This window comes from Xenopus tropicalis, chromosome 1, assembly GCF_000004195.4.
Source record: "Xenopus tropicalis strain Nigerian chromosome 1, UCB_Xtro_10.0, whole genome shotgun sequence".
In the NCBI taxonomy this organism is placed as follows: domain Eukaryota; kingdom Metazoa; phylum Chordata; class Amphibia; order Anura; family Pipidae; genus Xenopus; species Xenopus tropicalis.
The window spans coordinates 133,379,278-133,523,456 of NC_030677.2; the positions used below are offsets into that span (position 1 = coordinate 133,379,278).

General features: G+C 37.8%; 1 protein-coding gene across 3 annotated transcripts; it reads right to left on the minus strand.

Annotated features, from left to right (window-relative positions):
* Positions 1–50,176: 50,176 nt before the first annotated feature.
* On the minus strand, positions 50,177–102,532 carry tle1 (transducin like enhancer of split 1). Of its 3 annotated transcripts, none has more exons than XM_012961206.3 (20): positions 102,390–102,532; positions 99,683–99,783; positions 97,842–97,905; positions 97,661–97,705; positions 85,791–85,853; positions 84,110–84,214; positions 78,720–78,924; positions 77,500–77,516; positions 74,322–74,438; positions 72,717–72,770; positions 71,533–71,685; positions 70,294–70,438; positions 64,482–64,672; positions 63,842–63,918; positions 61,071–61,320; positions 58,882–59,129; positions 56,412–56,559; positions 55,595–55,745; positions 53,070–53,146; positions 50,177–51,643 (listed from the first exon to the last, which is right to left on the minus strand). In XM_012961206.3, exons 1-20 carry the CDS (start codon positions 102,411–102,413, stop codon positions 51,536–51,538), a joined length of 2,343 nt encoding a protein of 780 aa, XP_012816660.1. In that variant the 5' UTR covers positions 102,414–102,532; the 3' UTR covers positions 50,177–51,535.
* Between the last annotated feature and the right edge of the window lie 41,647 nt (positions 102,533–144,179).

The following is a 144,179-nucleotide window of genomic DNA, read 5'->3' on the forward strand; positions in this document are numbered from 1 at the left end:
TTATATTCTATATAAACTATATATAGTTTTAAAGGATTTTAACTCTTTGGGGCTGATTTACTTACCCACGAACGGGTCGAATGGAGTCCGATTGCGTTTTTTCCGTAATGATCGGTACTTTGCGATTTTTTCGTATGTTTTGCGATTTTTTCGGATTCTTTACGAATTTTTCGGATCCAATACGATTTTTGCGTAAAAACGCGAGTTTTTCGTATCCATTACGAAAGTTGCGTAAAAAGTTGCGCATTTTGCGTACAGAAAAATTCGTACAGAATCCGAAAAAATCGCAAAACATACGAAAAAGTCGCAAAATATTCGTTTTCAAGTCGGAACTTTTCCAATTCGGGTCGGATTCGTGGGTTAGTAAATCAGCCCCTTTGTGTTTTAGCTTGGTTGCTGATTGAGCTAAGGTGGTAGTACTCTTAAGGTATCCTCGTTGATACCATATTGTTTTTGTTAACCATCTTCTTCACTTACAGAGCTAGTTTATGGTTTTTCTTTGAAATAAATATTTAAAAACCTATACCCCACTGATGCCTAATTTAATGTAATTGTAATGGTATTTATTTTGATTATAGAAACTTAGCAGTAGCTGCTGCATTTCCCACCCTAGGCTTATACTTGAGTCAATACGTTTTTCCAGTTTTCTTAGGTAAAATTAGGTACCTCGGCTTATATTCGGATCGGCTTATACTTGAGTATTTACGGTAATTACTTTTATACAATTTAATTTCTTGACATAACTGTTCCTTTAAGTCCAAAGCAAACAGGTCGGTGAAAACAGCAATATTAAACCCCAATTACTAATGGTATTAACAAGTCTTTAACTGAAGCTCAACAAATATATCAATAAAAAGAAAACTGAAGAAACACTTGGAATGAATTCCCTGTAATTCTATTTAGCAATTATCAAATATATTCTGCAAATTGTTTCACAGCTACAGTACTTGGTTATATCATTCTAACTAGAGGTCACCAGCTCAGGGCAGGAGAAAATTGATAAGAGAAACATAAAATTTGCTGATATGGTGAACTGTATCTAAACATTGCCATACAGCAATTAAAAAAAATTAATAGGTGTATATTTAGAAAGTTCATAATATTAGAATTGAACAGTGATTAGTGCAGTCAGGGCATTCGTAATGAGGCAGTGTCTTTGAGAACTGATAGTGTAGAAGGATGTTATAGAGTAAGATGATATGTGTGATGTAAAATCATTCAATAAAACTGGCTGGAGATTTAACAAGCATTTGTAGCAATTTTAGATTTCCATTGCAATTCATATACACTCATATACTATAACTTTAACAAACTCTGTTGACTACAAAATTATAGTAGTACTCACCTACTGGCTTCTGGGCAACTATCCGGGTACCTACAATGTTGCTGGGAGAAATTTGGGTCAAATCCATCTTAGTACTTGTATGGGGTTATGTATGAGGTCATGGTTAATGACCATTCTCTTGGTGTATGTTTCATTTCATGTGTGGTTATTTGCTAATTACACTTATTATGTTATCATTTACTCACTAATACACACAGGCACACAGACTTGGAAGAGGTAGTTTGGGAACATAAAAATCAATATGGCTGACAGTAATAGGCAAAGAGCAAGTAGAAGTAACATATATTGTATTAAAACAAGCTCCTAAAAAGTAGGAAAATTACTTTATCTGCCTGAGCCTTGTGGAGACTATAAGATAAATGGAAAGCTCTACTAAAGCAGCTACTAATTGTTCCTGAATAATTCTGTTTATGGCACAGCATCAGATGATCAGAATTTATATAATATCTCCGTTGCTGAATAAATTATGTGGAAAACAAGCAAATGGACTACTCATAGGAAATTACTGTTTGGCACAAAGGGTTGTTCAGTTTGGCTGCAAAAATGAAAATGAGCTATTGAATGTTTAATGCAGAATGCATAGCAAATAAAGCTAGTCACAGAAAAACGCATATATTACGTTATTGGTATTCAGACTGCCTTTCCAAGAAAGCTATACACTACCACAACCCATAACAGTCTGTTGTTTAATACACATAAAGAAGAGAAGAATTCTGCTATTAAAATGAGTTATTCCGGCTATTTACCAATGGCAATGATTTAGCAATGGCAAAGTCTGTGTAGTGCTGTTGAATGTAGATGATAATACTTCTTGTCCTTGTCGGCCTTTTTCATTGCTCCTATCAGTTACTGCTGCTGCAAGGTCCCCTGGGTACATTAGCAGTCATCCCAGGAAGTGTGTTTAAGTAATGGACATAATGTTCACATTTGCTAGACTAGCCTTCCCCCTAATCATGAATTATTCTTCCCCAAGGCTCAATTGGAACATTACTTTAGAAGCAGAAGATTTAATCCTTTTCAGATGATTGGAGGGAATGATTACGGTATTATTTTCTTGTACAGGCTGTCGCCAGTGAAGGTGCCTTTTTCTGTCCCCTTATTTAATAGGCAGCAATCTTTATTTCCCTAGAGGAATATGGCAATGAATTTGAAATTGGATAAATCTCCTGGAATGCAAGGTGCTGTACTGTAGATTGCTGCTGGTTAGTTAATTAGTTCACTCCTTACATGTTTCTTTATCTCCGTGATGAAACAAACTGTGCTATGGTGATGGAATTCAAATAAAGGCCTTCCCCGCTTATACAACCTTTACATATATTTACATTTTGCCAGGGTTTTCATTTGTACTCGACAGAATCAATAAAATAGGCAGCATATAGTTTATTCAGTCTATCTTGGATTTTACGGATTATACTAGTTACTGAAGGGGATTACATTTTTATCCTCTGAAAACTCCTAGAAATGAAACAGTCTGCTGGTGACAGAAAAGATATTTATAAACTATAGAGCTGAAGTGCTTTGCGAGCAGCGTGTGGGGAGATACTTGCACAGATGAAAACCTCAGCATTATGGGAAATGGAAAGCAAAAATTATGAATAAAACATTGATAAAAAATTATAAATAAATCAGATATATTATCATTATGATTTTTTTTAAATTAAACTATTTACTACAAACCAACTAATTATTTGGTTACAAGAAGACACAGTTCTAATGGTTACCACTTAAGCAAATGCTCGGCGCTGAAATGTGATCTTCAACAAACAAATGTCCAATATCCAATTAGTGAGTTGCTGCTTCCTGAATCATCCTCTCTGTGCAGGAATCCAAAATCTGATACCAAAGTAATAAAACTACAAGGAAGCGCACAGTAAATAAAAACTATATAGTGTATTAAGTTAATACAAATTGTGTGTTTGTATAAATATAAGTGAAAAGTGACCCATAAAATCCACTTATTGTGACTTGTGCACTTGTATGATCTCTCCTTTACCACACACCCAGTGAGTCGGCCTATTCACCGGATATAGATCAGTATTAAGCCAAATGTAAATAAATAGGATTCATTGAATCCTGTCCCTGAGGAAGTGTGGCGTATAACCATGTGAAACACGTTGGACTATCTATTTATCTATGGGCTATGTGCTATACCTATATTGGAAGCTTTATAATTACCCATTTTTAGTGTTTTACTTACTTAATAAAATCTGCTACACTATATACTGGCTTGTATATTCTATGTCCAACCTGTGGAGCATTGGAGTATTTTGCTTGGGCTTTTGAAAATCTGCTGCAGGACCATAAGCACCGCCATTTCTTTCCATTTGGCTTAATACTGATCTATATCTGGTGAGTAGGCTGACTCACAGGGTGTGTGGTAAAGGAGAGATCATACAAGTGCACAAGTCACTATAAGTGACTTGTGCGCTTCCTTGTAGTTTTACTACTTTTGTATCACAGCTCTAACGGTTGCTAGTTTAAAGAATAAGCAAGCCTTTTTTTTTTAATCTCTAAATTAGATCCCCCAGAATGATGTACCTGCATCCAGATTTATTGTGTTTTTTTTATTACAAGTAGCTGAACTGCATCTGTTTTACTGACTTCCATGTCTAGTGTGAGGCTCCCCCTCCCCTCTTGCTTTCTGAGCACTCCTCTCTCTGACTATGATGACCTCAAAGAGGTGCCTACTGCATATATCTAATTGATTTTAATTGGTGCAGAGGCAGTGAGCATGCCCAGTAGGCACCACTTTGAGGCCCTTAGACTCATGTATTGTGTGTGGAAAAAGTAATGCAAAAAAAGTCACTGCAGAAAAGGTTGCTGAGTAAAACTGCCCACAGGTGGCAATCTATTTTGCATGGGAAAAGTCACCATGAGAAAACACCTATTGATTTCAATGTGTTTTGCAAATTTTTTTGACAGCGCAAATTATTCCTGTTGTCATTTTGGCAAAATAAAAAGAGACAGATTCGCTGATCACTCAGGGCTGTATTTATTTATAGGCACCCGAGGGCCTGTTCATAGGACAGCAGCCTTAGGGGGGTGGCCCTTGAGTGCCTATATAATCAATGAAGTTTAAAAAAGGTAAAAAATAGAAACCCAGAGGGGTCTGGTGCAATTTCCCCTGTGATGTCACTGGAAGTGACATCATTTGTACCCGTGTGCGTGACATCACTTCCGCAGTCTGGGGAGTGTACAATACTTCACTGTCATCATTAATCCTTAGTGCTCCTTCTTCCCCCTACCCATCGGACCAAATTTGCAAAATTGCTAAAAAATTTGGGAAACAGTGAAAAGTTTGGGAAATGCGGCCACTGCACGACTTTTTTGATGCGCAAGGCTTTTTTTATTCGACGTGACCGCAACTTATTTGATGGGACCACAATTTTTATTTACGTGAGAACGGCTTATTTAACCCAACCGTTTACGAGACCGTGACTATTTTGACAAATTTTTGTAGCGCCAAATTGCACCAATGGCAAAATGTGGAATTTATCAGCAAATCCATGCCTGCCGAAAAAATTTGCTCATCACTACTCCTCTCTATGATAGTGCCTAATATTTTGCTGCACTTTCATTGTAACTGGAAATTGTCTTTGATTATTAGTCACTTTGATTTCTGATAAACTCCCTGTATTAATATTAAAATAATTTAATATATGATCTAGCCATTCTTTTTTTTTCATTTCCTTCATATAATTACATTTAAATATTAATTTCTTGCTATTTTTACCCTATGTTCCTCATTTTCCTCTGTGTCAATCATTTGAAAGCACTTGCTCAAGCAATTGTCAGACAAGTCTCACCTGAAAATATATAATGCCCTTATAGAGGGCAAAAAGGGGATATTTTAGGAGTTTTGCCATGTGTTTATGTTTTTGCCCTTTCAAGCAAAGTCTAATGTATAAGACTAAGGGGCAGATTCAAATCCTGAAATGGGTAAAATTCGGATTAGATACAATAATTTCTGATGATCGAAAATGTCACGAAAATGCTTACGGAAAAATCGTAATAGTCACGATAATATCGTATTGGCGATCCGAAAGTCACGAAATTTTCGTATCCAAACGATCGTAAACGGCGGGAAAACCTTTCTGAATTTGATCCTTCTGTGCATTTTATTTGGAAGCCTCCCATAGGACTCAAACTTTCGTACTCGCCGCAACAAATACATTTTTATCGCACAAATTGTCGCAAAGTACAACAAAGTTGTGAAGATTAACGAACATTAGACCATAGCAATAAGTTAATTCGTTAAGGGGCAGATAAAGCTGAAAATCACAAGCTTTTTGAATTGTCGCACAAAAATCAGAGTAAAAAAATCTGAAAAACACAAAAAGTTTGAAGCAAAGAAAAAATTTCCAGGGAAGGGACCTCTGCAATTGACTTCTACATGACCTCAACAGATTTTAGGATTTGGAATTGCATTAATATGCTTATTTGGGCCTTTGTGTTTTCATATGGACCCCTGCATTTTCCCTTTACTATATGCACCAATAAAAAAAATTGGACGTATACAAAAAAGGTACAAAAAAACATATTCAGCAATACTGGTAGCATTAATAATAACATAAATAACATTATCCATGTGAAATGGCATACGTCTCTTGTAGATTCCTTGTTATAGGGATAGTCATTAAAGGTACCATGGACAATAGGTTTAATGCATATTAGGGTGAAGACAGATGGCAGCAACTAACCTCGGTTAATAAATATACAAGTCGCCTTGACCATGCAGTACAAGTCCCACTGACTGTGTGTTACAAGTCGCCACTTCACTAAATCTGTCACTACATCTATTATAGGGGCTTTTATTATACACAAAGTATAATAATAAACAATACAAAAAAAAATCAAAATTCCCTTGAAGAGTTGTGACTATTTGCGACTGATCAAGACCATGACTTTTTCCTCAATCCACAATTTCTTATAGCAATTTTACACATATTTATAAAAAGAAATCAAGGATGGGTAAATTACTACCGCATAAAGTCACAGTAGAAAATAACAAAAAAAGCAGCAAACCACTTTTTTTACCTTTATTTTCAAACAAGTTAAGAAATCATGAATGGTGGGAAGTACTTAAAGAAACAGTAACACTAAAAATGTATATAAATAAAAAAATGTATAAATAAAAAATCTATTCTACCCTCCCCAAACAATATTCTACCCAGAGCAAAGTTCATAATGTTTAATGTTTTATACATAAATAATGCCATCAAATCCCTTTTCAGGTTGTGTACTGTGTGTTAAAAAAAGGCAATGTGGTGACATGCACATAAGTGCACGCGCTCCAATCTCCTGCTAGCTGACTTTCTCTTTAAAACTGGAAGTTAGTACAGTGCTCTGGCTTCACACAGGATTTATAAGTCTGTTCTGTTCTCCCCTTTCATTAGTGTGATTTATTTTGCTAAAACCTATGAGCAGTGAAGGAGCAAGCATGAGTGGGCTTTGTTGGGGGTCTTCTCTGGTCCTTGAAAGATTGATGGCTGACCTGGCTGCTACCTTCACTGCTCGCAGCTTTTAGCAAAATAAACCACACTGACTAAAGGGGAGAACAGAGCAAGTTTATAATCCTCTAAAAAGCCTGAGTGGTGTACTAAATTCTGGTTCTATAGGTTTTATATAGAAAGTTGACTAGCAGGAGATTGGAGTGCACATTTAAGTTCATGTCACCATATCCCCTTTTTTTCCACACAGTACACAAGGGATTTTATGGCATTATTTATGTATAAAACATTAAACATTATGAACTTTGTCCAGGATAGAAGTGTTATTGGGGGAGCGGATTTTTCGCTTATAAATTTTTAGTGTTACTGTTCCTTTAAATGCTGAAGATACACTTCCCATTGACTTTTGTTGCATCACAAGTTGTTGGTGGCGCAATTTTAATTATTAATTTTGTGCAAAAAATATTCATAGTGTTAGTAGCTTACTGTGATGTTAATAAATCAGCCTCTATATGTAGGCTTACCTGTTTTGGCCAAAATGTCCTTCTCCTTTTTGCAGATAAAGCTTCCCATTTTGTATTTTTAAACCGTGTTTAATATAAAGATATTTAAAATACTTTAAAAACATGTTTCTATCATAATAAATAAACAAGACAGCTTAAAAAATTGCCATCATAGGCCCTTCAGGCTTGTGTGCCATTTAGCAATTATTCTGGTGCACGTTCTTCCTTTCATGTGTAATGGTTCTGTGGAAAATCCATTTAAACTGATGAAATAATAGAGCTGAATTGTTTTACTGAGTCTGTTCTGTTAAGAACATGTTTGTGATTTATTATGCATCAAGAGCCAACATGACTCTGACCATGAGGTCACAATTAGCTATCTTAATCTCTAATAAGCCTTCTTGCTGGATGATTGGATGTAATTATTTAGAGAAATCTGGCCTATCTCTATATAAAAGACAGCTTTCTTTGGATATATTTTACAGCACCACTACTATGTTGTAAAACCATCATAATAGCAGTCAGTATTATTACTTTTAAAGATATTTCAACCCATTCCCAAACATTGAAGTCACACCTGAACCTGTTAGTTTGTTGGCCAGAAGCCACAGGGTCCAACCAGCACTTGTGCACAATTTAAAGATTGTACATGTATACAAATTTGTACCTGCACTTGTACATTGTGCACAAGATCCTGCACGTGCTGTTCTCTGAGCTTCTGTTATTAATTTGAAATTCACATTATAGGCTAAACAATTGCATTTTGCATGTCTTATGCATCATATGCTTTGTACTTGCTTTTATTAATGAGTCCATATAACATTTTTTTATTATAAATGTCAAAAGAATAACAGACAAATAATGGGTCAATATACTGCAATATATAACCTACAGCTTGATGCCTGGTGAGAATAGGTTTACCTAAGTATGTGGCATGTAGGGCCCCAAAATGAAAATACCCCCATATGATCTATCATTTCTGTCATTCCAGCTCCTGCAAAAGCAACACATTGAAATCATTTTATGCGGGATAAAGCTACAATAAAAGTAAGTTCACCATATATTTTTGGAAAGTGCACATTCCCCTGAATCCAGAATGTGTACACAGGATTCCAAACAACCTTTTATTCCCAATTCAAGTTTTTTAGCTCTAAAACGTTCTTAATCCAAATTATGGTTCAAAAACTCAAACATCTGATATTTATTAAGTGCAAAACCCCTGTACTTAAATGTAAAGCTTGAAAGTTTATGAAGTTGATGGAAGTTGTCCTAGGCAAAGTCAAGCCATATTTTCAATTGGAGATTTTGAGTTTTTCGAGTTTTATTTGGGTTTGTAAACTTACAAATTCAAGATATTCAAGTTTTTTTTTATTTAAACGAGTTATCCATTTTAATAAATAAGCAAGCATTCAACTTTTTTAAAAATGTGAATTTATTCGAATTCGAAAACCACTGTTGACTTCTCAAAGTCGAAAATTGATAAATAAGCCAATAATTGCACTGACTTAAAAAAGAATATATATGAAACCTTGGAAAGGGTTTTTGCCATCCTACAGCCTATACAAGATATCATACAAAATGGAGGGTACCCCTAGTGGAAATATATATCATTATTCAATTATTAGATGTCAGAAAGGAAATATACAGGTGTGTTCTGTTAACAGCAATGAATATGTCATTAAGTAATATTGAGTAATATGTAATAAGTAATATTATTTCAAAGAATACAAAGGTCAAACAAGTACTCTCAAAATATACCTGACATTAAACGTTCTTCAGATATTAATAGCATAATATTAATGAATTAAATGTCAATAGTCTTAGGATTTTCAATAAAGCATTACTATTTTGCTAGGTATTAAGTGAATCCAACTTAAATCCAGCTAAATATTTCCTTTTTTTATATTGCCTGCGTTTTCATCTAAATGTGCACAGTTAAAAAAAATGCATACCCTCAAAATGAAAACCCAACTTTAATCTGTATGTTCAGTTTGCTTAGGACTTCTTTGCACTTAGTTATAGCAACTCAGTTATAGTTACCTGGCATCAGATTTCCCAACATCTGTTTGTTGTTCCTAATGCCATTCAGGAGTGGGATCTGTTATCCGAAAACCCATTATTCGGAAAGCTTCAAATTATGGGAGGGCCATCTCCTATTAACTCCACTTTAATTAAAAAAAATTAAAATTGACTTCCTTTTTCTCTGTAGTAATAAAACAGTACCTTGTACTAGATCACAGATAGGGTGGCAAAACAATCCTATTGGGTTTATTTAATGTTATAATGTAATTTTTTTAGTAGACCTATTATATGAGATCCAAATTAAGGAAAGACTCCTTATCCAGAAATCTCCAGGTCCTGAGCATATACCTATATTTGCAATTTTTGCAAATTACTATTTACATCTCCCTCACAATATGATATGCACTTACAGACTTTTAATCCAAGTCTCTCTCTCTCTCTCTCTCTCTCTCTATATATATATATACTGTATATATATATATATATATATATATTTCTCCCCCTCTCCCTCTCTCTATATATATTCCCATTAATTCCCAGTAGATCTTTACCAAGGGATTATTATAAGGAATAACTCGCCTGTGTCAGCAGGACTCAGTGCACCTCATAAATAAGAATTGTAATGTATCATATATTATTTAAAAAACCTCAGTAACCAAGAACAACATATCTTCCAATTATATTGTTTTGTAACAACCATTTATTTGTAATCAATCATAATGTGTCAGAAACTGACAGTGCTGGCAGTTCTGGCTTAGTTCTCAGTCTGAAAAAAAATCCAGTACTGTAATCACTGATGAAAAACAGAACTGTTAATATTTTTTTCTGATAATTACATTTTTTTAATAACTATGTAGAATGAAACATGAATTAACATTAAAGTGTTCTTCATTCCTCTTTGCTACTTAATAATTCCCCTTTTGGTGACCAACTGACATGGATTCATGGGCAGACTGGTAAAAACAACAGTTAGTTTATAAAACATGGGTACAATACAAGGGACATGATACTGTCTGTATTCCCTTCAATATATACTTACAAGCTATACACTTAACTTTCAGGAAGGCAGTATATATAAATGTATATCTAGAAATGTAATAAATGTTATCACAAAACAAAATGTATAAATATAAGCAAAATGAATATAAAGTAAATATTAGTGTGCTTTTTGTAATTTTTTTATAGTTTTGGTAAATGGTTTATAACCTCTATTTCAGCTCAATAGCTGCCTTCCCGGACTAGTACCAGTAGAACATGGGTTGCACTGTACTGTTTCACCCAGAATGGGCCTTTGCTAAATGGAAGATGAAGGCAAGGGTGTTGTGAAACTACACCTCTCTTGCTGCTATGCAGAAAAATAAAAACAGAGGTCGCCAGAGATTCTTGCAAACAACAAAATAACAAGTTTTTATTTGACATCAACGGGGTTTACTCACAATACAGCTCTCAGAGGCCAGTGGTACAGAAAACACATACAGAGTGTAATACAGACTGACACTTCCCTGCAGACAGACTTGGCAGGAATATCACTTCACCTCTGCGACACACCCCGTAGTGGATCCCCTCAGGGAATTCCCTATCCTGATTCCCTATTCACTGTGATCCTTATACTACAGGCAATGTGGCCTGGGAGAGATATATCCAAAACTGTCTTTCCTATGTAGGAGCTCAGAACTGCTCATTCTAGCACAACCCTAACTGCCTTACACTCCTAGAGTGCACTATAAAGGGAGCTACACCTGCCACTATCTAATGCCTCATTCACTGGGCCCTCTTCCCCGACTTCACTGGGCCTGGGCCCATGCCCTGGGCTCACAGTACACATCCACCCTGTTCCTCAGGTGGAAGCAAACAGGAACATGCCACGCCTTTCCCAGCACTCACCAAAGTGAGGCAGGATGTGGTCACCATACCTTCTAACCAATAGCACACATATGTTTATGAACTCACTTCAAATAAGGGAACTGAATCTGTAGGGATTTAAAGCCATAGGGGCCATTTAACCCTATGGGTCCCTACAGAGTCTAAGATAGCAAAATCTATAACAGCTCATGTAGCACTCCATTACAGGCTGACCCATCCTGAATTGTGCAGGGCATTGGTGCATCACTTGAATCTCTTTTTAGTTTTATAGTCTAAATACAAGTTATGTTTTAGAATTGTTCTACATTCACATATTATTTGACCTGATGTTGTGGCCACTTACCCCTACTACCTACATTGGGCAGGTGATAGACAGGCCTTTTACCTTTTTAGGAGTGCAGGACATGGCTAATACTGTCTTGCAGTAATTGATGTTAGTGTGACTGATGGCCTGGGTCTTTTGGGCAATTTGGGTTGTGGTACAGGATCCCACTCTTTATCTTTGTCTTACTTTGCATACCCTTTCTTAAAGTCAGTAAAATATAGTACCCAGTTAAGTTCAAAGTAAATTCCACAACCTTACTGCCTTACAGGTGCATAAGCTTTTGATACATCAGTAACATACTGCATCCAGATTTCCTAGTCTACAGTCTATGGTTTTCAATGTTTGTGTTTGTCACTCATAAATTCCTACAAGTGCTCTTTTTCAGCATGATCTATGACTGTAAATCATGACCTTTTTAACAAAACATTTTTGAATACTAAAATTATTTTTCTAAACACTCCACTAAATTTCAATTTGGCAATAGGTATCACATACAAGATATTTTTTAAAAATCCTTGATAGAAGTCTAGAAGAGCATGCCAAGAAGCAGATGGGAGATATGTGGATTTTGGAGAAACTGAACTGCAATGGACCATATCTTCTATTTACAATTGATACTTGGGAAATGTTATGAAATTAATATCGCCTTGAAACAACTATGTGTGGAGTCCAAACCAACATACAGGATGACTCAGCAGTGAGGAAGATACAATGAATACCAATGAAAATGTAAAAAATGAATCTAAATGAGCTTGCTTGCAAGAACTGGGACCCAATGTGAAAAGGGGAAAACAGAAAGTAAAATACTCTATACCTGGCCTTTATAGACCATTTTTCATTCACTGCCTTTCAAAAGCTCCTGAGATCCCCAAATGTTTCAAAACCAATGAAACAGATAAATCGATAAATAATGGTTTCATACATTATCATCATGGTGCCAGGATTATTAATCTGCTAAGTAGAATGAAAGCCACAGTGTTTTTTTTTTTTTTTTAAATAGGTCATTCCAAACCATACTGACCATGTCCTACTATGTTCTAATCTATCCAAACCCCATCTACTGCTGTTAAGATCTGCCAATTTCAAGAACCCTAAAACTGGACCCTCATAACTATTAGGGCCCCCACTAGAGCAAACAAGCGCTTTGAAATCAGATTAATTTTTGTGAAAACTATACAAATTGAAATATGGGCAGTATAGGCAAATTTACCTATGAATTGTGCTGCTATAATAGCCTCTTATCTCTCAAAATATATTTTTTTATTTTATATATATATTTATATCAACAGTGACACTTCCTTATTTAATGAAGAGAACATTTTGTTGGGCACGCGTGCACACTAGGGGGCATATTTATTATGCTGTGTAAAAAAGGCGAGAAAATTCGCCACACATCGCCAGGCTTCGCCATGCAAAAACGGCATAAAATCGGCATAATTTTTACGCGTTTTTTCTTCCACCGGAACTTATGGACAATAACGGTGTAATATCCGGCGTTCAGACAGCGATCTTTTCCATTTATTTTACACAACTTTTTACTCCGTTTTTTCGGCGAATTAGTTTTACACAGCATAATAAATACGCCCCCTAGGTGTTACAATCCAGGTATCTGCCTTGATAATGCTTTCAGAACTTTGACCCCCATCATTGTTGCGTATTATCAACTTCCTACTTGTTAAGGAATGTCAGTTTTGTGAGCATTGTACACCACACATCATTTTATTACCATATATTAAATGCATACATGCATTGTGACTGCATGCATATCACTAAAATTGCATTAAAGGAAAGCTATACCCCCAGAATAAATATTTAACCAAAAGATAGTTGATATGATATTAAGTGGCCTATTAAAGAATCTTACCGGAATATATATTTCAGTAAATATTGCCCTTTTACATCTTTTCTCTTGAGCCACCATTTAGTGATAGGCTGTGTGCTCCCTCAGAGATCACCTGACAGGAAAAAATGCAACTCTAAGGGGCTGATTTACTTACCCACAAATGGGTCGAATGGAGTCCGATTGCGTTTTTTTCGTAATGATTGGTACTTTGCGATTTTTTTCGTATGTTTTGCGATTTTTTCGGATTCTTTACGAATTTTTCGTTACCAATACGATTTTTGCGTAAAAACGCGAGTTTTCCTATCCATTACGAAAGTTGCGTAAAAAGTTGCGCATTTTTCGTAGCGTTAAAACTTACGCGAAAAATGCGCAACTTTTCGCGTAAGTTTTAACGCTACGCAAAATGCGCAACTTTTTACGCAACTTTCGTAATGGATACGAAAAACTCGCGTTTTTACGCAAAAATCGTATTGGTAACGAAAAATTCGTACAGAATCCGAAAAAATCGCAAAACATACGAAAAAGTCTCAAAATGTTCGTTTTCAAGTCGGAACTTTTCCAATTCGGGTCGGATTCGTGGGTTAGTAAATCAGCCCCTAACTGTAACAGGAAGAAGTGTGGAAGTAAAAGACAAAACTTTGTCCATTAAATGGCTGAGTTGACCTTACATGTATGTATGCCTTGGTTTGTTTGCGTGCACCGTAAATCATATGATCATATGAGGCCCTTAGTACTAAAAATGGAAATTTTCTATTTAGGATTAGCCAATGGTACATACTATTAAAAAAGTATATACTTATGAAAATGGTTTACTTAAATAAAGCAGGGCTTTACATATGTACTGTTTTATGCAATATATACATTGTTTGCAGTATAGGCTGACCTACAATATCTAGGGGTATAGATTCCCAATAATTATAATAATAATAACTGTTACAATATTAGTAATTCTTTCTTTACAAACATCTTGGAAACATTGCCCTTAATTTTAAAATCTATTTATTATCTGATTTAAAGAGAATTCATTGTAAGGTTGGTAGACATTTTCAACAGCATTGAAAAGCCTCAGACTGATTCACTGCTGTAGAACGTGAGAAACGATTGGGCAAATATGTCAAACTAAGCAACACCAAGAATGTTTAATCCATTTGCCAGGATTTTAAGGTCTGCAAAGTAACCAGCCTAGCCAGATGACAGTCTTATTAAATCCGATTCCATTTGAAAAACTTCTTTATACATAACTATATTGAGTAATAATGTAATAGCTTCTCTGAAGAACTCATGCATAAATCATATTAACTGGATTATCATATTTTGCACACAAGCTATAATTTATTAGGAGGACTTCAAAGGTCATCCTATTTCTGAGTTTCACACTGGCATGGCTATTATTTCACATATAATTGTTAGGCTTTAAAAAAAAAAAATAGAAAAATCTCTGTCAAAAGAAAGTATATTTGTTTTGCTGTGATATTTTTTATATTTTAATTTTCACCCTGACATTATCATCTAGTAAACTGAAGCATAATTTGATGTTAAAAATAAATCAGAATCCCAGAGTCCTCCTTGCTCTCCAAACATGTTGGAACAGAGTCAGTCTTTTCAAAATATCTAAAGAAGATATACTCAGTGCTGAGCGACATGATTCCCATCTGTTTGCAACCGTGGTTTGAATTTCCTCTTTATATCAAAAGAATGAAACTTCTGTCCAAATATTTGAATGTTGTTCATGCAACGTCCAAAAATATCTCTGGAGGAACTGAATCAATACACAGTCTGAGGAGAAAAAAAAATAAATAGAAAGCTTAAAAGAAACTCAAACAAAGGAGAGTTTACAATAAAAAAATAATGAAATAAAAATGAAACATCTGAACTCCTTTTATCATTACTCCAACAAGAAACACCTCTGTCTTTTAGATTTTAAATATTTATTATAAGGTTGTTGGATTTGTATGAAATGAAATCTGCCAGTAGCTTGTTATCTTTATAGTTTGCATGACAGAACCATCCATATGATAGCATCTGACTGCCTAGAACAACAGGAATTCCTCCAGGTGTTGACAGAAGATAGCTTGTGTGATATTTTATTAACCTAAAATCTCTTGGGTACATTGGTTTCATTAATAGGAATAAAGTAAATATTTTGCATGAAAGTAAAGTCTAACTAGGTACTTGGCACTATCTAGTTAGTTGTGATGTTTTAGAACCACTGTTTTTATATACATCAATGCTTTTTGATCCTCAAGTGACCTTCGTCGGGATGTATATATAATTATCCTACAGTAAGGGCTTTACATTATGGATTATGTAAGTAAACCTAAAAATTGATTAGAAAAAGTAAGCATGCACCATACCTATTTGTTATAAAGTTGTATAATTTAATATACAGAGTTCTTGCTGTCTTTGTCAAACAGCTCTACATCTTCACTTGTGTCCCCAGATGTTTCTAGACATTCCTTCAACTTATCAAAAGACAACAAGGCTCATTTATGAACCTAGGACAGGTCTGTACCTGGATAGTAACCTTATGCAATCAATAAAATGTTTATATCTGTAGTAATAAGTCAAATCAACTGCACTTGCTGTGTTTTTTTTTTTTTTGTTTTGTTCCTCTTGAAGTGAGGAGCCAGTTGGCCAGCGAAACATCTTCAAGTAAAATACAGCAAGTCCAGTTGATTTGGTTGCTTTGATTTATTACTACAAATATACTATGACCTGGATGAATGAGAACCTTCACAGACAATAAAATGTTTGTTTTCATTGTTTGAAAAAAAGATCATCACTGATTGTTTGCTATGGTTACTGCCCAGGTGTTTTGTACCTCTAGGATTCTGTGTAACATTAACCTTCATCTTCCAAAAAAAATATATATATATATACATATATATATTCCCAGAGCATTAGGACATTATGATGTAGTGTATGCACTCTTAACCCTACTATTTGTTTCTCTTAGTACCCACTTAATCTAAACCCCTTGATGCAGAAATAACTTTTCTCTTTGGGTTAATGGCACTTTATAGTGATGAGTGAACCTGCCAGAAAAATTTGTGAAACCATGGGAAAATGTGTGAAACACATCTAAGTTAATGGGACTTTTTTCACGGTTACTTTTTTTTGCAGCAACTTTTTCTGCCAAATTACATTAGAGTCTACGGGTATTTTCATAAAAGCATTGGAGTCTATGGGTGTTTTTTTTAAAAATATTCACCAATGGTGAAATGTGAAATTTTGCTGCAAGTCCATATCTAGCACTTAAGCTAGAATAGAAGGGTATGTACCAAAACAAGGCAAACACCATCATTATTGTATTTACATTACCATCAGTTTATCCATTTGCTTTCACTAAATGCTTATTTCATACATTTGTCTAGATATCTGCCAACTAATAAGTTGTCTACAAAAGGTCCAGATTTCGAGGAAGAATACAAGAAGACAATAAGATAGGGTGATAACTCTTTACTGTAGTGGGGTCACAAGCACCAGTTAATGGACCCCTGACTGCAGTGAATAAGATTCATTTTATTGTTAAGGCATATATTTATAAGAATCATTCATAAATTCATGTACTTAACCTTGCCCTATCAATTTCCTGGAAAGCTTTTCAGTGTATCAGTAATGTATCAGTACTGCAATGTAATTGTATATTTTCATATATCATCCCTGGATCTCCTTTATTTCATCTTAAATAGTATTTTTTCTTTCCTTCATTTTATTAGTAGCACTAACCCAAACATTCATTGATCACTTCTAATTTTAATCTTCTGGGTAATATATGATAGTTTATTATATACAGTACAGTCTTTTCTTCATGCATACACTATGGGGGATATATACTAAAATGTGAATTTTCTCCTTATTTAATAAACAAAGTTTTCCTTAATTCACCAGACTTATTTTAACAACACATCTCATATTTACTAAAAATCGTATGCATGCTTTTGCGAGAGAAATGCGTTAAAACTCTGAAAGCTTGTCAGTGATTTTTTTCCATATCATTGTATCAGGAACAATTCTCAGCATGAAAAAATTAGCTATATGGGAAATTAACATGGAGGAGGTTGCATAGATAATGATGTGCAAAAGTGACTGCTCTATCTTTATAATGGTAGTTTGTCAACCTGAACCTGAGAAAATCCTCTTGGCAAAAAGTCATTGTTGTGCTTTTACGAAGTTAGCGAAGAAGATTCAATGGAGAAATTTCACCTGGCAAAAATATATGAGTTTTCTTCACTAGGGGGCAGATTTACCAAAGCATGAATTTGAATCCCGAATGGCAAAAATTCGGATTGGAAAGGAAAATTTCGTCGTCTTTTTGTCGCCGTCGTGACTTTTTCGTATTTGCCGCAACTTTTTTGTTGCCGCCGCGACTTTATCGTATTTTGCGCAACTATTTTGTCGTATTGAGGTATTGTAAGCGGTGGGAAAACCAATCCGATTTTTTCGGATAAAAGTCGCGTAAAATATACGAAAAAGTCGCGGAACATACAGAAAAGTTGCAACAGCAAAAATACCGATCATTACGAAAAAAAAACGCATTCGGGGCGCCTTCGGACCGTTCGTGGAGTAGTAAATCTGCCCCTAGGAGTGTAAAGGAACTTGTCTTTTGTAAATTGTTGTAAATTGATGATTTTGTAATTGATGTTGTAAAGAATTTTGGCAAAAATACACTAAAATTCAACATTCGTCCATTTGATAACTAAGCCCTATTAAGTGGATTACCATACTTAATTATATAAGATATAACAGCTCATTTGCTGCTTTATTGTGCAGCCCACTCTCTGTATCCCATCAGAGAAATATAGTTTGAAAAAAAAGCACAATTTATGAATATACTTGCACCAAGAAAACAAGTTAGAGTTGCATTTGTAGGCACTGGAATCTTTTTAGGCCAGACTGGCACATCCACAATCCCTTCTGTGTGGCATGAAGGCTTGCCTTTTATAAAAAGAAAAGGCTTAAAATGACTGCATGGAATTTGAGGAAACAAATAAAAGCACATATGTGCTTTGAAGTGTGGATGGTACCCCACCAAATGTTCTAAGATAAAGGAATCCAGGCAAACAGATAGAAAATTACTATTGAAAGTTGCCTTTTGATTGATTTGAGCCCATCCAAATAAGTTACCAAGATGTTCTGTCTTGTGACAGTAACACATGCTGTTAAGAGCCAAGATATTCGTAAGTGTTTTTGTAGTTGGTCTAGTCAGTACACATATTTGCAGTGCTCCAAAAGCCTCCAGCCCATGAGGAAGAAACAAGTGAAACACATATGCTATTCTAGAAAATTACAGGAGACAATTTACTTCTTTCATCCAGCTGGCATAGTGGATTGAGTTAAAACTCCTAAGCCAAAGATGGCTGTCTGAGACCTTAAATAAAGTAATTTACAGATTAAAAATCAATGAGGCTTCATAAATCTGAATTAATTCAAACCAAAAATTTCTGCTTTTGCCTTAATGGAAAGTCTGTTGTCCAGGATATGTATGAAGGTATACAAGTTCTCATTAAATCACTCAATGACAATCAGATCTGTTTTAGCTAGGTTCAGTTTGTGGTGGCCTTGAAGGTAGAAGGTAGCTAGGAAACAGAGAGCTGGGTCTGAATATCGGTGGTTAGTAAAGTGGTGTCTAAATATATTTGGATGTCATCTGCATATTAGTAATCTTTTTTTAATGGTTTTATTCATTTGCTTTTTTTCATTCTGATTTTTTTAATAAATAAATAATAATAAATAAATGTTTTTAAATTTCGAGGTTATTCAAAATAGAAAAAAATACAAGAATAACAAATTTTGATAAAGTAAATTAGTCTATAAATGTGGGTCAAAGAAATGTAATACCAAATACATTTTCATTGTTTATACCAGTGAATGTGCATCCTGTGGTTCCAAACATCAGAAGGACATTACCAGCTCTTAGATTGTATAAAAATGGGAGCAAACTGTATATTCATATTAAACAGTGCATTGCTACATGATTTTCATTTATTACATGAAACAAAAGCCCCAAATAAATTTTTCTGGCCATTTTACTGTGCACCTTCTCAAGAACTGTTCACCACCACTTGCGATGCATCTGTCATAGTCATACCAGGTTGATATCTCTGCTGTTTACACTATGCCACTGTGAGGGTCCAAGGGGAATTTGGGTTGGTGAGTCAACCTGCCCCTGTTAACAAATCTAAAAAAACATTTTTATTACAAAAAGTACAGAATTGTGTCCCTCCTGCATATTTAGATACCTAAATATATTATTCTCAGTAGGAATATGAACTTGTTTCTAAAAGATATGTCCTATTTTCCACAGACATTTTCATGCAGAAAATGCAATGCTAATACCTGGTAGGTTATCTGTATGTTTTGTATTAAAGGGGACCTGTCACCCACAGATAAAAAGCTGTATAATAAAAGTCTTTTAAAAATTAAGAATAAAAACATGAAATCCGAATTCTTTTTTCAATTAACTCAACCATACCTGTGTTTAAAAAAACGTAGCTGTAAATCATATATTGCCTGCCCTGTCCCTCTATAGAGGCAGGGCAGGCAATATATGATTGACAGCTCAGATTTTCAATTATAAGTACTTTAACTTTTCATTCAGCTCTTCCTAGATATCACCTAAATGGCAAATTTGGGGTGAAACAAAGCTTGCCTAAATAACAGTGCCCACAAAATGACGCCTGTCCTGCTGTGACTGTAAACTCCAAGACAGAAGGAAAAGAAAATTCAGCAATTTATATAGTGTAACTAAAGTTTGTTTTGCTCTACTAACATGATACAAAAGGATTTAGAATTATTTCTTAGGGTGATAGGTGCCCTTTAAAACTTAGTTTCTGCTATTTTAATACCAGGCTGGGATCCTATGCCTGCACTGACCAAACCTTGGGCAATATCGTGGTTTAAGAACCTCTGCCTTACAATACATGGTAAAGACCATTTTAGGCAGTTTTTTTTATATTTTTAAGGAGAATCATGACAGCTCTGCTGGGAGTTGTAGTTTGAAAAAGGCGCATAAGCTGGACATTTCAGATTCATCACATGCACACCAAGGTTAAGCATTTATCACTTTTTATTTGTACTTAATATATAACGAATGTAAGCAGAAATATAAATAAAAGGCAATAATCCGGCCATGCATCAATCAAAACATTTCTGACTATAGACATAATACAAGTCAAGGACTCAACTCGCTGGAAAATTATAACATGAAGTAGAAAATAAATTACACTGTAACAAAGGTTTCTTAGGGGACTCATTTTAAGCACTTAATATCTATGAAAATGCTATTATTATGGTAAAATGGGTTTTAACCTTGAATAAAATGTCAAGATGGCCTCAAGTTTTATTATGTGTAGTACACATTCTATTTGTATTTTAGTTTATCACTCAGCTTGGCAATATCTAGTCACTTAATAAGCCTGACAATGTATTTTGTCTGAGGCTATGTTGTCATTTATTGAAAGCCAGGAAGGATGTTTTGGTAGGGGGCCATAGACCACATTCCAAACATTGGATTAAAATGATCTTAGGATAGAAATACTTAATATATTTGGCATTCCACAGATGAAGTTAATATGTCAATGGTCAATCTTAGCTGCTTTTATGAAAGCTGCTTTTCCGCCAGTCTGTTCATGACTGAATAATTAAGTTTTCAGTCATTCAATCAACTACAACACATTTTTTCCAATAGAGAAAACATGTACTATATTTTTTAAACATCAAAAGCCAATTCAATGATAATGACTCTGTGCCCTTTGAGGTTGCATGAACATTAACTTGAATAATGCGTTTATATTGCAGAAAAAATGCCTCCAGGAAATAAACGAAAATTACTTTTTACAATATAACCTTCATGTACACAAATGTGGGCAATGGTGGGTAGAGCCTGCAAAACCTTGGCAGTCTGTAATTCAGGATTTCAAAAATGGTCACAACAAAGCATCTAAGACTGGCCAAAGCATGACAAAACCTTCACACAGACATACTTTTAAGAGTAGTGATTGACTACCTGTATGAAAATTGTCAATATAAATGACCCATCTGGAACATTTCATACCCAAATGATTATAGGGCTTGTAAAATAAAGGAGTGCAAAGATTTGCAGTTAGTAAGTTGCCCACACATGGGCCCAAATTGCAGCTACCCTGGGGAGGGTGAGACATGGGCAAGGCATGGGCAAACACCTAAATACCCTGTCTGGAGGGGCTCCCTTCTGGTTAAGCTACCTGACCACTGCATGTTGAACCTCATGTGGAAACCTAGAAATTGGCTTGTAAAAATTAGCAAAACAGGCCCAGTGCTATGTGTATGGCATTTAAATGACCACAAAGGTTTAAGCAGTTTTTATGAAACCATCTGGTGCAAGTGGGCACACTGTTTTTTCCCTTAGGTTAGTGCAGACATACTAACTTCCACCCCATGTCTGCAAATGCACTGACAGGGCATGGCAGCAGTCTGTCAGAGCAAACTAAAGACAGATTTCAGAGAAAAAATGTAAATACATGCATTTTGGTTCCAAGGACGGAAATCTGCAGATCGTGGAAAAAATGCACCACGTGTCGCACATCAGGAATGGATTTGAGGACAACTGAACACTTTAAGAGATTAAATGATATAGAGAACAGAGCACATCAAGCAAGATGTTGTACAGGCTCTGCATAAATATAGATACCTACATACCTAGATTTATTACCCATCACTCCATCAACCCAAACCCATGTACACAGCGCAGGACTGCCCAGAAGTGCAAATGCTTATATTCTGGTGAGAATAAAACCTCAGTATGGTAAATCTACTACACCCTAATACAAGTTATCATTACACTACCCACACACTTTATATATCACTGCACTGGTGGTGCAGTCCTCCTTTCACAACCAGCACAGTCAGTTTAGCAATGTAGATACTACAAGGATCTGCACACACACACACACACTATTACGTGCAGTAGGGGAGCACCATTTATTGTGACCACCTGTGCATCACTCTAAAACTCTACTACACCTTCTTCTAGTTGCTTAGTAGCATGAAGTACAAATTCAGTTGTCACTGACAATTTAAAGACCTGCAGCATGCATTAATAGCACACATGAAACACACAATCCTCAATAATAACAATGTTTCTTTTGCCAAACACATTAAAATAGCAAGGATCCTCTCCTGTGCTCAGCAGAGGTAATAAAAAATATATTTCTACTGACCAAGAACAAGCCAAACATGTAAGATAACAAGGCACAAATGAAGAAATAAAACTCAGACAAATGTTAATGTATACACTCTCTAAACAGCTGCTGTTTTTCTGCAATCATGTTGCCTGGATAATAAGACGTCAAATCCTCTGCCCACAGCAAAGTTAATAGTGATATATTTGTCAGAAACCAAATTGTCAGGAGCTATTACCATAGCAAATGTACACGGTTTTACTGATACTTAAGCCATTTAAGCCAAGCTCTAAGCTTTTGCAATACTAGTGTATAACAAATACTTCCCGGCCTCCAAAACCATAACAATGCATAATGAATAAGAATTTAGTATAGTCCAGTGCCACCACAGTAAATAGTGAAATATATTCATTGTGACATTTTCTTTTAAGGAAGCAGCATGATGCCAGGCCACAACATACGAGAAAGCAAGCATATTTTGCTAAATGTTATATTTAGTTTGGTTGCTAATTCTAGGTAAGAAAATACCCAGGGCCCAAAATCACTGCAGTGCATCAAACATATATTGAGGTTGACTGCTAATTCCCATTATTATTATTATTAGCAAGTATTTATAAAGTGCAAACGAAGTCAGAGGGCTTTACATTTAGATACACATTTTCACTGAACACACTACAGATTTCATACAAAAAATACAACTGATAACCAATACAATAGAGGACCTTGCCCCAAAGAGCTTATAATCTAAAAGGAGATGGGGATGAACAAGATCAATGTGAGAAATATGGCACTGAGCACTGTATTTCGCATTTAATGTACTCTAAAGCTATGCTAGGTGGGTAAGCTTTGCTAAAAAGATGTGTTTTACAACATTTTTTAAAGAAATTGGGAGTTCTAAACAATGGGTGGGAGGGAATCCCAGAGAAAGGGTGCAGCCCTAGTAAAGTTTTGAATATTAAGGGCCCAAAGCCACTGCAGAGCATAATTAACTTCATTCCGTTTGGCTGCTGTTTTCTAAGCAAGTATATTGCCAGTTCCCAGCAATACAGAAATGCATCTTGAAGCAGAATTAGCTTGTCTACTGCTTATTAAGCAAAGCACATTTTTTGCACCAAATTTTTCCATGCAAAATACATTGAAGGATTGATTATTCCATAGTTGGGATCAAGTAAGATACTGTTTTATTATTACAGAGAAAAGGGACATTTGAGTTATTTGATTAAATGGAGTCTAAGGGAGATGGCCTTCCAATAATTCAGAGCTTTCTGGATAACAGGTTTCCGAATAATGTCTAAAAAAAAATAGAAATAATTTTATTCACTATCCTGATTCTTTAAATAGTGACCTGAGTTTAACAAAGCCACGTGAGCACATATCAAGTTCGTAATCAACATAATTTTACTCTGTTGAAAGGCTTTAGGCTCTGTGGGATAAACTCTTCAATGTCAGAGTATGTTCCTGGTTCCTGGTTCTAATAAAACTCAACAGAGGACAATTAAGCTTAAATAATTTCCTTACATTATTCAAACTCATGAATATGATAACAAAGCAAGATATGCATTGTTAACTGGAAAGTTTCCCATATTAAAGATTCCATAAAACTAGGCCATTTCCCTGCTTAAGAACCAAAGAATACAGTCTCCGCAAAGATGCATATTTTAGTGGAATCATTATATTTAATACGTCTCAAACCATAAAAATGTACATTGATAGCACTGCTAAACGACATACTTTAGATTTTATGCTTACTAAACATGGCAACATTCTAATTAAAAAGTAAAAAAAAGGCTTTGTTTGGTAATCAGCACAATAATAATCTTTTTGTATAAAGGCAAAACTAGAGGCTTATGATCCAAAAATTAGATCAATGAACACCTTCTCACAGGTCTGGAGTGGGCTTGCCCACTTTTTTTACACAATTGACCAACGAACTGGGCAACATGTACAGATTAAGAGGAGTCAGAGAAAATATTAACAATTTTTCCAGCAGAAATTTCACAAGCTTTAGTGAAACCAGTAAGCTCAGCAGCCTGGACTGAGTGACAGTGGGGTATAACTTCAGATTTAATTAAGTAACACTGAGAGGAGGTATGTGGAGTGTTATTTGATTGGATGATGGCATAGGAGACAAAAAGGCTCCCATCTGAGGTACAGGAACAACTACCATCAACAAATAAGTCAAAATCAGGGCTGGTCTGCTAAATCAGGACAGGGTAGAAGAATGGTATCAAGGACTGCGTTACAATCATGATGAAAATCTGGGAGATCATCTGAAGATTGGCATGATTTAGTATGGGGAAACAAGAATTATTATGCTGTGTAAAATACGGCCACCAAATTCGCCATACATACACCTCCAAAGGCCTCTCTTAACCCAGCTACCTTATTTCCCCATACTAAATCATGCCAATCTCCAGATGATCTCCCAGATTTTCATCATGATTGTAACGCATTCCTTGATACCATTCTTCTACCCTGTCCTGATTTAGCAGACCAGCCTCCCCCATGCCCTGATTTTGACCTAAGACTAAAGGTGGCCATACACGCACCGATATTATCGTACGAAACCTCGTTTCGTACGATAATCGGTGCGTGTATGGTATGTCAGCGAGCCGACCGATGTCGCAGGAAGCTGCTGAAATCGGTCGGCTCATCGATCGGCCAGGTTACAAAATTTTGATCGGGCGCCATAGAAGGCGCCTGACCAAAATTCTCCCTTCAGAGCTGAATCGGCAGAAGGAGGTAGAAATCCTATTGTTTCTACCTCCTTACCTGCCGATTCAGCCCTGAATGGTGTGTGGCGGATCTGACGATGTTTCGTGCGACCGATGGTTGTACGAAACATCGTCGGATCGCCACGTGTATGGCCAGCTTAAGGTCTTAGGAAATTTTGAGGCTAAAGGGTTAGGGGCAACCGGCAATTCCGGTGGTTCCAAAGCATTATCATCTTTACTATTGCTATCTGAATCTTAAACTACATTTGGATACAACCCTAATGTTCTACAATTTTGTACCTTTTCTGGGTCAGGATAGGGTGGTGGAGAAAGTCTTAAAGGCTTTGCACCAAAGGGTGAATACTGCCCACTATCTATCAGAAGGACTATTTCATGTGAGCAGCAATTTTTCTAAATCATTTAGCAAGCTTGGCAATGGGGCAAATATTCTGAGACAGATTTCCATATTCCATATTTCACAACCATATAGGCAGCACAGGACATTGGACTGCATGCTTCATCAAAAATGGGTTCACTACAGACTCTATATTACTTCTTGGTTTTGACTTGAGATTCCCCAATGCAGGCCAACTCTTGGGCTCCTATATGTGTGGTCCAATCACAGAATCTCTCTCAATCCTTTGTACTGTACTCTGTATTACTTATTACTTCTCAAGCAAACACTAGTGGAGCCACAACAGCAAGCTTTAATACAATGATTAAAATACCAGGCCAATGCTTGCTGCAATTAGAAACATACCAGAGCGTGTCTCCGCTATAATGCGTATCTCAGATGTCTGTGACCTTGTCACACCACTCTGGAAGCAAGCCTAGCAAATACTTGTTTCCTTTAGCTGCTGTCAATTGTTAAGCAAGATTGTAATTACCTAAAACATTGCTTCACACCCCACTCACTAACCCACATAGGGCACAACCAGGACAGCATGGGGTGGAGGGAGATCAATTCCTCTGTAAGCAGCACCTTAATCCTAATCTTGCCTAACCTGGAATCTCAAGTATTTAAATACTTACCTTGTGGGCCCAATTTGCACATAATAGAGGTCACACTGCAGGTCCAGTCTCCTGCCAGGTGGATCTGAGTCACGGTACCAGCTGTTGGGTCCTGTACTCCATGGTAGGGTCCCCAGATAATTCCTGCAGAGCCTCTGCAAATTATTTAATCAGAGATGGAAGCTTTATTGGTTCAAGCACAGAATGCAAAATCATTCAGTAGCTTGGAGAGATCTGTCTCAGCTGACCATTACAATGTCTTTTTATTTTCCATCTACCATAGCAAATTAATGTACAATTATAACACTTTCATCAAATCTTATTATAATATGTATACAATTATCATTATTCCTAGGTAAGGTACCTGCTTGTTAACTTCCTCTTGCATTTGATTATCTCGTACACAAAGCTGCTACATCATTGTCATGTACTTATCATAAGATTAATCTGCTGTTAAATGACTATGTGCATTCAAATATAGCTTTAGATCATATACCAATAATGCTTAATCAATATGTCAGTATGTCATTAAGGCTTAGTCATTCCTAGCCCAAACAATGTTAATTTAGTTTCCATAAAATCTGAATGTACATCTTGTGGATCCTGTGATTATCAGGCAAAATATCTGAAGTGTTTAGGTAAATGTATGAAGTCAGTAGAGAAGCCCCTGCCTCTATCACTGCTTATGTTCCAGTAAGTCTGTCTGTGATTGAGCATTCTACATAGGGCAGCACTGGCTTTTGGTAGCTCGGTATTTCACCATGTGTCATGAGTAGTGATGAGCGAAAATGTCGCGCGTCAAAAACAAATTGTCGCCCGCAGCTATTCTTTTGTCGTGCGGCTATTATTTAGTCACCCGGCTATTATTTTGTTGCCCGTGGCTATTATTTTGTCGCCCGCAACTATTCTTTTGACACGTGCGGTGTTTCGCGAAACAATCCGCCAATGGCGAAACGTGGAAATTTGCCGCGAATCCATGCCTGGCAAAACATTTTGCCCATCACTAGTCATGAGCCATTCATTTTCAGTTATATCATATTAACTCACCTGACACTAAAGGTGGCCATACACGCTAAGATCCGCTCGCTTGGCGAGGTCGCCAAGCGATCGGATCTTCTCCCAATATCCCCACCTACAGGTGGGTGATAAAAAATCAAATTAGAACGACGGGTATAGGTGTCTGTCAGTTCGGGAACCACATCAACGAGCCGATGCGGTCCCCGATCCGACTAATTTTCAAACCTGCCCGATCGAGATCTGCCCGATTTCAGGCCAGATATCAGTCGGGCAGGCCTGTCATTAGTGCCAATAAGCTGCCAATTAGGTCTAAGGGATCAATAGAATCGACCCATGTATGGCCACCTTAACTTGCATGGCTGCAGAATACCTATAGATACAAGAGACATCAACACTGTCTGCAGCATTATCACACAGATCTTAGAAAATAATGAGAATCATTCTTTAGAAGAATTTTATCGGTCATAAGAGGCCCATTCAAAAGGCCACCAAGTGGAACAACAATGGCAGGAAATAAACACACTTTCCTTTTGTCTGTACCATTAATAATACAAGTAGCTAGAATAGCTTTGAAAGTGTATATTAACAATAATATACCAGCCAAATGTCCAAATTTACCTTTGCCAATTCAGCCTAAGGGTCATGTTAATCACATAGAAGGGCAGGCACTCCAGGATTTTGGTGAAAAAGGTAGTTGCTCACAAAGAAATAAAGTAAAATCACAAAAAAGCAAAAAGCAGGCTATTTGCACCATGTGTTAGCTTAATAAACTAACAGTACCTGCTTTTTTTCTATGTGATTTACCCAAGATGGCTCCCTTAAGCTGAAGGTCTGGGGCATGAGCACCTGGGCCCACCTATACTACGGGTGAGATCCTGATTTAACATTTTACTTATGAGCATATGTCCCTTTTTGATATTATTGTAAGGGTCATGTTACACCAGATACAGTAAGTGCAGTTCTAAAGGGTAAAACCAGTGCATAAAAATATTATAATTGTAAATGCTGTTTAAGTTGTAAATGTTAGTATGGCATAATCTTTATATTTCAGATGGGTGGTGCACTTGGAGACAAGTGTCAATGAGTCATGTAACACAAGTACCATAAGGAAGCACTTATGAAGATATATTTTATTGTTTATTCATGGTTTTTGTGTATTATAAGAAAGTATATTTAATGTGAGGAAACTGCCTTGGCTAGGAACAGTTCCAAGACTAATATAATGTTTATAGAGCAGTAGAAGGGAAGGTGCAGAAAATAAATCAATGTATTTGCTGAGCACATAGCAAAGAGATCAAAGCTCATGCAGATGATTGGAAAGCCTGGAAGGTGTGAAGTGGGTGATTCACTACTTTATGGAAAGCTAGGCTTAATTGGAAACAGGTGTAGACAAATGTAGTTACAGATGAAAGGTATATTACTCAGTTAGGATTAAAAACACAGAACAGAAGAAAAGTGAAAATGGAATGGAAGGAACAAAACTTAAGTATTACCTGTTATTAAGACCAAGTTCATTATATTGTAAACCAACATAGTGATCATTAAATATTTAAAAATAGCAACATAAATGTTTTTCTAACTAAATATATAGATGACAGTTCTGCCTCATAGGGCTGCTTTGTCTATGTTATAAACACAGACCCAAGGCTGATACTGGAAGCCAATTCAGTCTTTTTTGGCAGAAAATTAGCCCTTACATAGCTAGTGATCATTTCTACTTTGTTATCATTGGACTTCCAGGAGGCACCATCAAGATGGAATTCAGAAAGGTTTGCTTTTAACTGATAAGATCTTAAGTGAACCATAAGGTAAAGGCACCTGAAACATCCCCCAAACCATGTAGAGAGGGCATATAAACACTTAATACTAGCCCTTGCCTACTGTTGTTGACATAAATGGAAACTGCCTGCTGTGAATGGTGATTTATGTCAGTGACATAAGGCACAGTAGAAAAATGCTACAGGTGCCATTAGTCTAAGAGAAATGATCACGCAACAATTGGAAACAATTAGAAGTGGTTTCCCAATATTTCTAATTTTCTGAGATGAACATTTAGATGATCTAGGCAAGGTCTGTGGGACTGGAGGCACATGGCCCATCCCATGGCCTACATAGTCTTCTTTGCATGAATAAATCATTGCATTTAAGTCTGGTCCACAAACAGGAATTTTATTGAATATTGGCCTAGCACATGGAAAAGGTAACGCAGAACTGATTCTAGATGATTTCATTTCATTTAGATGTATATAATGTGCAACACCTCAACTGATTGTCTGCCATTTTGAATGCTTATATCACCAACCACAGTGATCCCATCATGGATGCAAAAGCCTGATTCCCCCTTGTAGTTATATTAATACTATAGTTCTAAAGAAAATATAGCTAATGAGCTGAACCTAAAAAGTCCCTTCCCATACCACCATCTTCTCCTCCCAGAATTACTTTAAAGAACCAAGATAGATAGAGAGCAGAAGTGCTTTCAGTTTCACTTTTATGTACTGATCAGTGAAAGAAAGAACAAAAACTATAATTGTTTTTTAATTAAAGTTTTATTTCTTAATCAAAGTCTTAGAGATACATTTTACAAAATTCAAATTTGTGAAGTTTTAGAGGTTTTTTTCGGCTTCCAATAAACTCAATAAACAATAAACTCAATAAACAATAAAAAATCAGAGTATATAAAACTTGATTGAATAAAATTGTGGAAAAAAACTTGGATACTTTGAATTTGTGGGTTTCCAATCTTAAGTCTTTTCTTAATTAAAACAATAGGTAGAGACTGTATTTAACACAGGTCTTTTCCACATGAACTCATGTTGAATATAGGGGTATATTGCCCTACAGAATTACATTTGTGTAGGTAAAAGGTTTTCAATCTTTTAAGCATGCATTGAGATCCATCATTGTGCATAGTGATGACCTAACTTTCCATGTTTTGCTTCCCATAAAGGCTTGTGAAACCACAACATTTTGCTGAGATGCATTGGAGTCAATGAGAAGGTAAAATGAAAGAGCTACAACTTTTTTTCATAGAAAAATAGGCTCCCATAAAAAATGGCATTTCTTTCAAACAAGGTGTCCAAACAGCTACTTAGCTAGACAGGAAAAGGGTTGAGGAGGGCGTTAATTACATTGGTTGACGTGGAAGGTAAGGAGAGAATAATAATGACATCTGCATTTTTTCCAGCGCAGACAGATTTTTTTTCATACAAAATGCTCCATGAAGGTTATAGCTTGGATTTGCAAAAAAATTGCCATGGCAAAACCTTGAATATTGAAGTGAAATTGTACCAGGTGAAAAAAAGTTCACTCATCCCTACTCCTAACATAACATAACATTTCATAAAAACACTAGTCGGTCAAAGTTATAATAATTTCTACTATAGCAAATAAGTAACCTCAAAGTTCACCTTAATTTACGTTCAAGCTGGGCCTCCATGATTTTCTAAGACAGCAAATAGACATTCTTTTAATTTCACCTTAACTGGCCTTCAGGCTGGGCCCAAAACTACTGCCTGTAGAAGAGGCAAATACTGCTGTTAGGACGTATAAATGGAACATTGTACTTACAAATAGACACCTTAAGGTAGGAAGCTAGTTACTAAATATTTTTTCTTATGTTGTAGCATTAGTCCAACCATAATTAATGATAATTCTGATATTCATAATACTTGCTGAACTATGAATACATTTCTGCTTAATGGTCACAGACTGAGTTTTTGTTGCTGTGGCCTACAGTCTTTATCAGTTTGATCTTCCAGTTTATTGTGTCTATCAGTGATTTATTATTCTTACAAAAAGTAAAGGAATCTAGAACTATATGATGTAACCAAATGATGTTTCTTGTTTTCAAAGTAATAAAGCCTAGCAGTGAGCTACAGTAATGTAATTCCATGGGATTTTGTGGAGACAGCTTGTATTTAAGAAATACCTCTAAAAAGAACTACAGCATATTTGCCCATATGGCTTCATTTAGGAAAGATTGTTTTTTTTACACCACATAACTTTCATATATTATTGTAAAATATATTTACGTAAGAGAGATTGTATCTTAAAAAGCAACATTTGATCAATTTAACGGATGTCTCTCCCCATTAATGCAAGATGGCAACGTCAGTATTTTTCTGGTGTAGCTGGTTGTGCTGTGAAAAAGAATACACTGCTTACACATGATATTACATTAAGGTTTCTTATTAAGTATGTGGAAATCCCTGTAATTAAACACCCTATTGAGGGAGCCAGATAAAACATTCTTCACCTAAGACACATTATGACATTTTTGTATTTGTGATTCCAAAGCAATTTGCAGGGCTAGTAGAGAGTATTTGATGAAGGTAAATGAAAATCACATTTAAATAATACATTTACCAATCTCATAAAAGACATATCTACTAACATAAGATGAATTAAGACTTTCAACATGTAATATTGTGCCTGAGTCTGACCTTTCAGAATTAGCCAGCACTACACATTAGGACTGCTTTCAGATAACCTATTGTTTCTTCTACTCTGTAGGAGTGCTGTTATCATATCAGCCATTAGGCATGGGAGTATTTTTAGCAGTACAGGTGTCAGGTAGCTGCTGTCTTGTTACCTTCCCAATGTTATGCTGATTGACTGCTGGGAGGGAAAGGGAGGGGGTGATATCACATGGCTGAGGGCACCTGAAAAACTAACAACTTGTCTAGCCCCATGTCAAAGTTTTAAAAACTCTTGATGCTTATTTGTAGTCTTTTGTATTCTGAGAACAACCATAACAGGGCACATTTTTTACTATATAACCAGACCCTGTTTGTAAACCACTTATGTTTTTTTGTACACATGCAACACAAGTGTATATAGGACCACGTAGTATCACAACCTTCTTCACTTCCTACTTAATTTTTCTGTCATTCTCTTTAGCATTATCCTGAATTGATCTGAATTTGATTTACAATCTTACCTTTTGCAATTCCCACTTCTCTTCTCCATTACGTAAAGGTAAGAGAGATCAACGGCAGGTAGAAATCTTCGGTAAGAACAGCTTTTTTCCCAGTTTGGTTTTTATGGCAACCTTAAGTTGCAGGCAGAGTAGGCTTTCCACCTCACCCCCTTAAACCTGGACATATATTGAATCCTTACACTGCAAGGATAATTTGACATTCATTTAGACTCATGCTGCATGGCTAAATAGAAATAAATGTAATCTGCAGAATGCATCTGAATTCAGTGATAATTTGCTTGAATGCTATATTAAATTCAGGATTTGGCAGATTCCCAGCAATCTTTGTAGGGTTTAGATTCAGGAGAAGCCATAATACTGGAATCCTTTAAGTTACAGAATAAAAATGACACTTTTTGCTCACAGACGATGCAGATAAAATGTTCACATTTATTATGCAAATTAGATTTTTGATTCAGTTTAGCATTTGGCTGAATCATTTGTGGAGGATTTAGTCAAATCACACAATTATGTACTTGGGGCATCTCTAATGTCTGGTTTTAAAGGGGGTGAGGTTTAACATGACATCTTTAGGATATTCACTACTGCTACAGTGCATACCAGCAAGAATACAACAAATAACAGTTTATAGAAAGGCCCGGATACCGGGCACAGGATAGGAGGAGGGCCCACATGACGGGGCAGATAACGTCAGCGCTGATTGGGCAGCTCTGGGCATGGGTTAGCAGGGGTTAAAAGGGGAGAGCACAAGGAAGCGCCAAGCAGTGCGCAGGAAGACAACGGGGAGAAGGACAGGGCAGCAGCTGCGTGAATCCCCATCCACCGTCCCCATTGGTTAATTTCTTCGACCAGGGAAAATTTGGCACGCTCTGAGTTAGGGCCAAGGCAGGTAAGTACCTAGATCAGACCCAACATAGGGAGGTTAGATGGGCTACCCATGTTAGCGTATTAGTCACAGCTTTGGCGGGTCCCTTGCCAGTCTGCCGGGCATGTTAGTGTGGTTTGGACAATACTGGACCGTTGGGGCAACCCCTAAGGTGGGTACCCATGGTGATGTTGAATACGTTCAGTTAATTTTCCCAGGGCTTGGTCCCTTGTGGATTGTTTCTGTTTAACAGCTATAGTGTGGATATTACAACGCTATGCATACTCACTGAGATAGGGGCAAGCAGCTAGTGAGCATTGCTGGCATTTGGAAGGGCATACTGGCAGAGGGCTTTACCAAGGGCTACCGATTGTTACCAATTGTTGTCAATTGTTGTCAATTATTATTACAAATCGTTACAAGTTTGTACTATTAATAACGTTTTTTACTTGGCTATTGTAAACAATAAAGTATTTCTACATGACTGTTGTACAAATAAAGCTGTGGCCATATCATCCAACAAAAAGGTGACGTCACGCATGGTTATTGAGAATGGTTGGAGGGAGGAGTGAACAATGGGTCATGCCCCTAGTCAAGGCTTTTAATAGGTGCAATAATACCTGCAGCACTATCTAACAATGGTTAATGTTAAACATGTATTCTAGCACTGCTCATATGGGTAAAGAGATGAAACACCTGCTCCAGTTTCTAGCCATTTGGTTGTATTAGAAATATGACATAAGCACCACAGCATGCTAACATCAGGAAATCAAAAGCAAGCAGGAAGCTACCAGAATAGTTTATTTATTATGTCTTATTCCACACTTTAAAAGATACGCTTCCTCAGTGTTTACATTGCAGCGACCCATGAAGCTCCAGATGCAGTTTGTTCAGCTGTGATCTGCAGCCATAGCTGTAATGTTTGTATGGTCATATTCACATCACTGCTTTCAGGTTTTTTTTTTATTTTGGAAACTAGGCAGTATACACTACTGTACAAATACTTTCTGTGCATCTGCATTTGATTAATATTAGCATGGAATGTTTTTCTGTTATTAAACTCCCAAAAATGTGCAGAGGCCAAGATCACAGCAAGATCAAATAAGTCTGTCTCGGTACTAAACGGCATATGGAACATTTTATTAAAGAACATTAAATCAATCAGTCACGTGACTTTATGGAACATTTTATTTTGTTTCTGGGCAAATTTGTGAGCAATACTTATGGTACGAAAGTTCAGTTCCGCTTTCGAAAGATTTGTGTTTTTCATTTTTTTTTTTATGTTTTACTGCTGTTTTGCTATTTCAGCTTCATGGTGTGTACCACTGATACTCACCACAGCTAAGCCTACAATGCTGGGAATACTTGGTTATAGTTTGAAATTTTACATTTGGAAAATATTGGACATCACTTATGACTGAAAAACTCTTACTGACTGACTGACTGAAAAAATCTTACTCTTTGGATTAAATTTTAAGAGGATAGATCTTCAGTCGTCTTTCTGCATCCAAGCACCCCCTTGTGGGATTAAAAAACTTGTAGTAAAGTGTTGCCTGTTCTGACTCCCTACTCAACAAAGTAGATAGTTGCTGCCCCTACACAACCCTTCAGTCAGTAAAATACAGATACATAAGATCTATTACCTCTGCCCTGGATCCAACCACTTTGCCACAAGCTTTGATGTAAAATTAGGTTAACAGTAATGGAAAATATATATATTTTTAAATACATAGATATGACTATGGGGATCACCCTCACCCAGTGAGGGGGGGATCAGCACACCAACATATGTAAATAGTGCTAATTTATTTCGCTGTGTATTCCCAACATTTCACTCCATATTGGGACTTCTCTTAATGATTAGAATATCAAGTGTGGACTAGGTTTTCTATACGCAGCACCTGTGGTCACCAGGAAATTCATCTAGAATCGATGAGTGTAGTTTTGTGACGTCACAAACTATAATTAAAGTAATGTTGCTTATGGCACCATTAAGGAGAATGCAAGTCAAAATTTAAAAAGCATACTGCCCAATAGTCCTCCTATTGTTTAGTCAAAACACCACACTTTTGGCTCACCTAATCAAATATTTACTCAGTCACACTTAAGGCCCCCATACATGGGCCGACTATAGCTGCCAATATCGGTCCCTTGGACCGATTCGGCAGCTAATCGGCCCGTGTATGGGCAGAACAGAGCGGCCTGGCCGACCGATATCTGGCCTGAAATTGGCCAGATCTCGATCGGGCAGGTTAGAAAATCCAGTCGTATCAGGGACTGCATCGGCTCGTTGATGCGGTCCCCGAACTGACTGCCCCATAACCACAAATGTAATCCGATCGTTTGGCCCCAGGGCCCACCCGTAGGTGGGGATATCGGGTGAAGATCCGCTCGCTTGGCGACATCGCCAAGCGAGCGGATCTTATAGTGTATGGGCACCATTACTTCACATTTTCTAGAACAGGCAGCCATCTCTAAAAGGTATTCTCCCTTCCTTTCCCTCCTTGCTTCATACTGCACATGTGTTTCATTCCCTCCCCCCCCTCCCCTCTGCCAGATCCGCTTCTGATTGGCTGGTGGGCATGTGTAGCTCAGAACAGCAGACAGGATCAAGTTACACACATTCTCAGAGAATAGGAAGGCTGCCGCTGGCACCTACAGGAGGGGAAGAGATTTCAGTGATGTTACTGTATTCTTCCCACTGCTGTAGGCTGCCAGCACCATATCTCAGAGAAGCAAGCAGGGATCTGGGAATTTAGATAAGTACGTAAAAAGAATGCCTTTAGACTTACTTTTAATTTATATTAACCTTTCATTGTCCTTTAAAGACAGGCCCAGACTGGGAATCTGAGGGTTCTGGCAAATGCCAGAGGGGCTGCTGTAAGATGCCTTACACAGTCTATTGGGCTGGTGGGGGTCCCTTTGAGACTTTGTATACTTAAAATGCCAGGGTCTATTTTGAATCCCTGTCCAGGCCTGATGTGAGATTTCTGGTAGGCATTGACAGAATCCCAAAAGTAAAATAGCTGTAGATCTTTATCCAGCATCCGTAGGAAACGTAATAGCATTACACGTTTTGTGACAAAAAAATACTGTAAGATACTTTTCGTGTTGACTTAGACACTCTTTTGCATGAGTTGGCAGCCCAATGAACTTGATGTCCTCAATACCGTATAAGGCCTCATTTGGATGTAAATACAGCCCTTGGGCGTTCCCATAATGATTCAATTTCTGCCCTTTTTTGGATGCCACCTTAGAGGCAAATATGGTTAAAAATAACTGGTGATTTGCCTGTCTACTGGAACTTACCATTTATGGTTGACTTAAATAACTGTAAAAGCACATACTGCAATCCAGAAAAAATGGGTGGTGTTCTGTTTGGTTACTTAGGTTGGGATGACGGTTTTTCATTAAAATCTTATTTTAATACATTGAATATAATACCTTAATTAATTTTAAAATTATTAATGGATAAAATCAATAAGATCTCATTTTACTGTTTAAAAACAAAATTTTGATATTTAGTGCAAGTCCTCAGACAATACAAGAAGAGCAACAGTTCTTGTAATTATTTTTTTATGTTGTCCTGCTCACAAAAAAAAATCAAATGATCTTCTTAGAGTTCAATTATAGAAAGACTCCAGTTGGTTAAGTCCCAAGACTGTAAGATGCCTATTTATGATGCTGTATAAAATTAAATTTCCCGTAAAAACGGTGTAAAAAGCTATGTAAAATAAATGGCGAAGCTCGCTGTCCAAACGCCAGATTTTACACCATTATTTTACGTTATTTAAGTTCCGGAGGAAGAAATGTGAATAAAAAAGGCTAAGACTGATGATGTATGGTGAATTTAGCTGTTGTTTACAATGCATATTAAATCTGCCACTTAGAGTCTAGAGCACTATATGCATACTCGATATTGTTTAAAGTGATACTGACACGAAAAAACTACTTTTCAAAATATTAATATACATTAAAAGTTCCCTTTAGGTCATATTGATCATTTTTCACTGTTAGGGCTGCTTTTGTAAGGAATTGTTACTTGAAGTTCCTAAACCTGTTTTGCCAACCTGACTGTCCCTTCTCAACCTGTCAGTTATAGCTTCTATTGCTAACAGACTCCTGCTGCACCAATATGGCAGCCCCCTCATAGAGGAACATGAGGGTAATGTAAAAGCATCTGGCACATATTTTTATGGCAAAATTATAAATAGCATGCAAAGACAATGTTATAATAGATGTAAAAAAGGGTCTAATTTCAGGTGTCAGTATCTCTTTAAGTTGTTTTTTTCATTTGTGCTTGCTGCGGAATGCTTGGCGAATCGTGGCACTTCTGTTGTAATGACACCCTGAAGTGTGGGAGTGCTGAAGACAAATCTGGATATTACTACAGCACTCAAAATAGATTTTACAAGTAAAAATCCTAGGGTGACCTTTAGAGAAGTTATAGATTTACAAATGGTGGAAATTACAAACAGAAGGCCAGAAGCCCTAACCACAATAACAGACACAGCGAGTAACATAATTAAGAATGTGGTTAGAATGTGAATAAGAGATTATCTTGAAAAAATACATAAAGGAAAAATGCTTGAATCCTATTTTGAACTATTGTTGAAAGATTATTGACACCCAGCCAGAGGTTAGCTTTCCTATGACTGCTTTAGGAGGGTTAGTGTAAAGCTATTGTGCATATTTTCGAGGCCTGGAGATGCAATTTCCTTCAATCTGTAGACAATTTCCCACCTATTTTCTTAAAGAGGGAATGACAGGAGACGGAGCCATAAAAACACAGGAATCCTGGGACACAGCTCAGTTACTTAAAAGGGCAATAGGGTGCAGTCAAATGTAACAGCTTTTCCTGGTATTAAAATACATAGAACACAGTTTACTCATCTAAAAAACAAACCAAAAACTTGCACTGTCAGTAGATAAAATGTTTGTGTCACCTGTTTAACGACATTACTTGGCAAAGAGAAACCCCCATGGAACTGAAACAAAATGCAAATACATCATGCAATAAATGCATATCTTAACCATGACAACAGGGCTTTATTTAGTATTTAATATCACCAAGAATGAATAGAGATTTTTACTTTTGTTATCATCTAAATGTTGGTGGATGGACAAAACAGTTTCTCGCAATGTATTTTGATTGCAGTTTTCACACCAGGAAGGATCCCACAGTGAATAATACCTTAAGCAGGTCAAAAAGGAATTTCATGTATTATTTCTGTATTGGAACGACTTCAAACCCATAAAACCTCATTCAATGCTATGTGCAGAACTCATCAAGCAATTTTCCACTACAGAGCACTGACAGATTTCTTAGCCAGACTAACAGGGCTGAGAGAGACTTGCAGGAAAATGTTAGCACTTCAGAGGCACAGTGTTGCTTCCTGCGCTATAAAGGTGAGGCACCATGTTCAAAGAGCAAGTCCTGTAATTGTTTTATGAATTATGACATTAACAGAGGCATGCATACAATGTGCCAAACAATATGCCTTAAACATTCAAATATTTTAGTAAAACAATGCCTAATGTTAACAAAAGCACCACCCGACAATAAAAAGCATTGTAATGTTTAAATACCAGAAACCAATAACATTTCTGCTTAGTATTATAAACATTTATTTTTTTAGAATAATTTCCATTGCTGTACTGTAATTCCCCCACTGTTGCGCAATTTCCAGAACGTGTACACTGACCATTTTCAACCCCATTTAACCGTCTCCTGTCCTCACTGTTGTTCTTAATATTTGGGTTGCTACTGACTTTCATGAATTTTCAGGTGTCTGTTACTAAATGGATAAGATGATGACCCTCAAAACATGTTTCATTTGTTTTAATTCAGGGAAATAAAATATTAATTATTAAATTGTATAGCCTGATCCTTTATAAAGCTGTAGGTCAACAAGGGTTCCTCAGTTCAAAAAAAGAGATTCAAGGACCTGATGCACCACTCTAAATTATGCTGGCAAGCAATAACCGATAAAATATATTATATACTCAAAAAGCACGGGGCTGTATATTTACAGCACTTCTGAGCAGTTCCAACTATCCTTCTGCCTAAGAACCCCTGTATTATGTTAACTAGTTCAGTATAACAGTACAGACCACACAGTCTTGTCTCCAATGTTTCATAAATATATGTTTATTTATTGAACTAGTACCCAGGTTAAACTAGAGATAGATAAAATAGATTTGCCACATTAGTGCCACCTAGAACACTATATTCTATATTCTGCAGAAACCATTACTATACCTGAGTAAAGAGCCCTAGAAGCTTTCTCTGTTTGCTTAAGATTGCAGCTGCCATTTTAGCTTGGTCTTCAATAGCTTCCTGCTTTATAGCTCTAGTCCTTATAGCTCAGATTACACATTCCTAAGGGAGGGGGGAGCAGGAGAGGGGAGAGAGGAAAGAACTGTGCAAACTCTGGACCCAGGAATGAAGGATTTTTCTGAGAGAGGAAGTCAGATACCCTAAGGACATGTTTACAAAAAAAAGGAGACAAGAACTCCTGTGTTTCTTTTGATAGAGGACTCTCTTATGGCTGTTTTTACATAGACCTTTCTGATAATGCTTGCTTTACCTTTCCTTCTCCTTTATATTGGCTATTTCACATTCTGGTTCCATAAGGCTCATACAAACAGTGTGAACACTATACCTTTTGTCTCCCCTTTTCAACAAGGATACACCAGGAATCATGCTTACTATGTGGCCCCTTGCCCCTGGGGGGTACTGTTTCATTTTCTGGTTAATGCTGGGCACCAGGACAGGGAATTCCAAGCCCTCATTCAAATGTTAGTAACACAGTTAAACTACCATAGTTAAAGTTTGTAGACCCTGCATTTTTCTTCAGACAAATAAAAGCAGGATCAGTTATTTGTAGGTGATGCTTCATTCAAAGGTCATGTCATAACATACATTGAAAGTTAGGTTTATAGATGATTAGTTGCCGTAGAGCAACAAGAGAATCCAACTGTGGATTTACTAAAACGTTTAATTATTTGTGACTAATATACAAATTTCCGTAGGGTTGCAGATGAGACACCGATGGAAGAAAGAAACAGAAGTCGCCTTGGTTTAATTAGCTGGATGCAGTCAATTAGATTGCTTTTTTTTTTTTATTAAAAAGGTGATAGAATCCCATTAAGGAATACTGGGAAAGTCTGCTGACATTTTAACCATGGAATAAATTACCCAATAACTGTACTTGCAGCAATTAGTAACACATGCACAATAGAAAGGCACCACCAGCCATGACTTTAACAGAGGTTTCTGTAACCCTGCCAAGTCCTTAAGTAGCAGTAAACTACTTTAGTATCGGGTACACAAAATAGCATACAAAAAAGGACTAAGCCATGTGCCCTTATCAGCCCTTGTAGGGCAGTAAAGTTGAAAGCACTCCTACACCAAAGAGAAACATATCAACTTACTTCTCATGTACAAAAGCACAATCTTACATAGATAACCCTAATTGTTAGAGTTGCTGCCTAATCCCAAAGGTGGTACTTTGGAAACCCAAACAAACTGCAACAAATATGTGGCATACCCATTCCTCTGCTTTTGAAACCAGTACATTGAATGAAAAAAGGCACAGTTACTAGAAACAAAGCTGATATTGATATCAGTCTGGTAGATTATTTTACACCCTCATCATCTTTTTTCAAACAAAAACATTGCTTAGCTTGGCGAATCCTCAGAATGATCTTTAATACTATAATCATTTCTATCCCTGTCATTTTTGGCTTGGACTTAATGTTGTCAAACCCAAAGCAAAATCTTTAGATTTCAGTCAGTTGCCATTAGTTGCCAATAGCTACATAACATGGATAGTAAAGATGGCCTTCTCTCTTAAGGTTTGTACGGCAATGGAAAACAAAGCCAGAACATTTTATCTATAATAAAGGACTTCTGCTTGTACACTGATACAAAATTACACAGTTTTTTTAGTTTCAAAGTAGTCAGCCAGATCAGCAGGAAAACAGGGGCCCAGGCTTAGGTAACTGTTCCAAACCTTATTATTACTTTACAAACATGAAGAGGCTGCATTTTTTTATGTTTATTTTTCAAAAAGCTTAAGTTGTGTCTCTTTAATGTTATAAAAGTGATTAAGTTTGCACCTGTTCTAGTAACCCATAACAATCAATCAGATGCTTTTTCAGACCAGTTAATACTAGAACAGGTGCAAACCTTGCAACGGTACCCCCCAAAAAAGTACAATATAGCAGTATCACCTTGTAGGCACTGTTGAATAGGTAGAACTCTGCCTACATGTATTATAGAAGAAGGCATCAAAGAAATACAAAGCACATAGATTAGGTTATAACTTGTCATGACTATTGCTTTCCTGTTTCAGCTTAGTAAAGCGAACATGTTCACCACACCATATGTTTGTGTTCAACCTCATTTGAACAAGTTATGGAGAATATTAAATACGAAGCTACTGATATACTAGGGGAAAAAAGCACTTTGGTCGTTCTCCAAAAGCACACAATGCAGTTAACCAGAAAATATGAGTTATTAGCTTATCATAATTACATCCAGTTTCTAAAGTAATGGAGCAGCCCACAGTGAATTTCTTCAGGGAAGTGTAACAAAGAGTGTGAAATGAACAGATGGATTTAATTTGTGATGAATTTGGACTGCTAAAAATGATCATACAAGCTATTTTTGGTTTTGCATGCTCTTCTATCTTAAAGCATTTGTGGGAGATATACTATACGCATTAGCATTAATCATATTACGTTTCCCTCAGAAAAAAAGGCTTTATATGACTTTTTTTGCTGAACACAAAAGAATAAAGTATAACTAAGCTCTTAACATTTTCCTAGAACTAAAATACTCTCTATATGCTGTTCTAGTTCACAGGAATTCAAACAGGATATTGTGTTAATATATAGGAGTTAGTCCATGAAGTATTGCTCTATCTAGACTATAGGCAACTATCTGAGATTGTTCTTACTCCTCAATCCCTACTCATACTCTGGTGTCTTTTAAAACTCCTTTTCTCCAGTGAAAGTTAACACAAACAAATTATGTCATTGTATGTGACAACAGCAAGGCATTGCTCTTATAAAGTCATATCCTACCGAAATTCCTAATGCATTGTAAATTTAAATAAATATCGAGAAGAGAGATAATCTAGGAAGGAGAGAAGACTTCTTTAAAGAGCAAGGTATGCAACAATTTTTAAGCTACAGAAAAAAGTGATTGCACAAGCAGACTTGCAATAATCGTAATAGATTAAACAGGCATTCCCTGTAGTGCTGTGCAGGTTGATCTGCAGGTTCACAATAGGTCAGGTGGCTGAAATTTTGATGACCATTGTGGATTCGGGTTGGGTGTGGATCAGACTGTAGATCAGGGATCCCCAACCTTTTTCACGTGTAAGCAACGTTCAAACATGAAAGAGTTGGAGAGCAACACAAACATGGAAAAAGTTCCTGGGGTGCCAAATATGGGTTGTGTTTAGCTACTGGTAGTCCCTATGTGGACTGGCAGCCTACAGGAGGTTCTGTTTGGCAGTAGAGATGGTTTTGATGCAACTAAAACTTACAGGAATTCAAAAATAAGTACCTGCTTTGAGGCCACTGGGAGCAACATAATATGGGGGGTGAGCAACACTGGTTGAGGATCTGTTCCTATGCTGTCAAAGGCATGTGCAGAACTAGTGTACAGAGCAGAAAGATGTGGGTATGGGTTGGGTGTGGGTCCTACAATGGCAACATTGTGTGGATTATGGTCGGGTGACAGTTTAGGTTTTGTGGGTTATAGTTGGGTGCGGGTTGAGTTTTTTTCTGACCTACACATCAATAATTCCATGGAAACAAAATATATATAAATGCACTTTTCCATATTTCTCCTATAAACATACAATTATTTGTGGCGTTTTATAATGCATGATGTATGTTGAGCCCACACTTTCGTAACAATAACAGAAGAAACAGAGAAAAACAAATGAAGGAAATCTGAATATTTGTGAAGTCAACAAAAAAAAAACCAACATGCATCAATAACACAGATAGCTATAATTTCCAGACTGTTACTTAGGAGCGAAAGCACCATTTTCCCACATGCAGCAGGATGTCCTGTTAGCTCCCAGCTGCCTACGTCTATGTTTCTTCTGTGGAGTCTAGTCAAGTTTTCCAAGTCAGGAACATGCACCTGCATATTTTTTTTTTTTTTTTACTTCCTTGAGATGAACTTCCATTACGAAGAAGGTGGGTGGTTCTTATAGCACACAAATTCTGCCAGGGTTTGGCACAACTACAGAAGTGGAAGCAAATCTCACCTTATCTCTTGCATTACCAGACATACTACCTGCCAATTATATCATGATGGATTATTGTTACAGCAGAGCAGAAGCCAATAAAACCATCAAGAGAATAATATTCCACTACAGAACGGCATAGTAAATCCGACCACCAGCAAACATAATAGTTATGACAGCAATAAGTAGAAAAATCTTTAGTTCCAGGTCTACCTTGGATAGCAATGTGTCTTTGCATTTTAAATCTACTTTTAACAATACCATGCAAGTGTACCTAGAATGATAGCAACAGGTTTACTTTATTGCCACAAACACCTTCTCCACTTCCCCCTGCAATCCTGCCATTTATAGAACACGTCTGAAGGACTGTTCTTGGTACTTCATTACAGAGATGAACTACGGAGCAGAAGGAGCTGCAAGAGTTGATTCCCCTTTTGTGCTGATTCATGAATAAATCTCAGACGGGTACATATTAAATTTTTCCGATTTCTATTAAACTGGAACTAATTTGTCCTACAGCAATGCAAGGTTATCACAATTAAATTGAACATATTCCCTTCTTACTTACCTAATAATTATTTTAAGAAAAAAATATTTGTTCCTGTTTTAACAAACAAGCAGCCTTAGCTTTGAGAAAAATAGACATCAGCAATGGGAAAGGGGTTGAAATTGGCTAGACACCTACTGAATTTTGCAAGCTTACTAGCACTTAAACAAAATGTGCTATGATTGGGATATTATGCAGCCAACCCACAAAAGATGAAATCCCAGGAGTGAAAACCGGGTCTAACTGGTATCAAGGCATCATGCACTAATGAGAACTGTACATGGATAACACTTTCTTTCCCTTGTGGTTTTTTTGTCTTTGAATTAAAAGTTGGAGTTTGTAATGCACTCTAATGGCACCTTGGTCTTGGTAATTCAATTAAGGACTGGGAACGTACTTGTTTGTGACGCTGTGATTAAATAACACATGAAGTGTAATAGCTCTACTGTGTCCTGATCCTTTAGGACACTTGGAAATACAGTAGGAATTTGAGTTGGGGAGAGGAATATGCAAAGGTGCCTGTGATGTTAGGGGCTCTGGCACACGGGAAGATTAGTCGCAACAAATCTCCCTGTTCGCGGGTGACTAATCTCCCTGAAATGCCATCCCACCGGCGAAAATGTAAATCGCCGCTGGGATGGCATAAGCAGCGGCGCGATTTCAGTGAAATTGCGGAAGTTTCCTCTCAAGGGCGACTAATCTCCCCGTGTGCCAGTGCCCTTAAAGGCCATGTAAGGGTAAACTTGACCCAAGGTATTCAAAAGTTATCTTGCTGGTAAAGAGAAGACAGACAATCTACATAGAAGTCTGTAGGGTAGGCAGCCAGCCATATGTAAAGCTGTCACATACTTTGATGCCTGGTCATTTCAAATAACTGGCTGATAAGAAAGCCATGGCATTTAGTGCACCACAAGCCTACAAAGGAACATGAATCACAACCTCAAATATATTCATCATTCCAGAATCCATACACGTCATACCAACAGTATCACAAACTTATTATAGGCATAACACAGTATCAGAAAGCAAGTACCAAAGTCTAAATAGGACTACCTGATATCTGAATAGGGGCAGGTGACACAGCATGGATGTTTGGTATGTACGGAACCAGTAATACATTTTATGACCAATAAATATACTATTTCTTTGTTATGTTCATATAAAGTGGTCACTGTCCATGCTCAAATGGATCAAGCCATGCCTGCTAAAGGTGACTCCCCCTTGCATTAATTTGGGAGGGGTGAATGTCCAGTTACCTGATGCCACTGGGCTCCTGGTCAAACAGCTATCTCTGGGGATAAGGACTTGTCTGGGGAATCAGGGGTGTATCCATCTGTTCTTCCTCTTGCCCTAAGATGATCTATACCTAATCATTTTCTATGTTTCCCCCCAGGAGCAGTCCCTGATCTGACGGCGTCTATGCTCGCCGTTTTAATTTGATTGCTTGGCCAATCAAATTAGCCTGGTATCAACCCACCCATAGGTGGGCATATTGGAAGAAGATCCACTCGCTTGGTGACCCAGCCAAACAAACGGATCTTACAGTGTATGGCACAGCTATTTGCACACATTCTACATTAGCAATGTGCCCTCAGTATAATATTGATATGAAAATACTACATTATTGCTAAAGTAACAACCACCACCCCGCCATAGCCTACTTTCCTGACTCTGTGCCCAGGTCACACTTAAAGTATTGTAGCAATACTGCAAACTTTTCTGGTGGAACTCTTTCTAGTGGAGCTCTCTGTCCTTAGGAAACTAAGGGGTAGTGCATGATAGATGGATAGCATAATGACCTTAGTGCTCATTTGACCTGGCTTTTGTGATCTGAGGACACTGCCCTGCAGTACCTCTTACTGCCCACTGCCCCACCTTTTAATCCCAGACAGTAATTATCTAAATTAAAGGTGCTGCTGGCAGCCCTCTGGCATTGTCATGGACATGGAAAGTGGATACACTAATAATAAAATAGAATCTATTTCCGATCTCTTGCACCTGCAGCATCACCAAATCTAAATAATGAAAATCATCTAATGCCCGTTTCACCACAAATAACCCTAAACAAAAAAGGATGGAATACTTCAAAGCAATAGCAAGATATCAAATAACCCATGGGAAGGCATGCTGTGTAAAATAAATATCCTAGAGAGAAAAACCAGCAGAGATCAATTCAAATGATGGTAAAGGAAGTAAAAGCCTTATGCAAAGCAGCTCTAAACCCCCAGGGGCCCTCAAAATATAAATGAAATCAAACACAATATTCTTTTACAGTAAGGTGAGTAAGCCAATGCTAACCTTGATGGCGCACAGTTTACACTTGGACATTATGATTTCTGGTAAAGTTGGAAAAATTACAAATAAATACTAAAAAATAAAAAAATAAAAACTTGCTGACCATTAATCCTGTAAATATTTTTTTTATTGTCAGCACCCATGCATACTAAAGTGAAATTGCCCAAATGTGTTGGTTAAGCAAGAGTAGCAGCTAATTTCAGCTGGGGAGCTGCAAGTGTTTTTGGAAGGGATTTTCTTTGTTCATTAGTGTTGTCTTAGGAAATAAAGAAAATCCCTTCCAAAAACACTTGCAGCTCCCCAGAATGATGCATAAATATGCATTTGGGAATTTATTGATGATAAGTAATGAAGTCAAACCTGATGATGGCCAAGATAATGCATGCATAGATTGGTAATTGTATTGATAATTCATAGAAACTGTTCATTAGTGTTGTCTTAGGAAATAACAGTTTCTATGAATTATCAATACAATTACCAATCTATGCATGCATTATCTTGGCCATCATCAGGTTTGACTTCATTACTTATCATCAATAAATTCCCAAATGCATATTTATGCATCATTCTTCCCCAACTAGTCTCATTAATGTTTGCTGGTTTTGTCACAAATTAACATCAATCTATACTATTTTGTGGCCCTATTTCACAAAATGTCTATCTATAGGTAGCTATAGGGTCTGGCCTGGAGGGGCCAGGCAGTATTTCTGGTGCTAGGTTTTACCAAACTTTGCAAAACTTATGTAATCTGGATGGGATAATAGTCCAATACATGTATGTGCACCTCAGAAATCTGCCATAGGTTTACAGCTGATTAACTTCAGCTTTTTTTTTTCCTGGCACAAATTTCATTTTTGCACTCTATCGCACTTTAGTAAATTAACACCTTTTCTGGTTTTGGAAACCATGTCTAATTTCAAATTTAAATATAAAAAAAACAGATTTCAATGCAGGATTCTGTTGGAGAAGTGCTATTAACAGATGCATTTTGTATAAAACATGTTTTCCTATGTAGGGATCTAGATTTGGGTCCCCTAGGATGGGTTCTCCTTAGACAGGCACTAGAGGGTGGCCTTAGGGAATTGGACACCTAAAGGTGGTCCTAGATGTTTTTCTCCCCTGCATTTCTCACCAGCAACCACTAGATGGGGTGCTGGGATATATAAAGGGATGCAGCCATGTGCTGTCAGACATTTTAGCCCAGGGGCTGCTCAGGTAGTGTGCACCCCTGGCACAGTTAATAGACAGTTCAAGTAATAAGACACTCTAGGAGTGCCATGTAGAACACCAAGTTAGAATGGGTGGATATTGCCCCTCCAGGAGTGGTAGTGGGGTTAAGACCCCCCAGCATTACATCTGCTGGAGTGCAGGGCACTAAGTGGCTAGGTAGGTGGAACAGGTCACCGCTAGTCCAGGAGGCCGGATCTGAAGGTGCCTAGCGAGAGTACCGGTGTGGGTCCCTGTGGTGTAACGTCCTAGCATGAGTACCGGGGAGAACTCTATGAGAGTGTGTCTTTGCTGAGAGTACCGGGGAGAGCACCTAGAGGGGAGCACATGAGCGTGAGTACCGTGGGGTAGTCCAACAGGAAAAGGTTCTCAATGAGAAGTATGGAGATATGCCCTGCAATGTGTATGAATGATATGCCACTCCTGGAGAGGTGTCTGCCTTGAATAAACCATTTCATCTGATTCACTCATACTACCGTGTTGTGAGATCTATCAAGCCCAGAGGACCACTACCCAACTGGTAAGGAATAACCCCAGGGTGGGGTACATCTGCCAGGAGTGAGTGGGTCCCAAGAGGGCATAGCGATCTATTAAGTTCCCAGGGGGTGGATTATAGTTCCACAACACCATCCCTGGGTGGAGGCATGCCATTAAAGGGAGAAATCCCTGTAAACCCCCATAGTAAGCGGGGGCTCGGGACTCCTGTAGCGCCAAGTACAAGTAAAACAGAAGGTAGTGCCACAAGCATTGCAAAAGTGGGCTACAACTATGACAGAAAACCTTTAATAAGTAATGAAAAGAAGTCATAACTGATGATGGCCACAAATTGATAATGCATGCGATGCAATGTGGCAGTCCCAAAGTTTGGGATAACATATATACTGAATGTGCCTACATTTAGTCTGTTTTAAAAGTACAAGATCAACTAGCTATTAAATATAGCAGTTAATAAGGGTACACACTTTATTTTCTTAAAGTAGTAAATTCAGCCATAAATTAGAGAAACTCAAACATAGAACAGCGACAATGCATTGGGAAATAAACCATGAATACAAATGGTCACTTTGAGTACTAGGGGAAAAAAAAAAAGCTCGTCAGAATGACCTGCCAACAAGGAGGTAACTGCAAAACAAGCTCTTTTCAGTAAGGAGGGCTATATAGATGGGGCAGAGCTTACGGTTTTGGAGCATTCTTTACAACACTTCTATGGAGAATGCCAGCAGAGGTCTGTTCCCAAGAGATTCCCGGTTGACAGTACCTGTCAAGTGGTGCATTTTATTTTCATATGAATATGAAGTGGTAGCCAGTTGGGGACAGAGCACCATGGCAGTAAAAAGTATCAAATGTACCATATATAAATGTAGTTCCCTTCAAAAAACTATTAAAACCCTAACCATCTGAAAGTCCCCAACAACAGTCCGCAGATGTGATCCTTAAAGGAGAATGACAACTACTGAGGCAGTTTGTAAGACTATAAATAGACCAGCCACAATAGTGCAAGCTAGAACAATAGGTATGGTAAAGCATTCTACAAAAAAAAACCTAAGTAAACAGCTCTGGAAGCTCTTTGTGTTTAAGCAGCTGCCATATTAGCTTGTGAGGTCAGTTCCCTCTCCTGCACAATTGTGTCTGGCTGGCTTCTAGCTCTGTGTTTAGATTACAGCAGGGAGGGGAGAAGGGAAGGGGAGAGAGGAAAGCAGAAAGCTGTGCATGCTCTTGCCTGTGCCCAGAAGGATTGAGCTGAGAGAAGGAAATCTGAAACATATAGCACATGTGTACACAAAAGAAGCAAAGGAATGCAGTTTTTCAGAGGACTCAGAGCAGCAGTACTGTTAGTGTTTATTGGTATATTTACATAGACCTTTCTGGAGAAAGGAGAAGGACAGGTCAAAACTTTTAATGTTTCTGCAAGGTTAAGTGTATACTTTAAAACTTATTTAAAGTTTTAAAGTATACACTTAACCTTGCAGAAACATTAAAAGGTGCTAAGCCACTTTTGGTTGCAGGTGATTAGGCAAATGTCTTATTTTGTCACTACACAATTATGGCTGCAAAAAAAAAAGTATGATAGAACCAAACTTTGCTAGTAATTATGTCTGACAATCCATAAATGTCATGGTATAAAAATGCACTAAGGCTAATGTCTCAGAGAAATTTATTCACCTGCAATAGATTTCTGCAACTGCAGGCAAATAACCGCTCTGAAATGCCTTTCCATTGGCAACAAAACAAATTGTTGGCATGGGGAAACACTGAGCAACTTCGGAAACCTGAAGCGATGCATAGGCCTTTCCACAGGTGATTCCCTTTGTTGCTGATGGAAAGGCATTTCAAAGCAATATAAAAAAAAAAATCTGTAGCTTTTTGCTACTTTTACTGTGTTTATCTCCTGCCTGGTGGGTGAAATCTAGGTTAATTTACAGTGCTTTTACCCTGTGTCTGGAAAGAAAAAAAACTACAAATTTGTTACTACAAATGATAATGCAGTAATGTAGATGCTACTTTTGTGCATTAGTGTTCAATCCATTTGTCACTTGTTTCCATGTGTATAGACATATAGGTCAGCAGGCTACTTAGTGAATAGTAGAAATGCAGCACCAGTGATACTTATTTACATAGGCGAACTGTAAAACTATGAAATTACAAAGGCACACATTTATGAGTGGCTGGCAACCGAAACATGCACTTTATCGCAGATGGATGAAAAATTAAGGAGATAAACTAATTATCAGGTACCAAGAAATCAACAAAAAGAAGAAAATATTTTGAGTGCAAAAGGACATAATTAAAAGATTTTAATTTGGATGTTGAGCAGAATTAAAGAAACCACGCATGTATACATAACATGAACAAGCAGCTCATTATGGCTTGTTACAAAGGCTCATGAAAGAAAAGAAAGAAAAAAAAAAAAAAAAAACAACCCACGGAGTTGCCAGCAAAAGGCCCCTACCAGGTGAAAATGAAGAAATACTAGGTCAGAACTTTAATCACTCAATCCATTCAGTGAAGCGTACCAGATATGTCATTTGCTCTTGGGAGATTCCATTTAACCAAATTATTCTAGATGGAGTCAAGCACCTTCTTTAATTCTCCCTTCAAGGCATAAAATGTTGGGAACAATTAAAGCATACAGGGCTAAAAATATGAGAAATAGGCTTTAATTTTATATATACACAATTAAAGAACCCTGATACTCCCCAAGCTAAGTACCAGCAGATAGTCTGCTTTTAACAGATCTCTCAAGTTAGAATGGCATGATGATCTGACAGGGCTTATGTAAATGGTTCTAGCAATCGAGTAAAAAGAGAAAGCTAAACAAATTGTTAGAAAGGAGGAACAGGACAAACTTCAATTCATCCCATACGCAACTAAAACAGATCTCCAATGATGGCAGCTCATATTTATAACAACATTTACAACTTGCCTAAACCTATCACAGTGTAGTAAAATATGAATAGAACTTCACAACCTTTGCAATGGCAGATAATTACAAATCCTATATACACCATGGGATTTACATTTACATATTGACAGTTAGAAAAAAAAAAAAAAAAAAAGGTCAGTTGGTACTAAAGCCTTTACTGTAGCAAACCAAATATATTTACATTTTTTACAAATGCTTGACCTTAAACCGAAGTACAAAAAAAAAATCACAAAAAAAAAAAAAAAAACACTGTTTTGCGAAGTATAGCAGGATGTCAAATTCATAGCCCTCCAGCTGTCAGGAACATCAATTCGCAGACTAAGAGGGACTTCACTGAGAAATGTAGCTCACAACAGCCATAGGGACAAAAATTTGGCTTACCAGAAGTAAATTGCTAATCTGGAGTTACCCTTACGTTAAGGTTAACACCTGTGTCCGTCACATTAAAAAAAGAACAAAAAAAAGTCAGCAGACTTGTTAAGACATTTCTGATCCACCTCCCTCATATTAGTTTGTTCTAGGCAGTTTATATGTTCAGGAAGTTGTTTGCACTATTTGTGCCAGTAGGAAACAAAAAAAAGTTCATAATCCACAATCAAAGTCACTTCTTTCCTTCTTTCGATTCTAATAATGTGTCTCTTTTCCAAACTAGTAAACATTTTGGCCAGGGAAAATCCATAAGAAAGGTAGTGAAGCTGCCATCACTTTCAGTAGATGACTTCATAGACTGTGGCCTTCTTGTCCCCTGACCCAGTGACAATGTATTTGTCATCGATAGAGATATCGCAGCTCAGTACAGATGAGGATTCTTTGGACTGTGGGAAAGAAGAACACAGAGCTATTATATTGCAGTAGGGATCCTCTGAACTTTAACCTTCAGTTATTTAATGATAACAAGGAATCTCCCAGAGCAGCAATGCAGAATTATTCTGTGTGACTGCTGCAGCAATAATGGACAGAATGCAAAGGGCTACCAGGAATCTATATGTTAGACCACTTTATCCACTTTCTTTTTATTACACAATATGCTGCATTGCTTAAGTGCATGTGAACTTCACTTTTACAATAATAAGGCTTGGCTAGTCTAACCAGGGATCCACCGCGTTGTGGCTCGCAAGTAATAGGTTGTCCCCTGTTACAATAAACTAGCAGCAGACACCAAGCAAGTATACAGTCAGCTAGAGATTGCTTAAAGGACATGTAAAGCCTACATTTGCCTACAATGTATATCAGTTAGGCACGTCTCTCCCACCCAAATGGCATCATTTGTACTGCATATATCCCCTCCGTTTGCTAGCACCATCACATTTCCCTAAAGCAAATAGCAGCTTTCACCCAGTGGCCATTTTTTCTCTGATACATTTAAATCTGCAGACAGCAGATACACACACAGACCATTATTCAGCATACATTTCATCAATAATACAGGCTCACACAGGCAGAACAGTCTTTGATAAAAGTTCTGCTTTGTTTGAGCTGAGCTCAGGAGAGGAGGTTAGGAGAAAAATATTGAAGCAGACAGCTAGAGCTGAGTTTCTATGGGAACCAGCAATGCCATCTCTTCACTAGCTGCTAGACTGGAGGGCGTGTTTATTAATCTGAGCTTAGAACAACTGAGCATGCCCACAAGCCAGAAGTCAAAGCAAATTCCTGAGGGAGGGGGCCGAGTGGGTTACAGGAGGAGAAGGAAATCTAAGTGATTAAGGAGATGTTGCAGCCTTACTATTAACCTCTGGAAACCAGAGTGTCAGGTATTGAAAGATTTCAAAGAGGCTGCTCACTGATTACATTTTTGTGTGTGGGGTTTACATGTCCTTTAAGGCAGCCAAGAGACATTTCTATAACCAAGCAATTTGGTCCTAAATGTGCCTTACAGAGCACAAAATGTTGGAAACCTTTGGCCTAACCTATGTTCTCTATATTAAATGATGCATTATGCCTTAAGCCACACAAGAATGAACACTGAGGCCTGAAAAGTAACTTGGAGCAATCTAATAACATCTTCATAGACTCCTTTCATCATATGGGTCATTAATTACCAAAACAGAAGTTTGTACTATAAAAAAAAGCGGTCATGTAAAAAAGTCACGCTGTAAATATATACACATATCCCCCCCCACACAGATGTTTACAAGAAGCATTCCTTCTATTTAGCTTTATTCTACATTTACGAATCCATTTATAAGTGACATTCATAGAGAAGGCTTATAATTGATTAGCAAGCATAGGGGAAATACCTACCTGGAATATACTGGCTCCATATGGGGTTCGCCAAGCATTAAGAAGATTATCCTTTCCAGTACTTACAAACCATTTGCCTAGACGAATATCGGAACAAAACATTAAAATCATAACAAGCATAAATCATTGCAATAGATTCACATAGCTCTAAAAGGGAATTTTTAGAAAGGATTGTTTTTAAATTAATATATTTGAATGTAATGCTAATATCAGACATTCTTTGGACATATTGTTTCCCTCAGATAGAGAAAAGCATTTTGACTGACACTTTTTAATGCCTGATGACAGCAATAGTCAAAACACACCTAACATTAGCCTAAAAAAATATTTAAATCACTTAGTTAAGGATTATGACTAATTTTCTAATGCAGCTATAATCCTATAAATGAAAGGAAGTACACTAACATTAAATTTTAACCCAATATTTGAATTGTTTTTACGACAGCATCCTATTAAGCATACTGTACAAACACCAACAGTCTGCTGTCTTTCACAATACATACAGTGGCTTGCAAAAGTATTCGGCCCCCTTGAACTTTTCCACATTTTGTCACATTACAGCCACAAACCTGAATCAATTTTATTGGAATTCCACGTGAAAGACCAATACAAAGTGGTGTACACGTGAGAAGTGGAACGAAAATCGTACATGATTCCAAACATTTTTTACAAATAAATAACTGCAAAGTGGGGTGTGCGTAATTATTCAGCCCCCCGAGTCAATACTTTGTAGAACCACCTTTTGCTGCAATTACAGCTGCCAGGCTTTTAGGGTATGTCTCTACCAGCTTTGCACATCTAGAGACTGAAATCCTTGCCCATTCTTCTTTGCAAAACAGCTCCAGCTCAGTCAGATTAGATGGACAGCGTTTGTGAACAGCAGTTTTCAGATCTTGCCACAGATTCTCCATTGGATTTAGATCTGGACTTTGACTGGGCCATTCTAACACATGGATATGTTTTGTTTTAAACCATTCCATTGTTGCCCTGGCTTTATGTTTAGGGTCGTTGTCCTGCTGGAAGGTGAACCTCTGCCCCAGTCTCAAGTCTTTTGCAGACTCCAAGAGGTTTTCTTCCAAGATTGCCCTGTATTTGGCTCCATCCATCTTCCCATCAACTCTGACCAGCTTCCCTGTCCCTGCTGAAGAGAAGCCCCCCCAGAGCATGATGCTGCCACCACCATATTTGACAGTGGGGATGGTGTGTTCAGAGTGATGTGCAGTGTTAGTTTTCCGCCACACATAGCGTTTTGCATTTTGGCCAAAAAGTTCAATTTTGGTCTCATCTGACCAGAGCACCTTCTTCCACATGTTTGCTGTGTCCCCCGCATGGCTTGTGGCAAACTGCAAACGGGACTTCTTATGGTTTTCTGTTAACAATGGCTTTCTTCTTGCCACTCTTCCATAAAGGCCAACTTTGTGCAGTGCACGACTAATAGTTGTCCTATGGACAGATTCCCCCACCTGAGCTGTAGATCTCTGCAGCTCCCCCAGAGTCACCATGGGCCTCTTGGCTGCATTTCTGATCAGCGCTCTCCTTGTTCGGCCTGTGAGTTTAGGGGGACGGCCTTGTCTCGGTAGGGTTACAGTTGTGCCATACTCCTTCCATTTCTGAATGATCGCTTAAACAGTGCTCCGTGGGATGTTCAAGGCTTTGGAAATCTTTTTGTAGCCTAAGCCTGCTTTAAATTTCTCAATAACTTTATCCCTGACCTGTCTGGTGTGTTCTTTGGACTTCATGGTGGTGTTGCTCCCAATATTCTCTTAGACAACCTCTGAGGCTGTCACAGAGCAGCTGTATTTGTACCGACATTAGATTACACACAGGTGCACTCATCAGGCAATGTCTATGGGCAACTGACTGCACTCAGACCAAAAGGGGGCTGAATAATTACGCACACCCCACTTTGCAGTTATTTATTTGTAAAAAATGTTTGGAATCATGTATGATTTTCGTTCCACTTCTCACGTGTACACCACTCTGTATTTGTCTTTCACGTGGAATTCCAATAAAATTGATTCATGTTTGTGGCTGTAATGTGACAAAATGTGGAAAAGTTCAAGGGGGCCGAATACTTTTGCAAGCCACTGTATGCACTGACAGGCTAGGGATCAGCTTGTCAGTGCACACGCAGTGGATTTTGTAGCAAAAATGCATATTTTAAAGTTCTAAAGCCCTGGAGTCTGCTGTGTGTTTACTTGTAATGTTGTTTTGTCCATTCCTGCAAGAATGTTGAATGTTTTAATAAGTATTGTTAAATTTTAATATGCATTAAAACCGCGGCAGTTACCACATACACATTCAGGAAGCAGAAGGCAGCAGATCAGCTTTTCTCCCGTTGCATATAAAATGTCAGAGGCACAGCGAAAACAGTTAGGCTAATGGCAGAGTTTGTTTTCTTTGCTTTTATGGTAAAAATGAATTCTAAATGGATTGCTGGGATAATATTTCAGTTTATAAACACAGCACTCTGAAAATTAGACATCACCCCCACTCCCCTGCAAAATAAAATAGTTCCAACTTACCGCAATAGGCAAATTTTAGTGAGAGTACACAGCTTTCATGCAGGTGCAGCTGATACTTGTCTGGCTTGTTTACATGCAGTACTTCCACATTACTACTCTCCATTCCAACAGCAAGCCATTCACCAGTTGGGCAATACCCAAGAGAGAAGATCTATAGGAAACATACAGTGGTCAATCAATGCAATAAACCATCATTAGGCTACAGTAGAACCTAGATTTTAGGTTTTCCCAGAACTGATGCAGATTTTTGATCTTATGGTTTTCTGATAATTATGCCTTTTTGATACACTACAGTACCCAATCCCGGTGCAGTTTTCAGGTGACAGGAGCACTGGTAAGCAATTATACTCATAACTGTTAATTGGAAATCTCATTGTTAAGTGAAAATACAAGAGTAAAAAGAATCCCCCTGCCCTCATTTTCACTTCAAATTGCACCATGAGGCTATATGTAATTCCTGTTAAAATCAATGGGAAATTATTTCCCTAAAAGTAACAAATTACCATATGTTACATTAACCTAAATGTTTGCATTTTTATTATTTCCTTTCCTCTGGATTATTGCAAAGTTTGTATTACAGATAAACTACAGACAGCTGGAATGTCAAATGGCATGGTAGTAGCAATTGCCTCTGCAAACTAGGACTATTACTTATTTATATTAAAAAATACATTTTAAAAACATTTTATAAACCACAGTATTCATATAGGAATTATTCTACTCTCAAATAAGTAAATATTTAAAGAATAATATTAATACTTGACATTATCCCATTTTTTAGAAGGGTTGAAGGTGAAAGAAATATGGCAGCAATTACCTGTGATGTAAAGTCATGCTGCTGGAGCTGCCGTCCTTCACGCAGGTCCCAGGACCTTACCGTGTTGTCCAAACCCCCGGTCCAGAGCTTGGTACCATCATTAGAAATGTCAATACAGCTGGCTCCATCTGTGTGGCCCTGGAACTGCCTGATAAGACAAACACGATTGAATAATGATTTCCTGCCAGTATTCAAGGTAAACACTGCTGTGTTGTTAGCTTTGGACTTTCCCTACATGTGTCACCTCTTGTAAATATATTAAAAGAGTAACACGCCCCCCTTTCTGTTTTGAGATAAAGCGCAGGCGCTTATGTGGCTCTAATTTCAGTAATTTAATTAGCAAACTTTAGAATAGGCAATTTGGATAAAATCATTTGTTGCCAATGAGCGGATTCTTCTAATTATATTTTATACAAGCATTGCACAAAATAGCTTGCACAAAATGTTCACTTATCTCTATGGCTGCAAAGAGTTTCTCTAAGGGATAATATTTAACAGAAAATTTCAGTATCCATACAAAAATGCTCAATAGACACAAAAGTTTCCAATGTATACAAAATCTAGACTGCATGAGCTCCTGTTTTTATACACCCATAATGTTTTTCTGTTCCTTACTAAAAAAATCTTTGTTTTGTTCTAGTACAGTGGTTCTCAACCTTCCTAATGCCGCGACCCTATTTACTAGACTAACGTTTCGGCTAGCACTCTAGCCTTTTTCAAACTTTGAAAAAGGCTAGAGTGCTAGCCGAAACGTTAGTCTCCTCTTTAATAAAATAATTTGTTTGTATAAGTCCTGTGAGTGCTGACCCTCTCTCAAGCACTTATATATATATATATATATATATATATTTTTATTTTTTTTTTTTACAAGAGAGTGGCACACCGCTTTAGTTAAATACCCAGGTGCATGGTAAAAATATAACACATCACATAAAAAAGACCAGCAACACTGCCATACATACTAGAAGTATGTGCCCCTGTACAAAAAAAAAAAAACTAATATAAAAATAAATAAAATATATTGGCTAGAAGGGAAATTCCAAAAGGAGACTGACTAACTGTGCTTAGAATTTCATGTGAAGGTAGGAACTAGAATTATCAGAGTCCCAAATCTGTCATGTGCCTGCCAAGCAGCCTGTAAAGCCTTGTGGATTTATTCCAGACTGAATAGTTTGCTGGACTTCTATTCAAGCAGGTTTGCCAACTTAATAGGATTCAAAAGATGTGAGCTACATACAACCTAGCTCTAAGAGCAATTAAATAAAAATCCGTGCTAAGCCTTATTTAACCCCTTTGGCATTCACTGCTAGTATTAAAATATTCCAACTGTCAGGGTCATGGAACACAAAATACAAAAGGTCACTTCTTAAGAACTGGTGTCAGCATTCCACTGAGCTGATATATGTTAAGTGAATGGCCTTGCTCAAATTAATATTTGTCACTATTTAAAGAGTGAAACCGCCTCCAGCCTATTCTGCCTTTTGGCTTATGGCTCCTTAAAGTCAATGTAATCTTAACATAAAATAGATGTTAGACCATAATAGCAGGCAGAGTATATATAAACTCAGTAATTGTGCTTCTTCATCTAGCAGAATTATATGCCACAGTCCTAATACTTAGTATAAATCAGTTTGTATGTGACCTATAAGCAGCTTTAAAGCTTTAAGAAAGATGTAAAATTTGTCATGTGTCCACTTCCTGCTGATCAAAATGTCACCCTGAAGCAAGGCATTTTGGAATCACTTGTGACACCCCAAAGTGCGCCAAATAACTACTTTATGGGAAGCAAATATTGGGGCCTGCTTTTTGCAGTAAAAAAAACCCAAGTCTCAATATCTAAGGATGTCCTTGAAATTACTTTAAAGCCAGTATGTTTATTTGCTGCAATGCCATAAAGCAGAGTAAACAGACTGCAACATCATAGAAATTGATGAGAAATTGTGCATGGTAAAAAAAAGTGAGAAAGTCTCAGTTGACAGTTCCTCAAGTTCCAAGCCAGACACTCTGGTTATATCCAGTTTCACTAGAGTAAGATTAGGTGACCATTTTAAAGTATATGCCCACCTTTATTTTGGATGTGATACATGCAGAAAATGAGTACAATAGTCATTGTGGGTTCTATGTTCAGCTGTTTCTTTTTGCAGCATTAAAATGTTTCAATTATAAAGTTATACATTTACAGTTTACAATGTGCCAAGCAAGCTAAGGTCTTGGTAAAAAGCAGACAATGGCAGGCGGCTTGGCACAGTAAAACATAACCACCCTCTAAATATTCCTGTATAAAGTTTATTATATTATCATAGATTTTAAAACAAGTGTTAAAGCACTAGATTAGCAAAAAAAATTAGATCAATAGGCCATTATGTTATTATTCAAGTGTACAGTTCTAACTTATTCATAAAACCTATCCGCCAGTAATTTTGTTCTATAATCCATGGTATTTAATTTCATTGTTCAGATTTTGGCTTACCTTACTAGAGTCTGGTTGTGCAAATCCCAGACTGCAATGTTGCCATCACTACAGCAGGAGAAGCAGACCTTGGAATCAGGGCTGATGGCCAGAGCATAGCAGGCTGGAGCAGATGATGTCAGTTCTGCTTTTATACGTGGAGTAGGAGCTGCCAGGTCCCAAATGGATAATGTGCTGGCTTCCCCTCCCACAATAAGAGTGCATCCATCAGGCAGCAATTTACATGATCTGATGTAGTTATCTCTGTTCTGTGAAATTGGGAAAAAAGCAGTAAGTACAATTTGTACAAGCGAGCTAAAGGTTGATAATAGATATAAAAAAAAAACATACAAATCCAGAAGAACTTAATATCGCTGATAAACTGTGGACAAAGGCTGATAACCACTCTTCTCATTACAATAACAGCGGTTGAAAATGATTAAAGTGCATTAAAGTACAAATATGCTGAAGCTTAGTTCAAACATGCCTTTTCAACTAAAGGGAGGAAAGCCTTCTTCTGCACTAGTAGTGATATGGTCTCTGATGCCTGTCCTGCTTACCTTGGACATAAGGCTCATCGAACATAATGCTGCCATCACTGTTAGTGGTAAAACACATCGACAAACTAATACCTACTATTCATCATAACGAATGGAAACTACTGCTTAGTTTTAACACACCTACTAAGGCAACAATTTAAGGGGAAAACCTATAATATTCTCCTCCTTATTATCCCCCTTACTTGTTTATACAACTTCTGCATCATAAATGGATTAAACATACAGCCTTTAAAAGGCAGCACTATGAATCTCCAGTTCAATTTTCCACAACTAGACAATCAGTTCAGAAAATATTCATTTACAAAATTAATAAGTATACCCAACAAATAATTTTAAATCACTGGCATAAGAATCAATTAAATTTTTAACAACTTGGTTTTACTGAGGTATTCAGTATCAAAGCATAACAGTAGTATTCCTACTAGTGTTAGGTGCCAGATCCAGAAATGATCCAAAGGTGGTATGTCTTGCATCGCCACAAATGAATAATTAATACCATGGCTTTCAGCCAGTCAGCAGCAAGATGAACCATGAACTCAGCTATAAGTTGCAGGGCCCAATTTAAAGAATGAGTTAGCAGATGATACAGACACTGAAGCCACAAGGTCATTTATCTGCTTCCACCAAAAGCCCAAACAAGCAGTTGAGTGTTCCTGTTTTCATGAATGTATTGTAGCACTATACATTCAGATAAATAGATACATAAAAAATATGTCTTGATTGCAACAAAAGTACTTTACATAATCAGTTTCAAACTGCCTGTAACAGTCATAAGCCCAAGCACTTGAACTATTAAATTCAGGAAAACCTATACAGTAAACCCAGGCTCAGAGTTCTACAACATTCCAATATTAGACTGAAATAAAATATCAGATAGGAAGAACATTACTGTGCTGCTGAATTATAGCAAGAACAGTGGAGCTGGTGGAGGGTTCCAAAGGTTGAATCTGCCTGACCTAGACCTGCCTGGCAGGAATAATACACTATAAGCTCCTAAGTGTTGGTACTTCTATTATTTACGATAAAAAACAAACAAGTAAAGGGCACAGGCTTATATTCTTCTTCAAGCTCAATTATAACTTTGTTTACGTGCATTCCTTAAAAGTTCTGAAAAAAGCAGCCTGAACGTGTATATATACAGCTGTGGCTGCAGCAGCTTATGTACACATACATCACAGCAATCCTAAGACTATTTTTCATAAACGTCAACTAACAATTTTTTAACCACCTACTTGGCAAACAAGCAGTGTAAATAGACAGTGAAAAGGACTGCAGTCAATAGAACTAGCTATACATATGCAAATAATTTACAATGTAAGGTGGTCTCTGTAATTCAAGCTAGAAAATATGATCTGACCGCCATTCATATTTAACCAGAATACACATCTGAAACACCTCATACTTCCTTTGAGCAAAGCTCCCCCTAAAAGATAAAATTCTCACATTTCAGATAGACAACTTTTATTTCAACCATAATATTCACTGACAAAAGAAATGGATACTTCTCAAACTTTATAGCCTAACTCAGGAAACAGAGTCCACAGTTATTTCCTTAGTTTTAAAAGGACATGAGCCGAAGCCTGCAAATCTATTTCCTGGTAGATTCTCAAAGGGAAAATTACCCTTGTGCACAGGTTCCTGTTCACTTACCAGGCAATCCAGCTGAGAGACAGGGCTTTTGTTGCCAGGTTGGCTGATATCCCAGACTTTAACACATCCCTTCCCACCAGTGTACACATGTCTCGTGGGGTTACTGATGGTAACTGCGCACACTACCTCCCCGTGATTTAGTGTGTTTATCTGCCGTGCATGTCTTGGAATGCCTGGTCCTATAAGTGCATCAGGAGGGAAAGGGACTGGCTGCATTTGACCATCTGCTGTAACATGAAACGAATAGGCCCTAGGAGGAAAAAAAAAAACTATCAGTATATTAACTAAAAACACATGAATTTGCATGAAATGCAATTTTAAAAGAACTGTACTATTTTTTATTTAAGCATGTCGAAAAAATACATTGTATGCAAAATTCTTTTAGACTCATTTTTGTTTCAGATTTGTTTAGAAGAACTAAAAACAGCATTGTGGAACCCTAAAAAGCTCTCTAACTCTCAACTAAGGAATCCTATATCTGAGACCAGACCATCTGAGTCGCCACTTATTGTGTGTATCGCCACTCACAGTATTGTGAAGTACTGAATTCAGTAAATAATCAATTTGTAGCTATTGCTATTTCTTAAACTAAAGTATTGACAATGCAAGCTGCCCTCACTCTAGGGTAATTATTTGGAACACTAATACCGTAACCACAAGGGAAATAACAAAAGCTCAATTAAAAATTTAAAACCGCACTTTGTGTCCTAGGTTTCATGTCAGTGGTAACGGTCAAACATTCATTCTGAAGGTATAGTTTTCCTTTGAATTGCACATCTGGCTCTTGGCTTAGAAATATTAAGAATTAGGTTTATAACAGGACAGTTTTGTAATAAAAGACACTACAGCAACCAATCACCTGTTTAAAAGCAAACATCTTATTGGTTGCTATGGGTTACTGCTAATGGGCAAGCTTAGTGCCTTTTATTACATATGGACGATGTCTGTGAATACATGTTTTTATCACATTCCTTGTCCTGTGATTGTTGTTATATATGCAAGAATATGTATTTTCCTCATTTATGCGATTCACTTATTTATACAAGGATCACGTTTTCAGCTTTTCATCTAGTGTTAAAAAGGCAAAATTAAAATATTTGTTCATTGCATGTATAGGCTTTTAACTGTATTCTCTGTAATAAAATCATTGATATGCATTAAGCCAGCATAATGGTTTTCCTTGATTCCTTTACTTTTCAAACAATAGGGTTTTCTCTTCCTTAACAATAGCATGCTTTATGCTGTTGGAAGAGTGGTACTCATGCTTCTGTGCATAAACAGATTTACCTAAAATAAACTTTACAGTAAAGACAACAGCTTCTGAAGTTAACTATAATATAAGCACAGCATTCCTATTTTGGTAACTTTGTGTTACAACTTGCACAATTTGAATGATGGTTCAAAAAACTTTGGCACTATACTAAGACACAAATCGTGAAAAATCACCCCTAACTTAACTGAAGAGATTAAGCACAAAAATACTCTGCTTTGCTTTAATGTTATGTAGTGCCTGGGCTAGTACACAATCAAATTCTTGCCTGCATTTTATTCTTGCATAATTTGGTTGATAATTGAGGCTTTACACACTTTACTTGTTTACCACTGTCGTCTCCTGCAGTGTATTAATCATTAATAACTAAATATACAGCCCATTTTTGCATTACATAAATCTTGATGGCTAAGCTTATGGTACAGAACATATTTGCTTGCATTTAAAATAAATGTGTAAGATTGTTTAAAGTACTGTTCAAATGGTGTTCTTATGCATGTATTTAAATGACTTTGCATAGTTCAGGGCCCAGTGAATGCAATAAACTGGATGCCCCCTTGTCTGGGGTGCCTTCAAACTATTTTTTTAAATCTCCAAATAGCAAAAATATGTTCTAAAGATATTAGTGGCACAATACACTAATGTAAGCAAGCTAACAACTCAAGAGAATATGTAAAAGTGTAAATATACAGAGATGGAGTGTTTAATTAAAAAAAACATTGAATTTAATTGGACCGGTTTGTCCTTCTTACAAATGGCACATTGACATACATTAAAGAGAAGGAAAGGTAAAATCACTGAGGGGTTCCAAAATGTTAGGCACCCACCCAATGATTGTAATCGTTTATCATATACCTTGGATTGGCGCTCCTGTTAGGAGCAGCCTGGGGTAGTTGTGAATGAGCAATCCTCTTTCTTCTCTTGTCTGTCTTGAATTCCGGGGTTGGCGCATGTGCAGTAGAGTGAAGAGGCCAGCTTTTTGGTTAAAGTTCGGCCGTTCACTCTACTGCGAGCGCACAAGTGGCACCAAGACAGAAGGAGGAAAATGATGGCTCATCCGCAGCTATCCCGGGGAGCACCAGCCAGGGGTATAAAATAAGCCATTACAATCACTGAGGGAATGCCTAAAATTTTGGCACCTCCCCCCCCCCCCCCCCCCCCCCCCCCCAGTGTACGTTTCCTTCTCCTTTACCTGCCCAGAAAGGACAAGAGGACTGACCATGCATAATTTCTGATGTGAATAATGAATAACCTCTGTAAAGTGCTGCAGAAATGTGTCAGAACTATATAAATAATAACATTAGATTTTAAAGGTAATATGTAAAAGTAGATAAGGATGGCCCTGCAGATACACATTTTACCTTTCACCCAAATTTACTTTTACAGATGAAGTATAAAAAGCAGATAGCACTGTAAAAAAAAAAAATCTTTTAAAAGATTACACTTTAGTTTATAGCACAAACAAACCCATAATGCCTTTCCCTTTTCCCTAAAAACTTACGGTTTGCCACCAGGGATTCCAGCTAAATTTGGAGGCATTCCTGGCACTCGCATGTGTGGTGGAGGGTCAAATCCAGACTGAAAAATCAAAACAGAGAAAACAAATAGGTTTTTGTTAACACAAGATTCTTGCAAAAAGAGGTATGTTGATGAGAACAAATACCAGAACTTCAAAGCAGGAGAATACTAGAATGCTAGTTTTTAGACTGCTTAAATTTATGTCCATTTATAAAAATAGGTTCTTTGATGGCAAGTCTTTAAACTATTTTGCCTAATTATTCTTCTTCCGAAATCCACCCTTTAGAGTATTCAATTTAACCTGCACATACTCATACTGAATTCCACTGTGGCCTGGACCTGGAAGCTACACAATTCTTATATTCCCATTACTCTTTTGGCATGAATGTTCCCTCAAAAAATGTGCACCTAGAAGAGTACCTCAAAAGGTTTAGAAAAACATTAATTCACCAGCTGTGTTAACATGTATTTATAAAGTGCCAACATATTCTACAGCGCTGTGTGCACAGGACATAAACTTCCTCTTATATACAAAAATTACTCATACATACGTACATGCATCTAAGCCCTTAACTACGCAAATAACAGGGCATCTAGCAATACTGCAGTTTATATTCTCTTACCATTGGCGATCGTCCATAAGCTACAACAGCAGCTGCTGCAGCTGCACTCATATGGGGGGACATATTGTGCAAGCTAGCATAGGCAGCTCCTGGACTCGTCAGTTCTCCATTCATGCCTGCATGTGGTACCATTCCAAATGGACCGGCATAGGGACCAGGAACTGCCAAAGGTGTTCTCAAGCCAGCAGCAGCTGTTAAATAAATTAAAACATTATTTAGTTTTAAACACCTAAAATGCAAAGGACAAGCATTAGGCTAAGTGTGCGAAAAAAATGTAACTGCATACAGAACACTTTTTTTTTATCTTCAACACAACACATGCATGCTCAGCAGGAGCCATCCAGATTTACAGACTGAAAGGGAAGGAAGTTTTAGTCACTAGTTAGCTATATTTTGGGCTATGTATGCACATTTTATACAAAAATTGAGGCAAGCTACCCAAAATAGTGTATAATCACATACCGTGGTAGCAACATGGTTTATTCCCCATCACCCAAAACAGTTTGGTGTTGCTACTATGGAATATGTGGAAGCTAAATGACAGACTTATGTATAAATGCAAACAAAAAAGGGATGTTATTTCTAAATTAAGTACATTACAATAGAAAATAATCCTAGTTGTAAAATAGAGCATGCTATCTCTCTATCAATGTATGCACAATTTTAAAGATGGGTTTCAAACATTTTCAAACAAGATTAAGTATGTGGTTTAACATTAACTTAGTTTATCAGCTTAGATGTTCAATACATACCAACAGAAAATAGCTTTGCAACCAATGTAGCTTTGAATTATTTGCTTTTCACATTAAAATACAGATCTCTCATATATAATGTTTAGAGTCAAGAGTCCCTATAAGATTCCTGTGTATGTGATTAATTAACAAGTGCAGCAACTGCACATTTATCTGGCCCAATTCCCTAGTATGAACAGTAGATGACAGTACAAAGACTGGTGCTATTTACTAAAATGTATGCGCTAGTGTCTCGAGTGATCTGGAAATACAGTAGATTCAGACAATTATTTTTTGCCAGCTGCAATATTTTCTTTTCTGCTTGGTTTTTGGCCTATTCCATTACGTGCTTAAACTCCCTACTGTTTAGCATTATTTGCTTTTCTTTGGTCCTTTTTAGGGCTCTGGCACACGGGGAGATTAGTCGCCCGCGACAAAACTCCCTGTTCGCGGGCGACTAATCTCCCCATGTGCCAGAGCCCTTAAACTTTGTGTAAAGTTCCAAAAGATCTTAGTAGCAGCTAGCTACTAGACTTCTATTTTAATTCTATAGAGAATTATGAAAGTCAACTTTTCTTGAGGAACTATTTTGATAATTATTTTGAAAGATGTGGCCTATGCTCTTGCAACTCTTAACACTTACTACTGGTTTTGTCAGATTGATTGGAAGAGAGAAAATATCCTTTTATTTATAACCAAGTTTGCTTCCACTCAGGATACCCTAGGACAGTGCTGTCCAACTGGCAGCCCCCCTCTGTGTGGCCCCCCCACCTGTCTGGCTGCTTTGATGGCTTACCTTTGTGTAAGCTTTAAATGGTATCAGTACTGATCTTAACTAGCCCCATGCATGATTCAGGCTGTAATCTCTCTGTATTGTTTAACTCTTTTACGTGTCCCATATGTCGTTGGTGTTTAAGGTCTTCTCTCTGCAGCGGCGGCATGTGCCGCCGCTGCAGAGAGTTTCTATCGATGACGGCCCCCCTGGGCAACATGCCAGGGCGGCTGTCATCAGGGTCCTGCGAGCCGATCGCTCGCAGGACCCTCCAGGAAGCAGCAGACGTGATCGCATCGCGCCTGCTGCTTCCTGCTTCCTCCCTCTCCCTCAGCGCCAGCGCCACTGAAGAGGAGGCGATCGGTCTTCAGGACAGGTAAGGAGTATTATTTTTTTTTTGCATTTATACACACTTACACACACATTTATACACACTTACATACATTTACACACACTTACAGCACACATTTTAGCATTTTTTTTGTTCGATTTTTTTTTCATTTTTCACACTTTTATACACTTATTTACACTCATATACACACTTACACACTATCACACAATTTTTACACATGTACATTTTTTCATTTTACCACTTTGTTTTTAGTTTCTTTTACCTAAAAACTGTTTATTTTGACAGCGTGACTATTGGATCAGATATTCTGACCTCTAATTACACTGTCATGTGACTTATTTTGTTGTTTCACTGATTTGCACAATTTTTGTGGTTTTATTGCATTTTTATCCCTGTATATGTGTTCCTAATCTGTTTTTAGCGTAGCTTTGCCAGGTGTAACTTTGGTGTACAAAAATAACTTTACCTATTTTGAATTCATCAGAATGTGTACTTTCCAAAAATATATGGTTTTCTGGGGGTCACTGTATAGTTAGGGGGGGTTACTGCACATAATTCGCTGACAGGGGGCTCTGTGTGCAAAAGCTGAGTTGGCAGGCGAGAAATCCTTATGCGCTATTTTTGTTTTGGGTTCAGTACATACCGCAGACTTTGGTATATCTATGCATATTGGGCATCAAACTGTTCAGAAGGCCTCTGGTGTTCCTATTTGGGGTGACTTGCCTTTGTATGCAAGAAATTGTGAGATAAATGCGGCAAATTGCAACATTTTTAGGCGATTTTCTGAAATGTCATAAAAACCAATAACTTTAGGAAAGCTCTGCAGATTGGTACTTTGGTGTAGAAAGGACTCTTTACCCTTGTTGGATTTGTCAGAATGTGTACTTTCCAAAAATATATGGTTTTGTGGGGGTCACTGTATAGTTAGGGGAAGTTTTGGCACATAATACACTGTCAGGGGACTTTGTGTGCAAAAGCTGAGCTGGCAGGCGAGAAATCCTTATGCGCTATTTTCATTTTGGGTTCAGTATATACCGCAGACTTTGGTATATCTATGCATATTGGGCATCAAACTGTTCAGTAGGCCTCTGGTGTTCCTATTTTGGGTGATTTGTCTTTATCTTATCTTTATCAAGAAATTGTGAGAGATAAATGCGGCAAATTGCAACATTTTTATGCGATTTTCGAAATGTCATATAAATCTGCAAACTTAGGAAAGCTTTACAGCTTGGTACTTTGAAGCAAGAAGAAATGTTTACCCATCATAGATTCGGGGGGATGTGTACTTTCCAAAAATATATGGCTTTCTGGGGTGAGCATACTTTTTTGTAGCATTATCCCACAAAAAGGATGTAAATGTGTTGATTTTGCAGGAAATGATAGATCATATGGGGGTATGTTCCCGTTGGGGCCCCTACATGCCACATACTTAGGTAAACCTATACATATTGGGCATCAAACTGTTCAGTGGACCCCTGGCGTTCATATTTAGGGTGTTTTATCTTGGTACCTAATGCTATGTGGGAGATAAGATGCTGCAAAGTGGAAGCTTTGAGGGGATTTTTGGAAATGTCATCAAAATTGCTAACTTTAGAAAAGCTGTGCGGCTTGGTACTTTGGAGTAGAAAGACATGGGTACCCATTTTCGATTCAGGGGAATGTGTACTTTCCAAAAATATATGACTTTCTGGGGTAAGCGTACTTTTTACTAGCTTTATCCCACATATAATGATGTAAATGTGTTGATTTTGCAGGAGCCGAAATGACAGAAATGACAGTACATATGGGGGTATGTTCACATTGGAGCCCCTACATGCCACATACTTAGGTAAACCTATACATATTGGGCATCAAACTGTTCAGTGGACCCCTGGCGTTCATATTTAGGGTGTTTTATTTGGTTACTTTATGACCTGTAGGAGATAAGATACTATAGACTGGAAGCTTTGAAGCGATTTTTTAAAAAAATCACAAATTTTGATAAAAACCAATAACTTTAGGAAAGCATTGTGACTTGATAGTTTGGAGTAGACAGACAGTTGTGCCTATTCTGTATTCCCCAGAATCTGTTCTTTCCAAAAATGTACAATTTTCTGGGATAAACCTTCTGTTAGTGGAATTTTTGGCCTTGAAATCTAAAGTATGCAGCTTTCTGGAGCAGTGCTTTGGAAATTTGGTAGTGTACTGCTGGGAGTTTTTGACCTATACAAGTGAGAAATCTCCATAAAACTATATATTTGGTATTGGCACGTTCAGGAGACATGGAACTTTCCAAATCAGTTGTATATTCGTGCATAAAATAATTTTTGTTTCTAGTATATGTGATTATATTATGGAAAATTTGATTTTTTTTGCATTTTTAGACATTTAGAAGCCTATATCTTGTTACAGAATTGGAATTACACAAAAATTCTACCATATTTTGAAAGCTTAAGTTGTTCTGAAAAAAACGATATATTGTTTTCCTGGGTAAACTAAAAGTCCCCCCGAGGAAAGGCCCCTAAAGTGAAACAGTGCAAAATGTTCAAAAACTGTCTGGCAATACAAGTTCCGCTTTGACCAAAACAGCTGGCAGTAAAAGGGTTAAAAATGTAATCCCTTGTACTGTTCACACCTTCTAATCTCTGCATTGTTTACTCCCTGCAGTGTTCACACCTCAGGCTCAGGCTGTAATCATCCATATTGTTCTCCTGTTCACACATCAGACATTGTATGTACTGCCTGGTCTATGCTGCCCTATGCTGCCTGTGTGTGCCATACTCTGCCTGCCCTGCCTTTGTGCCATGCTCTGCCTGCCCTATGCTGCCTGTGTGTGCCATACTCAGCCCTACCCTGCCTGTGTGCCATGCTCTGCCAGCCCTATGCTGCCTGTGTGTGCCATACTCAGCCCTACCCTGCCTGTGTGTGCCATACTCTGCCTACCCTATGCTGCCTGTGGGAGGTGAACCTGGCAGGGGTTTGTTTTGGGAGTTTGTTAGCAGTTGGAAATAGTGATGAAATGGTCCCTAAGGTGTGTAATTATATGCTGGGGGTTGCTGTGCTATCCACAGGGGAGGAGGAGGTATATGGATTTAAGGGTACGTCTTAATACGACATAATATAATTCTTTCACATATGAATGATGGTGTGAGTGAGGACGAAGCATTTGGGTTTTTGCTGCACTACCACTATAGTGATAAAATGGGTGTGGTTTGAAGTGGGTGTGGCTTAAAGGGGGAGTGGCCAAAACTGGCTTCTATTAACGGCCCTCCACCATGTATGCAAGAGAAATTCCGGCCCTCGGCACCGCAGAAGTTGGACAGCACTGCCCTAGGGTTTACATAATTTAAATAAGATCTTTATGCAGGTTGCATAGTTACACAAAATTGCATTTCCACTGAACTATACATAAAAATAAACATTTGAACTAACAATGCTCAATTCTAAGGAAAAGTTGTTATCTTTTACAGCAAAGAGAATTCCTTTAGCATCTGAATTCTACCTCAGCCCCTCTTTTACTCATGTTACATGGTCTGTTCTTTGTTTACAATTTACCCAGCCTTGCCAAAAATGAAGATAAAGGTTAGGAAATCTGGAATTAATCTTATTCTAGGCCAGACTTCTGAATTTTAATAGTTACTTCATGAAACAAAACACACATTTTTTCAAGGATTTACATGAAAGTGCTTGCCTGTAAAAGTAAACAGTACTGCATTAATTTGCTGTATACATAAAGTGACTATCAAATAGATGGAAGTGGGATTTGTTAGTTTAGAAAATGCGTTAAGTAGATGGATATCTTCTATAAGTGCTTTAGAAAATAGGGTATTTGGTTCAAAAATAATGTCATCTTCATAAAACGGAGTATAAACATTTGTTATGCATGAGTCTCTGACAGGAAGTAAAGAAGTATTAAAAAAATATATATATTAGCAATATAACATGTGAAATATGAACTGATAAAGAAAAGGACCTTACCAGCTTGGTTAATGAGGGGATCCATAGATGGTGGTTTGCCAAGACCTGGTCGCAACCCTGACGTCACACTTGTGCCGGGTGTCGGCACATCAGTTCGAGGAGTTGGTGTGCTTGATTTCAGAACAGGCGTGCTGGCTTTTTCATGCTATTAAATTAAATGAGTATTATTTTTAATCCAGGACACATTAGACAATTTATCATAACAGCAGCTGGGATACCGGGCATCAATAACCCTCCCTGTAGCCAGTTTCATAAATCCGCAAAATGTTGACAGCATTAACTTATGAGAAGAAATGCTGACCTTTACTTCTTTTGCCAAAATGAAAACTCAGATCGGGGAAAATGAGCTGCAAGTTTTTCTTGTAATAGCAGAGATTTTTTTCTTAATGAATTTCTGCTTATAATTTCCTCTGTGTGGACTTATTTGCAGAGCTAGTCAAAGAACGGCTGGCACAAAACACCATTTTTCATCCAGTACACTTACAACTGGCCTATCAAGCTTAGTGAAATGCAGGGCTGCTGAATTTGCCATCCCTTAATTTAGGGATAAATGCCAAGGTAGCTCTTCATGTCTAGTGTGGTTTGTTTTTCCACTGCCGTGCATTAAGATTTTCAAGTGCTAACTGCCTATTTCACAACAGCACTCAGAATAAAAAACAAAGCCACAAATTGTTCGGCATCCTGCCATCATCAATCCAGAAGGTAATTATAAAAACTTACACAGTGACATATAATGGCAACTGTTTTGTGATCCTTAACATGTATGCCAATATTTGTTAACCTTTTTGAATAGCGATAATTATTTAACAAGAAGCCCTCAGCAGTTTTGTTCATTAAGGAAAAAACACAACAACATAGCAAAAAAAAAAAAAAAAAAAAATTGGGCCATGAACTTCACTACTGGGAGTTTTGTACATGGCAAGGGATGAGTTAGTTCCACTAATGTAGGTCAGATTTAGCAAAATAACAACCTATAACAACCAGTCAGCATTTGTCTACCACTTTTATAGAGTAAAGAAAAAGTACAAGAGTGGCTAAAGTGTGTTACTGCTATGATCTAAAATTATACCTGCATTGTTCAATTATCCCCTCAACAAGTTAATCAAATGTTTTTACTTCAGTAGATGCCATACTTAATTTGGTGATAAATCATTAAAATGGAACTAAATGCATCTATTTATAGGAGAACAATAATTAGGATAACTGCTAATGGGAAACCATAGTTGGGTGATTACTCACCAAGCTCATTTCTTTAGATTTTAAAGATGTTGAACTTCCTGAAGAAGCAGTGGATGCGGGACTGCTTGAAGCATCTTTCTTAAGTAACCTACTTTTATCAATTCCGTTTTCTCTAGGTGAGTGAGCAGGACTCACTCTAGGAGATGTAGGATCCTGCAGATCATCAAAATCAAGGCATAAGGTAAACATAGAAAACAAACACAGTTCTAAATGAAAGAGGCATGGCTACTGAACAGCTTGAATCTGAATCAAGTCCAGAGACCCTTAAAAACCTGATGCAGACTTTCCACTCCAGCCCTCACGTCATGTAACCAATAAGCAGGATCTAGACTTCACTGAGAGCAATTGTGTGCGTGTAAGCAGACTGCAAGCAGCTAGCTAGAAAATATGTTCAGAATAGATTGCAATAGTGCAACTGTGGAGGCTATAGAGGATGAGCTAGAGCCCACTCTAGACACAGCCCTGAGATAAGATGCAATAAAAGCACCTAGACAGTGATATTGTCCTGGTCAGTTTATATCACTAATACGTCAAGTTGGACAGATTGTACATATTGGGTTTATGTAAATCAGTTATTTACTGCTTATGCTGCCGATACTTCTTCAGAAGGAAAAATATTGTAGATTGTAAGCAATCTGTGATGCAATTTAATTAGCACATCTGTAGCATCCATATTTTATTAGAATTGGAAATAACCATTTTTTTCAACAATTTACGGCTACCTCCAAAATATTATGGATCTCCTTATTTTGTGACTTTTATACCACTGTCAGCAACAATATTTTTTTCTCTATTTCTATTCATTTTTTGTTGGGTACCCTGTTCAGGATATCTTTTAGGAAAAATTCATTATGAGGACTACACAGTAACTTGTTTGTCATGAATTCATAAAATAGTATGGCGCATGAATATAAGCAACAACTTACTTATATCAACAGCCTCAAGAGACAAATCAAAGAAGACCTAAAGTTGTTGAAAACATTCTATTTTTTTTTTTACATTAACAGCATTTTTATTCCTTTTTTGTAAGCAAAGAATGCATTAAGAATTTACTATTAGCCCTTTACTTATGGTCAGATGCATCTATAAAAAATTCCTCTACTGTAACGTGTATAGTACAGGGTGATATTTAACTTTTTTTTTTTTTTTTTTTTTAAGGTTAATTACATAAACAGGGACTCTACCTCATTGGATACATCCACAACCAAGTTATCATCACTTTTGTCTCCATCACTGTCCTAAAAGATATTAATTTGTAAAAAAAAAAAAAAAAATTGTTAAGAATGACTTATTGGGAAAAGGTAGAAAATGTTTATATATTTGAAAGGAAATACATTATAAAATACTCAGAAAAAACAAGATGTCAATGATGAGATTTTATAAACTTTGCGGCAAAAGCTAGGAAAATGATGCTACCTAAAACTTGCCATGGTCCATAGAAGTCAGTTCAGCATTCAAGTTTGTATTTTTTCACCATTTCACACTAGTTGCGATACCTTAAGATGGTAAAAACCATCAAGATTTTTTTTTTTAAATATGTTCACAATAAAAAAAGACACAATCAAGGATTGGTAAATAAGCCCCTTAGTGTACAGTGCAAGCCTTTTGCCGTAACCCTGGATCTACACGCATCTTTGCCTACCTTCTTCTCCCAGGTGCATCCTACCAGACCCAGCACAAATCTAAATATTAAAAGATTTAAAAAGAAATAATATGGCCTAAAGCAGGTGAATCGGCAGGTGGAGGTAGAACTCATGTTGTTTCTACCTCCACATTTGACAATTCAGCTCTGAATGTCAGTGGGGGGAAAAATCCGAATTGCTACATGTATGTCCACCTTAAGGGCCTCACATCTCATTAATCCACCACTGACTTTAGTTTTACAAAGGATCAGCCTGTTGAGGCACACAAAGCAGGCTCCATCATGAAAATGCATACAATAGTGTTTTGCTCCAGAATCCATACATGTGCACTATACATAAAGTACAAAATGGTCTACTCATAATATTATGCCAAAGTACATAACGATTATATGCACAAGTGATCTCAACCTGATATTGCCATTCCCAATTTAAATTCAAGGGGAAAGTCTTCAGATGGGAGAAGCATTTTACCCACTTCAATGCCTGAAAGATCATTGATGTGTTAACACACACAAACTTAAACAGTAAAACAGTAAATTAAAAGGCCATAGCTAACAATGTGAAAAGGATGTTTATCAACAAAGCAGTATTTTAGCACCCACAGACATCACAGTCATTTTACACTATGTCTATGCAAAGTCAACCCATCTAGTGGTCAAAGTTGGAAGCACCATTTTTCTAGTCTATAGTGGTTGCCCCTGCCAAGACAAGCAACATGCTAGCTTTCACATACAAATATAAAATATAATATGCTGCTACAAAGTTTTGCATACAGAATAAACTCAAACCTGGTCTTTTACTACCTATTTAAGAAAGGTTTTTGAAAGTTAAAGTTACAAGTAGCCTAGGTCTTCCTTTAAAGCTTTAATTGTTAAAAATAGTGGGGGTCATTTCTCAACACTGGTTGCTATGGGTTTCTGTCCACAGGCAAATTTTCCCAATCAAGTTGTTCAATAATTATTCTACCTGTAGCTGTCTGAAGAAAAAAAACACTGGTTGCTATGCCACGGGCAAATATGCCCGGTATTGATGAATTAGCTCCAGTGGCTTATGACAGAAGTAGGGGGGAATTTTTATTCTGAATGGTATAATGTTACAGATCGTTCTCTCTGCTAATGCTTTATGGTGATGTTGTCATTGACTTACATAGTGACTGGAATCCTTGTCCTCAATCTTTCTTTTTTTTATGTCATTAGAATAATCAGGACCATTCCTTCTTTTATCAGTACCTCGCAGACTTTCCGAAACCAAGAGAGAATTACTCTGGAAAAGCAAAACAAATGAAGATTAGGGCTCAAACACTCTTTCGCCAAACAGTTCCAAACTATAAATGGAATGTAACCAGTATTACAAAAACATTAAACCTACAGCTACACTGATCAAAGGTGTTACAAATCATCAGGCCTTATGTAAGACTTCAAAGCAACATGCACACTTTGTACCTGAACCAAACCATCACTACATACAGTGGGAGTTGCTCTACTAATATATGTTGGGACAACTATTGCACCTACAGGCTCCTGTAGTGTTTTGTGAATTACATGATTATGCAACAGAAATATTAATCAGAAAAAACAGCAAGTTTCACTAAATCTGCAGGTAAGATTTACAGCAAAGGCACATAGGGAAGTATAGCTTGGAATTTTGGGCTGCCACGTTTTTAAGTGACAATCACCTCAGAGTGATTTGATGTGATTGCCACAGCAGGAAATGCAGGCAATTTGCGATTTTTTTTTTTTTTTTGTTTGAATCGTATATATATTAAAATACAAATTATATTTTTAGCAAGACCTTCCAGAATTCGGTCCGTATGAAGACAACTGAATTTTATTTTAACAAAGGAAGAAAGGTTTAAAGCAAGCAAAAAAAAACAAAAAAATACACATTCCTGTTTTAGAAATACTGTTTCTTCCTCTTTATTTAACATGAGCAGAACTGCATTTGTGGCCTATATTTTAGTGTATTTAAAGTGTATTTTTAAAAGCTAGGATTTTAAAATAGAAAACTAGGGCTTGCTTACCAAAGATTTCTGCATACAAGAACAGAGTATTTTCTAAATATGCATTTTGGTTCTGAAAAGGCAAACATTTAGTTTCAACTGGTTTATTTGCCAAACCATTCCATTTTCCTATAACGTGTTTCAGCAGGGAAAGAAACATTTTGCATGTGGATATTTCGGTAACAAATTAATCGACAACTCAGGATTAAAACACCACCCGTGCATCCAGCTACTACCTGTTGGTAATTACAGAGCCATCCAAATGTTGTATATATGAATAAAAGCTTTTTTTTATAGTTTATCATTGTTGGTAATCTGAACCAACTGTTACTCGCTGCTGTTCCTTTAGGATAAAGATTGCCTGCTGTCCCTTTGGGCCACTAACTTTATTTCACTTTTGAATGTGACCACTTATAGCACCTAGACAACATTATATATGTCTTAAGTTCTACTTGAATCTTTTATTATCTGAGTCATTGTTTGTGTTTCTTATTCAGGTAATACTTTCACAAAGCTCTCCTATCAATCTGGCATATTTGGGGATTTTATCACAACTAAAGGGCAAGACATGCTCTGGCTGTTTTAGGGCTCAGCAGCTAAAACTCCTCCTTCCCAAGCCTCACTGTAATGCAACCCAATGCTTAAAATGTGAAGTGAAGAATACTGGGACTTGAAGTTCCTCTGCTTTCTAGAGAATATAAACCATCCACTATGAAAGGGGAGAGACTTCAAGGTCCAGAACCCATAACTTTATTTTCCATTTACTCAGCATATGTGAACTTGTGGGAAATCGCTCATTGTAGTAGCTCATTTATATCTGGAAGTTCAGATAGTTTTATGCACCTTTACATAAGGCCAACTCAATGAGCTCATAACAAAAAAAAAAGGGGGGGGGGGAAGGGGGGGGGGGGTTATTTTTGGTTTAAGGACAATTTTTGCAACAAACAAGTAGCCATGTGGTAATAGAGCAAATCATCATCATTACCTTCAATAGGTAATAAATGTAGACTCCCCTTTAAATGCAGGCATTTCTTAATTGCCTGTTATTTTTTTTTTATTATTTTTAAATAGCTGTAATATGAAGTACAGTAGGCAGAGCTGGTTTCATTTGCTGGAACTGCTGTAGTCATTTGCTGCTTAAAGAATTTGGGATTGGAAACAACATAACTAAGAACACATTTATTGTTATTGTATGCATGTGTGTGTGTGTGGGGGGGGGGGTAATTATTATGAAGGCACTTTTTTGTGAAATTTGAAATGTAAATTTTTATATTGCTGCCGAACATTCTTTGGATAAGCAACTAATTATTGTACACATTGCACTGTAAACAGAAGACTGAATGATTCAAATCACTAGGGTAACAAGAAGGTATTGATCTCAAATTGCTTGGAGGGCAATAAAGGACTAATGCATTTGCATTTCTATATGGCCTAACTATGATGTCAAGTCAGGAGAGGAAGAGGAGGGGGAGGAAATGATAAATGATAGCGGGAATGTGTCTGACAGATGCTGTAATAATACCCTGCAGAAACAAAACACACAAAAAAACCTTGCACATGAAAAGGTTTGTGGTATTTGTGCCAGATGAGCTCTGCAACCAAAGTAAACTGCTAATCACACACTTAATTAAATCCTTCACAGAATGCACTGCAAGAAAATTTACTGCTCAACTGGCAGCAAAGGGTTACAGAAAAGGCACAAATAGCCAGGCCCCTGGAGATTGCAAATAACTATTTTTCACAAGAATAAAATCTGATATTTAACATAATAAAAATAATGTTAAAGCTTTGAGTTGGATATTTTTTTTTAATCTGCTGCTGTTTTGCCATTACTATAAAGGAATTTCTAAAGCTTATGTGAACAATAAAATCTAAAGTAAACAGAAACAGTGGTTTATTGAAACCTGTACTTGGTATTTCAATGCAAGCATTGATAATCTAGAACCCGTTTATCCAGAAATCCCTAAATATGCAACAGTTGTATTTAAGCAACTGATTCTTAACTTTAGTTTAAGCAGACTTAAAAGAGTGTTCATCCAAATTACTCATAAACCCACTGCAGAAAACAGACCCCAGACCTGTATGGAAAAAGCTAGAATTAATTTGCTAAGTGTTAAATTACACCAATGCAGTAACCTATAGTAGCTGATTTTTACTGTTATCAGTGTATCACAAGTTGGAAAATAAAAGGTCTGATTATTTGGTGTGGATAAACGTGTTGGTACAATTTAGTAGCGGTGTTAGTAAATAAGCTGCCATGACCTTTAAGTGATGAATCAAGAGGTTGATAAAGTTTGTAAAGTTTTCATGAACAATATTACTTACTGTTCCTGGCTCTCTGTCTGATCTCGGAGAAACCCAGAAATGCACAGACATGTCCATTCAGACATATGGGCAAGAACAGAGAAAAAAGGAGGAATAATTAGAACACTAGTCCCACAATGTTTTAAAATGGATTTTATTTTAATATCATTCACATTCCTCATACAGCAAGATTTCTCAAGTTACACAAAGGTATAAAATAATTTACAATAGGCAACAAACCCTGTTTTGTAAAACAGAACAAATAAAAGTGCAAATGTGTCAGTTTCTAATTGCATAAGGCATAAGTCACCTGGGCAAAACTAAGATTTCCATATCTTGATAGAAAATGCCAGGTTTACAAATAATTTGTTTATCCATCTAACAAGGCAGGAAAGCAAGTTTAATTTGCAAATCTCACTGCCTGAAGTAAAAGCTGAGCTTTACCATGCAGGTACTGATAAGTGCAAAAAATGGCTTGTTGACATTTTAAAGAAGGGTGAAGACACAGAGCAACTTAGTAGCAGCTACTTGTCTTGGCTACTAAATGCCAGGCAATGCCATACTATACCCTGCCATAGACAATATTTTGTTAGCAGTGACAAGTAGCTGCTACTAGTAGCTCTGTGTGTCTTCACCCTAAAACATGTTATATACTGCCACTACAGTATAATAGTATAGTTATCTGGAACTGTAACATCATATTCTCATCTTCACAATACTGTTCAGGGGTGACAACTTCTGGCATTCTATTGGGAGTTGGTAGAAGGCTATGATTAAGACACCAACAGAAGAAGCAAAAAAGTGCAAAAAATAAAATTATTCTTACATTGGTGTTGATAGAGCAAAAGATGAGAATATGTGCGACAGTGCAGATATACAAAGCAGCATTTAATGTCCTAAACTCAGTTAGGTACCAGAAGAGATAAATCAGCATAATACCTGAAAGATTTCACAACATCACAACATTACATGGTTTTGTTATTAGAGATGCCTTTGCACAATCAAGCTGCACGTAATAAGCAACAAAAACCTGAACACTTACAGGTTACAGTATGTGGCTTAATTTGCCTACAATTAATCTATATGCCCAAACAGACTACTATCTGTAAGTGCCTGAACCTTTTACATTCTTTTGTGATTAGCCATGTGTACTGCTTTATAAAGGATGACAAGAATTGAGGAAAAAAATGTCCGAACTAAAAAAATATACACATGCTAATAGGGCTTGCCCTGCCTCTCACCTCTATGGTGGTCTGAATCATGGTGCTTCTTGTCATCTTTCATGGCTAGGTGAGACTGGCCACTGAGAGCACTAGAGAGGGCAAGAAGGCCGGCACTACTTCCCAGAGGTGGAATTCCTTGGGGTTGAAGACCTGATGGATGTGGTGTCAGAGGCACTGGCGGTCCATGACTGTGGGATAGATGCTGGGCCTGTAACTGCTGTTGCTGTTGTAATCATACATTTCCCACAGACAACATAAAGAGAAAAGGAAAACATGTTTAGTCAAGATTAGATGTAAAATACAAACACTTGGCAAATGTGTTTCAAGCACACATACACACACACACACACACTGAAATAAAGAAATCAGATTTCTAATTTTAGAGCAAGCTAATAAGTGGCATTTGGATCACTGCATCTTCAAAACACATAAAATGGTAAGTGCAAAGCTAATGGCACATGGGAGCAATTTTCACAGGAAAAGGTGGATGTCCTACTTTTAGAGCCATAATCACTTCCGTGTGCCATAAGACACAGAGCAATCATTAAAAATCATAAGCAGAGACCAGGTGTTTTCAACTGATTTCTCTTTCTCCGTTATGAAAGGCATGAGTGCCATTGCCCTTAAACAAAAAAAAAAAATAATTCCCCTTTTTAAAAACTCCCATTCAGTCTATTTAACCGAGCATTAAATAGTGCTGTAATTTTTTTTTTTTTTTTTGTTACTAATAAGGCACAGTTTTCAATAGTTTTATCAGACCTGTTTTGTATGTGGAGGTCCCAAACAAAGTTATAATACAATATAAAGTTCTAGACAGATATAAATTTTGGCTTTATCACTTTGTGAGAAATCCCTGCTTCTGACTTGTAAATCCTTTTGTACCTCTGTACTGCATGTGACTTTTCACAAATATTTTACTGAGCTATAAGTCTTGTACAATCAGGTCAGTGGTAGATTACCATAAGGACTACAAGAATCCTAGTGATGTGATGTAGAAAATCTAGAGAAGAGAGTTTGCATGACAGCCCTATAAAGATACCAATCCAGTCTTTGCAGAATCCTTATTAGTGGCATAAAGATTTGCACCTACAGCTATGAATTACAAAGCTCCAATCTAACATAATAAACTTTCTAGTCTTCTGATTAAAAATCATGTAAGGATGCAAGTCAAAACTTTTACTAAGCTTCAAAGCATACAAGCTCTTACATATTGCTCTAAATATAGAATGTCCATTGTAAATAAATATTTGAGTAATGCCATGTATGACAAAATATGCAGTCTAGTTATTTATAGGCTTTCCAAGGATTAACTAGATACTCACACATATAAACCCTCAAGAGGTTAACCTCATCCTCTTAAGCTTCACACACTACAATCCTAGATATAGTGGAGATCCAAAGCCAAGGAGAGAAATAAACTAACATCTTGCTAATCGTTCAACCAATCACATCATGCAAAGCAGGCATGTTAGGAAGCAGACATCTCTATCCAGTGGTGTTGGCCCAGAGAAAGCAAGCAGAGCCTTGACAGAATTTGGTAGTCTTCATGAACATCAGAATAGATCAAAACCGGAAGTGTTTACAAGAATGGCAATATAATGTACCAATGCCCTGCAGTGGTAAAACTGGTGTGTTTTTTAAGAAAAGCTACTATTTGTACTATTGCAAACTAGCTGATCTGTAGCCATGGGGGCAGCAGAAGCACAGCATACACAGTTGATAACAGATAAGCTGTGAAGACTCCCCTTGAATACTACAGAGTATATCTGCTGTGTAACCTGTGCCTTTTCTCTTTTTTCCGATTAAGGATGAAGACACACTGAGCTACTTAGTAGCAGCTACTTGTCATGGCTACTTAATGCCAGGAAACACCCTGCCATAGACAATACTGAGAATTGCCTCTACTAAAACACACAATTATCAGTAAATGATCGCACTGTCTGTTTTAGTAGCTGTGACAAGTAGCTGCTACTAGTAGCTCTGTGTGTCTTCGCCCTTAAATGGTTGCCCCCATGGCTACAAAGCAACTTGTTTAGATAAGCTATAGTAAAGTTTCTAAATCAAAGGCACCAGCTGTACCATTATGTACATTATATTTTAATTACTTTAAAACATTTGGATGTTTGGGCATTGCTGTTCCTTTTAGAACTGTGCCGAAAATCATGAAGGTAAAAGTTCATATATGTATCCACAGATAAGATTAGCTTACTGATCTACTGTTATGCAGTAGAAACAGCTGGAGGGTAAAGGTGGCTAAACATGCACCAATATTATAATTAAAGAAGAAGGAAAGGCAAAGTCACTTGAGGGTGCCAAAATGTTAGGAGAAAACAGCACCAGCCCGGGTTAGCTGCAGCACTTCCTCCTTCCTGATTCACTCGCGCACGCATGCGCCTAACATTTTGGCACCCCCAAGTGACTTTGCCTTTCCTTCTCCTTTAAGTGTATGGTGGGAGAAGAGGCGATCAATATCAGCAAAGGCTTTGGATATCAGTCATCTTGTTGATCGGGTCGGTTGGAAAATATTGAGCACCAGCAAACATTTAGTACTGAATCATCAGATAGGGGTAGAATTCTTTTGTTTCTACCTGCATATCGGATGAGTCATCTGTGAACGTTAGTGTAGCCTACGAACAATCTTTCCATCATAATTGCAATGTATATGACCATAACATTTAAACAACATTCAGAAATCACAAGATTGATAGACAGCCACATAATACAGGATTTTAACTTGTGTCTATATGCAAGGTTGCTTATAGCATCTGTATAGAACAGCACTGAATATTGAACAGTATGTCACTTTCTGTTAACCATAAATGAACGCACATGATTAAGCTAGTCCTCTGTACCATTGGAACTATCACAAGCAATAAAATATTTGCTTGGGTGGTTGGCTTTCATTTAATGTTGCAGAAATATTTAGGCCACAACCACAGATTTGGAGCTGCTGGGAAACCAAACCACACACTGCAGGAAGAATTACGTCTGGCTTATTTGCATTATAAAACTCATGATCTTTCACATTCATAATAGCTGTCTAAACCGTTAAATTACTATTTCTTTTCATAGTGTGAAAGACGCTGCTCCTTCGGAGCATGGCCCCCCTCTATTGTTCTGCATACTAAGTCGGACTACTGAACAATGCTGACAGCTGCTATCCAACTGGGCAGCGTTTACTTTCAGTGCAGCTGCTGCTTGTAGTAACAGACAGGCTCCTGATGCCTCCTCCCCTCTGGGGAGACAGGTTGACACACTGCATGTTCAATGAAGGAGAGCAAAGGGCTACTGGATTGTCATCCCAATTTTCTGGTACTTTGATTTTCCAGGATTCTTAAAGTCTCTTTTCAAGCAAAATCAAGCTTATGTCAAAACGTGAAACTTCTTGCTAGACAAAGTCAAATTACTGATCACCCAAATATGCAAAGAGCAGACTGCTTAGTCTACATGCAGAAAGAGCTCTGAAGGGCAACTGAAGAGCAACTTGAAAACCTTGATTTTATGATTTGAGATACCATTGTATTTTACAACCATATCACTAATAAAAAGGGACAAACTAAGACAGAGGTAAAAGCACGGATTGCTAAAGCCAGGGATGTCAAAGTAATAGACCATCAGCAGTGATTCACTGCAGCTTTATAGATACAATGAAACCTACACAGACATACATTTCAGCTCAACAGCTGTTCAAATGCAAAAACAAAACTGCGTGTTGGGGAGGAAATCATGGAGAGCTTGGGGGGAGGGAGGTGCAGGGAAGGTTAGGGGAGGGAATGTTTATGCAAGGCTAAGCTGTCAAGTGTAATAAAGCAGCTTGAATAAAATGTAAGCTGAAAATCCACTGAAGCTCCCCATTTCAGGGAGGAAAAAGCTATTAAAAGGAAATGAAGGTCACCCTCCCAGTTTATTTCACCTAATTGACTGCCAATGGCTTACCACAGGCAAACCAACTGCGGATCTGCAATTGAGAAACTGATGAAAGGAGAGTTTTCAAGCTGAGACTCATTCTTTTATCAGTTCTAATCCTCCTGCACTCTTATGCTTTTTCTTCCCTTCCATCTCCAGTTGGGATGTAATTTTAAGCACAGATGGATTAACTGGTCCCATTGTCTGCAGACGTCATTGGACTATGGCACTGTTAATCCATAGAGCAGCATGTCTAATTATCATTACAAAGTGTCTTAGGGAACCATAAAGACCAGCAGGGCATCTTCTCACAAGCAATTAACATAAATTGATAAATGAGTAATTTGAAATCAGCTCAAGCCGTTCACATGAATAAAATCAGAAAGGACAGCTCCTTGTTTCGTCTACTTCTTTTGCTTGAGCTGGACGGACAGAGAGACAGCAGAAATATTGGAGACTTGATGTGGCGGGAATAATTGAATTCACACAGAGGGAGGAATGCATGGTTCACTGAATTCATTAATGCGTAACAAATGACTTGTGATTGACAGGGAAAGAGAGGCAAGTATTAACCAATCAACATATTTTAAGATAGATGCGACAAAGTGAAAATTCCAGAAACCCGATCCTCCCCCCAACATTAAGTTATTCAATTAATACTCTGTCCAGAGCAGTGACCAAATGATGTTTGTGAATGCCAATTTATGGATGGAGGGGAATGGCTGACCAATTAAAAGGGGGCTAATTCATCAAATCTGTCTCTTGTTGCAGAATTGGGGGGGGGGGGGGTGAGGAGGGAGAATAGCTGCAGGGGCTTAGAATATATCGCACTTTGGTTAATAAAAGGGGGGTGGGCATGACTGATTCACTGTTATATATAACAGGATTTTACTTTTAACAAAAGCTGAGGATTTGCAGGATTTTAAAATGCTTTAACTTTCAAAACAATGTTCATTTCAATGGGGGATGGCTGAAACACAACCTGCTTATAACCACAATACAGTTTCAGGTCACTCCCTGGAAATATAACCTGAATCAAAATCTTAAAGAAATCCACTTATTCATTAAATCAGTTTTATGATCAATTTTCTATAAGTGGTGTGCATTTCATAACAAGTGATGTTTTTCTTCTTTTTAATAAAGCAGCATCACTTATGTATGAAATATATATCTATCTATATATAGGCTCAAGTCGTTGGAATGCAGGTAACAGCATTCTTTTACAAATGTATGTGTTAGCATCATAGTTTTAATGACTTAATGAGTTTCTTGAGAGCCAATGTGGGAGCTAAAAAGGATTCACTAACTCAGTAGCCTTGTATTACAAATGAATCTATAACTTTACATGCAAGTCAAACATTAGTACAGTTAGGATAATGTGTTTCTACTTCAAAATATGTTAGAGGATAATTAAAGTATAACAAGTTTAGTAAAGCTCATCATACATTTTTGCACAAGCATCAAAAACACATAAAAAGGTAAAGAAAGCTGGTTATACACACTGTAGGAGGTAGACCTGGAAGGCCACGTACCCCGATGATGGCATTTAGCTCTGCCATTGTCACTTGTTTGGCACGCTCTACAGCTTGAGCCACCTGTTGCTGGTGCTGAAGATAAAGAAAAACATATTACTAATTTACCACCACCGTATGCACAAGTTAAATTTACAACAATGAGAAAAAAAAAAAAAGAATAGTAAATAAACACATTTAGCTTTAAAGGACTAGTAAACAATTTATCTGCCTAGCATGGAGCAATACCTACGCTGGCATACTTCTCTAGTATCTCTGGGTATACACTATTAGGGAACGTACAAGAGAATTCTATTTTTGGTTGGCAGAGTTTCTGATGGAATCAGATAGTGTTCTCTGGGCAGACATACACCCCCTCTAGGTTCCTGTAAAGGGATTATATCACAGGAGGAAGGCTATGGCGTTGATAAGCAACGATCAATTAGCATAACACAATGACAGCTTTTGGGAAAAAAAAAAAAAAACTGAGCTGAGCCGTTAACAGTTTAAAAAACAAATGCCACAGAGAAATGCAATAACAGTCCCTTTACGCTAATGCTACTTACAAAACAGATTTTAAGTCTAACACTCCCAACTGCATCCCTGCAAACCTTAAAGGAACAGTAACACCAAAAAAGTGTTTTAAAGTAATTAAAATATAATGTACAGTTGCCCTGTGCAACTGTAAGTTTGCAACAGAAACTATAGTTTATATAAATGAGCTGCTGTGTCAACACGGGGGCAGCCATTGAAGCTGGGAAAAAGGAGAAAAGGCACAGGCACATAGCAGATAACAGATAAGCTTTGTAGAATATAATGGGGTTTTATCTGTTATCTGCCTGTGCCTTTTCTCCTGTAAATGGCTGCCCCCGTGGCTACACAGAAGCTTTATTATATAAACTAAAGTAGTCTTTCTAAGGAAAACACACCAGTTGCACCAGTACAGGGCAGCATTACATTATATAGTAATTACTTTTATACACTTTCATTTTTTGGTGTTACTCTCCCTTTAAGGTGGCCATAACAAGTTACATTTACGATCTTTCCTGCAACCATTTGTTCAGGGCTGCATATGGAGGTAGAAACAATAGGAATTCTACCCCTATGTGAAGATTCAACCCTCAAACAAATGCTTTTGCTCAGGTGCTTCTACGGCGCCCAGTCTCTGGCTAACTGCAAGGTCTGCATTCATAACTAAACCTACAATAATTCCGTGTCTCCTTGGGTATGTATCGTGAGTACAACTAGCCACTAAGTTAATTTTGGCTGTGTGGAGTCTCTCTCAAGACTGTTAATGAGCAACTAATGAGCATCATGTTAACCTCCACTCCGGCTTGGCAAAAGGAGCACCATCCATTGGCAGCAAATCATTTTTGCTTGACATAACTGTATACTATATCTCTTTACCCGCCGCCCCCCGTCCCCTCATGAAAATATAGCACTTCAGTCATTAAGCCAAATATGTGAGTCAGTATTATTCTGCAGCTTGGCCCACAATCTGTTACATGAAATAGCAGGGGGTTCTACACACCATAACCAGAACAGATGTTCTTTCTACTTATGCCTTGCAATAAAATTAACATCGTGAAGCTAACTAATTTGCAAACAGAGAAGTAGCATAATAGCACATTAGCTACTAGGTTTTTTCCTCTCCTCTTTTTTAAATACTTACTTCCTGAGAAAGAAATGGGATGACTTGTGCACAAATGGTGTTTAATCGTTTGGCAATTTCGGTCTATAAAAGGAGAGAAAACATGAGGTTAGCATACAGCGCATTAAAGCAATGAACAATAAAACAAAATTCAAACTCTGTACTTATATATGGTGCTGATGTTAGCACTTGTGCGATGTCTCTCAAAAATAGGATTATAAAATTAGGACAATCTGCACTTTGGATATTCCTTTTTTAAACACATTTTCATATGCAAGAGGCAGTTCCCATGTTTCTTAACTCGTCAAGACAATCATGTTCAGTCTATAAGTTCAGTTTATTTTTAGTCAGAATATGATGCTATTTTTTCAGTCTTTGTAGCATAAACTTTACAAGGCAATCAATATTGCAGCTTCCATTGAGGAGTATTAATGCAAACACAGAAAAAACATTTCTTAGAGGATAGAAGGTTTCACTTGTACCGATCTAAGAAATAGATGGAAATTAAACCTCTAAATACATAGCAGGCTACATGCTTGACCTAACCAATACCCTTTTTAATTGTATAAAATTTTAAGTCATCTATACTGAGCATGGCTCTTCCTTAAAAGAGTTTGATCAAGGGTGAAGTAGTGCCACAAATTCAAAACCCAGCAACTAGTATGCATTATTTTATCTATGCTATGCCAGTAAAATCATAGCTTGACTTGCTACATTGCTGACAGTGTCCTTAGTGTTAGACTGTAGCACATAATTACCAAATTGCTCAAAACAGAAGGCATTTCCTAAGATTACATTTGTTACAAGCGCCATCAGCACACATGGGGGATGAAAGCTTAGGTGAATATACAAAGGACAAGATACTACCAATTACATATCAACACTGGGTCGACCAGACTACCTCACAATGCTACATATTAGATAAAAAAAATGTAGTTTAATAACAGCCCCCGACTCACTATTCCAACTCCTTATGGTCTTCCAAGCTCTTTATATAAAAAGGATTAGCAACATGCATGCGTTTTTAAATGACCCATCTGTTTAGGGTTAGCATATTCAATGTATCCAAACATTTATATATGTATCATAAATAATCAGTCTCCACATTCCTTCTGTTTTAATGTACCCTTAAGCAGGGCCCTCTGATTCTGGTGTTACTCTGTATACCCTTGATTGTTAAACTTTTTAAGATCGTGTTTGTTCAGTGCTGCATAATTTGCTGGTGCTAGTTACATAACTGATGAGGTTTCTCACTTTTTTTTTATTATTATTACTATTCGCTCAAACAACTCTAGCAGACAAAATAGTAGTAACTGTCCAAGCTCTTTGGCACCACAAACTACTGCCTACAACATCAGGAAAAAGCTCTTGTATCTGTATGGCAGCTCTTAAGCATCTCAAGAGCCCTTAATTGTTTATGTTCTTAATGCAGAGTCTCTCGAGTGCGTTCATTTTTAATAGCAGGCTCAAGTGTACAGCCTATCAAAGAGTAGTAATGCAAGGTCAGGCACAGGTTTTTCTAGCTGAATGATGGTCTTGGTTTATTTGCAAATGACTAGCTTTAGCAACACCCTCTGCTCAAGAGCTGCCCTCCTGAAGCATCATTAAATTTAACAGGGAAGAATTTGGCTGCATTTTTTAAAATGAACCAGAATGACAGAGCAGGAAGAGTCTGCTTAGTATTTTTGGCTGCTCTTCTTGGCAAACAGTGGCTCAAGTGATTGACCTGTTGCTCAGATTGCGAGTGCATGTTTTAATTTGACATTTATATCAAGCAGATTTTTCAGGTACAGCTGTGTTTAGCTTTAGTAATGCATTTGGCTCATAAGAGATGCATTAAACAGTGGATGTAGCTACTCAATTTGTACACATGCTCATATGATATACAATATACTGTGATTTGGCAAAAAGTAGACACAGTATTTTTAAAACAGTGTTTCACAAGTTATAAGGCAACCTTCATGGTAACAGAAAGGTATGGGAACACTGGGTAACTTGCAACTCTTTTCCAACATGGCAGTACACCTAGAGGAAGATTTATCATTTAATTTTTTTTGTATTTATTTTTTTTTAAATCAATAGTCCCTTGCGAACAGAAATTGTTAAATTCTTATCAAAACTGTGAAAAAATATCAAAATTTGTTTGATATGTTCACATATACTTCCCATTGACTTCTATAAATGTCTTCTCTTATGTGGCAAATACCTTCACGCAATTTTTTGTTGTTTTTTTTTTTATACTAAAGTATGATTTTTTTTTAAATAAACTAGAATATTCCCAACCTTTTACCTTCTTACATTTGAATAAACTGATCCCCTAGTGTACCACTATAATGAGTCAGAACTCTCCAACAAGTCTTAGGGGTATATTTATCATGCAGTGTAAAAAGCATCTGATGCGGCTCATAGAAGCTTTGCTTTGGTTTTCTGTTAAAATCTAATTGCTGATTGGCTTCCCTGGGCAACCCATCAGCAGGCAGCATTTACTGGTCAGCTGTTTTAAAGAAAGCTGGCAGCCAAGGCTTATGTCCCATAGAGCGAGTTAGTTGCCCATGATAGATCTCTGCTACAGCTGGTGACTAACTGGTCCAAAATGCCCTTCCAACAATAGGAGTCGCTGGTGGAATGGTCAACGCGTCGCTTTGGCTTTCTGAAGTCGCGCAAAGTTTTCTTTGCCCACGTTAGTAAAGATCTATTGCAACCATTTCCTTCCCAAGGAAGGGGGTATTGCTTAAGAACTCAAGTGCATTTCATTATATTAAGGTGAGAAAGGGCTTGTAAATAGCAGGGGCAACACTAAGGGACAGATTTATCAAAAAGATTAGAGCTTACTACAGAAAAACTCATCCACCTTCTATTCATTCCTACAGGATTTTTAGAAGTGTTTATCAATGGGTGAAAGTTAGAGTTCACAATTTGATAAACAGGCTTCTAAAAGTTTTGCTTGAGCTTTAAAATTATGCAAACATGCATTTTCTTGCACGATTGTGCTGGACAAAGAAAAAGCATCACCAATCGCACCCCCACCATCACAACTCTGGGTTTAAAAAATTGGCTCAACAATTTTCAAAAAAGTCCTTCAAACCAGAAGAAGAAGAGAAAAAAAAATGACTTCCTTCCATCAATGTAACATTGAAAACCACAAAAGAATAAAGGTCAGTGTTGCACTTTTTGTCATTACTGAAACATTTAAGATAATCTGTGTGGCAGATGAGAGAAAAATCGAAGCCAGTGAGAATGCTGCAAATGGCTTATTGACCTCAGAGCAATTTTCATCTCCATCTGTTTAACAGCAGTCATATGGAAAGGAAAAAAAAAATCTGTGCACAATACGGTCTCTTTTTATATTTGTGCTGCTTTAAAATTTGTGGTTCTCATGTAAACCAGGAATCCATTTACCGATTAGCAAAACTGTAAAGATTTATGAATATACACTAAATATATATATATATATATATATATATATATATATATATATATACACATATATACACACATACACACACACACACACACTATATACACTAAATGGCCCCTTTCAGCGCACCTAATAAGCTATTATATATTACTTGTAACAGTACACAAAACGTATTAAAAACTAATTTGGAAACTACTACATAAATCAAGTAATGCAAAGCAAATGAAAGTCCACCACCTTATGATATAAACGTCAAGTTTAAACAGATCGATACTTTAACAATTAAAGGTGATGAATTAAACAGGAGCCCCTACATTATATCAATGTCAAACAGCATGTCAGTCTAACAATCAATTCAGGTTTATGCCACTGCCAAATTTCTTTGTTCCCAGATGAGCTTTAAAATTATTTTATTGCTCAAAATTTAATTTGTTCCAAACCGTGTCTCCATGACAACGCTGGCTAACCCAGCGAATCATTTGGGTAATTGGATATCTTATCTCTCTATTGCTCTAAAATCAAATGATTCTGCTACAATTGCAGCAGCCAATCAAATTTACAGGCCTCCTGAGTAAAAGGCTTAGGAAAGTAGCCACATTCATCTCCTCTTTACTGCCATATTAACTGGGATATGACAAACTGCAGAGGTTGGCTTTTAAAGAGCATTTGGGATTGAGCACCGTTATCATCTCAAATTGAGCCCTCTCTACATACATTTGTTTCTTTCCTTTTATGCACGATGAACTGTGAATCGTTTTAATATAGTGCAGCCAAGATCTATTCATTCTCACGGTCATAACATAAAAACTTGCTGCAGCTCCAGATTGCAAGATTACCAAGATTTTTCATGTTCAGCTTTAAATTACTGTTCCATGATAAAATCCCTCACACTAAAAATAAAGGTAATTTTAACACTTATATTTCGGTACATTTTGGACCTTTTATCCTGCAAAGAAAGAGCATGTGCTTAACTATTTTAATTGCCCCATGCATCTGTAGCATAATAATCATGCTCTTTTAGCCTTTAATGAGCGGAAACATATTAATTTGCAATGGTAGCACCAATGTGTCCACTTCTCAAAATCAGTTTTCTTAGGTCTTGTGCACCCCAGATACGCACATTACCACAATGACACCAACTGAAAGTGCAAAAAGGAGTTAGCAAGAAACAATGATGCTTAAAGTTACAACAAAAAATTGTTGCATAGATATTGCGGCATATGTAAACTTAACATACACAAATCCCAGTACTAGTGACAATTCACTTTGCAGAACGTGCTCCCTATATAATATTGATAATTTTCTGCAGTTTATTACAATATATAGTCACTTTTTACATCTGATGGGAACTTCCTGGTGGTCATGTGACCATACTGACTTGTAAAGAGTAAAAAAAAAAAAAAAAAAACAAAAAAAAAAACACATTTTAAAAAAAGGTTCTTATTGTTGCAGATTTCAGAACTGAGCAGTTAAAGGAACAGTAACACCAAAAAAATTAAAGAGCTTTAAAGTAATAAAAACACACAGTACCTTATTTATATAAGCTGTATTAGAGCTTTTTCTGAAAAGAATGTGATGGCCTTCTGGCATCAATAAGTTGCTTAAAAGAGCAAACGTCACCAGGAAACATGCACAAATTTTACGGTAACTTACAAATTTTGTTATAGCACTGCTAGCAGCTCTTCTGGCCCAACTTTCAAGAATGAGAGAACATGTTGTTAATATGCAAAAACAACCGACTTTACAAATACATTTAACAATGAAAATAAGGCTCATTATAAAGGCTAACAATAAAATGATATTTAATAAAATGGATTTAATTAGCCTATTCATACAAACTGGGCCAAATATTCTGGCCAGGTTATAGAATCAAAAGAGAACATGTAGACCAGCCACACAAACACAGCCAACAAGTAACAAGTCACTTAGGGACTATGGTTTTCACATTAAAAGTGGGCCTCTAGTTTTTAATATCAGTAAGTTTTGCTCATACTGAAGTACATGATCAATCACTTTACTTTTACCTCCAGTCTACTATGCAATCATACAGTGAGAACAGCTTGCAGAAGCCATTGAGCAGTTATAGTAAATAAATGCACTCCCTATCAGTGGTAAAGGCTGCTGACAAAGCCAATTGACAGGTAAAAGGCCCTTGTCAAGATCTTGAGAGCTTTTGCTCTTGAACATCTTTAGCATGTCAGAACGTTCAACTACAGTTCCAAACTGGATAACCTTCAAGTACTATAGAAGACTGCTGGCATCAAATGTATAAACCTGTTTTTTGTGGCTGATATTAGCACTCCAAGGTAAACGATCAACAAGCCTTAGGGCTCTGGCACACGGGGAGATTAGTCGCCCGTGACAAATCTCCCTTGTCACGGGCGACTAATCTCCCCGAACTACCATCCCATCGGCGAAAATTTGTCGCCGGTGGCATGGCACACGCTGCGCAGGTGATTTTAGCAAATCGCCGAAGTTGCCTCGTGAGGCATTTTCGGCGATTTGCCAAAATCGCCTGCGCAGCGTGTGCCATCCCACCGGCGACTTACATTTTCGCCGGTGGGATGGTAGTTCGGGGAGATTAGTCGCCCGTGACAAGGGAGATTTGCCACGGGCGACTAATCTCCCCGTGTGCCAGAGCCCTTATACATACTGTATTTAGGGTTTCCTAATATGGAATTATCTGATAAAAAGCACCCCTTGTGTTAGCAAACCCTTGAAACACAGCTGGATTGGCTGGAAAACCTTAGCAATCACATAAGTAAAGGAGGCCATACACCGACGATTCTGGTGCTTCAGAACTAATCTGCAGCTCATCTGCCTGTGTATGGGCAACCCCAACAGGCCTACCCAACCAATATGTGGCCTAAAATTGGCCTGATATCGATCGGGCAAGTTTAATTTTCCGTCGGACCGGGGACCGCATTGGCTAGTTGATGCAGTGCCTGATCTTACAACAGTTCTTTTTAAAACCAAACAAAATAATTAGAGACAAAATATTTTCATACTTAAAAGGAAAACTGAAGTCCAACAAAGAAGCTAGAAGTTAATTGGCTGGGTAACTGGAAGTGCTGCACTTTTCTTTTGGGCTTCTGTTCAAGGCCAGGGTCTCACATCCCCTTTGTTAGAGAATAGTCTTGCCTCCCCCATTTTCTTTACTTCTAATTCATAGCACATGCTCTGGGCTGCTGTCAGCTACCTCAGCTTAAGGACCAAATCACATTATATAGAATTTACAATACTATACAAGAAACATTAATAATCCAGCTTCACACTACATTGCAGCACAGAAACTAATGCATTCTACACAATTCTCTACAAAATAGTGTTGCAGCAGTGACAGATGAAACCTCACCACCATTGAGGTTAGTCACGCAACAGAAGCCTGGAGCACACTGAGCATGTGCAGAGCACCAGGCACTCAAAATATTCTGCAGTCGAGAGTTGGGTTATTACTATTACACTGCTAAGCCTCTAAAGCTTGTACATAAGAAAATAAAAGAAAGCATTTGTAGGCTATATTTAAAGAATGATAGATTTTGAAAGGGCACAGTGGACCACAGAAAAAAAACTAGTGTAACATTATGGAAAAAATGTATAAGGAGGTCAAAATACTAATGTAGGTTTACATATGGTTAAGTCATTACTATGTGCTCCAGCTATTAGAAAAGCTTTCAAAATCAAAAAGCAATTTTTTTTCTAATTTCATCTCATTCTGTACTTCCTTTATTAATATCAACAACTTGACTTTTCATTGTTCCCTACCTGAATATGCCACCAGCCATATTCTCTTGTATGACCCTTTGCCTTTGAGGTAATTATGGATATGCTCATAAACTGACACTAATGTAAGCAGACAGGACTGCTATAATAAGGCTGGTAACAGCCCCAGAGTTGCCACATGGCTGGTAATTTGCCGACTGGGCAGGTAAATATATTACTTGATGCCATTGTTATTAGGAGAAAGATGAGGGGAGGTGTCCAGTTCTGAAAGGTAGGAGTCACTTCTATCTTTCACTATTACCCCCTGCCTATTAGGCTTAGGCCTTTCCTGTATGTGACTAAGGCAGTTTACTTTGGCAATAGTAACTTCCACAATTTCGAACTTCATTTTATTCATAGCACACTTTTGGATATTACCCAAAAGTTAATCTATATTTTCAGTAAGGGAAGAGTAAGATTCGGTTCGGTATTCGTCTGAATCTTTTACAAAGGATTCGGGGTTTGGCCGAATCTCAAAATAGTGTATTCGGTGTATCCCTAGGCATGATCTAATATGATGCAAAACTTAAATAAATGCTTACAAGTATAAGCTACTATTGCCAAATTATAAATTATTATATCATTTGATCTTTAGGAGTAGCCCAAGCAATATTGTGCCTCAGGTGAAATATTATATATATATATATATATATATTTATTATATAGAGAACATATTTCTTGTATTAACATATACCAAACACACTATGATTTGGCCAAATACCAATCCAATTAATATCCAACTGCACTACAGTTGTGACGAGACGGCTGTGGTCAGGTCAGCTAATTACCAGGGCTATACCTTCTGAGATGCTAATTAGCCAGCCACTGGAGGCCTTCACAAACATTTTTGGTTCCCATCTGGCAGCAGGAAATTAGTCCTGGAAGCACCATCACATCCAATGAACCATTTTCTAAACATTAACTACAAACATAATGAGCTAAAAGAGAATGACATTTCACAGCCATGGTTTAGTACTAAAACCAAGCTCTCTTTGTAACATCACTCTTTCACAAGACTGACCACCAATTTCCAAATGCCTTGTGTCATCCAGGACAAATAATAGAAGCGCATGTTGAAAATCATCAATACAACTGTTATAAGAAACTTAACCCACACTGCCGATTGTAAACCATAATTTTCTAGTTCTAGTCTGTAGTGGAATTTACAATACGAAATTTTTCAAGTGCAACGAAAAGAACAAAAAAAATCCCCAAGCGCCTTTTAAAACACTAGGTTATGACAATCCACAAGATATAATTTGAGCCTCGAATTAGATGTCTAAATCATCGGTTAGACAGGCCTGCAAATGGTTTCATAGAATGCTAGTGTAGCTTTCACATTATCAGACAGGCCCAAAGAACATTAGAGCTGCCTCTGTAGAATTCCCCCCACCCCCTCCTCCCTATATCCAAGTAACAAAGATGTTGTCAGAAATGACATTTTTGTGTCCCCAGATGATGCCTTGCTACCATTTGGTTATAAGCCATAAAACAGGAATAATTTCAGCCTGTCAGGAGTCTAGCTAATGCCCAGTTTCCCCCTAGAGAGAATTCCTGTCAAACTTAATGAGAGCTCCAAAGGCCCTCTCTACAACATAATGAGCACTTAGGCCAGGCTGGTGATCAGTCAGCAAAAAGCATCAATTTGAGGCTGCCTGCACCCTGGGGTCTAGACGTCACCAGTTTTTAATAAGAATTATGATTACTAGCTACCAAATGCCTCTTTAGAATTATTAATGGCTTTAGCCCAATAAAACATTCCATTTTTTTTTTATAGAGATAAAATGAAAATATGGATTTGGCAAACAGATGTTAAATTTCATGACAATCTTATAAATTTGTATAATGCAGACAAACATATAAACACAAGCATCATAATTCAAATATAGCGCTAGCAAGTTACAAGTGCTTTACATTCATTTAGAATGAATTGTTATATCAATAATACAACATGGGTTACAGTAAGAATAGGATAAGAGGGTTCTGTTCATAAAACACTAATTTTAGAATAATACAATACATTTTTTGAGGAGCACTTTGGAGCTGGATGGGGAGCATATGTGTTATGCTTGAGGGGTGCCTTTTCTCCACACATGTACACCACCACATTAATTGTAGTCAATAAGACTGAGGAGTTTTCAGACAAGTCTGTATAATAAACACAACCCCCCACTCCTTTAAATATGTGTTGTTGCCTTAAGCAACTACAGCTGTGATTGACAAATGTAGGTTTCTTAAGAACTGCAATAGAAACTAATCAGGCTTTGTAAAAAAAAAAAAAAAAAACCCAACAACTGTAAAGACCCTCTAGCAAGGGAAAAAAAAAAAAAAAAAAGGATCCACATCTTGACATCACAATCTTAAATTACCGATAGTCAGATTTTAGTAGTTCAGCAACTTCTGGATGGCTGCATAGAGGCCCCAAATAAGCAAAACAAACCCACAAAGAAACCTAGCATTAGAACAATTGCTTACTAAAAGGGCTTTGTATATTCTCAAGGCCTGAAGCCTGAACTAATCAATTTCTTAGCTGTGCCCTGGTCGGTCAGCCATGCTCTTTAATTTAATGAAACAAGAATTTTAGACGGAATAGCACATATACATCAAGCAAGAAGTGTATTGTTGCACTTTGAAATGTGTCCAACTGTGCTACTTCATCTAATGATAATCTTTTTTAAGAGGCAATCGATTTCTTAAAGACTTATTGTACCATCATCTTGATGAAAAAGTGAGCGTCAGCAAATCTGCTGAATACTTACACCCTGCCATTAAGGCTTTCTTTGGCAGACAAAGCATGCTCAATTGAGGGTCCTCTGGGTTGAGCAATCATTTAGCTGCTCTTCTCTTATGAGGCCCTTAGTGCCTTGTTCCAGTTCAATACTCTTTTTATTTCCCATTATAGCAGCCATAAGTGAGAATTTTATGGGAGCATGCAAACCAAGGCTCATACCTCAAGTTTTCCAAGCCAGTGACCTATTTGTACTTCACAAGTGCTGAGATTTTACAAGCTTAGCACATATGCTGCAAGGCAATGCCCTGCTTTACTTAATCAAGTACGCAATAATCAGGAGAAAACAAGGAGGGAACCAGTTACATAAAAAAATAACCTATGTTTTGAAAAGAAAAGTTAAAAATACAAAAACACAACTGCATAAGGGCTCTTAAGGAGCATTTTCTGTTTTACCACCATCTTTGGTAATAGGTTTCGATGCACGTAGACATACGAGCTGACTGGTACCATTTTATACTGCCTGGCTATACCTGTTAGCATTCAAAAAGCATGTTTGCACAATATATGTGTGTGTGAGGTGCTCAGTATAATCTTCAACAGATGCATATTTAAACACCCCTAAGAGCCCTTAATCTTAAAACTACCAATTTTTTATTTCCTTTTACAGGGTTAAAGCAAAATGGTAGCTTGATTTTGACACAAACCTTTCGTGTTGCAGATAGGAAGTATAGCGACTAGGCACACATGACCAAAATCAAGAACAATTACTAATATTCCACAGGCCCTCTTTTCCAATTAATTGTTGTTGTAAGCAATGCTTACATCACTTAACTTGCCTTTATATAGTCACACAACTGTACATAGAAACAATGATTTAATTTAGTAATTACCAGCTAAAAACAAATGTAGTATACTTGTGCATTTTAACCTACATTTAGCAGGAAGATATTTAACATTTTTTTTGCACAAATTATAATTTAAAAGCACCTCTTTGTGGATTCACCAACCCATTTGTTGAAAATTTTTCGGGGACATTAAATTTAAATACACAAGTAAGCATTTTGTTGGGGTAATAGTAACTCATAGTAACTCATGTGGTATAAACTGTGAACATATGCAAACAGTGGAAATACTTGGAAATAGTTACATCAAAAACCTCTTCCTGACAAACATTTACAAGAATCATGTAGTAAGTTTACCCCAGAATAGTAAACTATAGCAAGCAACCAAATACTTGTTCTCATTGACCTAATCATGGAGAGACAATGAAAAGCCATCTGATTATTGCTGTATGGTTGTTGTAAGTTACTCGGCCAACGCTAACTTGCGACATTTATTTACATGTTAAGCTTTTATAATCTTAATGTGATCAAAGTGGTGAGTGCAAGAAAAATGGGGCCTGTGAACAAAGCATGTTTAAAATCAGAACAAAGTCAATTAAATGGGTGCCAACAGTTAACTGATAAATTACATTAAATAAATTGTATTGTAAAAATATTATATTAGATGACTGGCTGCCAAAAAGTTAACTGTATTGGTGTTTAACCAAGTTAGATTGTGTTAGACTGTGTTTGATGTTTTAGTAATATGAGAGGACCTACAGCTTTGACCATGGTGTCAGACACCACAAAACCAATTAAGGCCCCTGACAAAAGGCAACCATTTGTCTACAATCATCAGTGAACAAGGTATATGCTCAATTACCTGTCAAGTCATTCCACAGATGTGTTTTCCCACATTCATCAGAATCAGAACAAACAGTAAATGCTTGCTCTATTCAGCAGATCTAATCTGTGTACACTTTTTATTGTGCACTTGAACAACATTTACCAAGCCATCAGACTCACTAACTTTAGCAACCAGAGCAGTCACTGGAAAATGCATTAAGCTATGCCACAAAACTTAACAGCTACTGGTGGGGAAGAAAGCCAAACAATCTTTTGCCCATCATTCAAATGGATGGCCATCAGTTAAACTTACCTGTTTGTGCATTTCAATATTAAGTCCATAGGACATCTCATAATACTGAAAGAGAGGAAAATATAATTACGGTTAATAAACAGGATTAGATCAGATATCACAGGGAGAAAAAAAAAAAAAAAAAAAAAAAAAGATTCAAAATAAAAAACAGAATAAAAATGTACTTTTAGTTGTTACATACCATGACATAGTGCCTCTGCATCTCTGTCTTTTCGCTTGCCAATTTTTCACATTCCAACTTAAGGCTGGAAAAAAAAAAAATAAAAAATACAAGACTGCCTTATGATTTGCACATCTGATTGTTTGGGCTATAATGCTTAAATACACAGCTGAGAGGGAAAACAAAGCTTTAGCCGAATGTTAGAACTGCAATCCAGGACTACTTTGTAGACGAAGCAAACAAGGGCTCTTAAATGAGGTCTCTTATGTCCATTACCACTGATAAGGTACACAAGAGACCAAACCAGAAAGACAGCATAAGCACACAATCTCAGTGTTGACATGTGGTGTAGACAGAAGGGGAGGGTCCTTGTTAGAGGGTGGAGAACGAGTGCTATGGTTAAAGACACAGTTCATATCCTGCACTGCAGTCAATATGTTATACATGATGAATGCAGAATCCAACACACTGCAGTGTACACATCGCTGTAGTTCTATCATTTTGTTGCAGTTTTTAGTTACCTAGTTCTGTTATCACCAGCTTTTCAGTTTCATTTTTCCCCCTACTATACACTTCTAAATTGCAATCACCAAAGCCATTCATTCAAACAAAATGACAAACTGACTGATACTACATATTTACTTTTTATTCTAAAGTTTATATTTCTGCTTAGGTCCTCCCCTACTTTTCAGCCAACTTGAGCCAAACTACCTGGTTCCTAATTAAGAAAGCCATAGCAAACAGTTCCAAACGGGATTGCTGCACATTAAAGGACATAAAAACCACAAATATAAAAACTTAAGTCTAGTCACATACTGTCTAACCACATCACTGCCTACATCCCGATAAATTAATGTTAAACTAAATGCATCCCTATAAGCAGAATGTCTAGCATATGGCTTTTAAAAATGTTAACTTCAACTCCCACAATACATTGTCAACCTTTAGTTACTGTTTCTGGTGTATTCCTTTTTTAAATTGTAAATTCTTATCTTAAGATAGATTCCTCTGGAAATTAAAACAGAAGATCTGTCTAGCACAAGATCCTAATTTTTACTTTGCACCTGTGTCAGACACCGTCACAAACAGAACCTAATTTACTATTTAAACAATACCTTATTATTGCAAAGTAGGCTGCTGTGGGCAAACAGTTTTAACTCATCTGGTGTTCTCAACTGAAGATTTTGTTACAAAATGAATAGCAAATATTGACAATTCTCAGGCAGGTTGAAAACATACAGAAATAAGAGATAAAAAAAACACAAAACAAAGATACAACAGATTGGAAAAGGGGGTAAACAGTGTTATCTATGACTGGAAACAGCATCACCTAGTGGGCAAAAGCTTTTCCTTAATGTAAAGATCTATGGAATAGGTCAATTTACCCCAACAGAACAATTTATAAACAGGTAATTTCACCACACAATCAATGAGCCTATATTTTCTCTGTAAAAACCTATGGTATTAAAAAATAAATTTTTTGCATAGCTATTTTTTATTTTTTACTTTGCTGTATGCTTAAGCCAGATATAAAACATAATAAGCAGCTTATATTTGTGTGCATTTGCTGTTCAGCTATAGAGACTCAATACCTGTTTATAAGGATTGGGCATGGGGTTCGTTAGCAAAAAGTTATGTTCCACTTGTTGCAATCATATAAAACTTCCTAGCAAAACATAGCTATTTTTATGATGTCACAAGCAGGATGTAAAGTATTATTATTAGAAGTGCCAAGTGTTCCCTTTGGTAGTCCACTTTTTAAACGTTACACAAATTAAGTTCTGAAAAACTCAAGCCCAACACTATAACTAATAAACGAGTCCAAGATTAAAAATAAAATAAAATTCTTTCTAAGCACGCACCTGTGATACTGAGCTTGAAGAAACTGGAATTCTTCTTTGATTCGGTCCAAGGACTCAGGGATAGTGAATTTGAATGGCTGGCCTGCAGCCTGATGCGGCGTCTGGAGGACCAAAAGACAGGAATGAAATTAAATATTAAAACAAGAACTCCAATACAGCTTCCACTTCAACAATACTCAAGGAAAGGCAGACATAATACAAACCCCCATCCTATTCCCACAACTACTTCATTGAAGCCACCAAGAACTGTTTCCATTTGACTTGCCAAGCAAAGCAAGAATGTTTATTAACTCATCCAGTGCCAGTGTGAATAAACTAACAACTTATACCAGCCAGGATTGTTCTCTACAGGGAGCAACAAGGAAGAGGTGTGACTACTATTGTTTTAAACACACTGTATCAATATTGATAAAGTCTTAAGTGCTGAGGTTATCCAACAAAAACAACCAAAGCTCCCACACACAAACCTAAGCTCACCTGTAAGAGAATAAACAGACACACACAACCCCCTCAAAACCCGGGTGAGCATCAGAACACAGCGATATTTCTTTACAGTGTAAAAAAGCAGACATCTGCAAAGAAAGTTTAAAGCAACCCTGTGACCTACAACTACAAGGAACCTAAAAGCAACAAATTCAGTGGCCCTGTCTTAACACTGAGGCCTTAAGTGATATAACTGCTATCATGCAAGTCTGAGGGTGGAATGTTTTCTCAGGAACAAATAATAACTGTATACAATGACGCTTAAACACAAGGGAGCTTTTCGACAGAAAAACTACTCTTCCCCAAGCTAGAGTTGTACAATGAGGACAACCTCCCATTTACAGGACATCTGGACTAACAAAACAAGGACAAGTAAAAGCAGTTTACCTATGTTGGGATCTTTGCTAAGCAAACCAAATAATGCTTAGTTGATGAAGCTGCAGCATACTACTGAAAGCTGAACAATGTGCAAATCGAGTGGGAGACATTCTACACAGCGACATACTGCAACCAAAAGGCCATTCGGCGGATAAAGAATACACCTTAGAGCATTCAGCAGGGTGTACTTTGATCTTCACAGTCATTTACACCCTTTAAAAAGCAACAAGATGGCCTGTAATAAATATGCACATGGCCCACTCTGTTCTTTAGTTTAGAAAACAAAATCCCATGTACTATAGCATAACAAGCAGTAAATAAATAATTTTGTACCCCAGTACAACATTATAAGTCATTGCAGAGTGGGGAAAATTGGTTTTAAAACAAAGCAACACTGGAATAAACCAGTGTTAATGAATGGCACTAGCTTTTATACGTTAATGCTATAAACTTTAAGCAATATACTTAGTGCTTTTGAGTTTCTTTTCTCCAACCACAAGGGTTGAGTTTAAAGACAGCAGAGACAATGGTTCCCTTCCCCACTACACTGTCTAGGGGGCAGCAGACTGACATGGGGCGGTGATCTCCCCCACGTGGGGACACGGCCTACTCACAGGCCATCCGTGTAGATCAAACAAACGTACATAACATTTCATTTACACTAAAGATGAAACACTAAGTGGGGGGTGGGGGGCAAAAAAAAAAAACAAAGGATCCGAAAGCACCATCGAAATGAAACGAGGTACCACCACTGGCAGGAAGTAACTTGGTCCCTCCAGTTATGGGACTACATCTGGGGAGGATGCAGGGAGTTGTAGTGCAGCAACAAAAAGTGTTGAGGTGCTCTAGCAGCAGATCCAGCCCAGGACATGCAGGGCCCTTCAGCAGACACAAGGGGAGTGTGCGCAAGTACAAAGAGCAGGAGACAGAGCACAGGCACAGAACTCACCGGGTGCCTGCTTTGTGGAAACATGGCTCTCCCTGCCGCCGCCTTGCCCCTTGGAAGCTCAATTCTCGCCCGCTTGCTCGGAATCCCTGCCCAGGCGGATTGTTAGTGTCGGTGTGTCCTGCTGAATGGGGGAAGACAAGGAAGCGGGGGGTGGGGGGTAATGGGCCGCCCTACTACAGCAGCATCCTGCCGCCTCCTTTATTCTCCCGTCCTTTGTGTGAAGCTCCTTCCCAGCACCCCCGGTGAGCCCACTCGGCGCTGCCACACAGCAAACTTTCCCAGTCAACTTAGCAGGTTGGAGGGCTCCCCACCCCCTTCTGCACAGATCCCACAGCGAGGAGAATAAAAGCAGCCAGTGACCATGAGGTATAAATCCCCCGCAGCGCAAGTGCGCCTCCCGCAGGGCTCAGCAGCCCCAGGGCATTATGGTAAGGTGGTGATGGGAACAAAAGCCTCAGCACTCGGCGCTGCTTGGGAGCAGGATGTGGCCCCGGGAAACACCGGCAGGAACCAATAAATATCCAGATGGGGAAATCCTTTAGGAGACACGCACAATAAAAGCCCCCCTAGTTTGGTGCGCTTGTCAGCGGTTCCGGCTTCTGCTGTCTCCACACACAAGCGATGAACCCCCACACACAACAATCCCCAAAGTGATCCGCACAGCAAGCCCCGCACACTACAGTCCCGGAAAGTGCACGGGAAAGAGAAAGTGGCCCCTCCGTGTGGACGTGCAACGCCCGAGCAGTAGACGGCTATATCCTGCAGGCCGCGCCGAGCGGAAACTTGCAGCTGGCTAGGGCCGTTCGATGTCAGCTCACGGGACACAATGTCTCAGGCCGGCCTCGCCTCTCCACAACTGGTTACATTAACACGCGGTTTCACACTCCTCCAACTAACCAGAGCTCTGCCCCTCCCACACATTGAGAAGGCTATCCGCGCCGAAGCCAATCGCTTCTTCACAGTCCAACGTGGTATCCTGACGTCGCCTCAGTGTCCGAGCCAATAGAGACCTTCCCGTTGTCGTTCCTGCGGAAACCTTCCACCCGGGCTTCAGGGCGCCGCGGTGGACCAATCAGATTAATAGAGGGAGGGGCTGAATGGCAGGAAAAGTGGGAAGGGCGGCAGGATGGAGAAGTAGCTGTTCGGCTGTCAATCAAAGTAACGTGGGTTCTAGAGCGTCATGCAGCGTGTGTGTGTGTTTATAATGCTAAAATCTATGGGAGGATTTCTGTGGTAAGGCATGCTACGTGCTTCCATTTAGATGGGATGGGAGATGGCTGCGAGCTGCTTTCGTAATGTTCTTCGTGCCTCACCAAAGCAATTAAATATGTACTCGTCTTGGGAAGCAGCCACATGGGTGGCAAGCGCATAAAAAGTATTGGGGTCAGTGTATATATTGCCTTCTTTAGCTGCACTGGATGTCTCTAGAGTTATTCTTCTGTAGTGCTGCTAGGCTAATGTTGCCTCATTCGGTGTATGGGAACCTATATTTATTGCTTACTGTATTTAGTATTGATTCTTCTGTGGACTAAATAGTTCCACTAGGGGTCATTTACTGGCAGCACATTTGCACTTGGGCAATAACCCATAGCCAACAGTGATGATTAGCTATGTTCAGACAGCCGTAGGAACAATAATGGAAGCAAAAATTTGATTGGTTGCCAAGGGTTATTGCACCAGGGCAAATTTGCCCACCGTAAGTAAATGAGACCCATTGAGTTTAACCGATTCCTCAAACCTGGAAATGTAGCTAGTCACGTTGTATTTCATTTTTCACATGACATTGCTGGGTTGGGTAAAGTAAACATTTTAAAGGTTTGTTCACACTTCAGACTTTTTTTCCATTAAGGTGACCCTTGCCTCCATATATTATATACAGATGATAGGCAAGAGTCTGGCCCAGTCTGATTCGCTGGGTACACCATAGGTTCAGCTTAGAAAGTTCTCCGATACTTGAAATCAGACCTGATCTACTCGTGTGTGACCAAGGCTGGCTTATTGCAGCTAGATCTGCTTCATTGCTTAGGCCACCAATCAAGCACATCTTTACCTCGTTTGGTCACAGAAGTGGCAGGGCTTATCAGACTGATCTTGCTGTCAATTCCCAGGCTAATGATAGATCACATGGGTGGCCCATGTAGACGTAGTATTTATGGACCATGTCCACAGTGCACTCTTCTGTTAACAGGATTTTCAACCCTTCCTAAAATATAACTGAGCCCCGGTCACTACTTACAGAGCAATCATAATTTGACGCCCATACATGGGCCCTCAAGCCATCAACTCAAAATTCATACATTTATGAATATATATCATTAGGTCGATAATAATCAAATAAAAGCCTGAGGAGAAAAAAACTTAAATTGTGGTACAAGAGGCATGTGAGAATGAGAATTTTCACTCCATGTCAAAAGGAGGGGCAATCTTTATTAAGTGTCACAAGGAATTATGTAACTCCATGGTTTCCTTTTCTCATTTCCAAGACTCCAGGGCTTATTTTCTAACATGGGTGCCAATGGGGCCTCTATATCATACTGGTATAAAAAAAAAAAGTGACCAAATGCACCACACATCACCAGGCATTGAGGCGTAAAAAAAACAAACAACACATAGATTTTCAGCAATCAAGTCACCTTGATAAAGTCACTATTTATTTTACAGGGCATTTACACCACTTTTTCAGCATTAATTATCATTTTACACAGTATGATAAACAGGCACCCCGATGTGTATACTGGGCCAAAGAATAATTTAGTGCTTGAAATGAAAACTACACTGTATTTTTATTCCTACAACAAGCTCTTATGAATGGTGTCATGTGGCATAGATCTCAAGACTTTAAATTATCCACCAGGATGATATTCAAACAAAGGACTTTTATTTATGATAAATGTAATGTGATTAGCTATTTGCATTTTGTAAGTATGTAGCATGTCAGTGACTTTGTTTTCATCAATTACAGGCCTAAATGTTTAGTACATTAAATGAAGTGCTTGTTGCTTGCCTGAAATCAAGCATGTTAATTGCCATGGCAATTCAAGTTGAGCAAAAACATAACACTAAAAAAACATAAAGGCTAACTAAAATAAATTTAACTTATAACACTAATAATCTACCCCCCCAACCCAAGTTATGTATAATATGGTTATTAATGCCCCTTATGACTTAAAGGCCTGCTGTTTTGCTTCATGGCTTCAGCGCCCACATTAATAATTACACACATGAACCAAAGCACAACAGTTATAAAGCAGAGAAACAAAATAGGGCTCCTCTGTTATCAACACTTATTTGCTCTGTATAAAGCCAACTCTTTCTGTATACTAATAGGTTTACTCCTAATCTGCTTTGCTATCATCACAACAGCATGTGACATTTCCATGGTTCTGGGTTACGCTAAAAGACCATGTAAATAACACACTACAAAGAGCCTTTCCACCCCAAAGCCGTCCACTGTTTTAAATAAGTTAAAGATTTGCATTATGTTTATCTTAGAGGAATTTTTAACCATGAACACAAGCCTTTTACCAAACAGCACATTTCCTCATTCTGCTTTTATTATCCCTTTAGGGGAATCTCTAGTACATATAAATACAGACTAAAACATTTCCAGGTGTCAAGTGAATAAGACAACATGGTCAATGTTATAAAGATAAATAAATACTGCATGGCTTTATGGATGTGGCATGGGCCTTGACAATATGTATCATTTTAAACATCTGTTTCAATTTAGGCAATCTAGAAACAGTATAATTTTACATAAACGTATAAACAGGCAATGAACTGTGTAAATATATTTATGTACTAATGTTATTATATTTTTTGGAATAATAAAGAATCCAGTTACTCCCCTGAGCTCCATAGTAATGAAAGGTGAGTAAAAGGGGAGGAAGGCTGAGATTTGCATTGCTGGCCAAAGTAGATTAAAAATAGAGAGCTGATGGTCTGTTTTTGACATTTAATTTGCACTTGAGGGGCCTAGATAGAAGGTGCAAATCACTTTGAAGAATTTGGCTGATTTAAACATAATGATTTACACATATTTTACTAAAAAGATATATAGAGCCATCTGAGCTGGATTGTGGCTAGTACCTTCCAGGGCGGAGATTTCTGAATAAAACCTGCTGCATGGGCAGATAGATATGTAATAGAATGCCACTCAGGATACTACTTCTGACATCCCTTTTAGTTCCTGGGTAATTGGTTGTTGCATTGGGAGTGTTAAAAACCAAGAATCTGTGTGACTTTCTTGTTTCTGATCTAATGTCAAACAGGGTAGGCTGAGTTGTTTGTATTTTCTTATTTCCCAGCACCTGGAAATTGTTGCTAATGAGATCAAGAGGAACAGCTAGTCACCTACCAGGGTCCTACCTGAAGTGACTTGCTTTGGTGATGAGTGGAAAAAAATGATTGACAGGAAAGGGAGTGGACCTATAATATTAATTTTAAAGTGTTCTTTGGAAGCTTTACAGACTTGATAGGCTGCATTACAGACCTGAATATAATGCTTATTGTTTGCTCAGCAGTGATCATTTATCTTTGAGAAAATGCTTTCTTCATTGTTCACTCACAATTGTCTCTGATCACACCTGTTAGTTGTAGTAGCCAAAGGGGATCTTCTTAGCATTTCAGCTACTTCTGTTCACAGCATGTACACATCTTGCAGAAGTAATTCATTCACCTTAAGGGTGAAGACACACAGAGCTACTACTAGCAGCTACTTGTCACAGCTACAAAAATAGGCAATACTGATAATTTACTGATAATTGTCTCTGTGTGTGTTTTACAGAGGTAATTCTCTGTATTGTCTATGGCAGGGTATTTTCTGGTATTTAGTAGCTGTAACAAGTAGCTGCTACTAAGCAGCGCTGTATGTGTTCACCCTTAAGCTGGCCATACAAGCACCAATACTATCGTACGAAACCTCGATATTCGGTGCGTGTATGGCATGTCGGCGAGTCGACCGATATCGCAGGAAGCTGCTGATATTGGACGACTCGCCGATCGGCCAGGTTAGAAAATTTTGATCGGGCGCCATAGAAGGCGCCTGACCAAAATCTGCCGTCAGGGCTGAATCGGCAGAAGGAGATAGAAATCCTATTGTTTCTACCTCCTTATCCGATGGTCGCACGAAACATCGTCAGATCGCCACGTGTATGGCCAGCTTTAGGGCTGTGGCACACGCTGAGATTAGTCGCCTGCGACAAATCTCCCTTGTCGCAGGCGACTTAGCTCCCCCATATGACATCCCACCGGTGAGAATGTAAATCCACGGATGGCATATGCGGCACCGCAATTTCCTTGAAATTGCGGAAGTTTCCTCTCAAGCAACTTCCACAATTTCGGGGAAATCGTGGCGACGCATGTGCCATCCCACCGGTGATTTACATATTCGCCAGTGGGATGGAATTTCGTGGAGATTAGTAGCTTGCGACAAGGGAGATTTGTCACAGCCCTTAGTCTCATCTAAAGAAGTGATTGTACAGGTATGGGATTAGTTAACCAGAAACCCCTTATCCAGAAAGATCTGAATTACAGGAAGGTCATCTCCCATAAATTGCATTTTAATCAAATAATTCCAGTTTTTAAAAAATGATTTCATTTTTTCCTGTAATAATAAAACAGTACATTGTATTTGATCCTAACTAAGATATTATGTATCCTTACTAGAAGCAAAACTGTCTCATTGGGTTTAATCAGCATTTAAATGATTTTTTTGGCAGGTTTAAGGTGTGGTGATCCAAATTACAGAAAACCCAGGTTCCGCGCAGTCTGGATAACTGGTTCCGTAACTGTGTTATTATGAACATAAGTTGCTTGTGTGTGATAACCAGTGCCACTCTAGCTATTATAGAAATACAACTTTAAAGATTTTCCTGGCATCTTAAGTATGGTTGAACAACTTGTAAAATTCCAGTCTTATTGCCTAACAGTTGCTGCATATATTGACTCCCTTAAGAAGTTTAGATTGACTGTACTACATTCTTAATTTGTCTGTATATTAAATTATGATCTGCTGGGTCCTCCTGTAAATAAGTGTGGTGGCACTGGCTGACTTTGAAGTGATTGAGGGCATGCTACCTCTATTAATATTGCAAGCCACTTTTCAGTTGAATGAGTGGACAAAAACCATATGAAACAAGTCTGCATGTGTCCCACTGAAAAGATAATACAAAAATCAGACCATGTGTGCTGGTGTTTAAGTAGTGAAAGGATGCATAGTGGAATGCCCAAAATGTGTCTGCCCTGACCACAGAACATCTCCTAATGACATTGCCTGTAAAAGTCAGATGACTTTTGTATCAGAAAATCTGATAAGAGGAAAAGTTCCCATGCTTTGATATCCATTAAGTCATTTGGTATATGGTGCTTTGCTGCAGTTTAGAGATAAAGACTTTTTGTAGAATCTGTATTTTCTGCTACTTTTTAAACAAAAAATACAGCCCTTTGACCTAAAATGTGATTAGAGTTTTTGTTAATTTCACACTACACAAGTGCAGACCCTTTCTTATTCTCACTTGCTTAAACTTGTAAAGTAGACACTCCAGGGATAAAGTGTTCATCACTGCTCTTTTCCTGTCTGAAAGTCATTTGTATGAAAATATTATTACAACATTGTGGAAACATTATATTACTGCAAACTTTATTTTTATGTATTACATATTTTACATATATTTATGTAACATATTTTATATGTTTAGTCAATTACATGAGCCTCTGTCACAATGGAGCTCCCAATCTACTGTCACTATCACAGGCTCATATGTTTTGAATTGTGGCATAAACTAGAACAACCAAACACAGGTACAACTTACAAAATCTGCACAGGTCAGAATCAACCCAGCTTTTATTTTCACAAACCATTGTGACATCAAGTAAAGCCCAATCACTTGTATGTTGCACATAAACATATCCATTGTTTACAGACAAATAATATAGCAAGTGATTTGATTTGTGCTATGACTAAAACATCTGTATTATAAAAAGCAATGTACCCCCAGTTGTAAATGAAGAGGCTATTTGAAGTTTCATGAATTGTATAATAGTACTTGACCTTCAGCCTTGTGCTTTTATATGGTCATAGAACACCTCAATGGGCATATTATTCGTTATTTAAACAGGATGTTTTTGTGCTGACTCTCATTCACATGGTAACTGCCTGCCACTTCACATACATGGCGGATTATGGACCAAAAATGATCAAATGTGCCTTTTCAGACCAAAAGCTGACCAGTGTGTTTGTGGCGCCAACGAGTTGCTATACAGTGGCGTACTTATACAGCAGACCCTGCGGATGTGAGGTGGGGCCTGGGTGACAAAGGGGCCCGGACCACAAGGTCTGTTATATTGTAGTCCCACCCTCCCCGGCCTTTAAAATAGTGGTACATTGTAGGCCAGGAGGTGTAGCTGAGCAGGACGGAAGGGGGAGGAGACAGGAGATGATGGATTGTCTTAAGAAAATTTTTTGGGAGGTTTTTAGAAGTTTCCCTGCCATTGGATATTTGCTCTTGTGACACTATAGTTTTATAGGAATAGATACAGTTTTTGTTTGAGTGCTTCCCCTTTAACCAAACAAGACAATTAATTCCTTGCAATTGCAGGCCCCAACAAAGGGCAAAAGGTAAAAACATTTATCTTGTTATCTTTGCTAACAGCTGGACTTCTGCAAGACACACAGTTTGGGGCAACAACACACCACTGTATTTATTTAGTCTGACTGTCAATTAGTTTTCACTTTGTAAATGAATCAAACAGTAATCTACTGTGGATTCACTGATTATCTTTTCAATCTCCCCCAAGAAGTCTGGATTTCATATCTCAGTGACTACAATTGTCCTCTTTGATCTTGCACAGCGTGTTAATGATATTGCTGGCCTCACTTTCAGATTTTTTTTACTGTTTAGAGAACACTATTTGCCTTTGCCACACAGTGTGAACTTAGTGAAATAAAATGCATTGTTGCTTAATATATTGCATGCTATGTAAAAACTGATAGATGTGTTATATGCGGAATTAAAAAAGTATGCACATGTAGCACATTTTAGTATAACAGTGACGAAATTATGTTAATATATATGTTTATTCTGTACTAGAGTTGCCCTGAGCCATTTGTAAATTGCAATGCAATAGACTATTCATTACTCTAATAGCCTGAAGTCACTCTGCTAAACAGGTTTGTTGATGTGGCTCCCTACTAAAGTACCTTAGCAAAATGTAATATTAGGGCTATTTAAAAGCATAATGCTTACTTAATATTTAAGATTCTGATCTGCTGGTTAGGCAATTGTTTGGGGCACAGATTTCTTGCCTGTGATTTAAAAACTGTTGAACTGCAACTTCCAGCATCATAGGATACATTATTGTAGGCAGATTAATTTGGAGAGAGCAGCAGGGGCCTAGGGCCCTACACACATTGCCTTTAGCTGTTTAGGGGCACTGGGAGCTTTGGCTCACCAACAGTTTAAGGACTGCAGAAATAATGGTAGGCAGCTCATCTGAAGGGAGCAGCAAAGGCTTAGAAGCCTAGTGACTTTTTAGACCTACTTCTGTTTTATGCTAAAGGAAAAACCATCCACCTTGCACATGGTGTACAATTATTTGATGCATTCCCCTATCCAACCTGGCTGCCCACAGGATTAAAGCTTGTACAATAATGCTAAACTGCTGCATGCAAAGTGTTTTCCATGTCGCAATCCACGTGTTTATTAAGTCTGATGCCACACCAGGCGTATGGCGTATATTTTTGGCAAGCTGATAAACACTTGCCGAAAATATGCGCCATACGCACAATATGTCCCCTACCTGTGCCTGCACCAGAATAAATGAGATACGCTTGGTTGCAGGCACATGTAGCCAATATCTGCATAAAAACGCAAGAGAATGCAAAGTCTCTAATTTTTATGCGTATTTATGCTACATGTGTTGTTGCTCTCAAGTAGTACTGATTTTCCTACAGGCTTGAGTTCATGGACTCAACTTGTGTTAATTCCCATCAAGAATAGTAACTTCATAGTAAACTATGCAGACTTAATTTGGCTTGCTGGCCACATAGCAGGCAATGATTTTTACCTTTCCTGCAATGCCCAAATGTTTGTGTTCCAGCTTCTGTCCTTTCTCTGACAATAAATTGGGTAGTTGGCATAACTATAGAGGAAGCAGACCCTGCGGTTGCAGGGGCCAAACAATTTCAATATATCTTGGTAGAAAAGGTCAACTTACCAATGTTTTGAGGCCCTTAATGGAATTTGCTGTGGGGAACATTAGCTTCTAGTTACACAACTGAAAGAGGGTAAATGCAAGTTTATACTGGCAGTGAGTAGTTTAGACAAGAATCAGTGTCCCAACCACAGTAAAGTTGCCATAGGATTTGGAGCAGCTATCACACAATAGTGGAAGTGTAAAACAGTATACAGAGTAATAACACTGCGCTAGAAGTCTGCAAATAAAAATCAGCTGCACCACAAAAACGTGTATCCAATAATCCAATTATAAGTGAGTGAACCTTGGGTGCTATTGCTTGGCCTCTATTATACATAAATGCCGCTTATTCATGAACCTTACTGATAGATAAATTAGGATTGGATGGAAATGCTATACTGTGAAACAGGCAATTTATACTGCCATTATGGTATCCAATCCTCCTGTACCTCCATTCCTTGTAGCTGCACTCAGGCCAACACTGTGCCTGTAGGAGGCTATAGGAGTGGATCTGCTTCTTTTCACCTGACTACAAAATGCAGGCAGAGAAAAGCAGACCATATACCACGTGTGACTGTGACTTAAGCTAGAGAAGCCATGGTTCATTAACAAAAAAATGCAAATATACACATCTTTCAAAGAGCTAATGAAAATTCTTAAAGTTCACAACAAAACACACTGCAACTGATTCCAATGCAACAAAGGACAACTTTTTACAATATAATAAGTGCTACATCACCTTTAAGGGTAATTACAACACAAAAATAAATAAAATAGAAATAAATACCTTCTGTGCTCAAAATATTCTTTATATACTACCTTAAAGCACAATGCTCTCTTTTATTGCCCTTCAAGTAGGGAAATGTGAAACTATTCTGTACCTTGTGGTTGGTTACTATGCCTGTGCTTATTTTCGTCTCAATGTTTTTCAAGAGCAGGCTGTAAAATGAGGTTTAACCCACACCCGTCAATTGACTAATTACACATCTCAAAGGCATTTTATTACAAAAATGGTACTGGTTTATATTGTGTACACCAGCCTTTTTTAAACCATAAATATTATTTTTTTTCTATTTGCTTTATATCAGTGTTTTATAGACCTTTTTTTCTGGAACATTTAAATGAATATATGTCAGGTTCCTGCTTACACCACATCAGGCATGTGCTGTGTGATCATGTGTGGTTAAAACCAGCCAAAAATACTTAAATAATGGACTCAGCTCCCTGTCTTTAGTTACCCAATCGTAATTGGATAATAGCAGGTTATAGCAACGCCATTGTCATTTCTTCACCCACATGCTTTTTAAAGCTGTCAGAAATCAAAAATAAGACTGTGTATATGTTTCTATTTTTGTGGCAAATGGACGGCAATAAGCAAATCATTGAGATTTCCTCTGCATGAAAGCTATAAACTCGAACACTCAGAGGACATTTCTGTAAACATTTCACAAGTGATAAATGAAGAGTTTGTGTAGCCCTGTACACTTATGATTGTTTAGAGAAACCTTCAGTGCAGTGAAGGATTTATTTTGGGGATGAAAAGAGATCAAGGAATTCTATTATACACCACAATATTTTACACAGTATTGTGCTAAAACCTTTCTATGCATATGGCTAACTCTCTGTGTGCAGTACATAATTATGTTTTATTCAGCAGTACAATTATAGGTTAAAGTTATGACATCACTGATTTATGAGAAATAATAATTAACCAAGCTGCAGCAAGAGGAGTCACTGTTGCAACATAGTTTATATAATAAAATGTTACCCCATCTAAAATGTATAAAGATGAGTTGAGATTAGATGGGCATTTTCAGTCTGCATTCCCTTAACTCAGTGCTGTCCAACTGGCGGCCCGCGGGCCGCATGCGGCCCGCGACGCCCCTCTGTGTGGCCCCCCACCTGTCTGGCTGCTTTGATGGCTTACTCTTGTATAAAGCTGGCCATACACGTGGCGATCTCACGATGTTTCGTACGACCGTCGGTCGCACGAAACATCGTCAGATCCGCCACACACCATTCAGGGCTGAATCGGCAGGTAAGGAGGTAGAAACAATAGGATTTCTACCTCCTTCTGCCGATTCAGCTCTGAAGGGAGAATTTTGGTCAGGCGCCTTCTATGGCGCCCGATCAAAATTTTCTAACTTGGCCAATCGGCGAGCCGACCGATTTCAGCAGCTTCCTGCGATATCGGTCGGCTCGCTGACATGCCATACACGCACCGATTATCGTACGAAACGAGGTTTCGTACGATAATATCGGTGCGTGTATGGCCACCTTAAGCATTAAATAGTATCAGTACTGTGATTAACTGCCCCCCTGCATGGTTATCACCTCAGATTCAGGCTGTAATTCCCCTGTATTGTTTAAACATGTAATCCCCTGTGTTGTTCACACCTTTTAATCTATGCATTGTTTACCCCTTGCAGTGTTCACACCTCAGGCTGTAATCACCCACATTGTTCAACTGTTCACACCTCAGACCTGTGTGTAGGCAGCATAGGGTAGGCAGAGTATGGCACATAGGCAGCATGGGGCAGGTGGGGTATGGCACAAACAGGCAGCATAGGACAGGGAGGGTATTGAACACACAGGCAGGGTAGGGCAGAGTATGGCACACACAGGCAGGGTAGGGCAGACTATGGCATACACAGGCAGCATATGGCAGGTAGAGTATGGCACACAAGCAGGGTAGGGCAGAGTATGGCACACATAGGCAGCATATGGCAGCCAGAGTATGGCACACACACAGGCAGAGTAGGGCAGAGTATGGCAGACACAGGCATCATGGGGCAGGCAGAGTATGGCACACACAGGTAGCGTAGGGCAGGCAGAATGCTACCCTATGCTGCCTGTGGGAGGTGAACCTGGCAGGGGTTTGTTCTGGGAGTTTGTTAGCAGTTGGAAATAGCCAGTAAATGGTCCCTAAGGTGTGTAATTATGTACTGGGGGTTGCTGTGCTATCCACAGGGGAGGAGTCATATGGATTTTAGGGTGTGTCTTAATATGACATAATATAATTCTTTCACATATGAATGATGGTTGATATCCCTGCAGTGAGGACCAAGCATTTGGGTTTTTGCTGCACTACCACCATTGTGATAAAATTGGTGTGGTTTGAAGTGGGTGTGGTTTAAAAGGGGGAGTGGCTTCCATTAGTGGCCCTCCGCCATGTATGTGCGAGAAATTCCGGCCCTCGGCACCGCAGAAGTTGGACAGCACTGCCTTAACTAATACTGAAATACAACCTCCAACATCCTCTAATATCTGATTGAGTTGACACCCAACTACAAACTGAGGGATGCTAACTAAAAACTGCTGGTGTAAAGCTGGCCATACATTGAAAGATCTGCTTGTTGGGCAAGGTCAACAAAGAAGCAGATATGCCTACCTTGAGGGAGGTATCATATGGATCTCATCATTTGGCTCTCACGCCAAACGACTGCATCACATTTACAGGACACAGGCCATTTCACCCTGATATTAGTTGGGTAGGCCTGTCTCAGGGCCCCATACACAGACTGACAAACTGCAGACCTTACCATCAGCAGCCACAGTAGTGCATGGCCACCTTAAAGAGATACTGACACTAGAAAGTAAATCTTTTTTTTACATCTATCATAACATTGTCTTTGCAAGAACTTTATAATTTTGCCATAAAAATATTTGCCTGATGCGTTTACATTACCTGTCTTCCCTGTGTTCCTCTATGAGGGGGCAGCCATATTTGACTGTTAGCATTAGAAGCTATAACTGACAGGCTGGGAAGGGACAGTCAGGTTGGCTAAACAGGTTTAGGAACTTCAAGTAACAATTACTTACAAAACCAAACCTGTCAGTGAAAAACCGTCAACACGACCTATAGGTAGCTTTTTATGTATATTCATATTTTGAAAAGTAGTTTTTTCGTGTCAGTATCACTTTAAGTCCTGCGACACATATGAGGGTTGATTCACTAAAGTGCGATAACGCTTATCGCATGCTTTTTTGCGTTAAAATTGACGCTTAAAAAAACGTGTGATTCGCTAAAGTATTATCGCATGTGTTTAGTTGCATATCGCGTGCGTTAAATAGCGTGCAACCGAATGCATTAATTTTACCGCATTGCCTTAATTAGCGTGCAAAAATAATACTAACGAATGATTCACAAACACTTAGACGTGCTAAATGTCGCATTAGTCTGTGCGAAAATTAACACCTAGTTGGAGCAGGCGGTAATTATAGAAAAGTACAGTTCATGAGCTTTTGGCAACACAATATGGACTTGTGTTGTGCAGTGTGATTTATTCAAGTATGTGTTGGCCCTAGAGTGATGTAGCCTCCGGTTTGCAGGGAAATGGTCATTTTCAAAAAAAGTAGTTTCACGAACGTAATGGTGTATATGGCTAATATGGCGTGCGCGTTATAAGTAGCGCATGTGCGTTAATTAGCGTGCGTGACAAGTAGCGCACTACATCAAATACCGCACAAAAATAGTTTTTGCGACTTAAATAACGCAAATATCTTTTTAGTGAATCGTGGGTTAGGGCGCGATAAAATGTTTACCGCATGCTATAAATAGCGCACGTTTTAACACACCTTAGTGAATCAACCCTATGGTGTTTAATCTTCTAAGGTTGTTGAAATCTCTGATGGTCAAAATGCCCTTCACTGCATTTCATTGCCTACCATTCAAAAGAATAGTAAAGGACTCGACAGGAGGGGACTGCTCAGGAATAATTGCTCAGGAATGATGAGAGATGAAGGATAGAGTTATGACCACTGCAATTCTTTTTGACTATTCTGAGAGCATGGCACTTCAATTTGCTTGGTATGCTATAGACTTAAGAGGTCACCTTAGAATCTCATGACCTAAGGCTACTGGACAACAGACTACTTAACTTGAATCCCTGAGTCATATCTCAAATTTTCTGTTTAAAAAAATTCAATTTTTGCTATGTAGAAGAAATTTGTAAAGGATAATGAAAGTCATCTTGTAATCTTGTGACCTAAAATGAATCTTTACTTTCTGTATATTTAATGAAAATCCAATTGTCACTGGAGCTCAAACAATTTGTATTCCTCCGAAAAGACAAGAAAAAAGTTTGGGCTGGGGGAAGGAAAGAATCAGTAGCAGATTGTTTAGCACTAAAACCCTCAAATAAAATCAGCCCCAAAACATCTTTTGTGGTTTCTCACGGAATGGCAAAATTAGAGCTTGGAGGAAACCAACCAAATTAACTTGGGAAAATCTAAAAAGAAATGGCTTGACTACATGGAAATGACACACTGGCTGGCCAGTAGGCCTCTTTATCAACAATTTCTTTGTTGGGACTAACATCAAAAGAATTTTCATGTGTTTTCACTTCAATCTAACCAGAAAATGACATCCAGATGTTTAATAAGCATTGTGTTAGTTTTTCTGCATTGATTAGATATGCTGGTACTGTTTGCTTACAAGTGTAGCTGGATCGTTAACTAATGCAAAGAAATATTTTCAATGAGTCGCTAACTAGGAATTCTGGAAGCTCTCCATATTCAGAACATTTTGTTTGGTGGCCAAAGAAATGTAAAATCTTGCGCCATTTGATAAGTCATTTTCCCTGCTAAGCCTGGGAAAAAAGCAGCCCCTTGTTCCTAATCTGCCTTTGCCTACAGGGGTTATAGCAACTATCCCAAATTACTGAAGTGCAAAGGAATTAGACCACACACGTACTTACATAGACACAGACATACACATATGCAAACAGATACACACATACAGACCAGGGAAACACAGCCACATAAATGATATTTGCTGCCATTGTTTATTTTCTAATTTAAATAATTAAAACCTTTAGTGATGTGGAGGTTTACAGTATTTCAGTTTGATAAGTTGTTGATCTAACTGCATATCAATCATCAAAGCGAAAGGTGATTTTTTTTTTTTTATGCATCATATAGTAATTATGAAACTGCCTTAAGTCAATCAGATAAACATAAGACTTCCCTAGATTGTGGACAAACAGGTTTCATTTCAAAATTACAGATCTATCTGATTATTTAACTTAAACATGGCTAAGCGCTATTTGCTTTCTCTGTTCATGTTTGTTCTTAACTGAAATCTGGGCTTATTTTCACCTGACTGCATGCTTTCTAGAGTAAACACTGAAAAAAAATTAAAATTAAAAACAACTGACAACTTTCCTGGTCCGACATTAGCCTAATTATTATGGTTTTTATTCATGACCTGAAATGTAGTGTGTTGTCCATCAAACATATCTATTTTATCGGTAAGTGGTAGATAGTATTAGTATTATTAGTTTAGAATAGAGACTGAAGTTTGGAGAGAGATCAGAACAACTAGGGAACTGTTTTAAGTTTATAACTTTAAAATGATGAAAAAGGGTGTCAGAGATATTGTCCATTTACTTTGTTATTCACAGTTTGTTTTAGACTTCATGGCTCCATCCTGATAACCTTCTAGGTGGAGTGTCACCTTTCAAAAGTCACTTTGACAGTGTTGTTGACCTGCATAATAAAGACCACCTGTTAGTACATTATGGTTTTACTGCTTTTGAGAGATTCCTAGAAGAGACTTATTTCCATACAAGGTGACATCAGATAATAGGGGCAAAACATGCTGTCAGAGTTGTAGTTTATGCACAGTTACACTCTAATAACATACAACCACATTTCTTTTATATACCCTATACCCTATATAAGGGTTATGTTAACATTAATGTTTAACACATGATCTAATGATTCAAAACAGACTGTCAACTTGGAATCTTTTGTGTTTGTGTTGTAAATATTTATCTTCAAATTTTTAATTTGCAATTTAGGTTGATGTAATAAAACCACAGTAAAAAAAAATGTCAACATTTTGGGGCAAATGTTTTTAAACACTTTTGCACTTATTTTTCACCAGGGCTGTCCAACTATAGGCCTGCTGGCCAGATGTGACTCAATGGTTTTTGTGGTCCTCAGGCGGCTCAAAAGCTCAGTAGACTCCACTGTACAACGTCATCTTTTTAATTTAATCCAGCCCTCAAACATGCCATATGAGAAATAATCTATATTGACTACTTTGGACCTTTATTGCTGATTTTTTATTTTTCTCTGTTTCCTGCCTCTTTAATTCTGTATTTCCTTTCTGTCTTTTTATTCTTCTTCCCACCTGTCAGGCAAATTTTGGGATCAGCATTAAGTGATTGCTTGCTTGAATTTTTCCCACCGACTAACAGATATGTTATGTCATTCGTCAATAGCTTGTTTTTCTAAACCTTCTGTAGTGCTACAATGTGAACCTGCAGTAAAAGGGTACTCTGTTGTATATGCTGAGGAAAATAAATTGTTCAGCACCCAGGTTAAAACTGTAAAATGCCGTCTATGTGAAACCCTCGCAAACATCAATTAGGGGGCTGATTTACTAAGACACGAATTCCGACCGAATTGGAAAAATTCCGATTGGAAAACGAACATTTTGCGACTTTTTCGTATTTTTTGCGATTTTTTCGGCGCCTTTACGACTTTTCGGAAATTATCGCGACTTTTTCGTTACCAATACGATTTGCGCGAAAAAACGCGAGTTTTTCGTAGCCATTCCGAAAGTTGCGATTTTTTCGTAGCGTTAAAACTTGCGCAAAAAGTTGCGATTTTTTCGTAGTGTTAAAACTTGCGCAAAACGTCGCGCCTTTTAAGTTTTAACGCTACGAAAAAAGCGCAACATTTAGCGCAATTTTTAACGCTACGAAAAAATCGCAACTTTCGGAATGGCTACGAAAAACTCGCGTTTTTCAGCAAAAATCGTATTGGTAATGAAAAAGTCGCGATAATTTTCCGAAAAAATCGCAAAATACTGATCATTACGAAAAAAACGCAATCGGACGCATTCGGCCCGTTCGTGAGTAAGTAAATGGGCCCCTAGGTGTCTTTAGAGCCAATCAAGCTGCAGGCATTTTCTATTTGCTGACCCAGAATTAATTCCCAACCAGCTTGCAGGTCTACAAATTGAAACTCTGCATATTGGTCAACTTGCTTAAATGTCTAGGTGCCTGTCACCATAGACAGTTGGTTTGATCTGACTGTCCTTCTACTGGGGGAGCCATGGACCCTCTTGCCCCCAATTCCGACACCTATGTTGGAATCAACAGTAATGCATAATTTATATTTCTAATATCAACTTTTCTGAAGATGTCCAGTAAACACTGTTTCTGTATTGTTACACTTTTCTGTCACTGTCAGTTTGTAGCTAATGTATCCTTTTGGATCTGATTCAGTACCTAGTTAGTACCAACCACTGTGATGGTTGGTACACAGATGCTCAATCTGATTTCTGCATTTTGTTCTACCTTTTCTGTATCTGTAAAACTAATTTATTGTAGATGTTTTTTTGGGCATTATCAGTGAGCTATATGTTATCAGAAGTGCTTTTCATTGCCAACAATAAGAAGTCCAAAGAAAATGCAGATGCCCAGGTTCACACTGACCTGGCAGAGCATCTGAGAATCTAAAAAGTGGGCGGAGACTCTACAGGGTCCTAATCTCTGACAATGTTCATGAACCATTTCTTATTTTCACTACAGGTCTATACAACAGATTACTACTGTACTTGCACCACTTTTGTTTGTTACAGTGGGCTCACAATATTAGTTTCTCTGGTTGGCCCTAAGGTACCCAGACTACTGTGCACATCCTTATTTGGGTTTGTTTGTTTTTTTTCTTCATTATTTGTGCCAGATTTGGCCCTACAGGGACCACCAGTCTGCTAATGGGTTCCATAGACTTCATTGTTTCATTGTTAATATATGCATTATAACACATTACCAGCCTACTACATAAAAAGGTTCATTGCACTGCCCTAATACATACTACAAAGAAACTTATAAATAAAAAAAAATAAAATGTGGTGTGAGGTACACAGCCCAGTGTCGGGGGCATAGGCTAGCCCTTAGTCGCCTGTGACAAATCTCCCTGTTTGCGGGTGACTAATCTCCCCGAAATCGTGCCGCCGCGTATGCCATCCCACCCGAGATTTACATTTTCGCCGGTGGGATGTCATTTCGGGGAGATTAGTCGCCCGCAAACAGGGAGATTTCTTGCGGATGACTAATCTCCCCGTGTGCCAGAGCCCTAAACCATGTTCTCAGTGTTGTGGTTAAAAGATGGATTGTGACAGATGTCAGAAAATTGATCGGGCAGGTTTGAAAATTATCATTGTTACCAATGAAATCTGCCCATTGTCCAATTGTTTGCAGAGCCAAGCAGATAGTTTTCCTAGCTTCAACTAGATAATATCGCTTGAAATGGTAGTTTTCATTGATGTACAAATCATTCTTTTAAACGATCATTTCAGGATAAGCTTGGTCCTACAATAATTAAAATATCTATTAAAAATCTTAAGTATGGCTGGCTTTACAGTGCACTGAAATACAATAGTTAGATGCTACTGTGAAATTAATCTTTAAAATACACGGAGCACCTATGGGTTAATGGTGAAAAAAATGTAAAAAGACAAAAAGAAATCCTTAAAATGATACTGACACTAAAATAGTACTTTTCAAAATAATAATTGACATAAAAAGTTACTTATAGGTCATGTTGATAATTTTTCACAGAATGGGCTGCTTTTTTAAGTCATTGTTACTTGAAGTCCACAAACCTGACTGTTTTGCCAACCTGACTGTCCCTTTTCAGCCTGTCAGTTATAGTTTCTAATGCTAATGGACTCCTGCTGCACAAATATGGCAGCCCCCTCATAGGGGAACATGGGAGATCAGATAGGTAATGTAAAAGCATCAGGCAAATATTTTTAAAGGAACAGTAACACCAAAATATGAAAGTGTATAAAAGTAACTAAAATATAATGTGCTGCTGCCCTGCACTGGTAAAAGTTGTGTGTTTACTTTAGAAAGTCTACTATTATTTATATAGATAAGCTGCTATGTAGCCATGGAGGCAGCCATTCAAAGGAGAAAAGGCACGGGCACATAGCAGATAACAGATAAAACACTATTGTATTCTACAGAACTTATCTGTTATCTGCTATGTAACCTGTGCCTTTTTTCCATCTTGAATGGCTGCCCCCGTGGCTACACAGCAGCTTATTATATAAATTATAGTAGTGTTACTGTAGCAAACACACCAGTTTTACCAGTGCAGGGCAACAGTGCATTATATTTTTATTACTTTAAAGCTCTTTCATTTTTTTGTGTTACTGGTCCTTTAAGGCAAAATTGTACAAAGCATGTAAATACAATGTTATGATAGATGTTAAAAAAGGTTTCATTTTTGGTGTCAGTATCTCTTTAAGACAACTAACCACATACAATTTTTCCAAAGGGTCATTCTGTTGAGATTCTGATTGTAGGCTTTCTGCAACCCTTTCATCTGTATACAACAGTTAAGTGATAGGTTCCAAATTGTGTTTGTTGTTGTCCTTTTCAACTCCTAGTGGATAAAAAGGGAAGTTTAGAATTAAGAAGAGAGAGAGAAAGGAAGGTTGATTAAAGCAGACCAAACAAAACCACAAATATATAGTAATTTATGAAATCTAAATGTTTTATGTAACAGAAAACTATATTATGGTATTCAAGTCACTAGGAAAGTATACTGCATTAAAAAGGGAAATTACAAAGTAAGAAAACACTGCCAGCCACATAAATGGTTGTGTTTCTAGACAGTATTTAACAGTTTATAAATATATTTGGAAATAGAAGATAAACAGTGTATCTTAGTGTGTCTTAGTGACTGGTTTTCTTCCAAGATTTCCCCAGATGAATAGTTGTCATTCTCAGGTTTACTCAAATATCTAAAAAAAAAAAAAAAAAAAAAAAAAAAAAAAGGCAATATGCAAACAATTCTTTTTTAATTGCTGGTTTGTTTTAAATATAATGTTGAGAATAAGTTGCCCTTCAACCCACTCAGTATTGTTAAGTGTAGTAAGCCATAAAAACATGCTACTCTGTTTACATTTAGCTAAGCGTGATGCTTTACACATATCTACAGCCTAAAGTTATAAAGCCTGGGATTTATAGCTAGTGTAAACCATCTTACCCAAATGTTAGTGATGCAGGTACTCCAAGAAGTCAATATCCAGAGCAGGCTTGCAGCCTGGTCTACCGTAGATACCACAACATCATCTTAGCTTATTAGGTATTTTGTGCTAAGAATTCAGTTAATCTGTTTCCCTAGCAAATGCTCAGGTCAGTCCCCCAGAAACTGATGATTTTTACTTTATTGCAAGAACTTGTCCCACAGAATTCTTGAATATAAACTAGAAGCCATATTTACTTACCAGGTGCAGCTTGCAAAGTGCAGTTTATGAATACAATTTGCCAGAAATGCAACAAGCACGTTTGTACTTAAGTACCTTTAATAAATAGTGTCAGTACTTGCACACACTTGTGTCCATTTTTGGGTGGCTGCTCTTGTGATCTTAAATCAACCTTGGGTCTTTGGCACCAAAGTACAGATGTCTTCCAATGTAATTGTGATGCAACTTAAGGTGCCCATACACCTTAAGATCCGCTGGCGTGGCTATGTCCCCAAGCGAGCGGGGACATTGCGATATCGGGAGAATCCACGCTAATTCGATTGTTTGGCCCTACGGCGGGTATAGGCAAAGTCGTTCCGGGGACCGCATCAACGAGCCGATGCGGTCCCTGATCCAACTAGATTTTTTAACCTGCCCGATCGAGATTGGGCGATTTCGGGCAGATATCGTTTGGGCAGGCCCGTCGGTAGTGCCCATACATGGGCCGATTTGCTGCCAAGTAGGTCTAAGGGACCGATATCGGCAGCTAGAATCGGCCCGTGTATGGGGACCTTTACTCTGGTCAGATGCAAGATCGACAGACAAGACTCTAAGTAGTGTCAGAATGGCTGGTTGTACTGTTTGTAAGGAGCCAACGTGCAGTGTAATCACTTATTGAGGTTTGACATGAACTGTGAGTTTAAAAATAGATTTAATTAAGAAAAACTTAATGAAGACCTCAGCAGAAAAAGTAAGCAGGTAAGTCCAGGTTCATGCACCAGGTCTAGGCAAGCTATAAGCAAAACAGATGATGAGAACAGGCACAAGGCTGGACAGGCAGCAAACAATCAGGAGTTAAAATAACAGACCAAGGTCAAAACCAGGGAGTCAGAATAAGGAGATAAAGTTAGAGCACAAACTGACTTATAGGATTCAGGACTTCAGGGTACTGGAAAAAGAACTCGGGAAGCTCAGATGGCTAGGTTTCAGCAGAAAGGCTAATGACCCAGCCCAATTTGTTAGAGGCAGGCTTAAATAGCCACTTAATTGGCTTTTGTCTGCAGCTTGATCGTGGTTTCCAGGCAACACAGATGGGGGAAAAGTAAATGACTTTAACCATAAACAGCAGGTCCCTGGTTCTAGACCAGGGAGTTCTGGACAGGTAGCAGCTTTTGAAATCTCTGTGTGATTTGCTGCATGCGAGGTGTCTCAAACAAAACGTTATTTGCCACAATAAGTAAAAGTCTGGTCATGTTACTGTGGGGCAATGGAGTTGGCTTTTTGATAACACCAATAAGCTTACTTCATTGTGTTTCCTAATAGCAAATTATATTTATTATAGGCAATTATATTTTTTTAAATTAAAATAATAGGCAGAATACATTTTTAGTTGTATGGTTGTGCTACATATATAGGTTAATGCTACAACAAACAATATATATATATATATATATCTGATACAGAACAATACATTGATGAATCCTGCTTTTAGCCATGCTCAACTGTATAAGGCTTGAGCACCTGGGTAATGTTTTATAATAGGTTGCTGGACCAAGAACCAAAATAAGTCCATGTTACCACATAACTCCCTTATGATGGCAACTTATGATGATCACTTCAAGGAAAATAACCTTAAGCCAGTAGCTTTCCATTAATTCATTTCAGTTTAACAGCTTGCCCAAGAGATTGTTAGGGTTATGTGCAAGCAAAGCAAATGTAGCCCTTGTTCTTAAACCCAAAGCAATTCATCATATTTTTCCTTCTATTAGTCTAGCTGCACTATGGTTAGTAACTGATGGTTGGTTACCATAGGTTACAGAACTGTTTGTATATAATCATCATTAATCCTGTTGGCTATCATTCAGATGAGTTAAACAATCTGCCACTAATTTCCCCTTTTGGCATTAAGATATGTTAAAGAAGGTATAATGTATACAGCTAAAAAAAGGATAAATGTAGAAAGAAATACAATTAGAAATTTGTTTGTCGGTCGTGCTGCTAACATAACAGGTGCAAATATGTTTATATGCAGCTAAGGGTGGCTCTTTCAGAAAATAAAAATTGATTTTGGTCCAGCTCATCAGCCAGTCTGCGCACTCAGCATTTAGGAACCTAACTATAACCATAAGGATTTAAATTTTAGCTACTTAACTCTAGCCCTAGTAGCTTATAGCTACTGTTAAAACCATTATGCCATGTGAGTTGTCCACCACATTTGCAGCCAATACATTAAAATAGACACAGTTGCACTTGCATTTTGATATAAATCACGTGCAAGTTGCATCTGGCATTTTTAGAGTGGGGGATGTGATGCATTTAAAATGTTGTTTGCTTCTGATTCTCTAGCCACAAGCCTGGTTTCCCCTAATTGACGCAACCCAGGGTGGTGGTATGTCTATGGTTCTCATGCATCAATAGATGCAGTTGTGCACTGTTCATTAGAAGAGGCAGGATGGAGGCAATGATGAACATGTTGCGCAGGATCATGTTTGGAGACAAGCTCCTTAATGAATTGCATCAATATGCGCTCTCCATTGTGTTCATTTTAGAGCATTCACACTTGCTGGTATGTTTATAAATTACCCCTTATGCATTCAGTTTAGTGGATGTAGGGTTGCTACCTAGCTGGAAAAGGTCATTTTTATTTTGGTATCGGACCTGTTATTCAGAATGCTTGGGACCTGGGGTTTTATGGATAAGGGATCTTTTTGTAATTTGGATCTCCATGTTTTAAGTCTACTAAAAAACATTTAATATCCTAGTTAGGATCAAGTAAAATGTACTGGTTTATAATTACAAAGAAAAAGGAAATATGTTGTAAAATTTTTAATTAATTGATTATATTGGAGTGTATGGAAGATGACATTCCAGTAAGTTCAAGCTTTCTGGATAATGGGTTTCTGGATAAGGGATCCCATACCCGTATTAATTATGTTGATAACTGAGGAGACATACCAGAGATTAGAAGCTCAGTATTTTTTCTAGAAAAGGGGACAACCCTACATGGGATTTTTTTAAACTGTTTTATGGTAAGGTTTGGCCATTCTGTATAGAAAAAAAGCATCCCTATGGGTCATAAATAGCTGGCAGTGATGCTGTTGTTGTCCCTAGAGATTTACCTCCAGTGTGCAGTTATACAGAGAAAGAATGTTATGTGCAGGCACAAAACGCATTTCATGATATTTCCAGGTCTATTAAAGAGAAAACAAATGGAAAGTAAAACCAGACATATTTTGCTTTATGCAATTGGTACAGAATTGTAATTTACATCTGCATGATTGTGGTTGTTTATTTGCAAAGAATACTTCATGTATCATTCTTTTAAACAAGTCTTTCATTCTGTGCGGTTGGAATGGAACGGAATTATTTATTGTATTTGGGCCTTAGGTTAAAGGTTGAAGCCCCATGACCCGTAGTTGAGTTTGTGAATTCATGTTGTAGTTTTCCCTTCCTTTAAATAACTATCAATGAAATCAGCCTTACTCTGAGAACAATGCTCCATTATCTGAAGAGAAACAATCCTTTTGAAGGCATTTCTTTTCTTCTCACTGTCTTTCTGGGGTGGCTGTCACACAAAGCTACTGATTAACTATGACTTATTGGGCTTTCAAACAAAGAACCACATTTCTTAACCCCTGCAGATCTGGGAGTGATCAGTGCACATAACAATACATTTAAGCAATGAAGGGGGTAACAGCTTTTGAATAATTACATAAATAAATGCATGTTTAACCTGAGAAAGCCTATGGGCGGCTCAAGATCTGCACCTAATTTTCATATGAATGAAGCAAAAAAGAAAATTTAGACTACTTTAACATATCCCAACATATCCCAAACAGTTGCCATTTGGACCACAGTTCTGATCAGGATCATAAACTAATATGTAACACTACAAAGTAAAAGCATAAAAACTTTTTTCACAAACAGCATTAGAGCGCTTTGGAGCTGCTGTGCCTATTGATGCAGGGGAATCTGCAGCTACCACCACCTCAGAGCCAGTTGGTAGCTCTAGGTTTCCCACAATGGCCTCAGGGGCAGAACTAGGGATAGGCAGAAGAGGCACGTGCCTAGGGTGCAAGGGCGTGTGAGGGGGCACTAAGCATGGACCAGATCTGTTTGCCTAAACCCTATTATGGACCCTCAAGTCCTGCACAGAGTATCCCCCACCGCCTGCTTGTCACTTCCTCACCCACTGGTTTGCAACGCGTGTGTGCATGAACATGCTCGCAGGGGTTGGGGGTGGGTAGGCTGACACAGTAGGCCTATTTTAAAACAAAACTTGGAAGAACAAGAATTGGAAGAACTGGGAATCCTAGTATAGCACACAGCAGAAATATTAACCACTGTGATATCAAGACTCCCAGTAAGATGTCACAAACAACTTATTATGATTTTTATTTATTTGTAGAAAATGCTACATACTTAATTGTTGATAAAAATAAGTCAGAATATATATGAAAATTTTATAAATATTTGTCCAATGAAACCTTTTCTAAAGTCACATTTAAGAGTTAAAGTAACATCTGGGCTAAAAAGGTTTCCCATAAAGCCCATAGCTCATGAAGCACAAATGAAGCAAATCAGCCGTAAGTTATATGACCTCTATTTCCCACCATTCTTCAAATTAATAGTGTCTGTGCAAAGTGCGCACTTGAAGAATTTCCTTTGCATCACAATGACAAAATATGCCCAGGGGGATATAGATATGTTCTACTTCTGCCCCATATATATGGTGGTTTTCAGAAGAAATGGCAAATTGCCACTGCTGTTTGTGAAAGAGATTTGAAACTTTGACAAGCATTAGAGAAATGTTGATTAATGTAAACAGACTGCCCCAAGCAATGGTACCCTTGATAAGATCAGATCAGCAGTGAACTGCTAGGTTTCAGTGTTAAAGAAATCTTACCAAATGACATGATGCTATTGCCACATTATTTTTCTCTCCCTTTTTCATAAGTGCATATTTAGAGTGAAGTTCAATTTTTTTATGAAATCTGTTTTTTTTTTTTATAAATTACTATTTATTATCTCTAGATATACTACAGGTATGGGATCTGTTATCTGGAATACTTGGGACCTGGGATTTTCTGGATAAGAGGGGTCATTTATTAGATCCGACCCCCCCCCCCCAGAAAAGAGGATCAGTTCAGGTAATCAGGTGCCAGTTGCCAAAAAAGTACTAGCACTGGCACTAAAACATAACTTCTATTTAACTACAGGTATCAGACCCCTAATACGGAAACCCATTATCCAGAAAGTTCCGAATTATGGAAAGGCCCTCTTCCATAGACTCCATTATAAGCAAATAATTCAAATTTTTAAAAATGATTTCCTTTTTCACTGTAATAATAAAACAACACATTGTACTTGATCCCAACTAAGATATAATTACTCCTTAATGGAGGCAAAACAATCCTATTGGGTTCCAGTTTAAATATTTTTTTTTAGCAGACTTAAGGTAGGAGATGCAAATTACAGAAAGACCCCTTATCCGGAATACTCCAGGTCCCGAGCATTCTAGATAATGGGTCCCATACCTGTATTACAATTAGCCACTTAAAGGAAAACCATACCCCCAAACAATGTAGGTCTCTATAAAAATATATTGCAAAAACAAGCTCATATGTAAAACCCTGCTTCATCTAAATAAACCATTTTCATAAAAATATACTTTTTTTAGTAGTATGTGCTATTGGGTACTCCTAAATAGAAAATTGTCATTTTAAGAATTAAGGGCCAACCCCTGGGATCATAGTGCACACAAACAAGCCAAGGCACACATATATGCTAGGCCCCATCAGCCAATGAATGGACAGAGTTCTGCTGTTTGCTTCAACACTGCTTCCTGTTACAGTTAGAGCTGCATTATTTCCTGTCAGGTGATTTCTGAGGGAGCACACAGCCATCACTAAATGGTGGATCAAGGGAAAAGATGTAAAAGGAAAATATATAATTCAATTTGGTGAGATTCTTTATTAGATCATTTAACATAATATAAACTATTTGTTGGTTAAGTTTTCAATCTAGGGGTATAGTTTTCCTTTAAAGGAGAATTAAAGTAATTTTGGCATTTTACTGGAAACAGATTTGCCACATTAGTGCCACCTAGAATGCTATATTTATTCAGCAAAAAGCTTTACTATATCTGAATAAAGAGCCCTAGAAGCTCCCTCTGATAGCAGATGCCATTTTAGCTTGGTCTTGGTAGCTTCCTACTGCAGTTATAGCCATTGGAAGCTCAGATCACACTTTCTTAAGGGAGGGATTTCTTATGGGAGGAGGGGCAGGAGAGAGGAGAGAACTGAGCAAACTCATGCCCCAAACCTGAAGGAGCCCTAAAAGAGAGAAAGTCTGATACAGAAGAACATGTTCACAAAGAAGGAGACAACAAATCCTGTGTTTCTTTTGAAACTCACAGCTTTTCTGTGAGTGCTTATGGCTGTATTTACATAGACCTTACTGATAAAGCTTCCTTAGTTTTTACCTTTCCTTCTCCTTTAATCACTCCACCATTATATCAACAACTGGAATGGTGCTGCTCCATGCCCATAACAGCACTTAAAAATCCTTAGGGTGGACTTATGAGTAAAGTGCCAAGTATAAGTTCCCCACTTGTTGCTATTATCTTTCCCAAAATAAATGCAACTAGTCAATCCTGCCTACCTCCATTGGGACTAATGGGGACTAGCCACAACCCTTGGGGGTGGGGGGCAGCCAGTGGACCTGTAGGGCATCTCCAGACCCATCAGATATTGATCTAGTTGGTAAAAATAGAGCCCTAAAGCTGGCCATACACGTACCAATAAAATTAAACAAAACCCTATTTTGGTATGATTTTTGGACCATGTGTAGAGTCTGAATTATCATTCCAATAATTTTCATACCATGGCGATTAGTCACTTAGTCGATCGGCCAGGTAAGAAAATTTCAACAAAACAAAAAAAAAATTAGTGCATGTATTGTGTATCGTGCGATATCCTTGGGGGACCTACAATCGAAGTCACTTTCGTACGGTTGGTGTCTGCCAACTATTTAATGTTCAGAGCACCCTCCGATTTGTATTTTAAGGGCATTATCTTACAATTTCAGTCTGAATGTTAGTTTCAGATCATTGCATTTAAATTTATGACATATCCAAACGTTTGGCAAGGAGGAAGACTAAAATTCGAACGTGTATGGCCAACTTAAGGCTAACAACTAATATATGTACTAGTACAGAAAAGCCAGTCCAAAGCACCACTTTTATATCCCCCATTATGCTTATCACATGGTGATGCTGTAACCTCTTAGTTTAACATGGTGCTTCCATCATGATGGTGGGCAGAGCTTCATGTTTATCCAGGTTCATATCCTCTACAACTAATATACATCAGGTTTCCCAATCAAATAAGCAGAAAGCAGGTGTCAGCAGATATAGGTGTTTTCATCTATTCCAATGACAAACAAAAGTGTGCCACAGGCCTAATATTTATTATAATTTAGAATGAGGGCTCTTACACACAAAGATATGTTTTGTTTCACCTGCGTTCGGCACTCCCCTGTGGCCTGTGTGTAAGAGAACTAACAGAGTTTGGTTGACTCAGATTTTATTTATAGTTATGTCATAATAAGGTCATTATATTATAGGTGGATATTTTTAAAACAAGTGCTGATTCATTTTATTTGTGGAGAACATGACTGTATGATGATACAGAGATAAGCAACTAGGTCATTATAGATCATGTTATTCCTGTTTGCAGAGTCGGGTCAGAAAAGGGGCACTGTTCTTTTGTAAGAGAAAATCAGATAAATAAAATGATCGTATTTTGGTAATGTAAAAAGACTGCCAATTGATGACAAATTCAAGTGGATGAAAATCAACAATAACTAGCAAATACATTCCACTAGTTGCAGGCAGATAAGCAATACTGTTTATATCTTAATACTTACTTTATAGCTGATAATGATGTTTCTCTTGAATAAAAAAAAAAAATCACACATAGAAAGGTAGAAATAAACAGTAATAGCAAAAAGTGCCCTGTCCCAGTTCAAGTAACTTCCTTCACAACAGTCAAATGGGTTATATAGCCATTTGTTCACTACTGAATTAATAGATGCAATGGAAACCCTTGAGCAATTCAAACCAATGTCTCTTCTCTATTGGTCACAATACAGCAATACAACTGGTATGCTAAATCAGTGTTTAAAGGTAAGAAAGAACCATGACTTTAAGACTAAACAAAAAAAGTCTTGATAGAGATTTGTGTATACGTATATCTTAGAAAATAAAGGGCACATGAAACATCACAGCATGGGTTTAGGTTATATGCTCTAATTAGCACCTCTCTTATTCCATTTCTTGTAAAAATGTATAATTACCTGAAACCAAATGATGTCCCTCCCAGTGACAGTGGCTGCCTATAACATATAATTTGCATGGCAGTTTTGGAGGTTAACACCTTGATGATGACATGGTGAAAAATGAGTACTCATAGAAAGATTCCAGTAAAGAGAAATGAAGATATATTGGGAAGGATACATTTTGCAGAAAGTTTCCAAAGACTTCCAAAATCTGACGTGTATTTAAAAAGTGGGAGAACTCAGCTCTTAGATTATTATGACAAGCACAGTAAATGGGAGGAATACATTTTAATCATTTTAACATGTTATTTTTTTATTGTTAGGAGATGCATCTGTATAGTGATTCTGTAATACAGAAAGGATAACTATGCAACTGAAAAATGTAGTTCTCTATAAAAATATATCACATACAACAGCTCATATGTAAAACCCTGCTTAACCTAAATAATCTATTTTTAAAAAATATACTTTCAGTAGTATGTGCCATTGTGTAATCCTAAATAGAAAATTGCCATTTTAAGTACCAAGGGTCATCCCCTGGGATCATATGACTCACATATGACTCTGTCAAAAAACAGTTGTAAAATTACAGAAAACTTTAAATCAGGGAATGTAAAATTGAGGTTTCACTGTATGCCCCTATATGAATTAAACTTGGGCACATGGGACTTTATTTCTGCACTTTTGTCCCATCTGAGAACGCTGGTGGACAAGTAAAATGCCCCATATTCAAGGGGCCTTAGTTGCTACTGAGCAAATATAAAGTGTGTTACCATAGTCTGTTACCATAACAGTTTAGCATTTTTCAACCACTTGCTGTTTTTGGAAACTCAAAAAGAATGCATAAAAAAGAACTGAAATTCTAAATCTGACTGAGATTTGGCTGTGTACGTACAGATGAATGTTTTTAGGTGCTTGCATTAGAAATTAAGTCATACATTAAATTTGTTTGTGTACAAGATGATTGCTCAATAACCAGCTGGAAGAAATGCAAATGGATTAAAGATTATATTTCTTAATTGACAGATTGTAAAGCTTTGTGATACATGGAATTATGAGTAGCACATTAATTTCTGGCCTGTAATTTCATGCTAATAATCACCCTGCAGTTCCTTTGGCAAGATATAATAAGAAGCACAGGTTAATTATTGCAGTTTGCATAATCATGTTGATATTGATCAGCCCAAAATGAATTATCTGTGAAATGCTGTCACATTATGCTAACATGAAATGGTACAAAATGTAATTGTGCAATGTTTTAGCTACACCAATCTTTATCAACCATTCCAAGATCAAGAAAACTGCCGGATGAGCAACTCCTGAATCTGGTATATGAATTAGAGAAATCCAGGTCACAAGTTTATCAAATCAAACCAAACTGTATTTATTCTATTAGTAATGAGTTATACATGGGGGTCAAAAACACTTTGTCAGAATCATCATCTTATTTAGGTGTTGGGAAAAGGGGCCCACTATGACACCAGCAACGTCTTAGTGGTGTTTGCATATGGATGCCTCTAAAAGGCAGTAGAAATGGCTGTCAATGAGAAATGAGCAAATAATTTAACATTTGTTTATAAAACCATATGTCTAATACTTAATGCCAACACACACAATTTGGGGAAAACAATTTACACTAGCTCAAAACTGATATAGACATGTAGGAATATGCTCTCATACCTACTGGTGAGTCTTTGGGCTTACCAGTACTCTCAGAACACCAAGCTATAACTGATCCATGGTCAATTATAAGGGGCCTTTCAGCATATCTGTAATTATATCCTATTTGTAATCCTACAAATGTTTACATGGTTCTCTTAAGAAAGGTGGCCTCTTCGCACTCTGAGCAAGTTGATCCAGGAACTGGTCCAATTGCCATCTTTGAGTCAGGAGGGAATTTTTTCCCCATTTGCAGCAAATTAGAGAGGCTTCAGATGGGTTTTTTTTTCCTTCCTCTGAATCAACTAGCAGTTAGGCAGGTTACATATAGGCATTATGGCTGAACTTGATGGACGTTTGTCTTTTTTCAACCTAACTTACTATGTAACTTTGTAATACAAAAAAGAAAGAGGTTCTATGTCTGTTGTTTAGTGTTCCTTATCTCCCCTTTAACAAATTTTGCCCTTCCCTAAGCTGCAGCGTTTGAGCAGCTCATCATCAGCAGGCTTCTTAGTAGAGCGGTAATTAGTTTTATCATCCAGGAAGTGCTAAAGTGAATCTGGTTTCATTTTCTTCTTTACTGCCAGAAATAAAAAAAATATACTTTTTGCCTATTGTTTTAATTAAGAAATATGTATGTTAGCACAAGCCCTATTAGTTAAGCCATGTTGAAAAGGTGTGATCTATAACCAAAAATTAATGTATGTAAGCTTAAATAGAGTTCTTCTCTGTGTACTTTACAATAATTTTCTATTTTTATGGGTTCTGAGGCATTTGCCTAATACCACTAATACTAATACCACAGTTTTGGCTGAACTGAGAGTCAGCAAGCCAACAGTTAACAAAATACAGGAAATGCCTAGAAAGTACATAGACAGGGTGAATACAGGAGATGCATAGAAAGTGCATATACTGTACAGTTAGGTTGAATATAGGAAGTGCATAGAAAGTACATAGACAGGATGAATACAGGAAGTGCATAGAAAGTACATAGACAGGATGAATACAGGAAGTGCATAGACAGTACATAGATTGTTAGGGTGAATACAGGAAATGCATAGAAAGTACATAGACAGTTGGGGTGAAAACAGGAAGTGCATAGAAAGTACATAGGGTGAATACAGGAAGTGCATAGAAAGTACATATGGTGAATACAGAAAGTGCATAGAAAGTGAATAGAAAATTAGGGTGACTGACACTGATAAACTGTCTAAAATTGCTTTAAATCTCAAGAGTCTCTTAAAATAGAAAATAAATGTAAATGGCAAAAGATTACAGAAAGGAAAGTATGTTAGCTTAACATATAGTGCTTTTCCTCTAACATTTGTTAAGAATGTGGGATATGTATAACCCCCTATGATTAGTTACATCACTAAATATAACCATCATTATGTATAATAACTGTTATCTCTACAGTCATAGGGGGTTCACAAAATACGAGGTAATGCTTATTTTATGAACATAAAGTAACTAATTCATTTTTTGGAGTTAAGATTACTTTTAATAGAAGGTTGATCTGTGGACTGGTAATGTTTTCCGTAAACAGTTATGGTAAAATCTGGAACCAGGAAACGGAAGTGGTTTCAGTTACAGCCTTTGCCGTATTAAGTGCAATAAATAACAGAAACCATACATATTTCTGACTTTTTGCCTTTTGTTAGAATTATATTCACCACAAGTCCTATTCGTGGAGCTTATGTTGAATAAGGAGATATACTGTAAAACAATTGTATTTACCATGTATAGCTCCATGCTCAGAATTTCTAGGGAAGGAATTGCATGAAAGGACTTTTAATCTGCACAGTTACAGGAGTACTTGCGGCTACTGGATCAATTAAGCCATCACAAACAGTGTTACCATATACTTAACCAATACCTATTTATGCAGACAGGCAGACACAGAATATTGTAACTGCTATTTCTATGATGTAAAACATGTATTATTACAAAAATTCTAAATGCTTGTAATCTTTTCATGAATATACATTTTTCTTGTCCTTGAATGACCCAATAAAAATACTGTTAATACTATTAAAGAACACATATAATAGCATTTTTTAAGAAGCGCTTGCATATGATTGCAGTCTTTGACGCCATTCTGTAAATGTAAATATTGTATAATGTATGCACACCATAATTAATGTGGGAATAATTATATAATTATATTACATATAATTAGAATTTCTGTGGGAACACTGGTTGAAGTGCTGTGTAGTATTCCTTTCCTTTGAAGAATAAGTATCAGTTTATTACATCTGCACCCACAGGAAATGCAAGAGTGCCAAACCCACTAATAACAACAATGAAGATTCCTTAGAGGAAATACAAGCTCCAAATAGATGTGTTTGCACCAATGATAATTGGCATCTTCCGCAACAATAATACAATTCTTCAGATGTCTTGTCTTTGGTTTCATTTACATGTCCTAATTTTGCTTGATGACAGAACTGATGTCTACAAAAAAAAGTGCTGTGCACACAAATAGTTATACAGACCTGTTTGTAGCATGAGAAACGTGTCAAAGCCTACTAATGAAACATTGTGCTTTATGTTAAGTAGACACTTTTATTAAAATAAGAATGGATTATTTGAGCTTGAAAGCACAGTGATTTTTGGGAGAACACCTTCTTCAACGTAGGCAACTTTTGGCACTGCTCATGTTTCAGTAATATAGTTCTCAACATCCCTCCACCACCTTTATTATATGCAAGCAAGTCAATCTGGTTGCTTTAGTTCTGGAGTGCTAAAGGTTGGCATTCCTGCATCATGGAGTTCTGTTTCACTTTAGCAGGTTTACCAATCTAGGCCATAAACTGAAATATAGCAGTAGTCTATAGCAACCAGTTTAGAATACGCCTCCATTAATGTAGTGGAATGCAATGAAGTTGTGAAAAATGTGTGATCATTCTGTAAGGGTTACTACACAAAAAACAAGCCCTGTTAATTCAGAAGATGCAAAAAGAAAAATAGATTGTGCTCTCCAAAATAAAGTCAATAATACTGTTCTGCCTCTGCATAAATTTATTGGAGCAATCAGTGAGAAGGATACATATTTACACTGATTGCTCCAATAAATTTCTGCGGAGGCAGTTATTGCACCAGTTGAAACGTGAGTGACTTCCTTTTTTTGTATTAGCATTTAATTCAGAAGGGTTAGGCAAGATCAACGTACAGTCAAAATGGACCATTTGTAGACAGTTTGAGCTCAGGTGTGAAGGCAGTTTAGTAGTTTTATGTGAATAAGTCAAGTGTTTATTAATAGTTAAATAAAAAAAGGTAGACCCAACAAGCATCTTCAACCCAATCTATTATTATAAAGCCAAATTCATGATGTTATTGAAGGCTTTTTATTAGATTTCCAGTGCTCCCCAATAAATTAAAAAATGTGGATGTTGAAGCAGCAAAGACTATAGCAATTTAAATTTATGGATTAATTTATAGGTTATTACCCTCATAATGATACTAAGGGTGCTGATGTTGCTAGTGGCATAGTTCAGATTAGTCAGCATTTCTATATGTAGGAATAGTTGGTCCACTGAAGTCTAACACCGCATATGGAATATCTATTTACAAGTACTGTATATGGTTAAGTAGCATAATGGGCCTTCTTTATTAATTGTCAATCATTCTTTAAGATGTCTTCATCTGTTGTTGCAGTTGAATTGCATACATTTGCCAGAGTACATGGGAGGGATTTCTGATTATTTTTTAAATTGTTGAAGACTATTTGTTCTTGTATTAGCATTCATTCATTGTGGCCAATTAATTGATATAATTAACAGTCACTTTTATTCAATATTATCAATGAATTCCCTAATTATACATATGTGTAATTCTACCCTTCTTAAAATCACCAATGGACACTGGTTATAATAACTAACATCACATATCAACCTTCAGACAATTTTTGGGGACACATAACATCACTCTAATTTTGGTGCTACAGTTTAGTAGCATTGGTATACAATAACAGGGGAATACATGTTTATACAGAAAAAAAACACAATTATGGTAGTGATTGCAGTTTAATATACCTATGGTGGGTTTTTTTTTGGGGGGGGGGTATATTTTGGAAAAAAAATCTTACGTAAATAAATCGGCGCATCAGTATCTTTATAGCCTGGCCTTAGTTTTTTCTAAAGGTACAATTAAACAAGCTAAATTAGACTTGCATAAAATACATTCTTTGTAACTTTGTGGCTTTTTCGTAAAACAGATAAAAACTAGACGTTGGACAAAATATGCTGTTTTACTCCCAATGGCAAAAACCTGTGTGAAATAGGCAACCTTTTATTAGGTGGTAATCAAGACAGAATAGAGCAGCTCATGTGGCATACATATGAATCCAGCAATGTACCCACTCACTGAAGGATATTGTGCTTCATGTTTAGAAAATAAAGCCTTCAATGACTACAGGAAGTTGAATTAAGCATGTCTGTGTGTGGGTAAGACATTTTTGCCAATATAAATAAACACAGCTTTTAGCCCTAGGCAACATATGTATGCTGTAAACACTTTACCACTACTTGAGTTAAAAAGGATGTTGTTTCACGTGATTAATAAAACCTGGGCTTAATTTAAGGCACTAATTATTTTTACATGAAACAAAGTATAAATGTTACTTACATAAACGGTAAAACTAATGTGATTTTTTTGGGGGGACTGTTTTCTTTATGCCTTGCTACAAGATGCTACATTTTGGCCAGGAAGTGGGACATACGTTAAACTAAATTTAATCCTAAAAACATTTTGGCAACAAATTTTGTTTGTTGTATTCACTTTTCATTTGCGTTCCTTTATCTAAACTTGTATGGCAAGTATCTGTTTGTTATTTGCTTAACATGAAAGCCATATGTATCTTAAAGCGAGCTGTCAGTCATCAATTCAAAGAGGAATGTGACAAACAAACCTCCTGGTTTTAACGTTAGTCACAAGTTATTACCTATAATGTGATCTGCACAAGGAAGCATTTGGATTAGCACACTCAAGACTTTAGCAGTGGATAAACAGAGATTCACTTACAAAGCCGAGAACTTTGACTGCATCTTTTTAATCTGGAAAGTGTGCCTTTAGCAACTACACTAACATGGTAATTTTCTTGTTATCTATTATACAATGAGTGTTGACAAAAGGTGTCACTATAGCAAAAATATACAAGAATGACTAAATAGACACAATAATCTAAAACTTTGTTGGTGCTATGATGGTGTTCTGCACTACAAGACTAAGGGCTCTGGCACACGGGGGAGATTAGTCGCCCGCGATTAACTCCCTGTTCGCGGGCGACTAATCTCCCCGAGTTGCCTACCCCTGCCATCCCACCGGCGAACATGTAAGTCGCCGGCGGGATGGCAGACGCGGCGGCGCGATTTCGCGCAAATCGCCGAAAAAGACTCGCGAGTCTTTTTCGGCGATTTCCAGGAAATCGCCCCGCCGCGTCTGCCATCCCGCCGGCGACTTACATGTTCGCCGGTGGGATGGCAGGGGTAGGCAACTCGGGGAGATTAGTCGCCCGCGAACAGGGAGTTTTATCGCGGGCGACTAATCTCCCCCGTGTGCCAGAGCCCTAAGGCCACTGGGTACACATGAACAGACTTAATGATCTTGAGTGCTTTGTTCCAAGTGCAATTAAGCCATATTATTCCCATTATTTCAGCATCATTTCAGTTGCAAGGTGGCATTGTGTCTGGTGGAACTGCCACTAATGTGTAAAAATGCATTAAATTGTGCTTTGACCACATTGGACACAGTTGTGCTGAAAATCCTCAGTGTTTCAATTTTGTCACTTTCAGGGATTGCCATCAAAATGATGCAATTATGCTGGGTTTATTAACGCAGGCCACTTGGGAACCCTGGAGATGCTGCTGCCTTTGGAGGTGACACAAGTACCTTTAAAGCAGGGATCCTCAACCTCTTTCACCTGTAAGCCACATTCAAATGTTAAAAAAGCTGGAGAGCAACACAAGCATGGAAAAATCCTGGGGTGCCAATTATGTGCTGTAATCGGCTATTTGGTAGCCCCTATATGGACTGGTAGCCTAAGGAAGGTTCTGTTTGACAGTATACCTGGAGTTTATACAACCAAAACTTGTCTAGCCAGGAATTCAAAAATAACTACCTGCTTTGAGGCCACTGGGAGCAACATCCAAGGGGTTGGTGAGCAACATGTTGCCCCTGAGCCACTGGTTGAGTCTTACTGCTTTAAAGAATTTTTTCACCCAACCGAGTGCAAATGGACTTATCGGTCATAAATGAGTCCTTATAACTCCTTATAATACTGGTACTAGAAACATTTATGGGCAATTTTTTTAAGGTGTATAAAATATTTTATGCTTAAAAAAAGTGAAAAAGTTAGTATAACTTGAATGATGTACTGTAATTACAAAGCTCTGTTGTTGAAGGAGAAAACATCATGCATGGAGAAAACTAGCTGACTAACAATTACACCATTGTTTTCCACTACTCTAGACCTCATGTAACCCATTAAAACCAATAGAGCAAATTCAGGTGGCAGAATTTCTGGTGTGAAAAGTGCTGCAAAATGCTATGTAAAAGGTGCTGCACTCCACGCTGCTTTTTATGTGGCTGTTTTCAAGTTAGCACCTCTTTTTAAGCCAAAATTCTACGCTCAGCTTCACATGTCCATAAAATCATTACCATAAAATCATTACACGGCTATTTAAATATATGTGATTTTACATGGCACACTCTGGTGTTAATAAAGAATAGGCCATCAACCTTTTTTTCTTCTGAGCTACATACAAATGTAAAAACTGTTGGGAAGTGACACAAGCATTATAGCATTCTTTGGGAGTAGCAATGTGGATCTCATTTTAGTCTTTAGGAAGCTGTTTTTGGTATTAATCTCCAACATTGCCTCCAAGACAGGAATTCAAAAATAAGCACCTTCTTTGAGGCCACTGAGAGAAACATCAAAGGGGTTGGTGAGCAACATGTTGATCACAAGCTACTAGTTTGGGATAAGGTGTTTGTTACAGTGCTTTATAAATATCTTTAGTATAAATTGGTCTTACAGAGCTTGGGGGTTATAAATTACTTCTCTAAATTGTAGCCTGTTTCTATTGCGCTTATATTAAAGTATATAAAAGAAGTGGTAATAACATGTAAGGGTTCATTTATTATGTGGCATGGGGAAAGCATTAAAAAAACACATTTGTTTCCCACAGTGCTTATTGCTGAAGCTGAGATGCACCTGGCACACTTAGGTGCAACTCTTTGGGGTCCCAGAATGGAATTCAGAGAGATATGCCTCTCTCTGTATATAACACTACCTGTGCCTGGCAGTGCTGCTCGGGGAAGCTTTAAGTACAGAGCTCCCATGCACCTGGCAGCACGGGATTCAAAACAGGCCCTGGTATTTCAAGTACACAGAGGCTTAAACAGCCCCCCACCAGCCTACTAAATAATGATTATCTATAGCAGGGGTGTCGAACTCAATCAGAGAAGGGGCCAAAATCTAAAATCCAGCCTAAATCGCGGGCCGAATGGTTTACTGAACAGTCATAAACTGACAATGTTAACCAGAAATGTGAATTTAAAATGAGTGAGTACCCCTCCATAGACAGTAGCCCCCACACACAGTGCCCCCAATTGCCCCCATAGAAAGTACCCCCAATTGCCCCCATAAACAGTACCCTCCATAGACAGTAGCCCCCACACAAAGTGCCCCCAATTGCCTCATACACAGTACCCCCCATAGACAGTAGCCCCCACACAAAGTGCCCCCAATTGCCTCATACACAGTACCCCCCATAGACAGTAGCCCCCACACAAAGTGCCCCCAATTGCCTCATACACAGTACCCCCCATAGACAGTAGCCAGCCCGCACACACAGAGCCCCCACAGAAAGTACCCCCAACAGACCTGTGATGTCGGCGGCTCCTTCTGTCTTATGCCGCGGCAACAGGCACTACTATAAGGTTGCGCCTCGTCGCTGACGTGTGACGTCATATGCACGGGCGCAACCTTATAAAAGGGCCTGTTGCCACGGCATAAGACAGAAGGAGCCACTGGCGAAGACTTAGGGAGCGGCGGTACTGCGCATGCGTAATAGATTGGCGCGAGATCACAAGCCTCCTATGACAGCGCGGTGCGGGCCACATTGCAAGGCCTGGCGGGCCGGATTTGGCCCGCGGGCCTTGTGTTTGACATGAGTGATCTATAGCATCTTACAGCAGCCCCTCTAGCATTTGCAGAATCCACAGATTGCCATTTTGGGTCTGCTAAGCTCTAAGTGAAACAATATTGTGCACCCCTTAATATGCCAACACTTAAATATCTGCCTTTATTAAATGACGCATTCAGAGATATAGGATGATAGCATACAAAAGTGGTAATTTACTGAAACCAGGAGTGCAAGTTCTAGAGCACTAAAAGGCCCAAGAGTGTGCCCCTTAATGCTCATCTAGGAAGTGCTTGCACCCCTGGGTCTGCTGTTATCTGCAGCGGGTGCCTCGAGAGGAAACTTCTGCGATTTCAGGGAAATCGTGCTGCCGCGTATGCCACCCCACAGGCGATTTCCATTTTTGCCGGTGGGATAGCATTTCAGGGAAATTAGTCGCCCGCGAACAGGGAGATTTGTCGCGGGCGACTAATCTCCCCGTGTGCCAGAGCCCTTAGTTGTTTTGATCTTTGTTAAAAAAACATGATCTGACATACAGCATGGGTCACTTCTACCTGACATCTGTGAAAAAGTATCACATAGGGGCTGATTTACTAACCCACGAATCCGACCCGAATTGAAAAAGTTCCGACTTGAAAACGAACATTTTGCGACTTTTTCATATGTTTTGCGATTTTTTCGGATTCTTTACGAATTTTTCGTTACCAATACGATTTTTGCGTAAAAACGCGAGTTTTTCGTATCCATTACGAAAGTTGCGTAAAAAGTTGCGCATTTTTCGTAGCGTTAAAACTTACGCGAAAAGTTGCGCATTTTTCGTAGCGTTAAAACTTAAAAGGTGCAAAGTTTCGCGTAAGTTTTACGAAAAAATCGCAAAATACCGATCATTACGAAAAAAACGCAATCGGACTCATTTCGACCCGTTCGTGGGTAAGTAAATCAGCCCCATAGTGTAGCACAGTGGTATGGAATATCCTCCACCACAGCTCTCAATAACAATCAGAGAACTCAAAGCAGTGAAAGCAGACAAGGCAAGAGTCCTTATATGTACATCAGAACTGGGCAGACAGATAACAATACTAGTGCTATAAGTAATAGCAAAGTATTGACTTTAAAAATATAGGGGCTCATTATGAACACTGTGGGGGGTTCTTCAAAGAGCAGTAATCTGTCTCTTTTATAATTTCCAGGTACCAAACTCACAACCCAGGGCATTTTAAGTTTTACTTTGGAAGGCGGTAAATAGATACAGAATTTTAAAACAACAATAAATAAAAATGAAACCATATACAGCATGTAGAGTAGATTACATAGGTTACTTCCATCTGCTACACAGTACAAATGTTGCACTACTTTTTCTACTAATGTGTACCAACTAATTTGGAAAAAAGCAATAACAACAACTAAAATGGGCAGTGTTTCTAGAGAAGAGAAGCTCAGTTGTAGCTTCCTTTCTCAGTTGAAGTTTTCATGCTGAGAGCAAAATGATGAAAAAGATAAGGAATTATAATGATAGAGCTCAAAGTGACAAAGCTTGAACTAAAAGCTGCTGCAGCTGACATTGTGATATGCTGTGCAGGGCAGGATACCAAGAGCAAACCCTAAGGAATAGCAATTAGTCAGTGCTAAATATGAGAATTAAGGTTTTACCGTGAAAACCAACTTCTGGCTGATATGAAGACTTATGAATATTTATAGGGGAAACTTCTTCTTCAGTGTAAATGTTCTCCAAAAAGAGCATTTTAGTTCTTTCCAACACCAATGTTTGTTTTGGGTGGGCAATAATCGCCTGATGTATTTACTGAAAGCACTTAATTGATCTTCAACTTTTGGCTGTTTGGATAGTGAATACCCAAACATGAATGTGTGGGAGGCTACTTGTGCTTTATTCATTATCTGTTTTTGACTGGAGCACCTGCTTAATCTAGGGCACTGGTTCTTGATATTATCAATTATACTATCAATTAGCGCAATGTCTAAAAACATTTTTATTATAAAATTTAAATATTCACTAAAATCATTTCTTATTTTTACCAGTGTGATTTCACAAACAATATATTTCACTGATGCTTCTGATCACACAAACTTTTGTTCTGAAGAGTCCTTTATTAACCTAAGGCCAGTGGCACACTCAGTGCTGGTTCTGCTCAGTGCCAGGTCAAATTATGGAACTTCCTAGACAGGGAGTTCCATCTGTCTGCCCTGCTATATGGTCCAATCATTAGACCAGGGGCCAATGATTGTATCATGCAGCAAGGCCGACTGAGACCCAGTGGACCAGGGCCGCATCAATGCACCAATATAATCTTCATCCAATGAGACCTTTAAACTTGCTGTTTGATCTCTAGCTATTGATGTGTGCCATACACTGGCAAATAAGCTACCGATTTGGTTTAGAGGGGCCAAGTTGGCAGTTTTTATCATCCCATGCATAGCCAGTTTTATTAGCAGATATGAATTAGCAGCACACAAAGCTTTTCCTCCATTGTTGTATCTACACTAACAGAGAAAAGGCTGATTTGCTCGCATCCATTCCTTGCTGTGTGTGCAACACCTTACTATGCATTTTTGCACCAAAATGCACCCATGTGTGCACTGGCTAATGCTATGTGTGCCACTAACCTCATTGAATTTAAAATTATTTTGAATTCATTAAAATTAACACAATGCAAGGTAATATGAGGTTAATGTTTTGACATACCTTATATTTATGTGTGAGAATATATAAATGTTGGGATATATGTAATATACAGGATGTTGTAATCTACTTAGCCTTGGGGCAGATTTATCAAAATGTAAGTTTAGAGCTTAATACATAAAAACTTACCCACATTCTAATTATGTCTATGGGATTTTATGAAGCATATTTATCAATTGGTAAACTCTAAATTTCACCCATTGATAAATACACTTCTAAAAATCCCATAGGAATCAATAGAACATGGGTGGGTTTTTACGTATTAAAGGAAAACTATACCCCCAAACAATGTAGGTCTCTATAAAAATATATTGCATAAACAAGCTCATATGTAAAACCCTGCTTCATGTATGTATGTATGTATGTATAACTTTATTTATAAAGCGCCACAAGGGTACGCAGCGCTGTACAGTCTTACAGAATACAAAATTACACACAGGGAGGACAAGTGATATAATAAATAAATACAATAAATACATATATGTATATATATATATATAAGTGCCATGTGGTATGAGACACAGTAGGAAGGAGGTCCCTGCCCCGTAGAGCTTACAGTCTGAGTTGTTGGGTAACATACAGGCACAAACTGGAAGGTAAGAGTGCACCAGGTATGGGCATTTGCCCTTAAGCGCAGGACTGGGCAAAATAATGTCTTAGTGCTCCAGAAGGTAACAGCTGAGCTTTTTCTTAAAGAGAGTGGGTGAGTTTTCCCTACGGAGGGATTCAGGGATAGAGTTCCAGAGGTAAGGAGCAGCGAGATAGAAAGGTTTAAGATGAGAGAGCGCAATGGGTGTGGATGGTGTAAAAAGACGGAGGCTCTGAGAGGAGCGGAGGAGACGACCAGGAACATGTAGGGAGACCAGTGAAGAAATGTAGTGAGGAGCAGAGGAGTGAAGGGCTTTGAATGTCAGCAGAAGGATTTTGTAAGCTATCCTTTGCTTAACAGGCAGCCATGCAAGAGATCTTATTTGAGGCTGAGCAGGTTCCCTCTTAGGAGAGAGCAGGAGGATCCTGGCAGCAGAGTTTAAAATTGATTGCAGGGGAGAGAGGTGGGAGTCCGGTTAACAGGAGATTGCAGTAATTTAAGCGGGAAAGGATAAGGGCATGGATTAGTGTTTTAGCTGTCGCTTGTGAAAGAAAGGGGCGTACCTTTGCAATATTGCGGAGGAAAAAGCGGCAGGTTTTGGCAGTGTTATTAATATGGTTAGAGAAGGAGAGGGACTGGTCAAAGATAACCCCAAGGCAGCGTGCAGAATTTACAGGGTTGATGGTCATGCCATCAATAGTAATGGTGAAAGGAGGAGGAGGGCCAGGTTTGGGCGGGAAGACCATGAGCTCTGTTTTAGCTAGGTTAAGTTTGAGCTGGCGTCGGTTCATCCAGGAGGAGATAGCCAGGAGGCAGTTACCAATCTGGGTTTGAACATCAGCATCTA

Excerpts from the sequence above, each read along its gene's own strand:
- tle1 (XM_012961206.3), bottom strand. The coding sequence starts at position 102,413 with ATGTGTGGGAGGGGCAGAGCTCTG. Across the intron at positions 97,706-97,841 it reads TGCAGAGGCACTATGTCATG|TATTATGAGATGTCCTATGG; the intron begins GTATGTAACAAC and ends CCTCTCTTTCAG. Across the intron at positions 64,673-70,293 it reads TCCCCTCATTAACCAAGCTG|CTGCTGCTGGCTTGAGAACA; the intron begins GTAAGGTCCTTT and ends TTTATTTAACAG.